The sequence below is a fragment of the Bactrocera neohumeralis genome, chromosome 5, assembly GCF_024586455.1.
Source record: "Bactrocera neohumeralis isolate Rockhampton chromosome 5, APGP_CSIRO_Bneo_wtdbg2-racon-allhic-juicebox.fasta_v2, whole genome shotgun sequence".
NCBI classification, from domain to species: domain Eukaryota; kingdom Metazoa; phylum Arthropoda; class Insecta; order Diptera; family Tephritidae; genus Bactrocera; species Bactrocera neohumeralis.
Genome location: NC_065922.1, coordinates 7,481,686 through 7,625,864, shown reverse-complemented (window position 1 = coordinate 7,625,864; position 144,179 = coordinate 7,481,686). Strand labels below are relative to the sequence as shown.

The 144,179-nt window shown below is 36.3% G+C and overlaps 10 protein-coding genes across 22 annotated transcripts; 5 read left to right on the top strand and 5 right to left on the bottom strand.

Moving 5' to 3' along the window:
• The first annotated feature begins 28,089 nt into the window (after positions 1-28,089).
• LOC126760041 (hatching enzyme 1.2) lies at positions 28,090-32,453 on the top strand. The gene is made up of 5 exons (XM_050475383.1): positions 28,090-28,836; positions 28,972-29,145; positions 31,565-31,725; positions 31,796-32,071; positions 32,137-32,453. The coding sequence occupies exons 1-5, from the start codon at positions 28,689-28,691 to the stop codon at positions 32,350-32,352; spliced, it is 975 nt and encodes a 324-aa protein (XP_050331340.1). The 5' UTR covers positions 28,090-28,688; the 3' UTR covers positions 32,353-32,453.
• Positions 32,272-35,793, bottom strand: LOC126760033 (serine/threonine-protein kinase fused). Of its 2 annotated transcripts, none has more exons than XM_050475369.1 (9): positions 35,378-35,793; positions 34,711-35,295; positions 34,485-34,645; positions 33,756-34,424; positions 33,544-33,694; positions 33,349-33,477; positions 32,995-33,277; positions 32,641-32,933; positions 32,272-32,580 (listed from the first exon to the last, which is right to left on the bottom strand). In XM_050475369.1, the coding sequence occupies exons 1-9, from the start codon at positions 35,486-35,488 to the stop codon at positions 32,530-32,532; spliced, it is 2,433 nt and encodes an 810-aa protein (XP_050331326.1). In that variant the 5' UTR covers positions 35,489-35,793; the 3' UTR covers positions 32,272-32,529. The 2 variants fall into 2 exon arrangements, with proteins under 2 accessions (XP_050331326.1, XP_050331325.1); XM_050475368.1 differs by having other exon boundaries at positions 33,756-34,430; positions 35,378-35,791.
• A 187-nt stretch (positions 35,794-35,980) lies between these two features.
• On the top strand, positions 35,981-38,518 carry LOC126760040 (uncharacterized). Of its 2 annotated transcripts, XM_050475382.1 has the most exons (6): positions 35,981-36,089; positions 36,944-37,132; positions 37,192-37,582; positions 37,645-37,825; positions 37,886-38,088; positions 38,153-38,518. In XM_050475382.1, the coding sequence occupies exons 2-6, from the start codon at positions 36,957-36,959 to the stop codon at positions 38,453-38,455; spliced, it is 1,254 nt and encodes a 417-aa protein (XP_050331339.1). In that variant the 5' UTR covers positions 35,981-36,089; positions 36,944-36,956; the 3' UTR covers positions 38,456-38,518. The 2 variants fall into 2 exon arrangements, with proteins under 2 accessions (XP_050331339.1, XP_050331338.1); XM_050475381.1 differs by lacking the exon at positions 35,981-36,089 and having other exon boundaries at positions 36,860-37,132.
• Positions 38,519-38,571: 53 nt separating this feature from the next.
• Positions 38,572-48,375, bottom strand: LOC126760035 (chitooligosaccharidolytic beta-N-acetylglucosaminidase). Of its 5 annotated transcripts, none has more exons than XM_050475373.1 (7): positions 48,078-48,375; positions 45,803-46,082; positions 40,266-40,666; positions 40,107-40,200; positions 39,814-40,032; positions 38,860-39,665; positions 38,572-38,798 (listed from the first exon to the last, which is right to left on the bottom strand). In XM_050475373.1, the coding sequence occupies exons 2-7, from the start codon at positions 45,880-45,882 to the stop codon at positions 38,617-38,619; spliced, it is 1,782 nt and encodes a 593-aa protein (XP_050331330.1). In that variant the 5' UTR covers positions 45,883-46,082; positions 48,078-48,375; the 3' UTR covers positions 38,572-38,616. The 5 variants fall into 5 exon arrangements, with proteins under 5 accessions (XP_050331330.1, XP_050331332.1, XP_050331331.1 ...); XM_050475375.1 differs by having other exon boundaries at positions 48,102-48,375; XM_050475374.1 differs by having other exon boundaries at positions 48,134-48,375.
• A 33,406-nt stretch (positions 48,376-81,781) lies between these two features.
• On the top strand, positions 81,782-84,958 carry LOC126759014 (retinal homeobox protein Rx1). The gene is made up of 3 exons (XM_050473532.1): positions 81,782-82,144; positions 84,091-84,205; positions 84,277-84,958. The coding sequence occupies exons 1-3, from the start codon at positions 81,938-81,940 to the stop codon at positions 84,840-84,842; spliced, it is 888 nt and encodes a 295-aa protein (XP_050329489.1). The 5' UTR covers positions 81,782-81,937; the 3' UTR covers positions 84,843-84,958.
• Positions 84,959-85,429: 471 nt separating this feature from the next.
• On the top strand, positions 85,430-86,917 carry LOC126757988 (palmitoyl-protein thioesterase 1). The gene is made up of 6 exons (XM_050471935.1): positions 85,430-85,648; positions 85,701-85,938; positions 86,006-86,164; positions 86,224-86,373; positions 86,435-86,561; positions 86,623-86,917. The coding sequence occupies exons 1-6, from the start codon at positions 85,546-85,548 to the stop codon at positions 86,743-86,745; spliced, it is 900 nt and encodes a 299-aa protein (XP_050327892.1). The 5' UTR covers positions 85,430-85,545; the 3' UTR covers positions 86,746-86,917.
• A 109-nt stretch (positions 86,918-87,026) lies between these two features.
• Positions 87,027-89,911, bottom strand: LOC126757986 (uncharacterized). The gene has a single exon (XM_050471933.1). The coding sequence runs from the start codon at positions 89,249-89,251 to the stop codon at positions 87,233-87,235; it is 2,019 nt and encodes a 672-aa protein (XP_050327890.1). The 5' UTR covers positions 89,252-89,911; the 3' UTR covers positions 87,027-87,232.
• A 103-nt stretch (positions 89,912-90,014) lies between these two features.
• Positions 90,015-103,824, bottom strand: LOC126757989 (carbonic anhydrase 2). 4 transcript variants are annotated; one of them, XM_050471936.1, is made up of 4 exons: positions 103,515-103,824; positions 92,382-93,182; positions 92,168-92,304; positions 90,015-91,135 (listed from the first exon to the last, which is right to left on the bottom strand). In XM_050471936.1, the coding sequence occupies exons 2-4, from the start codon at positions 92,854-92,856 to the stop codon at positions 90,995-90,997; spliced, it is 753 nt and encodes a 250-aa protein (XP_050327893.1). In that variant the 5' UTR covers positions 92,857-93,182; positions 103,515-103,824; the 3' UTR covers positions 90,015-90,994. The 4 variants fall into 4 exon arrangements, with proteins under 4 accessions (XP_050327893.1, XP_050327897.1, XP_050327894.1 ...); XM_050471940.1 differs by lacking the exon at positions 103,515-103,824 and adding an exon at positions 95,986-96,084; XM_050471937.1 differs by lacking the exon at positions 103,515-103,824 and adding an exon at positions 95,711-95,850.
• LOC126757987 (putative carbonic anhydrase 3) lies at positions 97,887-99,378 on the bottom strand. The gene is made up of 4 exons (XM_050471934.1): positions 98,987-99,378; positions 98,749-98,901; positions 98,527-98,687; positions 97,887-98,463 (listed from the first exon to the last, which is right to left on the bottom strand). The coding sequence occupies exons 1-4, from the start codon at positions 99,258-99,260 to the stop codon at positions 97,981-97,983; spliced, it is 1,071 nt and encodes a 356-aa protein (XP_050327891.1). The 5' UTR covers positions 99,261-99,378; the 3' UTR covers positions 97,887-97,980.
• A 546-nt stretch (positions 103,825-104,370) lies between the features above and the next one.
• Positions 104,371-138,087, top strand: LOC126760742 (rho-associated protein kinase 1). Of its 4 annotated transcripts, none has more exons than XM_050476609.1 (14): positions 104,371-104,528; positions 105,442-105,513; positions 106,728-107,998; positions 119,182-119,327; positions 119,406-120,431; positions 120,489-121,408; positions 121,480-122,404; positions 122,492-122,646; positions 122,728-122,853; positions 122,927-123,090; positions 123,156-123,340; positions 123,414-123,519; positions 125,739-125,972; positions 132,642-138,087. In XM_050476609.1, exons 3-14 carry the CDS (start codon positions 107,976-107,978, stop codon positions 132,787-132,789), a joined length of 4,158 nt encoding a protein of 1,385 aa, XP_050332566.1. In that variant the 5' UTR covers positions 104,371-104,528; positions 105,442-105,513; positions 106,728-107,975; the 3' UTR covers positions 132,790-138,087. The 4 variants fall into 4 exon arrangements, with proteins under 4 accessions (XP_050332566.1, XP_050332570.1, XP_050332567.1 ...); XM_050476613.1 differs by lacking the exon at positions 132,642-138,087 and adding an exon at positions 126,568-127,868; XM_050476610.1 differs by lacking the exon at positions 105,442-105,513 and having other exon boundaries at positions 107,544-107,998.
• Positions 138,088-144,179: the final 6,092 nt, after the last annotated feature.

Sequence of the window (144,179 nt, the reverse complement as noted above, 5' to 3'; positions counted from 1 at the left end):
AGAAGTTCACGCAAATGAGGAAAGTTCTCTGAGCGCCATTCACTTGGAAGTGGCCTGGAACGATTCTTTTACATATGGCTCAAGCAGCTCACAATTTCCGGTCTTACACCAAATATCCTCTGGTTAGCCAAAAAGCATCCATTTGAAGGCGAGCTAAAGTGAGAAGGCGAAACATCCCCTCCACTGTGTTATGCGCTGGGTTTGGAACACGCCACGTAAAAAACACCCCCCAATGAAGAAAAGAAAACAGCCTTTGCTGTTGTAAAATTGTCTATAACAGCGTAAAGAAGAAGAACTAATAAAATATTTGAAATATTCACTTAAAATTTTACTGTGATATTTTAAAGGTATAATTTGTCAAATTTCATACTAGGTGTGTAGACCAGTGCAGAAGACATTGAAATTGGTAACACGTGTAATAAATTTATTTTAACTCGACCATTGGAAACGAAAGATAAAATTTCTTAAAATAAAGGAAAAATTATTTACGGGCAATCTGAGGTCAAAATGAGGAAGCGAACGGGCTTGGTTGATTTTTTAAAGGGTTAAGATCGGTTTAACTGATTTTTCGGCAAAACTGCGATTCCTATATGATAATGTTGCATGACATGTTGTTCGTAATAAAAGTATCAACAACTTTTGTATTAACACCTTTTTCACTTAACCTCAAAATGTATGTGGAAATTTAAAATATTAAAGTTTTTGGGTTTTTAATTTTTGTCTCGTACGAAATAAAATTTCTTTGACGAAATTTGGAGTAACCTTACGTACTTATACCTCAAATAAACTGTATATTAGTTTAAAGTATTAAGGAGGAAACCTTATTTCGACTTAAAATCGAAAAAAACCCAATTTTTAATGAAAAATTCGCAACTCAAAATTTCAGATTTTTTTAAAAAGAACTGTTGTTATAAAAAGAAAAACGTTCATATGGTAAACCTAACCTTCATTTATCAATTAGCAAACACCTGAATTTTGGTTATATATAGTTATAGTCCCTTCCTCAAGGAATCTATGAGCTAATAATAAGAAACTGTTCATTTGTTTGATCAACAATCACAAATTGGCTATCAAACACATTTTATTTTGAGGAAAGTCTTCTTTCAACGCTCCCAAATGCCTTTTTTTCGTTTTCATCATTATTTCATGTCTTCGAAAGGTCTAATTAAAGGGGTTACATGGGTTTCCGGAAAAGAGATGCGCACGCGTTGGCAGACTAACTCCTTACAGGATCGTCTAAAGTGAAAAAATACATGGTTTAATTAAAAACTTAACTTAGAACTTGGACGATGGAAAAAAAAACTGAAAATTGGAATTTTGGCAGATATTTTTACAAAAAAAAAATAAAATTTAAGTGAAAATTTCGCGACATTTTTATTTAAAATAGTTGTAATCGAAAAAAAATCCTTCTGCCAAGTTCTTAAAAATGTTATCTCAAAAACCTGTGGTTCTCGTGAAATCTTGCCAACCGACTTCAAAATCACAGTTTCGTGAAATTCGCGTTTAAAGACGTCACACTTAGTCTAGCTAGCCTCTAGCGCACAAGTTCTCAAGACTGTATTTTCGAAATTATTACTCGGATCAACTTGAAAATTCAGGACAATATTCTAGTGGTGTTGTAAAATTTAATAAGACAATAAAAAATCGATTTTTTGGAAGCCGTAAACCCATGTAACCCCTTAAGAATTGCGATTACCATACATAGAGTGGAAGCACGACATGTTTACCTTGAACTATAAGGAACTATGATGCATAGTTGAAATACATAAGCTATAAAATATAGTGACTAACTGCATTTACACATTTATTTATACTTATTATCTTGAAATAAAACAAAGTAATACATTATTGCCCCCAAATTTTTCCGAGCACGGCCCACAGTGCCAAAATAAATTTGCGATAATCGCTCCCGCCGGCCAGCAGCGAACTCAGCCCCATTTTATTGCTTGCCAAAAATACGTAAAAATGCAATAAGCAATGTATTTAGTTACGCATGCGCGGCGCAGTTATTTTTAACTCGCACGCACATCCTGTCGCATGCGCGTATATCCGCCTCAATCGCACATCGTCCTCCTTTTGGACAATTAAAAAACATAAAAATAAAAAAATAAAAAAAAAACACAAAAATTGCGAACGAGAAAAAAGCGGCAAATCATCAGTGCAGCTGCAACACCAAACGCTCGCACGCGGCAGTGCCGTTACGAAGGTGGCAGCGGCAGCAGGCAATTATGCTACAACATGCCGATCACCAAGCCACGAACGGCGTAGCAGCAAGCGCCGCTCAGCGCTCTGACTCAAGCGAGCAGCTCGGCAATGCAGCGGCTCTGCGCGCAGCCAAGACGGCCCTGCCAGCCAGCCAGCCAGCCAGCGAGGCAACAACTTGGCCGCTCGTCGCTCGGCGGCTCTGCGACTATGCGACTCTGCGGCAACACTCTTCGGCCGGGTTCAATGCACTCAATTTGGCATACATTTTCGTATTTTTGTTATCATAAGTTTTTTATTTGACTTTGGCTTTTCTGCTGCTCTGCTCTGCTCGGCTCGGCTCTTTTTTCTTACATTTCATGCCAGCGGCGGCAACAGCTTTTTTCTGCTTTTTTATTGGCTTTTTTGCCTTTTCGCTTTGCGTTAAAGTTTTCGAGTTTTGAGTTTATTTTTGACGTGTTTGCTTTTGCCGTATTATTGTTGCTGTTATTGTTGTTGTTGTTGTTGGCTTTATTATAATTTCGTTGCTGGCATCACAGCTTCATATCAGCAGCACAACGCTTTTGAATGTTGGCTTTTTTGTGAATTTGTGCTTTTGTGTGTTTTTATGCTCGCCGGCGCGCGAGTGTGTGTGTGAGTGCGTGTGTGTGTGTGTGTGTGGCTTTGTACGTTTTTGTGGCATTTGACTGCGATTTTAATGTTGCTTTATGTAAATTGCATGTAAAGGCGAACACCGTGTATTGTATTTAAAATGCTCGCTTGTATGTTTGTTGTTGTTGCTTACGCTATTGACTTTGTCGTTGCTTGTTGTTGGTGCATTGGTTATTCTTAGCACCGCTGCTGCTGCTGTTGTGCTGCAGTCGTGAGATTTTATAACTATTTCGTTGCTGTTGTTGTTGTTGTTCTTGTTGTGGTGGTGTTATTTTCTCACTCGTTCGCTGTCATTTTTGCCATTTACTTACCTACACACATACACACACACACACATGTTTGCATAGTAGGCTGTTAAACCGCCCGACTGGTGTATTGATTGGTTCGTCGGTCAGTTGGTGGATTGGCCAAATCGTTAAGCGTCCAACTGGTTGGCGCGCCAACTGACTAGCGTACTGGCGGACTAGTAAGCCCGCTTGCGGACTGGCCGCCGTTGGCTTGGTTCAAGAATTTTTCGGTGAAATGTTGAACTACTTTGCGCCTCGGCGTCGCCGTCGATCACTGACCGCTGCTGCGTCCACATGCCTACTACTTACATAGCAGTCAGTGAAATCTTAACCAGCATGCCAACATGCCAGCCGTTGTTTCTGATGCTGCATATTGTACTTAATGTTCGTTTGCTTGTATGTATGTATGTATGTATGTATGTAGGCTGGCAACACTTAAATATTGCTGCTGAAATTTATTTATTTAAGTAACCATATTTATGGCGCAAGACGCGCTTAAATCTGCCAGAGTACTCATTACATTTTAACTGCATATGAAATCTTAAATGTGGACCAATCGATGATGATTGGTGAAGATTGTGTCTCAGCGCACGGCAGTTAGGGAAACAAATAAATTTTGTTGTCGAAAACTGCATTGAGTTTGTATATCTCGGTCGCTTAAAATCATTCTCAAAAGAACACTCACCAAATTGAGAATTTCATTGATTTGACTATATTTTCGAGTATAAAAAACCTAGGTGGTTTTGTTATCAACTATTAAAAAGGGCATATATACGACTACTGTGTGGTTACAAGTATTTTAAAGTAATTTAAAGGACATTTCCTCTGAATTAAACCTGTTTTTGATCTTTGTTTATATACTGAAAATAATTATGTTATTTTCATAACGTGAGTAGCGGAAGATCTGCTATAAGTTCAGGTGCGCATTTAAGGGGGGTAAGCTGCAGATAGTCCCCTCCAAAAGCTAAAAGTTATACATTATTTCCGAAGTAAGTGACACTCCGCGAAGAAAATGACTTAGAGTTGCAGTTACAAAATTATATAGCGCCACCCCCAACATTCTACTCCTGATCCGCCTCTGTATATGTTGGTTAGTGTTTGAGTGGCGTATTTTATAAAGAATGTGCTTTACAACTGATTACTTATAGTTATACCAAAGCAATGTTTTCATGCCTTATTTGTGAACTAGGCTCTTACGGTTACAAAGAGCCAATTTCAAAAGTCTAGTAATTTTTCATTAATATAACTTATTATAAAAGAAATTATATCGTTTATTCGCGATAACTTGCTAAAAACCATTTTAGCTATGTTCAGAGCACGAAAGTTGAACAAAATTTATCCAAGACGTGGTCTGTTGTTGAAAGAAATTATGGGAGAACTTTTCGGTATTTTGAGCCAAGTTCAAACTGACCGAATTTAAATAATATTGCGTTTACGAGTTTTGCATACTAAAAAATGTATTTAAATAGTATATACATTAGAGGAGCATGGAGGCAAGTGTAGAAGTTCACGCAAGAGAGGAAGGTTCTCTGAGCGCCATACAATTGGTAGTGGTCAGAAAAATTTTTTTTTAGATATAGCTCAAGCAGCTCGCGTCTTCCGGTTTTACACCACATATCCTTTGCTTAGCCAAAAAAACATCCATTTGAAGGCGAGTTAAAGTGAGTAGGCGAACCATCCCTCCACTGGGTCATGTGCTGAGTTTGGGATCCGCCGCGTAAAAAACAACCACAATGAAAAGAAGAAAATAGCGTTCGCTTTTGTTAACTTAAACGTGTCTACGCTAATAAAGAAGAATAAAATATACATTAGAGCAGATCGATTTTTTTTTCTATAAAATGGCTTATGCGTATACTTTGCCGAAGAAACTATGATTCGTAAACCGCTTTCGCGCCAGCGATTTTTAATGCGAAGTTCAAAAAATCGGAATAATCGGTTGTATAGCAGATATGTGATATCGGTGTCTGATCTGGCCCATTCGGACAAAAACGCTATTGCTTTTTTATCAAATCCATCTACGTACTGAAATATCTCAAAAACTGCCAAACAAATTTTTATGATTCTTAAAAAATTCGGCTTAAAAATCGATGGCTTGAAACCGCTAGTCTCTTGGCAAAATTCTTCAAAATGCTCCGTAGAATATTTCCCGCATACGGGGCTTTTTAATTTTTTTGGTTCCCTGTACATCGACCCGTTCTAACATACACAGGTAGGTAATTGGAGAAGATATCTGACGACGCACTTGCGCTTTTAGGAGGCTCATCCTCAAACCACGAGTACCAAAATCTCCTTCCGCCATCATGTTCGCTCTGAGCCACCCTGTTCTCTTGATGAGCATAGTCGGGAAATCTCTTAGAATCTTAGGTTAGGTTAGGTTAGGTAAGACGGCTGATCGGAGATCGCACATGGACCAGAAGTAGTCCTTTGTGAAGCCATTGAAAATCGAACACCCGTGTTCGAACTTAGAGATCGGCAAACCGTTTAGTATCCAATACAAATTTACAGAGGCGCTTTCTTAGAAGCTTAGTTACAGCAGAATTAGGACAACCTGTAGCTTTAATTGGAGATTAACAAATTTATAATGTAATCGTAACAGTCCATGCTTTCGTAATAATTTCCTTATCTTAATTATAATTGATGGAAGCGGAAATTGACTTGTTCCCTTAATATTAGGAGCCACCAAAGCCTTGCATTCGCATAGAAGATGTTCCCTTGATGTCTCTTCTTCTTCTAAAGTAATCGTAGTGTAGTATCCGCTGCCTGCTGACCTGTCTGTCAATGAGACAGTGACCTGTTGCACTACTACTGCAGTTCTTATGTCATTTCTTCATTCGTTTGTAAGTTGTGTGGAAAAGCTTGAGCTCACCTGTTACGACCGATGCCTAAATTAATACAAAATTGCTTACATAAAATAACATAATTAAAAATTTATAATATTTTTTATTAATAATTGAATTCTACTTAATAAAATTGTTTACACTCAATTTCAATAATTTCAATTAAGTTGTATTATTATTATGGATATATCATTAATATTGTTAAAAAGCAGAATTTCAACGATTATTTCGAGCACTTAAGTTTTATATTATGGCAGTTAGAATATAGAAATAAAACTTTGAAGTCGTAGATAATTTCGTCTATCTTGGAACAAGCGTAAACACCACCAACAATGTCAGCCTAGAAATCCAACGCAGGATAACTCTTGCCAACAGGTGCTACTTCGGGCTGAGTAGGCAATTGAGAAGCAAAGTCCTCTCTCGACGAACAAAAACCAGACTCTATAAGTCACTCATAATTCCCGTCCTGCTATATGGTACAGAGGCTTGGACACCATCGGAAATGAAATATAAAATAATAGACATTAAAGAGAAATGATTTACGCGCGATCTGAGGTAAAGCAAGGCGAGGAACCTAACTGAACTTTTAAGTGTTAAGAATAACTTATCCCGATTTTCAAGAAAATTGGAAATTTTAATTATATTATTTTATAAAGCGATTTTTTGATTGAAAAATGAGTTTTTTTGATATTACGTCAATAGAAGAAGAAAAAATAAATATTTTTATTTAAAAAAATGCACTAGACTTGGGACATAAAACGCTAAGTTTCCAACAAATTTCGTGAAAGAAAAAAAATTTGGCGGAATAAAAAACTCAAAAAGTTAGTTAATAGAATTTTTTACTTAAACTTTGAGGTTATGTGAAAAAGTCTATAAAGAAAGTTAAAGTAGACCTTTTAATTACCTACAACATTGTCATATAACTTTTTTCTAAAGAACTCGTAGTTTTAGCCGAAATCAAGATAAACTGCTCTTAGATCTTAAAAATTCCTAGCTTTCCTTTCCCGATCTCAGATCGCCAGTAAACATATTTTTCCTTTAATGTTTGTGGCTTTATCTTTCGTTTTCACTAGATTTCAAACTACAATAAATGTCTTTATTTCTTATTATATTATTTTTCTCAGGCTTCCGTATTTGACTGACAGTAGCATAACTGGCATGAAACAGTTGTGAGCTAACATCGTTCTATACTATCTATGGATATTTTTTTTTTATTAATTTTGCATTATATTCTTGAGATGGTGGTATTTTATGTATTTTTTCTACTTTAGATGATCCTGTTATGAATTATTCTGTCAACATGGGCGCATTTTTTTCCGAGCGGTCACCGAAAATGGCGTCGCAATAAAATATTTTTTCCAAAAATTTTAGAATTTATTTGTTAATAGTGTATGTTTGTAACAATAAAAAATTCTGATAAAATAAAATAATTTTGTATATGAAAAAAAAAATTGAAAAAAGATTGTTTTTTACCTGAGGAAACCCATGTAAGCTCTTAAAAAAATTATTTCTTAAAAAAAAAGAAAAAATACATCAAAATATTTCGGTTTGGTGGAGCGATTTTAATAGATATAAAATAATTTTCTTAAATGCGAGTTAAAAATCGTTAAGATAAACTCTTAAAAAATTACAATATTCAGTGAAATCTGTAGAAGCTAAATAAAAGCGATGAAACGATCAGGTGTTAAGCTAAATTTTGGGTTTCTATTATAAATAAGATATAAATCTAACCTTGTAGTTTTACTATAAATGCAGAAAGTATGATCTCCTTTACTCAAAATAGACTAAAATTTAAAAGAAATTTGGATGTTTGTATCAATTCAAGCTAAAATAAAAAGCCTTATTAGTTCGATTTGGAGCTAAAACGAAATACCGTTTATAATGAAGCTGGTTTTAATATCTTAAGGGCAGACAGGGCTTACTGTTGTTAAAAGCTAACCGCTCGCTGCGGCATGCGCGCCACAACTGACGCACTTATCTTACCAATATTGGGCTAACAGCTAAAAAGCCAACTCCAACGATCAACGCTTTGCAGAGATTCTGCACCGACCGCAGCGACGGCGACAAACACGCTCCAACACGCTCAAACCCGGCAAACAACTCAAACAAACGACAGCAAACTCGGTTTGAGCGCTTAAGAGCTTAAACGTGCGGGGCTTAGCTCAAACATGCCCCCCCCAGTGGTTGTGGCAGCGCTCGAACCATGTTGCGCCGAAAACCAAATGCAACACTTTCTCGCCGCCAAGCGCACAAAAGAAGCTTTTCACAAGGCAACAAGTGAGCGCAAGCACGCGAGAGCACGCGCAGTGCAAATGTTTGGAGGCCAGCAACAAAACGTGCGTACTTCATTCATGTTCACGGGAGCGTGGCTCTCCTTCGTGGCACGTGCACGCGCATACGAGCGCAGCTGCGTTATTTATGTTTGTTTTTCACGGATTTTCTTTCATGAGCGCAGCACGCAGAGAGCGTCCGATCGGACTGCAGACAGAGTGGCAACGTAAAAGCTCAGCGACAGCAGCTGTGACGGCAGCAACATTGGCGCGCACACACACACGTGTACATGGTGAGTAGCTGAAGAGCATCGGTCAATGAACTCTTGCAGGCCCCACGGTTTGACCCATATTTTATGAAAGTGGAACACTGTGTGACAGCTGATCGGAAGCGATCGCGATAGTTGTTCGTTGCCAGTTACGACGCTCATTACTGTGACTTTTATTTCTTGTTGTTTTTGTTTTTTTGGTTATTGTGTGCGGCTTTTCTTCGTCTTTTTCGTTGCTTTTTCTTTACTTTACTTTTCTTTTGCTTTGGCATAAAAGCAGCTGTAGCTAGTTTCGTTGTTGTTGTAACTGTTAGTGCCATCGTACATCTTCTTTGCAGCGTGTGTTGGTGGTAGTTAGTGTAGCAGTTGCCGGTTTGGCTTTGACGGACGCGCTTTCTGGCTGACTGACCAACTGCTTGGTCGATCAGACGCTTGGCTGGTTGTTGGAGTTGTTTTTGTTTTACCATATATCGGCGACTGCCTTGTTTCCAATTTTATGTTAGCTTTTGCATTAGTATTGGTGGCTTGTAGTTGTAAAGAAAGCATGGAAATTTGTCACGAGGGTCTTCACATGTATGCAACATGTTTGCTGTGTTTGTGTGTGTGTGTGTATGTTTACTTGTATGAATCGCTAATTTCCCATGATAAGTTGTTATGTGGCAGTATATGTTTGTATAATATTGTGTGGGAGAATATTATGATTTATATTTATTAACGTTGTGAATACTACAGTTAATATTATATAAGAGGCGAACTATAATATTTTGTTATTACAATTTATTTAATAATTTAAAACTGATAATCTGACTGAAATTACTAAAATAATTTAATCCATACTAAATATTTATATTATATAACAGAGCAATGAATATGTTGAGTAAATCAGAAAGTAAGTTCTTCTGCTGAAAATGTACAGTTTTTAATTAATTTTGCACAGTCTGAGTATATATCGACACTGAACGATATGTAATAATATATATTAAGTTAATTATTTTTATTTTTTAGCAACATTTATCTACCAAAAAGTCTTGTTTGTCATTCTTAATGCAATTTTCGCGCATCAGGTTCGTTGCTTAAGTCTTCAGTATTTGCCATTTTGTTCAGAGCACAACATTAAGTTGTGTAAGTTGTGAAACTTGTCATAACGCATCATGAAAGCATAAAAAGGGAGATGCCTCTAGAATTTTCAAAAAATTTAAAATTTTTTTCTCTCTAATCAATTGAAAAACTATTCAAAAATATAGTACCGAAGTTTCTCTGAATATTTTCGAAGAAATAAGCCCCAGAGCCAATGCACTTCATGTGGCGGCTGTTTAGGTACCAAAGCTTGGAGGCTCGTTTCCCCGAAACTAATTTTTTTTTTATCAGGCCGTCAAAATTGCGAGCGAATTATTTAAACGATTTACTTAAAGCGTACTTTATAGACAATTTTATACTCAAGTGCGTAATAGAGCGCTTTTCCGAGAACAATGGCATTTTGTTAATGGTTTAACTATTTTGATGTCGGAAAACAAGGGTAAAAATGGCGGTTTTTATAAAATCCAGGCCTATGTACATCCCCAATTTTTCGAAATTCTCAAAACCCCTTTACTATGCACTTGATAAAAGCTTCTTGATTAAACAATTTTTTTTTTCATTTCAGATAAGAAGTCTAGTCAGCAAGTTGACGGCCGCAAAAAAAATTTCAATCAACGGGATCGTTGATATTTCCCTCATTTTGTTTTTTTTTTTTTGTGACATAAAATAATTTTTATTTTTATTTTGTAGTTCAATAATACCTCTTACTATATATGCAAAAATTCGGATGTGATCGATTATATATATATATATATATTAATCTCCCATAATAAAAGTGGAAAAAGTTACCTGTTTTGTCGGTACTAGAGGTATCCCCCCTTAAAAAATTTGTTGTTGTATTTCATAAAAAAAATTATTTAGTCAGTTACAGTTCTCAACATTATGTTTTCGGTTCTTTATGACTTCTAACTTTGGGAGACTTTATGAAACGCCTATTTGTTTTAGTTATATCTCCATAATTAACGTCGATCTTTTGGACTTTCTCACATCTTATCAAAGCATTTTATAGTTCAGTCATTTTCCCCATACGCTGGTATTTTTACATATATACATAGGTACTACATATGGATTTGTACGTTTCTTTGACAAAATCAATTATCTTTAAAAAGAAGTGTTGGCAGAAAATACTCGGTTACCAATTTCATGAATGATGATGTATATGTATATTCAATATATGCAGATTAAATTTTTGCCATTGGTAGATCATAGATACAAAAATATGCCGCTTAGTGGCGCAATAATCAAATTATTGTTCAAAGCTGTACTCAACGCAGGATTTTGCGCATATTCGACACCCATACCGGCAATCTGAAGGTAATTTTGTTTATAAAGAATTTCGAAAGGTAGTGTCAGAATCGACTTGTTATATATCGTAGTTGATATGAAGAATTTGAAAATATTAATTTCAACTCTCTGATGAAACTTTGACTTTGAAATTTACAACGATTTTCTTTAGAGTGTTCAGGCTCCTGTCGAAGATTTGAAACACGCAAAGGCCGAAAGATGTGAATTAAGAGGTTATATCTACTGACAATCAGAAAAATTGCGTTTTATCTTATTTTCTTCCAAGAGGCATATTATATAAAGGTTTCCGTGGGTTTTAAAATTACAAAAAATCGATAATTTTTAATTTTTTATATTATTTATTTTTTTATATTTTTCAAATATTATGATATGTCTAGAATATTTTCCCAAAGTTTCAAGGCAATCGCAGTGAAAGTGTAAGAGAAAGAGCCTTTGGGAAAGCGACCGGTTACTTCAATCTTTGATCGTGTTTTTTCAGGAAGCATAGTTTTCAAAAGTCGATGGTCCTAGATTTCTCAGAAACTAGTCAAGCGAACTTATTGAAATTTTTCACATTTTTTCTAAATAAGTTAACCTTGTGATTGATTAAAGATTTTTTTTTCGTTTGCAACAAATGTTTATTAGGCTTCAAATCAACTGTTTTGTTTGCTACCTTTCCAAAAATCCTTTTTCTCCATCTTCATACGTTTACTAGAGCTGATGAAATTTGATTTTTTTATTTCAGATGAATCCGTCTGTTATCCATACCAATGTGAAGAGAGTGTTTGGGCGTTGCCTCCAGCTGTCAATGGCTGAATTTCCAAAAGTTTTTTATGAATAAAAATAATAACGACCATTTACTAATATATATGTATATATGTATATGATCAGCGTGTTGAGCTGAGTCGATTTAGCCATGTCCTTACGTCTGTGTATATCCGAACTAGTCCCTTAGCGTTCCAGATATCGATCTGACATCTTGCACCCCCATTTTTTCTCCGATGAAACATGGCTTCATCATGTCACTACGAAGTCCAATCGACAGTCATCCAAGTGGACTGCACACGATGGACCCGCTCAAAGCGTGGAAGAACTCAGCAGCCGGCTGGCAAATTTATAGCGTCTGTATTTTGCGATGCACATTGATCATCAACAGCGACCATTACATAGCATTATTGGAGCGTTTGAAGGACGAAATCTATATTGATTAAAAAAATTATCATTAAAGTGTAAAATATTGATTAGGAAACACCAATGTTGTATTTTGCAAACAAAAAGTTTGAATTACACAATCCTGGCAATTGACGAGAGTTAAAATAAAAATTATTCAATTGTTCCTCCATACATATACTCGTACATATGAGAATGTATATGTGCTGATGCATACATACATACATATGTATGTAAAACAATGTCATTGGCATGTAAACAATTTGCGAAAATTCTGCTTGTGTGTGTTTGATTGCGCAAAAATGTTAAATTCATGCTTCCACAAAAGCCACTTAAATGCCGCTGGCACAACATACTCATACAATGTGTGTGAAGATTTGTGGCAACTTTCTCAACAACTCAAGTAAAAATTGTTTTTAATAGTTTTTCCTCGAAATTTCACAATTTCCTCATTTCTTGCAGCTTGTCTTCCGCAGAAGATTTTCTTTTTCACCATTTCGACACAATCGCAGCTGATGTGTGTGTGTGTATGTGCATACAAGTCCGTATATTAAACGGCATGCGCTAATGCAGCTTCTTTTGATTTTGTTGTTGTCGTTGCATTCAAGTGAAAAGTGTGTCAAGTTTCGACAAAGATCAAGTACATCTCTGATGGCAATATGAACACATCCGCCACACTCTTTATCACCGCCGCCACCACACCCCCAGCACACATGCCCAGACGCACACACACACACATACACACATAGAGAGCTGATGGTTGCAAATAATGTAAGAAGTCAAATGCATCACTGACGAGCGATTTGCCGTGACTGTGCTTGTGGCGATGACGGTGAATAAACTCCAGAGTTTTGCATTGAAAACAACAACAACAGCAACAGCTAACTGTCTGCAACCAGTAAGCAAAAGCATCACTGCCGCAACGCTGCACAGGAAAAGTTCTCAGGCAAATGCAAAAGCACACACACATACACAACAACACTCTTACATTCGCACACACACTTGCATCGAGTATGTGGCGGCGTGTGTGCTCGTAAATAAGCGCTGCGCTGCGCTGACTTTTCCATTTCCTTTTTATGGCGCCATAAGTGCAGTTTATTGCCAATTTTTCATGGATTTTCGCTGCTTTCCCTTGTTTATGCGTTCGATAAAACTTCTACTTCTTCGCCATTACAACTGTGCTCTTCAATTTTATTTTCACGAATGATGTTCCTTCTTTCGCTTGGGTTTTAAGAGGTCAGCAGGCCTTGTGAGGCATAAAGTTTGCTCAAAAAATCGCAATTTCCAGAAATTTGAATTCGTCCATTAAATCCACTTGCTTGGAAAATTGCACAGTGAAAGTCGCAATTGATGGCTCTCATGTAGAATCGGAAACGGCAAAGCGATTTATTTTCGATAATTATATTGATTGTTGTAAAATTGCTATGATTTAGTTGTTGCATATTTATTATAGAAATTTTCACATAATCACCATTGTGGCATGGTGTTGCATAGAAAGGCCTGTTGGAGCATTGGTTTTGTACCGTTGAGCATATTTAGTTATCGATTAGATTGTGTCAACGAATTTATCTAAAGAAAGGGGCTCAATAAACCACAATTAATATATAGTAAATCTTAAAAATATATAAAAACAGGGTGATCCTTAAATACAAAAATGACAACTTTTAAATACCTTTGCGTAAAAAAGTGTATTTTTGATAAAATATGTATATATGAAATAGGGTGGTTCTAAAATTCATATGTTTGTAAAATATCCAAGCACAAAAAAAATTTTTTTTCTAAAAATATACATAAATTAGTTCCAAATTAAATGTCAGATTCAGGAAATTATACTTTTTGATAAAATATATATTAATTAGGGAGATCTTTAAATGAGGAAAGACAACTTGTAATTTCCTTAGCCCAAAAATGTATTTGGTGTACATATACATATATGTGAGCCTGAAATGCAAAAAGACAAATTTTAAATAACTTAACCTAAAAAAAGTATTTTAGAAATGGAATATATAGAAATTAGGGTGATCCTCAAATAATAAAAACAACTTCTAAATTTCTTAGCCTAAAAAGTGTATGTTAGATAAAATATATGTATTTAAATTAGGGTGATCCTAAACTGCCTAACAATTTTTTAATATCTTACTAAATTTTTTTTGATAAAACATAAAATAATTAAGGCAATCTTTAAATGCAGAAAAAAAACACTTTTAAATAAATTAACCTAAGAAAAGTATTTTATTAAAACATGTACAAATTGGGGTGATCCTAAAAACAATTTTCTACTATCTTAACCAAAAAAGGTATTTTAGGTCAAATTTATAGACATATAAAATTAGGGTGATCCTAAAATTCATAACAATTTTCAAATTTCTTAGCCTAAAAAGTGTAAAATTAGATAAAATATACATATGTATTTAAATTAGGGTGATCCTAAAATGCATAACAATTTTTAAATATCTTACTAAATTTTTTTTGATAAAACATAAATTAATTAAGGCAATCTTTAAATGCAGAAAAAACATTTTTAAATAACTTAACCTAAGAAAAGAATTTTATTAAAATATGTACAAATTGGGGTGGGTCTTTAGGACAATTTTCAACTAACTACTAGCCCAAAAAAAGAATTTTAGATAAAATATAGGTATGTATAGTATATAAATTAGGGTAATTCTCTAATGCAGAAAGACGACCTTTAAATAATTTAACTTAAAAAATTAATTTTATATCAAATATATATGAAATAAGGTGATCCTTAAATACAAAAAATACAACTTTTAAATATCTTTGCCTAAAAAGTGTATTTTAGATAAAATTTATAGACATATAAAATTAGGGTGATCCTAAAATACATAACGCAGGTTTTAAATATCTTACCAAAAAATTTTTTTCTATAAAATATAGATAAATTAGGGTAATATGGTAATTAAATGCAGAAAGAAAACTTTTGAATATCTTGGCCTAAAAAATTAACTTTAGACAAAACATATATTGATTAGGGTGTACCTTAAGTACAGAAAAACAACTTTTAAAAAACTTAGCACAAAAAAAATATATATTAGATAAAATATGCCTAACTTAAGGTGATCCTTAAACAGAGAAAACATACCAATGAATGCAGATTTCCGAAACTTTAACCGAAAGTTGTCACTGTTTTCAAAGAATCGATATTATATATATAGTTCTTTTGTTGCAGAAATTAGGGTGTACCAAAACTCTTATATAACTACGGGAATATAACATTTTTAAATTAGAACTCTTTCATTTGTAGCGCAGATTGTATACTATATATGTATGTACTACAAACATATACGACACTCTCACCCAACCAAAATCGTATTAAAATTTACATGTGATACCGTTATAAATAGCTTTATCTATAGAGGAGGTGAAATTAAGGGGTCTGTAGGTTAATCTGGCCTGTTTTTTGGGCATATTTTTTCATAGAAATTTTTATTCTACAACAGAACTTTTTTCACATATCATGAGGTATATCGTGGAGTGTGTAAACAAATTTTTTCGGAATTTTTGGATGACATCTGTCGGAGAAATGGCTGGGTGACTGAGATGCATTTTTTCACTGGCGGACACGATTTCTCATGTCTGCATCATCTGAAACACAAAAACCCAATTTATTCTTAAAAGTACGTGAATGGTTATCGTCCCTACTAGAATCATGAAAAAATGTTGGTAAATGAAAAAGTAATTAATGTTTTTTTTTTTTAATTTTTCCTCATGTTTTTTACATAAATTTTGTCATAACATTGTCAATAAATTATAAAAAATATAGTGACGATAGCCAGGCGTTTTGTGAACATTAAAAAAAATTAAGCAAATCGGTTGAGTAGTTCGAACGGAATCATATCCGCAAGTTTGTGTGTTTTGAGAAAAACGCGTTTAAAGTTTGAGGTACTGAGAAAGCATACAAAGATGGACATAAACGTTGAAAAATTGACATACCCCTAATTATTATTTTTGGGCCTTTTTCGAAACCTTCCAATGGTAAAGTGGATTTCTGCATTAATTCTAAGGGTATAAGGGAACAGAAAATGCAAAAAAAAATTTGAAAAAAGAGTAACATTGTTATATGGTTTTAAGGACCACCCTAGTATAAATATAAGTTTATAAATATATACGTTTTTTTAATTTTGTACATATTTTCAAAAATTATGTAAGTTTGTTCCCTAGTTTTCTGTACATTTCCGTGTTTTTGAGGTTATATCAAACTAATAATTTATGAAAAGGTATAATTGATTAAAAAATATCACAAAAATACAACCAAAAATAATTTACAATACTACAAATACAGAAGAAACGCTTAAGAGGATTCAGCTAATTTTTGAAGTAATGAAAAGATATTGAAAATTGAAATTTGTTTCGCGTAAAGTTTTTTCGTTCCGACGGAACCAGTTTGCAGGTCCTCAAAAACCCCACATATACGTATGTGCAAAAATGTTTTGAATTCTGAAAAATCCTCTTGCATGATGTTTTAGACCTGAATTGTTAAAATTTAGTTGTCTAAAATTTTCTTCTGCGAATTCGAGTGAATTGAGAATACAAAACCTCACTAAATAATCACCTCAATAAATAATTGCCATTATTTTTCTTGTCATTGCATTCTAGTTTAAGTCAAACAAATCCATTCTAAGCCAATGAGTTGAATGACTTATTACATTTTAATGACTGTTTATATTTTTAGAACACACCACATGCACACGCACACAGTCGAGAGATTTGAAGCATGGCGTTTGTGCTCATTTGTTTGCGGTGAAAGTTCTCGGGAATGTTGCAAGTTCTTTGACCTCTCTTCTAAGTACTTAAATCCAAGAGCACAAAATGCACAAAAGTACACAAAAATGTAAAGCCATTCCATTCAGTGACCGTTAGAACTTTCACTAAACTGTAGAAATGTTAACTTTTAGCTAAAAATGGCGTGCTTAAAGCGCAGCAAATGTGTAAGTAATTAGGTAAACAGTAATCTAAATATAGATTCGTACTATCTCCGCTAAATAATGTGTCTAATCTTTTGGAAAATGCATTAGAAAGTTCGGCATCGCTTAAAATGACTTAATGCGTGTCTGGAATTATAAAAGAAAGTTCTTAATTCATTTACTTGAAAAAGCTTCTAAACTGAAAAGGAGGCAGCACATCAAAGTCTAATGTGCTTGTCTTAATGGAAAGACGAAATGGCTTTACGTTCTCTTAATAAGTTAGAGGGAGTTCTAGTTTAAGGATCTTTCCAAATTGATGCTACTTTATTGGTTTCTATTGAAGACATTTAATATGGCTGGCTTTATTCTAACTGATAATAGTAGTTACGACAACTCCTCGGTTTATTAAATCCGTAAAGTTGGTCAGTTGGTAATCATTAAACTTATCAAATTCGTCTGAAAGAGTGTAAACCTTTTAAAAAATATATATGACCTGGTCTACGAAAAGGGAAAAGGGAGCTAACGTGCGAAAACTAGTTTTCTGGGAAACAGCTGTTAAAAAATATATTATAAATAAGCTTTTCCGACTAAACATTTTTAAACATATTTTAACACCAGTGCCTTCTATCGGACTTATATACATTGGGATAAAAAAGCAAACGAAAATTGTTATTAAATTCCCCGGTTAAATGATATTTCAAGCGAGAAAAAACGTTAACTTCGGCTGCACCGAAGCTAATATACCCTTCACAGAGCACATTTCTATTAGTAACTATGTGTTCAGTTTGTTTGGAAGCTATATGCTATAGTAATCCGATCTGAACAATTTTTTCGCGGATTATATTATTACCTTAAGTAGTAATCCATGTCAAATTTCGTGAAGATACCATGTCAAATGCGAAAGTTTTCCATACAAGAACTTGATTCCGATCGTTCAGTTTGTATGGCGGCTATATGCTATAGTGAGCCGATCTGAACAATTTCTTCGTATATTACATTGTTGCCTTAGAAAATAATCTATACCAAATTTCGTAAATATATCCTGTCAAATGCGAAAGTTTTCCATACAAGAACTTGATTCCGATCGTTCGGTCTGTATGGCAGCTATATGTTATAGTGGTCCGATATCGGCCGTTCCGACAAATGAGCAGCTTCTTGAAGAGAAAATAACGTTTGCAAAATTTCAAAACAATATCTTAAAAACTGAGGGACTAGTTCGTATATGTACAGGCAGCCGGACAGACAGACAGACGGACATGGCTAAATCGACTCAGCTCAACATACTGATTATTTATATATATACTTTATAGGGTCTCCGACGATTCCTTCTGGGTGTTACAAACTTCGTGACAAACTTAATATTCCCTGTTCAGGGTATAAAAATTCTGAGACAGTTTTGTAATAGATTGAATCACTATTATTTTAACACGTTTCAAAGTTGGACACTAGCAAAATGTATATAACAAATATAGTGTATATGGTACTGATACCGTAACAGCCAATCATGCGCAATTTTGCTTTCTTCTATTTCGTTCCAATAATTTGGCCATTTGTCGAAAATATCGTTAATATAATAGAAAGAGTAAAGAACGGACTTTAAGTTAGCACTATTTCGATTGCCCAGGAACTAAACAGTGCATTAACCCAATTTCCATCTTTGAACCCTTTCTGAGTTCCAACAAAATCAATCCATGTATGAAGCGGATAGGTACTGTTGATGACAAATAGGACTGTTGCGATGATTCCTAAGCCAGGGTTGACGGTAAGGAAGGTTTATCTGTGTGTTTGATGTGTGATGTGATGTGATGTGTCTGCTTTCCTACGGCCAAAACCTTGAACATGTTTTTGTCCTTTTCTGTCTATAATTGGACGGTCTGAAGAAAGCAATCGAACAGATGCGGCCATATTTGGTCACTAGGTGAGGAATTGCCTTCCACCAGGATAACCAGAAGATATGTTGCGAAATTATTTTGAGTTCACCATGCAGGCCCTAGCTACCTGCTGATTACTTGATATTACTGTCATTGTCTTTTTGCCTTTATGGACGAGGGTTTTTAAAAAGTGATATTGTAAGCTTTACACACAAAATAATGAATATTTATCGTACCAAACAGTGCCTATGTAGGTTGCCTTATATATTTCGCGATTTGGCAACCACAGTGTTGCAATAAGGTTTTGCAATACGAGCGCTTTTTAAATTGCTTACAGTAATTTAAAATATTCAATTCTGCAAAAAAAAATGGAATTAAATCGCAAACATCGCGTGGTTTATAAACTATTTATTCAGCACTATTTGCTGTTATTAAAATCCGAATTACAACTGAAACTTATAAATAGAAGCCCTGCTTGATTTCCCTATACTTGGCACAATTTGGCATTACAGCTGCTACTGAACCTGATGTTGTTGTGGTTGCTTAACTGCACCTACTGTTGTTGTTGTTTAGACAAGAGGTGAATCGCTGTTACCGCACTGATGTTGTTGTACCGAGGAGTTTGCAAGTTGATGGGAAAAGGCTGACGCGGACTATTCGCGCGCTTACTGCCTGGCGTAGAGTAGTTCTAAGAACACTACAGTGGGCAGACTAGCAGACTAATGTGTTAACTTATATCACCAAGAGTTCAACGCTGTTCTTAATTAAATTTTGGCGAAATTTGGCTGCATCAAGCGCCAGTGCTTATCGATGGTATGGTTAATTCAATCGAGGCCATGCAGAGATCACTCCAAAAGCTTTTCGAAAATCAGTTGTTGTTCCGGAAACAATTGATGCTGTGCACAAACTTATATTGCCAGATCATCAGTTGACCTATCGTGAGATTGACACAACTATAGGCATTAATTGGGCCAGCACATATTCCCTATTGCATGAATATTTAATTGGAGAACAATTTTTTCACGTTGGATCCGACGAACTCTGTCGAGGGCTCAAAAATGGCACGTGACGACTGGTCGAGAGAAGTGTCAAAAAATACGATAACGTTCGAAGCACCGTTATAGTATTTTTTTAACACTTCTCTCGACACATTTATGCCAACGTGACAGGAGATGAATCGTGCACTCGTTCAAAATTAAACAGCAGTCGACTGTTGTTTCGGTTGGATGTTTCACGATGAGCCGAATCGACGCACACGAAGCACTTCGAAGTAAATGGATGCCTGATATTTTTGAAAAACAATAAATTCTGAATGGTACACAATCATTTGCTTTTTAGCTGTCTTTTAAGAAATCTGCAAAACCAACCGTCGAAGGCTTTTCATCACGACAACGTGCGCTGTCACACATCGACTGAAACAACCGCGGTTTTGACCACTTAAAACATCGATTTGTTGAGTAATCTACAGTAAAATAAACTAAGAGTCAACGTTTATCGACATCGGAAGAGGCGGTTGATGCGTGCAAAACCCATGCTTTGGAGATATCGCATTCTGGTTGGCAAAGTGATTCGAAAATCACTTCAAACTCATGCAAAATTGTACAGATTTTAAATTGAGTATATTTTGAAAAAACAATGAAGCGATTTTCTTAATTATCGAAAATTGGTATTTGTGCCTGATCCCGAAATGTGAAAGGCAACCTACGTATTTTATGTAAATCGGATTATTCTCACTATGCTAAATAAAACCTTCAATACTTTTTAACTAGATCTATTACTTCAAACATTTTTGACACTCCTGCATGCGCTTGAAAAGTGCGTAACTCCAATTAAATGTTTTTTATTTCATTCAAATGCCAGTTGCACTATATTATTAGCAACCACTTCATGCCGATATTAAAATACGACTACAACAAACATAAATGCGTCGCAATCAATATTTGAAAGCCATTTGCGCACGAACAAACAAATTATCTTGCACTTGCGCCAATTTTCACAACACCATAATTTCGTCGTTAGCAATTTACGAGCCGATAACATCGCCACAACACAACAAGTGCAACAACACACCGATAGCGACAACAAATTGCCTCGCAAAGGCAAATGCGTGTGCGCATGCGCACGAAATTCCTCCGGTGAAGACGCAAATAGTCAGCGCTAAACATGGCACTTAACGAGCGCCAACATCGGCCATAGCCAGCCAGCAGTGCGACAGCGCGACTGGCAAAAAGAGGCAGGCGCGCATTTATGCTGCGCTGTTAGAGTGCAATTGGCGTGGACCACTCTGAAACCGGTCACGTTAGTTTCCTTCCGGAAGCAATTATTGTTTCCCGCATTGGTGGCGCCAAGCTCGAATACGAGTATTCCCGTTATGGCTTTGCGTTTGGTGTTTTCTATTCGGCCGCCCCTCCACCGCTCCGCTGCCACGAAATAAGCAGCCTTATCTGGCGCATGCGCTTGCGGTTCGCGGCATTCCGTGGCGCGTTATTCATGGTCATGGTCACTGTTGCACTGGGTCAGGCGTGCCTTTGCAGCGCACACGCGCGCACACATACACATACAAACGTACACAAAATATTTACAAACGCGCCAGCGTTTTTGTTATTGCTTTTTGGCGTCGCCTAGCAGCAGTGTTGTCGTTTGCACTGTTTTGCTCCGTGCATTCGCTGCATTTCCTTCAACAACATTTGCGGCACTTTTCGCCATTTCCTTTTAAGCCGATTTCCACTCTGTTCGTTGGCATTTGGCCGAAATTCCGAGAAATTTCTGGTCTGTCAATTAAATTTGATGTGCGGCATTTATGCACTTGACTTCCTTGGCACATACATACATATATACGTGCATAAGTGGAATTCATTGGCGAATCTGTTTTAATAATTGGTGGAAAATTTCTCCAATGTTCATATTTGTATGTGTGTGTGTGTGTGTTGTATGCGTGTTCATCTCGCTGGAAGATAATCATATTTGTGTAAAGAAATTTCAAATTAGGCGAAAGTGCAATTATTGCTTCCTGCCACTTGGAAGAAATCTTGTATGCAGTGTGTATCTAGAAATTAAAAAAACAATATTTTTTTCTTAAAAAAAAAATTTTTTCTAAAAAAAACTATTTTTTTTGACAAAAAAATCATTTCTAAATAATCTTTATAGAAAAAAAATTTTTTGTAAAAAAAAATTCAAAAAAAAATTCTGATATTTTTTTTGACAAAAAAAATTTTTCAAAAAAAATAAAACAATAATTTTTTTTTCAGAAAAAAAAATATTTGTTTTTTTGACAAAAAAAAAAAAAAACTATTTATTTCTGAAAAAAATAACAAAAAAATCATTTTTGAAAAACAACGAAACAAAATAATTATTTTTTTTTCAGAAATAAATATTTTTTTAGAATTTTTTATTTACACAAAAATCATTTTTTTCTATAAATACGATGTTTAGATATTTAAAAATAGTTCTCTACAATATTTTTTTCAAAATTCATATTATATCCGCAGTTATAGCTGTTTTAGTTCAACTTGGTCGGTTTAGTTTTGACTTAAGCAGCAAAGTTCGTTGCTTAAGTCTTTTGCTTAACTTCCACCACAGATTCATATAAAGGAATATTCACAAAAATAATATTATATATGTAAATGTTTCCTACAATCGCTAAAACCACTATATTAATAAATTTAAAACTTTTTCACATAATAAAAATTTAATTTGGGAACCTCATATGCTTCCCGAGAAATGGATAAGTCCAAATGAGGTGCCTGAGAAACGAAAATGACTATTTTTGGGCAAAGAAAGAAAGAAAAAAATTAAGTTTGTATATCAAACGACAAATGTTCAGCAGTTCTCTAATGTAGAAATATTTTTGAATAGAGATGCCACCTGGCGAAAAATTAAAACATTAGAGAATGTGATGCAAAAGTGAAGCATTTTACATAGAATATTATAATTACTATAATAAAAATAATAAAATCAGACATAGAGTTGCCACCTAATTAAAAATATAATTAAAAAATAAAATCAGACATAGAGATGCCACCTAATTAAGAATATAATTCAATAATTTGCAACAAAATGTGTGTGTCAAAGGTAAGGATTTTCAATGTTGTATATCGGGGAAAAATAGAGTTGCCAGCTGACGAAAAATTAAAACCCGAAAATATTAGAGAATGTGATGCAAAAGTTTAGCATTCTACATAGCATTCCAGAAAGTATACGAAAAAAAAAAATAAAATCAGACATAGAGTTGCCAGCTATTTAAAAAAAAATAAAATTTAGTAATAATGGTAACAAAATGTGTGCAAAAGTAAAGATTTCCGATGTAACACCAAAAAAAAAGAAAATCAAACATTTTTAAAAATGGAGTTGCCACCTATGTATATGTATATAAAACAAATTATATGAGTCAAAATACTTTAAACTTTTAAAAAGAGCGTTTAAGAAAAATAAAATACGAATTAAATACGAAAACTATTTTTACGTTCATACCAGAGCAGAGTTGCCATTCAGAAACAAATAATTAAAATTTATTGAAATAATGTAAAGTGTACAAAACATAAGGGTTCTAAGAAACAATTACGAAAGCTATTTAGAAAATTTTAAGCTTAAACATGGCAATAGAGTTGCCACCTATTAAAAATAACAAAACAAAAATTTACAAAAAATGTTCAAAATATAAGAAAACTTTGATGAAATTTTTTTAAAATCTTGCATTCCCATCTAACATATATTGAAGTCCCCACAAGATATCTGATTCAATTTTGGGAATCAATAATATTAAAGAATTTTTTTTTTAATTCAAACAAAGAAATAATAATTTGTAAGTTTAAGTATTTGTTTAAAATGGTGCTTCTCCTCCCACACACATATAAAGAAATATGCATGCCTTAAGCAACAAGTCTAGCTAGCACATTCACGGCTATCAAACACTATCAGAAGCGGCAATCTGTGCATTTTTTGCAATTTTTGTTCTCTCCTCGCGAAATTTGGGTCAAATCGACCGCCCAAACAGACGCCAATCAAACGCGCACTCACGCGCGATCATCAACCAACCCAACTGAGCCGCACCACAACAAGGCAAGTTGAGCCACCGCAACAGGAACAAAAACAAAAACAACAGCAACAATCACAAGAGGAAATCAGCCGTAGAGGCAACAAATCAGCCATTTAACCCACAAATCGGGCAGCCAGCGCAATTTATTGTACCTTTTACGCCATATACTTGCAACACATACATACATACCCACACCTATGTATGTATACACTTAAAAAAAATCAAAACAACATGCGTTCAAGTACCAAGCACAAGGAAAAACAGGCACCGCGCAACCAAGAAAATAATAAATTTCCACACAACATACCAAGAGACAAAGTAAGAGATGGCGATTAAGAGGAGAAAAAGGAAAAATCACACAAATAATGAAAATGCAAAGTTGCCAAGCAAAACGCTGCGGAAAACCCCATTTGAATGCCGATACACACACACACACAATCATACAATGTTGCGGCGCAGAGAAAAAGTAGGTGAAGGTAAGATGCAAGCGATGATAGTTTCACTGGCATCTCCCGAGCGCCCGACCCGCACCAACATGCCACATGCCCCACAACCCACACACACAGACGCACACAGCCACACACGATTTATGCATTGCTTGCTGTTGGCCGGTGTTGTGGGTCAATGTGCTGCTGGCTCCATTGCGATTTCCGTTGCCATTGTCATTGCCACCGCGCCGCCGAGCTGCTGCTGCCGCAAATAAATTGCTTTGCCGCAAGAGCTGCGTTGCGCTGTTGAGTGCTGCACACACACACACACACATATACACGCATACTTAAAGACAAGTAGTTGTATGCAAACTTTGTTGTTTGTTTGGTTTATTAATGTTTGTTTGGCGTTGTTGTTGTTATCAAATGCGATTTTTTATTCGTGGCATTGCCAGCTACGTTTTATTGTTTATCAATAAGCCGGTAACGACTGCACGGGGTCACTGACTTTTTCTGCAAACTGTAAGACCCCATAAATACAACAACATTTGCAAGAAATATGTTAAACACGCGCATAAATGTAGAAATTATTTGCTAAGGAAAATATACTTAAGGAAAGGTAGTGCGGAGACAGAAATAAGACATCCTTAACAGCTGGTTCTGAATTCCCGGAATCGGTTTGAGTTTTATCATGTTAAGAGCCCATATTTTATTATTCAAACTCTGGGTAGTTCAAAATGAAAGGCAGTTAAGCCCAAAAGTTCTCAAAACTACATTTGCGTGCAAGTCGAAGTCACCCCTCGAATGAAACTATAATATTCTAGAGACAAAAGTCAAAAGAGATAATCGATATTATGGGATATTAAAAGCTGCGATCCAAGAAAGTAGAAGGGGAAACCTTACCTTAATTTCATAAGATTGGCAACGAGTCGATACTTCGTTAGTACTCTCTAGCTTTGGATCTGTAAACTGCCTCTGAGCTTGACAAGCGCTGGTTCACACCCAAAACTTGTGCGGCTCTTAGCAAGGTTCAACTCACCACAATGGTAGGTGTTCCGACTAGGCACGGTTCAATATACATCTTGTGGAATGCAAATCGCCAAAGCTATATGGTGAAAGGCGAGGTGAAATTGTCTTGACATTTTCTTTCCAACTTTCCAGTTTTGATAAAACTGGCAAAATATCTAGGATTAATATTACCCACCACAATAAATATGTGGTAAATTCCAAACACGTGTGTTGTGGTCTATATCGAGAAGTGTACGGCAACGCAAAGGATCAGCGTTCTGACACATTACATTATCTTGTTGCCCAATACATAAACTAACTTAACCTAAGCTTCTTTCGACTTTGGATGTACGAGTACTTAATGAGACCCTTGTAAATTTCATAAACATTCAATTTCTTCGATATATTAACAATTTTCACGGTTGTGACAAGATTCATATGGCACTAATCATCCCTTTGCATTGCCCCTAAAATACGGCCATCCAATCAAGCACTTTTTCACTTCGTTTTTCCAGCCACTCAATGAAGGGTTCCACAGCGTTTTGGATTATTGCATACACTTTATGAAAGTCTTTTCACGTCGTATTCTCTTATATGTGACACCCTCAAGAGTGTAAATTAACTTTGCTACGAAACTTGTAAAACGCAGAAGGAAATCGGAGCCTAATATAATATATATATATATACTTATGTCTGTATAACTGACATACAAACTGAACAGTCCGAGTCCAGTCTTTGTATCGAAAACTTTTTTATTTGGTAAGATATCTTCACGAATTTATTGAATTATTGAGATTCGTGGTGTTAGAAAGACTCCAGTCGTCGAGTTTTGGCGTTCACTCCGATGGATGAGCGTCTAGCCACAATCCGCATCAGTGCAAACTTTTTCAGCATAACACTGATTTGCGGCCATGCCCCGATGGAAGAGAAGGACGATATGACCAAAGACGCCTTTTATGAGTGACTGGAGCGCATTTATGATGACTGCCACAGCCACAATGGGCAAAGAAGGCATCTTTGGTATAACAGAAGGAAAATTCAGCCTCCATGGCGAAACCTCTCCAAATAGTTGAGGCTGATCAACTTCGTAGGCGCCGGAAATATAGTCTGTAGTGTTAGATTCCAGCAAGCTACTTGGCTGTCTCCGGGTCGAATTGTTCAAAACCAGATCGATCTTGTTGTGATAGATGGCCGACATGTCTCCAGTGATTTTGACATGCGAACGCTCCGAGGTCCAAACATTGATTCGGACCACTATCTTTTTGTAGCGAAGACACGCGCCCGCCTCTGTACAGCAAAACACTACCGTCAACAAATACAGGGGAGGTACGATGTCGAAAAGCTACTATCACAACCGACAGCGAAGCGGTTTTCTACTCAGCTTTCACTCCTGCTCTCTGAGAGCACTCATTAGCAACGCGGTATAAGGGAACTGCGAGACGGTATTTCAAGCTCCTTAATTACAAACGAAACTATTGGTTTTCGGAAAATGCAAAAGAACAGCTGATACAACGAGGGGTGTCGTGCCGCAGTGGAGAGAAAACCGACAGCCTACCAGGCAAGTTTTCGATAGACCACAAAACATACTACCACTTCGTAGATCTTAAAGCCGTCTTGGACAGCACGAAAAGGAACTGCCTCTATGCCGCTATGTCTGAACTTAGTATCCCCGCTGGAGAAAATAACACGAGCTTTAGAGCTAATTAGAGAAGGTACAAACGTCTAAAAGAGTGTACAGCTGCTGTCGTACGCCGATGATATTGATATCATTGGCCTCCAAACCCGCGTCGTTAGTTCTAATTCTCCAGACTGGATAACGAAGCAAAGCAAATGGGTCTGGTGGTGAACGAGGGCAATACGAAATATCTCCTATCATCAAACAAACAGTCGTTGCACTCGCGACTAGGCTCCCACGTCACTGTTGACAGTCATAACTTCGAATTCGTAGATAATTCTATTTATTTTGGAACCAGTATCAACTCCACCAACTATGTTAGCTTGGAAATCCAAAGCAGAATAACTCTTGCCAACAAGTGCTACTTCGGACTGAGTAGGCCATTGAGAAGCAAAGTCCTCTCTCGACGAACAAAAACCAAACTCTATAAGTCACTCATCAGCCCCGTCCTGCTTTATGCTGCAGAGACATGGACGATCACAACATCTGATGAGTCGGCTTTACGAGTTTTCGAGAGAAAGGTTCTGCGAAAGATTTATGATCCTTTGCGCGTTGGCCACGACGAATATCGCATTCGATGGAACGATGAGCTGTATGAGATATACGACGACATCGATATAGTTAAGCGAATAAAAAGACTGCGGCTTTGCTGGCTAGGTCATGTTGTCCGAATGGACGAAAACACTTCAGCTCTGTAAGTATTCGACGCAGTACTCGCCGGGGGAAGCGGAAGGAAGAGGAAGACCTCCAGTCAGTTAGCAGGACGTGGTGGAAATGGACCTGGCTTCGCTTGGAATATCCAATTGGCGCCAAACAGCGAAAAGAAGAAACGACTGGTGCGCTGTTGTTAACTCGGCTATAATCGCGTAAGAGTTGTCTACGCCAGTAAAGAAGACAATTGAAAATTAAGAAATGCAACTCTGTAGGGTGTATTGCCTCAGTGTATCAGAGGTTATCATTTTGTCTCGTTTTTAATGAAAATTCATTTTCAGCTACCACAAGCTGCTCACTTATCGCAATGCCCTCATATAGCAACAATTTTCATTTTTCATTCATTAAATTTTACTTTTAATTTAAATTAATTTATTATGCTTTCAAACAATAACAAGCAAACACCCACTAATGCTTTTAATTACTTTCATAAGGCACTTGGCATTCTCCTAAGCGAACGCCCAAGTCAAGCGAGGCATTTCGTATGCAACACGCGTCCACATTTGATAACCTCAAAATCCAATTTCCACAATTGATTGCCGAATGCAAATAACCGAAGAGAATTCATTGAAATCCAACAATTCTCAATTCACCAGCGGCGGGGCGCGCATAAAATGCTCGATTGCGATTAATGGAATCAGTTAAGGTAATTCAGTCACTGCTTTCGTGGGATGCACACACATATACACATGTATCTATGTGTGTATGTATGTATGAGCGCAATGTCATTGTTGTTGTGTGAAATTGAAAATTCATTACTTATTATTATCGATTCGGCGAATTAAAGCTATAAAAGGCCAGCGGCGCAATTGTGGGCGTTTCTTTACTTTCTTCAATGCGGTAACGCGAGCCGCACTCCATCAAAGTGCCACACAATTGATTTGTCAATCGGCGAGGGCAGCCGTGTAACTCGCTTTCCAACTCGCGAGCTCAACCAGTGATTTAGTACAGTTAAAAGCGCAGTAAAAGAAGAGAGTTTTTATTGAAAATGCGAAAATATTATTTAATAATTGCTTTATTCGGCGCTTACCTCGCCACACATCGGCACGGGGCGCAGGCGCTGAGCGCATTTCGGCCGGCGGTGCCGCCACCGCCACGCTGGAGTGCCAATATGCAAATGCTGCGGCGTCACAACAGTATGTGGTAACTATTTCAAGCCATACAAAATATACAAAATGAATAATAATTGCAAAAAATCAATAATAATAATTTTTTTATACGCAAACGTGTTGAATGAATGAAAATTAGATTTTGTTTTTTGTTTTGCGCAGACGCGGCCTTCGAATTTTGGTCCGAGGATGATGATACGAATCTCTGGGAGCATTGTGGCCTTTTCGAGGGCGATATTATGCTGCACCGCGAGTGGTTGCGTAACGGTTTACTGAAGGAGAAGTTCACATGGCCCGACGCGACGGTGCCATTTTACATCGACAGCAACGATTTCAGTGAGTATGGGACAAATGAAGAATTTGTGGTGAATTGAAGTGGCAGAAAAATTGAACAGAAAAAAACTTGGTATTCGAGAAATCCCAAAAATTTAAAAATTCAAATTAACATGTGAAATAATCAATAAAAAAAATTAATTAAAAGAATAAAATAAATAAGTTATTAAAATTAAATTAAAAAAACAAAAAAAAAAATGAAGAAATAAAAATAAAAGCAATATTAATTAAAAACTGTTTTTAATAAAATTAAACTCGAAAAAAAATAAAAAAATTAAAAAAAAATAGTAATTAAAAAAATAAAAAAAATATATATGGATAAGTAAATAAAATTATTAAAAAACTTAATAAATTAAAAAAGAAGTAATTGAAAACAAGTATTAAAAAGAAATTATTAATAAAAAAATTAAATAAAGAATAAAAAAGTTAAATTAATAAATAAAATAAAAATTAGTTAAAAAATAAAATAAATAAATTAAAAAAATTTAATTAAGAAATAAAAATAAAAACAATATTAATTAAAAAACTGTATTTAATAAAATTAAACTCAAAAAATAAATAAAAAACATAAAGAAAAAATTAATATTTAAAAAATTATAAAAAAAATATTAATAAAAAAATTAAATAAAAAATAAGCAAAAAAAGTTAAATTAAAAGATAAAACTAAAATTAATTAAAAAAGAAAATACATAAATTAAAAAAGTTAAAATTAAAAAATATATAAAAAAAAAATTTAGTTAAAGAATGAATATAAAACAAAATTAATTAAATAAATGAACTTAAAAAAATTGAATTAAAAAAATAAATTTAAAAAGTAAAAACAAAGTAAATTAAAAAACTGTACTTAAAAAAATGTACATTAAAAAATTGTATTTGAAAAAAATTAAATTCAAAAAATAAAACAAAAAACATTTAATATTTAAAAAAATTAAAAAATAAATTAAATAAAAAAATAGATTAAAAAGTTAAATTAAAAAAAATAATAATAATTAAAAAATAAAAATAAAAGGAAAATAAATTATAAAACTGTACTTAAAAAAAATTTTAAAATTTATTTTAAAAAAAATTAAATTAAAAAATTAAACAAAAAAATTAAAAAAAAAAATAAATTAAAAGACTGTACTTACAAAGTATTACATTTAAAAAATTTATTTAAAAAAAATTAAATCCAAAAAATAAGACAAAAAAAAATTAGTATTTAAAAACATTTAAAAAAAATAAAAATAAATTGAATTAAATTAAAAAAAGTTAAATTAAAACAAAAATAAAGTTATAAAATAAAAATAAAAGCGAAATAAATTAAAAAACTGTACTTAAAAATATTAAATAAAAAAATTTATTAAAAAAAATTAAATTCAAAAAATAAAACAAAACAAATTTAGTAATTAAAAAAATTAAAAAAAATAAAAATAAATGAAATTAAATTAAATTGAAAAAGTTAAATTAAAAAACAATAATTAAAAAATAAAAATAAAGAAAATAAATAAAAAAACTAATAATTAGAAAACTAAATTAAAAAATAAAAAAAGTTAAATTCAAAAATAAAAATTTATATTAAGAAAATTAATTGAAAAAAAATTATAAAAAAAAAATATTAAAAAAATAAAAAAAACCGAAAAACTTTAGTTTTTAAAAAATTAAATTTGCTGAGTGGTGTAAACGTCGATAATCTTAAAACACAGCAATAAACATTAAAAAATAAGCTAATTATTCACCGGTGTGCAATAGAATTCCAGCGAATTGTGGTACATACATACATACATGCGCCCTTGCATTCAAGACAAAAGACTTAAGCAACAAACCTGAATGTTCATTTTGTAATAAGAGTGGGTTCCCGTGTTCTTGCATTGATATTCGTGCAAAATAAGTATAAAATTTAATGATTCTTCGCAATAATCAAAAGTAAACACAAACATTTTTATATATTTTTATTAAAATCTTTAATTTCTGAGTTAAAAGTCACCATTATTTCTACCTTATGACAAGTTTACCTGCAACTTTCAAAAACTTTACAGAAAATCTTATAGGAACTTGACTTCTAAATACGGAATAAACACCTAAAACTTTGAGAACAGAAACAGATGAGTAAAACTCTTCATAAATTCAATTTCTTTTATTGGTGTAGAGTTTACATTTTTAACTGTCCGACCACAATGGCTGTGGAAAACCCATTATGAGTCTTGCAATGGTGGAGTGTAGTAGTAGAGCTGGGATATTTCTCTTTAATATTTTTCGAACATATCTATTGAAAATAATTCCGAAATTTTTCAGATTTGATTTTTTCATAAAATCAGTCACACTTTGCAAAGCACAAAGTCCACTGCCTTTGGATTTCGCCAACTTTAACTTTTATAACTGTGTAATTCACAATAGTTACCTAAGAGATTTTAAAGTACTCTTTTTCCTTCCTACTCTACCACAGACCAAACGCAAATGATGACGATTTTGGAGGCCTTCAAAGAGTATCACGAGAAGACTTGCATCCGATTTCGACCTTACAAAAAAGGCGACACCAATTGGATAATCATTAAAGGCAACTACACCGGCTGCTGGTCCAGCGTGGGACGCCGACAAGGCGGACAGGTTTGCACACACACACACACACACACACCCCAAAAAATTAATAATATGCACAACCGTTACTAAAACGCAGGTACTTAACCTCAATACGCCGCGTTGCGTCTCGCATGGCGTCATCGTGCACGAACTGCTGCACGCGCTCGGCTTCTATCACCAGCAAAGCTCGACGGAACGCGACGAATACGTGAAGATCAACTGGGAGAACATACTCGACGGACATGCGCACAACTTCAACAAATACGCACGCACACACATCACCAACTTCGGCGTGGAGTACGATTATCAGAGTGTCATGCACTACAGTTCGAAGGCGTTCACGAAGAACGGCAAGCCGACCATTGAGCCGCTGGTAAGAGGAACTGAGCTTTGCTGGTACTAGCTTTCCAGCTTTGTTTTTACTTTCCAATCCCTTAGGATCCATATGCCTCTTTGGGTCAACGAAAAGGTCTCTCTGAAAAGGACATATCCAAGCTGAACGAAATGTACCAGGAGGACTGCAATGAGGATTACCTATTTAGCTTTGATCGGCTGGGCTCATACTTAGACGAATTGTTGGAGTATTTTCAAAATAGTTTATTTAGTCGAAACCGTCCGGAGGAACGTACACAAAATGTAAAAAATGAAATGTGATTTCATACATTTGACTTGGATTGAGTTAAAAAAAATATAAAAAAGAGTTTTTTTATAATAAAAAAAGTATATAAAAAGTAAATACTAGCAAAAAGTAGTAACTTAACGGTATTAATCTCATTGTGCTGCCAGTGTAGCTGTCATGTTTGTAGCATTATTGTGTGCTTTTGGACACCTTTATGCATAGAAAGTGAAATGTCTTAGTTCCTCCAATGTGCTCTCGGCAAACTGTTTAAAGAAGTGTGTAATTACAACGAAATGAAGCACAAAATACCATTAATGCCTCACCTCACGCACTTCCAAGTTGACGTCATCGGCCAAATGTTCGATTGCTTTCTTAAGCTCCGCGCACCAAACACCCTGCAAGCCGCGCAGACTGAAACGCGCCAACAAGCGGAAGAGCATGCACATGCGCATGCGCAACAAATCATCGCTATTGCTGAAAAGCGCTACTAAATTCAACTTGCCGCTGAATATGACGCGCTCCACCAAGTCCGCATTTTCCGGCAACTCGCGCAGCACGCATATCAACAGGCCCAAAATGCAGTTCGAGATGCGCACCGCATTGGCGTTCTTGAAATCTGTAAATAAAGCGATTGTTTAGAAGCTGCGTATTACTTTTGCATTATTTCCACCGCTAACCATGTTGCAGCAGGTTGATGAGCAGTTCGTTTGCCGCCAGTATGGCCACTGCATCGCAGAATTGCGTTAGGAACTGCAGCTTCAAGTGCACCAAGTGGCAGATGAGCTCATAGAGACGCGATGTGGTGCATATTTCCTCGTTATTCAACTCCTCCATGGGGCGCACGGCACGCCCGCCGTGCGGCTGTGTCAAGGAGGCGCTCGAATCGCCGGTGCCCTTGTGGCAAATCAACAATTTGGAAGCATACATCAGATTGGGCACGAGCTTTACGTCGATGTAAACCTGCAAGGCGTTCGGAAATTAACGGTTTTTGTTATTGTAATTATTTGCGACAGAATTGCTCTTCTATTTACATTTTGTATCAGCTCAATAACACAGGGTGACTCATCGGCTACAAATGGCAGCGATAATAGTTGAGCTACGCTGTCCACCACTTTCGGTATGGCCTTTGAATTGCGCAGTGGCGCCACTATGATGCTCACCTAATGTAATATGAGTTTCGCTTTAAAAATTTTGAATTTTCGGCATTTAGTTTCTATGAGACATACCAAATTGTGCTGCTTCAAGGAATCCAATTCACCGTCTAAAACTTCTTGCATTGTGCGATTCAAAAACGCCAGCCACTCATCATTTTCAATAGGTGGGCTCTGCGACTCATCGCAGGAGTCCCAACCAGGCAGCAGACATGGTGGTGAATTTCTAAAAATATACATGTTAATCTATAAGATAACAGTTTAGGCTCGTGTTCTGAGTCACTTACTCGGTGCTGCGCTTTTCATCGGCAGATTGCGCCATGCTCTTGCTGCACTTTTGCTCCTTCTCTCTGTCTCTGTCTTTATCTTTCTCTCTGCGTTCATTGGTTTTGCGCTGCGCTTCCACATCCAAAGTCTGCCCTAAGCGCAGTGAGAAATTGTCCAAATTCTGGCTGAGTTTGCGCTTTTCCAAATCCTTGCTGCGCGCTACTTTCACATTCGCATTCGTATTTGGCGAAGTGTCTTGCAACTTGGCATTATCGGAGGGAGACTTTTGTTGCGACTGTTGCATTTGCTGTGGTGGCGAGGTGTGTGTGTTTTCCGTATACATAAAATTGTCATTCATGTGGTTGAGTATCATGTTGTTGTTGCCGCTGACGAAGCAAGTTTGTGAATTGATTGCAGGCGCCGCCACAGCTGCCTCCGTTACAATATTGAAGTGGGGCACAAGAATGTCGCCATTGAGGGCTTTCAGTTCGGTTGCATCTCGGAAGGATTGATCAGCGAATGGCACAGTAAGGGTGTTCTCTTCAACATCCGTTTCGAGATTCTCAATATCACTAGGGGGTATAGCGTTAATACTGTCACGTGATGACGTCAGATTGTCGTTTGTGCAATGCGAAGTGTTTGCGAGATTCATGGAAGCAATACGTTCCGAGAGCTCCTCTGTTTTCGAGCTGGAACTACTTTCAATAATAAATAAAAAATAAGTATAAAATATGTAGTTGTTTTACTACCTTTGTGAGCGTGAAGTTTTTGAGTTTTTTTGTTTTTGTGGGTTAGTAAATGGCGAATTATTCGCTTTGATGCCGGCGATGAAGAGTTTGCCTTCTACAAATGGATGACAAAGTATTTGTGTCCAAGATATGCGCAACGACGGGTCTTTTTCCAGCAATCCCTGTACACTCATGTAATTGTTATCAATTTTCATACTATTTTCTTTCATTTGCATTAAAAACTTACCTGCAAAAATGAGCGGCAATCGCTACTTAAGAAGCTTGGCCACTTAACCTCTTCGTGTTTAATCAATTTCACCAAATGCAATATAGACGTTGTACAGAAAGGCGGCGCACCGGCCATGCACTCATATGATATACAGCCCAAAGACCACAGGTCAGCCTGATGGTCATATGGTCGCTCAGCCAGCAACTCTGGCGCCATATATAAGGGTGTGCCTTTGATGGAAGTCAGCACATGCGTACCCATGGTCATGTTGCGCGCCAAACCGAAATCACACAATTTTGCATGTAAATCCTCATTGAGCAACACGTTTTGCGGTTTGAGATCGCGGTGCAGTATGCGATTGGAATGCAGATAGTAAAGTGCCGATACTAAATGGCAAATGAGACGCTGTGCCTTTTCCTCTGGTAAAGCGCCACTGCGCGCCAGGTAGCGATGCAGGTCTATGAGCGCAAATTCAGTGACGACAATCAGATCGTTTTTCGTCTCGAACGATTCCAGCATTTCAATGACATTCGTATGCTTTAGATGCGCTTGTATTTCACATTCTCGTCGCAAATTTTTCAGCTCCCGACTACTGCGACCGCGCTGTATCAACATACATAAATATTTTTAATTTCGTACTGCGCACTTTGTTTACAGTTATTGTTATAATATATAACTTACTTACCTTGGATATAACCTTTATGGCTACGACTTGTGCATCCTCTTTGCGTATGGCTTTGTAGACCCGCCCAAAGGATCCTTCGCCTATAAGCGCACTCACTGTGTACCGATTCATGACTACTATGGAACTTTGAATCTTTTCATTTATTATTTCGAATACAAATTACTCTACAATGTGTATTGTAGAGTTATTCACATATTTTCACGTACTACTATATTACTTTTTACTTCTTTTTTAACTTTTATGTGCAAATCTCCTTTTTCGGATTCCGTACACAAATTTGTTCAGCTACTTGCACATATTAATTTGTTGTTTTGTTTTGTTTTGCTAAATTAGTTTTCTTTATCAAAACTGTCAGAATTTTTCGGCAAAAGAATACCAAAACAAAACGTTAACTTGTTGCGCGTTACCTTACGTTATCAGCTGTACCGGCATCTTTTTAACGCTAGATGCAGGCTTGCCATTACTCATGTATAGTTTTCTGCTACCTTTATGAATGAATTAAATACAACACTGTTATATTTATGTGTGTATATAAAGACAAAAGATATTTGACAGAGAACTTTAGCTAAGAATACTCTTTATATATACATATTTATAAATATATCATAAACGTTCTCTGTAGCTGGTCTTAATTAATCAACAATTTTTTAATAGCTTGAATTGTTTAATCAGAAGTATTCATTCCAAATATATATCAATTATATTATACAAAGTAAATATATCCTATCAAGTGTTTGTGTTACTGAAAAAAGTCAAGTGTTTACTTTGCTATTGCATTCTTGATTTTACTTTAAATGAGCGTTTGAGTGACGTCCAAGTCAATTTGTATGAAGTGTCTATTTTTTATATCAAAAACTTCCCTTAGTGAGATTAATTGGCTGTACGACTGACAATTTTTAATTCCTACGCGCCACACAACCACAATCTTCCGATTAAACCGTCCTTTACCAAGTTTTTGGAATGCCGCAAAACCGGAAAACTTTTATTTATCAGCTGGTTGTTTTACTGGTTTCTTGCATAAATTCTTTTGGTGCACTGTTGTTCCAACGTTAGAGTGAGAACACATATACTAAGAATTAGAATTAAACTTAGCGAAAGGAACACGTATGTGTTTCATTGTAGGTGGCACTTCTCCACTTCTAATTTTAGAACAATTGTTTGTTATCAAAGTTTATCTCTTCCTTGCACGCATAAAAATAGTTCCGAAGAGCTTGTTTTCTATCTTATATAAACGCATAACTAAAAAAAACCCTATGGTAGTGTAAGAGAGTGTTAAGATGACGCGGATGATAAGTTTAACGTATCAGAAAACCCCACGTATGCTTAGAATTATAAGTGTCGCTGGCAAAGCAATCAATTTATGTATCTATATCTGAAACATTCATACTAGAAACTATTTGCTATTTCGCATGTTTTAAATGAATGTATTCACATGCATTTATTTATATATTGTTGCTAAATCAAGTAGAGGTTGTAGTATGTAACAATCGTTCGAAGTGATCACAATTAGTTTCAAGTGCGGCTGGAGCAACTTCTACTAATTTATTAAATATTTTTAATTTACAGTTATTAAATAATCATGACTCTATCGGAAATTTCAAGCAAGTTCACTGAAAAAACGTTGGATGAGATCATCCAGAAAGCCGGTGGCACTAAGCACACTTCCTATAAATTCGGCGAAGGTTTCAAGAAAGGCGACTCCTATCTGAGTAGAGTGTATCGACTTGCCGTCTACGGCGTAAATGAAACTGATGGGTAATTGCTTTCAGTTATAAAATTAAATGAAGTAAAAGTAACCAAAGTTTTTATTCCAGCTCAACAGTCGAAGTGCATCTGATTTGTAAAGGCATGCCGGATAATGTTGCGCGCCGGAAAGTCTTTCACTCAGCGGATTTCTTCCGAAATGAAATAAATTTCTACACCAAAGTGGTGCCTGCTTGGGAAGATTTTCAGGCACGTCATAAGCCTGCCAATCCATTCACAGAATACCCAAAATGTTTTGCTTCGCACTGTGATGGTCAAAATGATTTCATTGCATTGGAAAACGTCAGTTTCCGTGGTTATAATGCGCCTAATAGGCAAGATTATATATCGCTGGAAGATGCCATTTTGACAATGCGCACATTGGGACGTTTCCATGGTATTTCATTAGCATTCCGTGCCTTAGAACCCGAAAATTTTGAAGCGGCGGCAAAGGGTTTGGAGGTAAGTCGCTAAATATATGTATTATCTCTAATTTTTTTTTATGTAAATTTTTTTTTTATAAGGAAACTTACTATAATGAAGCCAAGCGTTCATGGTATATCGGTTTCCTCGGTTTGGCCTGTAATGTTGCTAAGGATGCGGTGGAAAAAACTTATTCCGGCACGGAATACGAAACCATAGCTAAGAAGTTTTTGCAACCTACACCGTTGTATGATGATCTTATCAAACTTGTTTCGACGGATTGTAAGTACACTTGCACTTGACTTTTGAGATTTCTTTTACATTTATCACACAAAAAATCAGCACCACTCGCGGCTATTGGTCATGGCGATTGCTGGACACCAAACTTTTTGACCCGTTACTCCAAGGACAAGCATCCAGAGGCTATCATTATCATAGATTTCCAATTAGCACGACGCGCTTCTATCGCCGTGGATATATCATTCTTTATCTACTCTTGCACAAGTGAGGCCCTACGAGAATCTCACTACGAACAGCTGTTGAAGGTAATTTTTAAGAATATTTTTTTTTTGTGTTGACTAGTAAACTTCTTCATCGTAACGCTTTTAGGAGTATCACCAGAGCGCTTGTGCGTTGATCGCCGATTTAGGTGCTGATCCGACGAAGGTCTTCAGTTGGGAAGCCTTCCAAGAAGAATTGCGCCGTTTCGCGCGTTTCGGTTGCGGCATGGGCATTGAGTCATTGCCAATGTCATTGATCGAGGACGACGAAGTGGCCGATTTGGATGACATGAAGGAGGATGCAGTGCTCACCGATGTCTGGGACATTAAGCCATTCAAAGAGCAAAACAAACGCGAACGTATTGCACAGATTTTCAAGCATGCCATTGACCAAGGCTACATAACAAACTAAGCTAACAAAGTATGTCCGCATTTATATATGTATTAATAAATAGTAAATAGCTAGCAAAATATATGTATGTGCAGGGTTTCCTATGTAGTGCTAAACTTAAACAAAACTACAAGCAATATTTTAGTATTTTACACTTTTATTGTATAAATTTGAATAAATATCTACAAACACTGTCCCTCGTTCAGCACACACCACTTCGGTATGACGGCGTCGGGTTTAATGCCACGCGACAAAAGACGTTCGCGATAGCGTAAGAACCGCGTCTGCACCAGCAAGCTCGATAGTTTCGGATTCGCCCACAACCGTTCAGCGGCAGCACCAGCGCGTGGCCATATGCGTGCCTCTGTTACAAAAATATGTTTTTTTACTGCTACATCAATTATCTTCATTTTCACCACACTTACCCACTGAACTTTGATCCACAAACTCACTCCACATGCACACTTCACCGCCCAACACGAGCGGATGCACTTCCATGCGATTATCATAAACCTTCTTCCAATTGTGGTATTCCGTGCGTCCCCAAAAACCATGATCCAAGTACCAGGCATCCTTCGTAGACACTATAATGCGATAGCCCTTCAGCAGCAAATCGTTATTCAGTGTTTTATCCGATTCCACCCACGTTTGTATGATGTAACGCTCTTTGGGCAGGTGCTCGACTATAATATCGGGGTCTGTCAAATGACTCGACCACAGTATCACCGATTTGGGTATGGGGTTACGTGCATACTGTCGCTGCGTTACATTATCCCACGAGTCCAAGTTTTTCTGATGAAACTCCGCCCATAGCTTATAAAAGCTGCGTAAACTCAAATCATAACCCGTGTCGCGCATGCGTCGCGTAATCTCGTCTGTGCGATTCCAGCAGGGTATAAACACCTCATCGCCACCCATATGAATTGTCTCTTCGGGTGCATTCACCTCGGCGAGATCTTCGTAAATCTCCTTCATTATGCCGTACATATTCTCGTTAAGTGGATTCAATTGTCCACACGGCGGCTCAATGCAATACGAACGCCAAGGCTGTTGATTGACACATACCGCCATGTTGCCCAGCCCCGACATGGGACCCCACTGCCAACCATTTCCAGCATGTGAGGGCCCATCAATTTCGATAATAATGCGTATGCCGCGCAGGCGCGCGTAGCGCACCATGTTTTGAGTGTCGACGCGGCTGTAAACCAAATCGGGTCCGTAGGCGCCAAACCTAGTGGTGAAATGTGGTAAAAGGGGCACTCGAGTTAGTGCAAAAGCCATTCGGATTCAACTAATGTTGTACAACTTTTCTTTAATTTTTCACTTCTTTCATTATTACTAACACTCATCAACCATTCCTCCATCATTCGAATACTTACTGCTGTAATTCGGGAACCCTCGTGATTTCCAGTGGAAAGCTCTGCGAATCGACCACATGCCAGTGCAGCACATTCATCTTCGAGGCTGCCATACCGTCCAAAACGCGACTGATCACCCGCAAAGGCATAAAATTGCGAGCGGTGTCCAGCAGCAAGCCACGATGCGGGTAAATGGGTCCGTCGCGCACCCGAGCAGCTTTCACCAACAGCAGACCATTTCTATTTTCAATGCAAGCACAACAACAACTATAGTACATGAAATGGAAGTAAATATAATCATAAGTCAAACCTACTCTTTGCTGCCCGTTATGAGATTGCTCAGGGTTTCCAGCGCATGCCTGGCGCCGTAAACTGTTTGTGCTTTGACATCAACAAATGTGGCCATTTCTAGTTCCAATAAAAAAACACGTTAATCATTGAATTTATTCTGTACCGTTATGCGTCAGCCCCACCTGTTGTTCGCAGACTCAGCTGATAAGTTTCATTCGTGCCCCAGTCCAACACCAAACTATTCGAACTCACTGTAGTCTTCACGTAGACCTCTTTGCTAGTCGGTAGCGAACAGTTCCGCAGACACTCTTTCAGCATATTACTGACGAAAATGCGATTCGATTCGCGCAAATACTGCGTCGTAGCCGGGTCGGGCGCCACCACATTGAAACGAACCTTCCACGGATCGAAACGCACGCGCTCGTTGGATAAGTTGCAGTCGCCGGTGGGCATGGGCCAGATAGCGCCATATCTGCCGCATGAGAGGCGACAATCGTTCTGGCTCTCGAAGCGCTTGGCATCGCCGATATTTGCCGCCGAATCGACGACACACAAATCTGTTGAGGTGCAGATCCATTTGGCGCTGAAATGGTATTACAAATAAAAATTATGAATGCTTACTTATGTATTCTGGGTAATAGATTCGGTCGACTTAAGCTTAAGAAATAAGTGAATCCATTCTAAGGCATACATAAACTCTCTCTCTCCCATCCGTCATTGAATAGTATTTTCCCAAAACTACTAACAATCCATCAACTCTATGACATTATAAGTACAGTTTAAGAATAATTTCATAGGATTGTGCACATTTTTTTTTCCAACATTGAACAGCCCACTTTTAACGGGTGATCGAAGTAGAGGTACTTTTTTCAATAGCCTTTTTTTTACTTCGGGCCCAATTTTGTTCAGCGATGAGGCCATTTCTGGTCACAGTTTCGTGTGGTTTGTGGACCGGTGGAATCATCGATCCACGTTTTTTCAAAAATGATGACGGTGAGATGATTTGATGCCTAAAATTGAAGCTCTTGATCTCGCCGACATTTGGTTTCAACAAGACCGCACCACTTCCCACACATTGCATTAATCAATGCACTTATAGAGAGAACACTTCAGAGAGCAGATAATTTCATTTTGTTTCGGACCGGTCGATTGGTTACCAAGATCGTGTGATATCACACCATTAGACTTTTCTCTCTGGGGATATGTAAAGTCCAAAGTCTATGCGGAAAATCCCGCTTTGATGCAGGCCTTGGATCAAAACATCGCTCGTGCCATTCACCAGTTACCAGTCGAAATGATCGAACGAGTCATTCAAAATTGGACTCAACGGATGGACCATCTGTGACGAAGCCGCGGCCTACATTTCAAAGAGATAATCTCTCGAATGATATTAAACACACCCATAATCTTACAGTCATTGGACAAACAATAACCTATTTTTTTATTGTGTTGAAAATGTAAAATTTTTTACCGAAAAGTGATAAATTGCGGAAAGCATTAATTTTTTAATTAATTATAATTTTTTTTTCAATTTGAAGAAAAGTGCTGCAGAGTCACATCGAATGCTTGTCGAGGCATATGGGGATCATGCTCTATCAGAATCTCCATGCAAAAGATGGTTTCAATGGTTCAGAGATAATGATTTCGACGTGAGAAATGAAGAACGTGGAAAACCACCAAAAAAGTTTGAAGACTCAGAACTGCAAGCAATATTGGATGAAGATGATGCTTTGAGTCAAAACAGCACAACAAACAATTTCAGAGCTTTTGAAAGCTATGCGAATGATCCAAAAGTGTGGAAAGTGGGTGCGACATGAACTGAATGATAGGCAAATGGAAAAACCGAAAAACACTTGTGAAATTTTGCTTCAAAAACACAAAAAAAAAAAAACAGTTTTGCAATCGAATTACTATAATACTGGCGATGTGGATTTATTTTAAGATTAAGAAATACTCTTTTTTTCTTCTTTATTGGCGTAGACACCGCTTACGCGATTATAGCCGAGTTAACAACAGCGCGCCAGTCGTTTCTGCTTTTCGCTACGTGGCGCCAATTTTATATTCCAGGCGAAGCCACGTCCTTCTCCGTCTGGTCCTTCCAACGGAGTGGAGGTCTTCCTATTCCTATGCTTACCCCGGCGGTTCCTGCGTCGAATACTTTAAGAGCTGGAAACTCGCAACGTCGACTCATCAGTTGTTGTCATCGTCCAAGCCTCTGCTCCATATAGCAGGACTGGAATTATGAGTGACTTATAGAGTTTGGTTTTTGTTTGTCAAGAGAGGACTTTACTTCTCAATTGCCTACTCAGTCCGAAGTAGCAATATCATCGGTATTAGTATTAGTTTCGCGGGGATACCAAATTCAGACATCGCGGCATAAAGGCAGCTCCTTTTCGTGCTGTCGAAAGCAGCTTTGAAATCGACGAAGAGGTGGTGTGTGTCGATTCTTCTTTCACGGGTCTTTTCCAAGATTTGGCGTATGGTGAATATCTGGTCGGTTGTTAATTTGCCAGGTCTAAAGCCACACTGATAAGGTCCAATCAGTTTGTTGACGGTGGGCTTTAATCTTTCACACAATACGCTCGATAAAACCTTATATGCGATGTTGAGGAGGCTTATCTCGCGGTTGTTGCGCAGATTCCTTTTTGTGGATTGGGCAGAGAACACTTAAATTCTAATCGTTGGGTATGCTTTCGTTCGACCATAGCTCCATCGTCATCGATTAGGAAATCGAGTATGCTCCGGTCTTGAAACCTTCTGTTAGCCGCCGCATTTTTTCGTAGAATTTTCGAGCATTACCCCTGTCGGCCAGCTTATCAAGCTCTTCATACTCACGCATTTCGGCCTCTTTCTTTTTCTGTCTGCAAATGCGTCTCGTTTCCTTTGGGCCCCGGCGAAGTCGATCAGCCTCAACCCATTTGGGGATGTTTCCTTGTGGAGGCTGAATTTACCGACTGTTGCGCCAAAGATACCTTCTTTGCCCACCCTGGCGTTAAAGTCGCCAAGCACGATTTTGATATCGTGGTAGTGCGGTGCGCTCCAAGCGCTCTTAGAAGGCATCTTTGGTCACATCGTACTTCTCTTCCGTCGGGGCGTGGGCGCAAATCAGCGATATGTTGAAGAACCTCGTTTTGATGCGGATTGTGGCTAGACGTTCATCCACCGGAGTGAATGATAGCATTCGGCGACGGAGTCTCTCTCCCACCACGAATCCCACACCAAACCTGCGCTCCTTTCTATGGTCACTGTAGTAAATGCCACAAGAACCTACTAGTCTCAGTCCTTGTCCCGTCCATCGCATTTCTTGGACGGCGGTGATGTCAGCCTTAACCTAACGAGGACATCAACCAGCTGGGCAGCGGCACCTTCTCTATTAAAGGACCGGACATTCCAGGTGCATGCCCCCAAATCATAGTCCTTAATTTGTTTGCCATGTTCGTCATCAAAGGGAGTGTCACTCATCCCAGGATTGTTGTTCTTTTTCATTGGGTGCGTTTTTTACGTGCCTTTGGGATCCAGCTCACAATCCTGCGGAGAGGATGTTTCACCTTCTCACTTTAGCTCGCTTTCAAACGGATGTTCTTAGGCTATCCAGAGGATACTTGGTCAAAGACCGGAATTCGTGAGCTGCTTGAGCCATATGTAAAAGAATCGTTTCTGGCCACTCCCAAGTGAGTGGCGATCAGAAAACTTTCCTCACTTGCGTGAACATCTACACATGACTCCATCCTTAAGAAATACTAAACGCAGAAAATCATGGCTTAAACATCCGGGACAACCATCAACATCGACTGGAAAAACAGATCGATTCGGTAAGAAGGCTCTGTGTTTGGTGGTATTAGAAAGACGTGGTACATCATTAGCTTTTAAAAGCTGAGGAAACTGTTAATACCAAACGCTACAGACAACAAATGAAGCAATTTGAACCATGCATTGATCGAAAAACGATCAGAATGGGCCAGAAGACACGGCAAACTAATTTTTTTCCACGATAATGCAACTGCGCACAAACCACAATCGGTTAAGGATATATTCAAAGTACTTGGCTGGGTGCTACTACCCCACCTGCCATATTCACTAGATTACAATTTGTTTCCATCGATGGAGACGCATTGGCTGAAAATTGGGTGTCTGATTGGTTTGCTTCAAAAGACGAACATTTCTGACATGGTTTCCAAAGTTACCAATATGGTGGTCAAAATGTGTAAAAAGAAATGGTCAATATTTTGAATAATTCTTTTTACTTTCCAATTCAAAATTAGTATTTTATTTTTACAAAATAAGAAAATGCTTTTTCATACCGGTACACCTACTTGTATACCAGGTGAATAATGGATTTTATTTTTTTCAATTTAAATATCTTGTATTTATTATATATTTTAACTACAATTAAGTCAATTTAAATTTAACAAAATGACAATTTATTTTGCTGGGCTTCGTTGTAGTTATATAACTTAAGAACGGGCTCACCTATCCAAACCAAATCTGTGGACTTTGTTCTGACTATTTACTTGTAGTAAGTGGTTTATATGAAGTTTGCACAAAATCGGTCGAATGGCACGAAATAAATCTGTTGACCATGTACTTGTACTGAAATTGCACCGTGATCACGAATACATCTTCTTGTTTTGGCTGAAATGATGTGTGCGGCTTACAACAGTCAGATTGATTATGGTATGTACGCATACATTGTCATAACTAAACAATTATGGCCAACATATGACAGGAAAAGAACCAACGACTTATTAAATAGGTCAAGAAAAAGCATCTTCGGAGTAACAGCTACCACAACAGGACACTGGCCATTTGGGGAACATGCGTCCAAAATGGGTCTGCCCTACAACGACATCTGCCGAGGCTGCGGAGTAGCAGGGAACAAGGAAGCAGTTTTCCAGTTTCTCTGCGAATGCCCAGCTCTAGCACAGATTCGACACAAGACACTTGGAATCCATCAAGCACCAAACCTTGAATGGATTTCCACTAAAAGCATATCAGATATAAGTAGTTTCATCGAAACCTCAAAATGGTTTGAGAGAGAAGGTGAAACGTAATAGCAGATACAGGAGGTTCTACGAATAGTGTATCAAAATGGCACATCAAGTGCTAATTGAGTCCGATGGGGCTGCACTCCTACCTACCTACCTACGCATACATTGGATTGTTGTACGCAATTTGTCCACATTGTGATGAATAAAATTTTATTATTATTTCACGCGAAGTACATATCGGATCGCTAGACGATTCATATTTTCAAGTTGCTCCAATCTTACTATTACATATGTACATGTGATGACATAACGTACTTGAATGTGCTATCACACCCTGCACATTCTCCAGACTTGGCACCTTCGGACTATTACTTGTTCCGTTCTCTGCAGAAGTTTTTGAGTGGGAGTACCTTCACCTCAAATCAGGACGTCAAAAAACCCTTGAACGAGTTATGAGGGTAGAATCAATATCTTGCCCGAAGGATGGTGAAAAGTATTGGATCAAAATGGAGAATATATAATTTTATAAAATATTTTCCACAATAAAAAATCGTGTTTAAATTGCAAAGATAAAACGAAATTACTTTAGAAAATGAAAATTACTTAGTGAGCGACGCTTAGCTATAACCTTCTTAATTGTATTGGGAAGTATCCTGCACCAACAAAAAAAAATTGTTTTATAGAAAAAAAAATAAATTTCTAATTAATCCTTAAATTAGTGAGTTGCTTACCTTTCTTCAACTGTCTGTGCTATGGCAACTAGGAAGAACACAACAATGGTCAACTGCAGGAACTCGCTTATTATGGCCATTTTAAAGTTTAATTATATTTCGATTCGTTGTTTGAGTATTTCATTTATAAACTATTACTAGAATTAGTTATATGTATGTGCTCTCAATGTTTTTTTTTTTATTTTGTTAATTAGACACATAATCCTTTACAACATGCAGGTTTTTAGCGTTTAATTAGCACACATTAAATTTCACCACGCTTGACTAAGATTTCACTGCCCTATTTTAAAGATATTCGAGTAAAATCAGTTTGGGTACGTTTTAGAATCAGTTTACGGCAGTTACTGATCGATACTCAGTTACTGAGTGAGCTTTAGTTCCTTGGATTTTAGTGCTTAATGCCAACCACTTCATAACAAATATTTACACAAGGCACACTTTAGAAAATGAAACCTTTCAGTGTTTCCTATTAAACCAGTCACTGGGTAATAGCAAAACTAGCAAAAAATAATTAAAAGTTGGAGAAAATATGTCTGTGAAAAATTGCTTGATTAGTTATGCTGGCCAGCTGCCATGCCATACATAGACCCACTGGTTCTTAGTAAAGACCAACGTCAAACAGTACGTTAACGCTTTATTCGAACTTTTATAGCGACTTGATATCTAATTTTGATATTTCATCTTGTCCCTTAAACCTATAAATCTAAGACGAGTTCTACATAAAACATAAATTTCATTGTGATCAAATCGATGTCACTTTTGGCAATCCCATCAGCTATTTGATCCGCTTCCTGGCAGCCGCCACATCTACTGCCTCCATGTTTCGGAAGGAAGCTCTATGGCGAAATGCCATGGAATGATTATTGCCTTCATTACAGCCTGGCTATCGACGTATATCTTCTTCTTTACTGGATGGAATCGTGTGTAAAAGGAGGATGGAATCACGTGTAAAAGTTCAAGCAAATGAGGAAAGTTCTCTGATTGCCATTCACTTGGGAGAGGCCAGAAACGATTCTTTTACATATGGCTCAAGCAACTCACGACTGCCGGTCTTAGACCAAGTATCCTCTGGGCAGCCAAAGAACATCCGTTTGAAGGCGAGCTAAAAAGAGAAGGCGAACCATCCCTCCTAAGGGTTGTGCGCAGGGTTAGGGACCCGCCACGTAAAAAATTCCCCTCATGAAAAATTACCAACAGCCTGGGAAGAGAAACTCCCTTTTGATGGTTGATCGACGTATACCTGACTTTATAAGGATTGGTTGGACTTTTCGCTTTGGTTCGAAGAATTGTAAAAAATTTAGGTTTTGTTTAATAAAATCGGTTTTAACACTTATTTTCCGAAAAAAATTGTCGCTGTCCAATAGTTCCTTTACCTTCCCGTTACCGATTCGATACATATCGCAAATCCGAGCACTGAAAAGCTTCAATGAACATTGATCATCATCATTCTAGGTTGGTGGAGGTTAACTTGAACGAGTTATAAATCTAAGCATTTATGTATCGAGACTAAAAGGTATTCAAAATCGGTACTAAGTCATTAGCGCTATTTAATAATATCATTTGAGCGTTTTTCTTTTTTTAATAAAACGAGAGAATTTGAGGTATTATAAATATGTGTTGTGACTTTTTGACCGCGAGACTCGCGAGTTTGATGGAAGACAAAAATATTGGCTAACAAAAAGTTTTGCTAAAGACTTCTACGCCTCCAAGGTTAGGCGCGAACCACAGAATCTGTGGCGACGTCGAAAAATTCTTCCATTACTTTCGACAAAGACGCAAAACAAATAGGACGATTCACTTCTCAAATAACACACAAAAAATAAAAGGAGAAACTCATATATGTAAGTAACTTGCCATATTTGGAATTTTATAAAGAAATTATTACTTGAAAAAATCTAAAAAATATTTTCCAAAAAATTAAGTTTCTTAAAATCATGTATAAACCTCAACACAACCACACGCATTCCTCTAAAGCATATCACTTTTGATTGGAGTACAAATACATTTTTGTATGTATGTACATATGTATGTTTGTTAATGGTATATGCGAGACTTGTTCTTTAAATGAACCGCACGTCTCACGCGCTGGTTCAAAATGCAGTTTGCAATCCGTGCCAAATTACTTCACAGCTTCACAGTAGTTATTCAAACAATTAGAAATCCATATGTAATTATAACATGTTCTACTTCGAATATAACACTTTTCACAATTGCACGACAATTCGAAACAAAAACTTTACACTTCTTCACATCTCCATTTAACTTTATAAATTACCAATGATATTCTAACTAAAATCACCAAATTTATATATTTGTAGATATTTGCATTACTAATTCAATAATGCATGCCGGAGACCCTTCGGCTCATTAATTAGCTAAGTATTGCGACCCCCTAGAGCGCCCAACCAATGAAACTACCACTAGACTGGCAGTCGCGTTCGCTGTTAGTCGCACGATCGTTACAGCGTTACAATTGCAAGTCTCTTGTTGCGCTTGGCACTACTGAACGCGCTCGATCACCGGCTTCCATGCAATTGGAACCGCTGCAGAAACTCGACTAAACGCTTTGGATTGCACGCTACAAGCCTAGCTCACGCGACCAGCACCAGCGATATTGTGGATACAAACATATATTTGTAAATATGTATGCAAACCGCATTTACCCGGCAGTGAAAACAAAGAGAGTCTAATCATTTCAAGACTAGTGCAAAATGGCTGCAAAATGGAACACAAGAAGCAATGGCTTCTACTTTTGTAGAATCCAGAGCATGGTTATAATTTCTATAATTGATAATCTCGTATGATTTTGCTTTTTTAGCGGGTGATTCAAGTAGAAGTACCTTTTCAATAGTCTTTTTTGACAGATCACGCGTGAGTCATGTCAAGCTGTCATATTATTTTTGTTCAGTAATGGCGCATTTTACGTCAAGATCTTAAATTGAAATCGTATAACATACAGCTTGTGCAAGAACTGAAGACGCTCGACCTTCCCAAGCGACATCGCTTCTCTCTATGGTCTCATGAAATGTTTCTAAGAGATCCGACGTTTTTGAATTTTATTCACGATGAGGCCCATTTAGGGCGCAATGGGTATGAAAACAAGCAAAATTGTCGCAGAGAGTTTCAATTGCTGTCATTTCATCCAGAAAAAACAACGGTTCGGTGTGGTTTGTGGGCCGGTGGAATCAGCGGTCCATATTTCTTCAAAAACTATGGTCAGAACGTAACCGCCAATGGCGATCGTTACCGCATTATGATTTGATGCCTGAAATTGAAGCTCGTGATCTTGACGATATTTGTTTTCAATAAGACGGCGCTACTTCCCACATATCCCATCAATCAATGGATTTATGAAGGGAACACTTCGATGAACAGATAATTTCACATTTTGGGCCGGTCGATTTGCCAACAAGATCGTGTGATATCACACCGTTAGACCTTTTTCCTGTGGGAATATGCAAAGTCTTAAGTCTAGGCGAACAATCCCGCTTCAATTCAGTTACCAGTTACTAGTCGAAATGCTCGAACGAGTCATCAAAAATTGGAGTCAACGGATGGACCATTTGAGATCTAGCCGCGGGCAAAATTTGAAAGAGATAATCTTCAAAAAATAAATGCCAAAGAATGTTCTTTCGAATGAAAATAAAGATTCCCTATTAAATTTGAAGTTTCTGTGTTTTTTCTTTAAAAAAAAGTAAAGAACCTCGAAATGGATCGCGTTGTAAAATAATGCCGATCAAACGAACTTCGAGGCTCATATGCATTAATGTTACTCTCCAGGCTGGAAACCGCCTCACATGTGCTCAAACTGTTTATTATTAATGGTGGGGTTTCAGCTGTTCAATTTTGAAGACAAAAATGGAAAGAGACGAAACTCCAAAACTCCAAAAACTTCGAAAATTTCTTCGTGATATCAAAGAAAGTACACATAAACCATTTTCTTTCATCTTCTATCTCCGCGACAATACTGCCCACAAAAGTACCAGTTTCAAGTCTGCAAACCACACCATTGGGTACAATAATATTTGCATGTTTATACATTAAGGAGGACAAACAATGGGGGACAGACTCTGTTGGCGGCACGGTTTAGGTGGGAAGAGGCATGCCATTAAAAGACTCAATAAAAAGTGTAGCTCTTTTGTAGTTTTATTAGTTGCATTGTTGCGGAGCATTGGTACACATTACGATGGACTTTTTGCCACTTATGGGAACAAAGAGAAAACTGTAAATACAATTATGTATGGTGCAAAGCTGTAAAGCGGTCTACGCTTTAGACTCACATAAATAAATTAAAGAATGATAATAGAACTGTTGACACACAATATATCAGCTGTTCCATTTACGTATGATCGCTTTTGAGCGAGGCAACGCTGAGAGCGATTTAAAAGTGAGAGAGTGAACAATTCAGAGATCTTAGTTAGTAGTGTGTACTGGAATTTAGAGAAGCTATAAGCCAGTAACAGCTGTTTACTAGCATCAAGTATTAATTCATGCGTAAGACCAGCTTAGATACTAGGAGAGTGGAAACGTCTTTTTCTTATAGGTATTTCGACTTACTGGACAACTGTGTTTCTATCTCGGTAAATAATCCTTAAAGTTTTCAACCATGAATATACACTCTTGGTAAATAATCTACAAAACAAAGCGGAAAAAAACCGCAAAACATCACTTAAATAGGTTATGAAGAAAGCAAAATTGTCAAAAAAATTTAGTTCTTGGATCTGGAAAAAACGCTCATGATTTCAACAAAAATGTAATTATTTAGAAACGTCGGTTCTCTCTAACTTTTATGCAGAAATAATTTTTGTTATCCATTGTCCCACTGTGCAACGTAGCGTGGAAATTTGCATTTCGCTAAAAAGTGTCAATATCAATAACTGTTACTTTCGCTAGGCCAATATGCAACTAACTCAGTCGGTACTCGCATGCAAGTACTCGTCTCACGTCGTTCGCCATCGCCGGTCGATCGCCGCAGTTGGTTAACTGTTGTACCAACTCCAACCGGTGTGTTTGCATATCGCTTACACTTGGCAATGGTTCCCCCGTTGGCCAGCACCTTCACATGTATGTATGAGCGCGTGTGCGCGAATATGCAAAGAGTCCAAATGATTGGTAAACACATAAAATACACACAATAGCGTGTGAATCGCAAGCCAATTGCAGGGGCTACGGATATGTATATCTAACTATTAATCGTAAGAGGTAATTAGCCCATAGAAAGTGTGGACATGACGGTATTTGTTGTTGCTTTGCATTTTGGGTGCTGTTATCGGCAAATTAACTTATTGAAGATATATTTACCGTTTAAGAGTTCAATTAACTTCGTAGTTTTGGTGGGGAGACTTGATGATTTTTGGTTTGACATAAACAAGAGAACAGAAGAGTTCATTATACCGTGAACAGTTTATTAAGTTTTTAACACCCAGAAGGAGGTTCGAGGTTCCCTGTGACATCATACGATCTTGGTGGCCAATCGACTGGCCTGAAAGTTGAAATTAGCTGCTCACCGAAGTGTTCTCTCAATAAATCCATTGATTTATGCAATGTGTGGGAAGTGGCGCCATCTTGTGGAAACCAAATGTCGCCGAGATCACGAGCTTCAATTTCAGACATCCAATAGTCGGCTATCATGGCGCGATAACGGTCGCCATTGACGGTTACGTTCTCACCATAATTCTTGAAGAAATTTGGACCGCTGATTCCACCGACCCACAAACCACACCGAACCGTTGTTTTTTCTGTATGAAATGACAGCTATTGAATCTCTTTAGTTTGCTCTTCGTCCCAAATGCGACAAATTTGTTTGTTTTCATACCTATTGAGCCCTAAATGGGCCTCATCGTGAATAAAATTCAAAAACGTCAGATCTTCTAGGAACATTTCATGAGACCATAGAGAGAAGCGATGTCGCTTGGGAAGGTCGAGCGTCTTCAGTTCTTGCACAAGCAAAAAAATGGTCAAACTGAAGGCTTTTGAAGAATGTTGAATGTTCCGTAGAGCTATTTAATGAATCTCAATTGATACTGTGTAGTTTGGCTGAAGAAACAAAGTCTCGTAACTCTCTCCAGTCTACACACTCTTGATCTTTTTCAAAATATAAGTAATAGCTGGTAGAAAATTCTTGGCATCTCTCATCTGGGACTTAACCGAATGTAAAAAAAATATTCTGGAAATGGCCGCATTGAAATAGTCCATTATGGTGTCACAAAACAAAACCAAACGATAAACAGAGAAGTTGAGGTGTATTATATTTTGTTTCCGCGGATAAGATTCACTGGAAGTGAATTTTGATTCCTCCGGTTCCGGAACTCTTTATTTATGAAATTTTATTGGACAACCGCAGACAATGCATAATACGTCGTTATATATTTGTATGTATGTGTTAAATAAATTTCTTATCGCCGTTGAAAAATGAGTTTCCGCCCACATTTTCTGCGATTGCGAGCATAAAAATAGAATTTAATGAAAACATCATGTCAGCCGGTCAGTCTATTGTTATCGGATGAACTGAGTAATGAAGATCCGCACACAATATATAATATATCTATATGTATGTGTGTATGTATGAATGCGTTTGAAAAAATTAAAAAACCAAGAAAATATACGCTGGACACATGCTAGAGGAAAGTATGTGCGATTAATTCCGCCTTCGAAGTCAGCGAACTCATTATTTTCGCTTAAGTAAATACTTATGCCACATTAATACACAAACACACACACACACACGTGCGTGTGAGTGCTTGCGATTCTCAGCCATTTGATTGCATTGCGTTGCATTATTCACTCCTTTTTCTATTGCATTGTGCGCCAACGCAAGTGTGAATGATTAAAATTTGCAAGTTATTAAACTCACACACACACACACATACACACATGCATACATAGGCTTGTACAGGCACTCACATGTGTGATTAAATTGTGAACAAAGCGTAAATGTCTGCAGAAAACCTATTGCATTTCATATGATAATTAAAAATATTCACTATTATCTTTGCATGCGAGAAGGAGAGGATGTGAGAAAAACAACAAATACGATAAAGGATATGCGGACAGTTGCTGTAATTAGGACAACGCAATCCAAAGTCTAATATCAAATGGAAATCTGCTATTTTAAGCAAATCAAGGTACAATTTTGTATGCAAAGTTCAGCATGAGAAATTGGCGCTGAAGCAGAAGGAAGTCCAAACATATTTAAATCACATATTTTCCTGAAATCTCAAAGAGCTGACTGCTGTGTCCAACGAATGAAGCTCGACATTCTGATGTTCTAATCTTACAATATTCACTTTAGGGGCTTTGTCTACTTACAAGTAAAACAAAAACCTTTATTTTGTATTTTTAGTTTTTTGAATAGACATTTTATGTTATTAATAAAAAACAAGTAAGGAAGAGCTAAGTTCGGGTGTTACCGAACATTTTATACTCTCGCATGATAAAGTGATAATCGAGATTTCATTATACGTCATTTACATATTTTTCAAATACCGTATTTGTGTAAAGTTTTATTCCGCTATCATCATTGGTTCCTAATGTATATATTATACAGAGAAGGCATCAGATGGAATTCAAAATAGCGTTGCATTGGAAGAAGTCGTGGTTGTGAACCGATTTCACCCATATTTCGTACTTATCATCAGGGTGTTAAGAAAATATTATATACCGAATTTCATTGAAATCGGTTGAGTAGTTCCTGAGATATGGTTTTTGGTCCATAAGTGGGCGAGGCCACGCCCATTTTCAATTTTTAAAAAAAACCTGGGTGCAGCTTCCTTCTACGATTTCTTCCATAAAATTTAGTGTTTCTGACGTTTTTGTTAGTCGGTTAACGCACTTTTAGTGATTTTCAACATAACCTTTGTATGGGAGGTGGGCGTGGTTATTATCCGATTTCTTCCATTTTTGAACTGCATATGGAAATGCCTGAAGGAAACGACTCTATAGAGTTTGGTTGACATAGCTATAGTAGTTTCCGAGATATGTACAAAAAACTTAGTAGGGGCGGGGCCACGCCCACTTTTCCAAAAAAATTACATCCAAATATGCCCCTCCCTAATGCGATCCTTTGTGCCAAATTTCACTTTAATATCTTTATTTATGGTTTAGTTATGACACTTTATAGGTTTTCGGTTTTCGCCATTTTGTGGGCGCGGCAGTGGGCCGATTTTGCCCATCTTCAAACTTAACCTTCTTATGGAGCCAAGAAATACGTGTACCAAGTTTCATCATGATATCTCAATTTTTACTCAAGTTACAGCTTGCACGGACGGACGGACGGACAGACAGACATCCGGATTTCAACTCTACTCGTCACCCTGATCACTTTGGTATATATAACCCCATATCTGAATCTTTTAGTTTTAGGACTTACAAACAACCGATGTGAACAAAACTATAATACTCTCCTTAGCAACTTTGTTGCGAGAGTATAAAAATAATGAACATTGTCAGCATTTAATGTACTGTGACAATCGGCGATTCCTTCGGATATGGACCTGAGCAAGACTTTACTGCGTAAAATTGTCTCAAATACTTTAGTTTTTGGAAAATTATTATTATAATAGATGAATACAAGAAAGGATTGGGGAACTACTCCACATTTTGATTTGACAAAAGGCGTTCCAAAAAAAAATATTTTTGTGTGACAAATTTTACACTTCAAGGTGGGCTTACATGAGTTTCTCGGCTTCAAAAAATAGATTTTTATTGTCCTATTTAATTGTTGATTAAGTTGCTCATAATTCCCGTCCTGCTATGTGGTGCAGAGGCTTGGACGATGACAACAACTGATGAGTCAACGTTGAGAGTTTTCGAGAGAAAATTTCTGCGAAATATTTATGGTCCTTTGCGCATTGGCCACGGCGAACATCGCATTCGATGGAACGATGAGCTATACGAGATATACGACGACATTGACATAGTTCAGCGAATTAAAAGACAACGGCTACGCTGGCTAGGTCATGTTGTCCGGATGGACGAAAACACTCCAGCTTTGTAAGTATTCGACGCAGTACCTGCCGGGGAAAGCAGAGGAAGAGGAAGACCTCCTCTCCGTTGGAAGGACCAAGTGGAGAAGGATCTGACTGCGCTTGGAATATCCAATTGGCGCCACGTAGCGAAAAAAAGAAACGACTGGCGCACTGTTGTTATCTCGGCTATAATCGCGTAAGCGGTGTCTACGCCAATTAAGAAGAAGAAGAAGATTCAATTGTAGAACGTCTGTAGAAGCTCAAACTGAGCCGAGTAAGATTTTTAGAGATACCACGATGAAAAATTGCGCGGTCGGATTCGGCTTTTTAGTCACTTAAAATTTTAAACGCGTTTTCTCGATACTATGGTTTTCAAAGTCGGGAGTCAAGATTTTTCGCAAGGTCAACCGATCTTAATGAAATTTTACGCAGCTTTCCCAAATATAATTTACAAGGTCTTGAAATGAAGGATTTTTTGACATTATGCCATTTTTTGATTATTTCAAAAAGCTTACACCTTCTATCATCACTTGTCAAATATATCTAAGAAGGTCGTGTGGAAATTTCAACTCGATCGGTCCAGACGTTTCGAAAAAGTTTTTATCACTGACTTTGAATAGAGTTTCGAGAAAACGCGTTCGAATAATATTTTGAAATATATGTATGTATGTACCTGGTGCGTAATATTCTTCTCACATTCTTAGGTTACAGTGCGAAAATGGGCGAAATCGGACTACAACCACGCCTCCTTCCCATATAACACAATTTAAAATTCCTTTGAATTCCTTCACTTTCTAGTATATAATTCAAAACGCAGTTAATAAAACGAGATCAAATTTTGCGCGAATAATATCTTTGAAGTATGCCGTCCTATTTGTTGAAATTATCCGAATCGGGCCTAAACTGTTAAAGCCCCTAGGTATCGAATACTTATAACTGACTTTTGACCGAATATATCGCCCGATGCATAAGATATATACTTAAAATGCAGAAAAATCCTTTCCTGATAATAGTTTGTCTGTGTATTAAAAATGAGATGAAACGAGTCAATATTTCCCCGAGCCCCATAACCTAATAATATGTGAGTTATCTCAATGAAAATGGAAAAGCTTGTGTTACCCATTTAACAGTGTATCTTTTTGGCTAAAGTAGATAGAATCGGTTCAATACTACCCTCCACTCCCATACTTTGCAGAAGGAATTTTTCGGATTTTGATTCCTTCAAGTTGCGAGTGTATAAAATGTTCGATTGCACCCGAACTTAGCTCTTCCTTTCTGGCTTAAGTCAAAAACAAGCTCTTGAACCATGCTAATATTCGACTAAAGGATCTTAATATTGGCTAACAAGGCACAATTGGTCATACGGTATAAGTTTGAGTAATAGAAGGAAGACTTTGCTATTAGCAAAGATCGGTCTAATAAAAAAATATCTTCGATGGGCTACCGGATGAGGCTGGCATGTAATAGGTCTCTGTTTTTCATTCTTCAAGTTTTCATAGCATTTCTTTTAGTGAATATTTTCTTTTATCTCTGTACTAATACACGAGCACATGTAGTTATGTAGGGTATATTTACGCTTACATATGAACATATATACAGCTGCGGTCAAATTCTTAGTATTGTGCAACCGCAAAGGAGGAACTGTTAAAAAAGTTTGCGATATCGCCTTTAAAAAAAAAAATTATTTCATAACGTAAAAACCCGAACAGAAACTCATTGTTTAACTCATTGTTTGGAATTTTAAATATATCAAAAAATTTATGTGGAGTTTCGGCGGCCAAAAACTTAGTAGTGTAATAATGAAACCCGAAATCTCGATAAAAAAGTGGTAAAACACTTTTTTTATTTTTTCAAATGGGATATTGCTTTTTTATGACATTAGTATTTACATAACCTTTATTTTTAGCATTCGTCGTGGCTGTGAGTCAACAAGTTTTTGGCATCTTTCGTTGGAAATAGACTCCTATACGTTCTTCACAGCCTCCCATAGTTGCGTGGTAGATGTCGGCTTACACCAGGCTACTACCTCCTTGACATCAGTCCACAAATTTTGATGTCTGAAAACTGTGGCGGCCATTCCATTACCTTGGCATTCCTTTCCTCAAACCACCTTTTAGCAACTTTACTTGTGTGCTTGAGATCGTTGTCGTGCTGAAACGACCAATCAAGTGGCATTTCTTCGCTGGAATACGGCAGCATGGGTTTCTGAAGTACTTCGACATACGAATCACCCGTCATGTTTTCCTTAGTCCAATAAATCAGTCCAATACCTTGCCAATAAAAGCATGCTCAAACCATGATACTCGCACCTCCATGTTTTACCGGTTTTGTTGTATATTTCGGCAGATATTCGATATTGGGTGGTCGTCTTACATATCGATGCGATCTCTTTCCGCCATACTTAACAATCTTCGATTCGTACGACCATAAAATGTTCAGCCATTTTGTCAAAGACCAATTAAACGTTCTTTGGCGAAACGAAGTCTCTTTATATCCTGAACAGGATATATTAAGTTTGTCACGAAGTTTGTTACACCCAGAGTGAAGCGTCGGAGACCCTACAAAGTATATATATAAATGATCAGTATGTTGAGCTGAGTCGATTTAGCCATGTCCGTCTGTCTGTCTGTCCATCCGTCTGTCTGTATATATACGAACTAGTCCCTCAGTTTTTAAGATATCGTGTTGAAATTTTGTAAACGTCATTTTCTCTTCAAGAAGCTGCTCATTTGTCGAAACTGCCGATATCGGACCACTATAACATATGGCTGGCATGCAAACTGAATGATCGAAATCAAATGCTTGCATGGAAAACTTTCGCATTTGACAAGATATATTCACGAAATTTGGTATAGATTATTTTCTAAGGCAACAATGTAATATCCGAAGAAATTGTTCAGATCGGTTGACTATAGCATAATGCTTGCATGGAAAACTTCCTCATTTAACGATATATCTTCACGTAATTTGGTATGAGTTATTGTTTATAGAAATCATGTAATATCCGATGAAATTGTTCAGATCGGCTCACTATAGCATATAGCTGCCATACAAACTGGACAAATAGTTACTAAAATAAATGCAACTGTGAAGGGTGTATTAGCTTCGGTGCAGCCGAAGTTAACGTTTTTTCTTGTTTTTATATGACATATGTACATATATATTAAAAGAAAGCCTAGCACTACTAAGAATTTGACCGCAAATGTATATACATACATATATGTACATATGTATGTCATATATTTTTTAGCACTGTGCTAAAGTCCCTTAGGTCGCACTTAACAAACATTTCCAGCTAATTTCTCAAACAAACATGCATGCATATATGTATACATATGTACATATGTACTTATGTATGTAGTATTATGTTGTTATTGTATAATATATCGGCTGTATTTTGGCGAAATTAAAAAATTACCAACGAATTTGTGATTAAATGAATTCGCCAATGACCGTGCCATTGCCGCTCGGTGCGCGACCATGGCTATGCAACAAAAGTGCTGATGAACACAATGCCATGTGAGGAGCGTTCAATCGAATGCAAACCTTTGTAAAACATATAAAACAGCTAAAATAACAACAACAACAACAACATTAGCCACGGCAGCAAGCATAATAAAAATCCGAGCAAAGTACTGAGTAATTATAAAAAACTGCAAGTGAATTAAAAATCCACACCACACCACACCACACACACACAAAACACACGCACACACCCACCACAGACAACTGCTCATGCTCGCCCGAATGTCGCTCGTTTCGCATGGGGTGAAATTCAATTGAAACGCACCCAACCCATGCCGGCCTACAATTTGCTTCTTGAATGGTTATGTAAACGTTTTAACTGCTGGCATTATGTAAGAGTCGTGCCGCACAACTGGTCCACCCCCACCATGATTATATCGCATCTTATTGTTGCCACTGTTGTTGTTGGTTTTTTGCATTGTGCGCCGATTTCCATTTGGTTGTTGGTTGTAGAATTTTGTGATGATTTAAAAGTGATTTTGAAATGAAATCACGAATCAAGCCAAACAATCGGAACAATCAGATATGCACAGGTGGCTTCGCTGGCTGGTTGACTGCCTAACTGACTGTCTGATGGCCTAAGTGGAGATGGAAGGAAGGTGGACGGACCATCAGTCATGTGGCGAGTGTTTGTTGGTTGCATTAAGTGCAAAAAGTTTATGTCGAAATTTAATTTATAAATAGTAATCGGCAACAAAATATTATTGTTTTCTTATTTTGTACTTTTGCCATATATTTTTTTTACCCCTTTTTTTCAAATACATTTCATTTCACTTCATCAACTGCATTAAATTAACGAAATTCGTATAAAAAACAGAAAAATGGAAACAACTTTGCCATTACAATGAAAATAAAAATGAATGAGTGAAACCCGTTTTCGTAGAAAATAGGCACCAACTGAAAGTAACCTCCATAGCGCTACAGTCCTTCTTCTTCTTTTTTACAAACTGTCACCGATTCGAACCAAGTGAATTCAGTACATTTCTCGTTGAGATCTGCTTATTCTTCTAAATTTTAATCACGACTGACAAAATTCCATATTTTAATACAAATCTCTTTTATCGTCTTCAAAATAGGCTATTTGTGCCAATACAACCATGCCAACTCCAAATTTACTTTTCCATACACTAATTGTCCTTTTTACTGGGTTTGTGGGGTTGGTTCAGTGAATTTTGGTTTTTTCTCGGTTTCGGCCTCATCCACGTTGTGAAACATTGTTTATGCAACCTCTACTCAGGCCTTTCAAGTCTTTTGATACGAGTTTGGTAGCTCGAATGTGTTAAGTCAATACATAAGGGATATTCAGATCGTATGCTATCTCTCTGACGCAAACACGACGATTTTCTAGCACGTTTATGATGTTATTGTCATTAAGAAGAATTCAGGTCTAAGAAACATTTTCTATCGATTTGATTTGCGCGCGCAGTTTAAAAGAACCAGTCCGAGTCAAATTTGATCAGAAGGTAAATTGAAGATATGTATATAAATTATTTCGTGAATAAGCCGTTTTCAGTGTGTTGTGTTGCTATTCTCATTAATCATATCAGTTTACAACTCCGTAGGGGTCTCACACGAAAGGGAGTCTCCTTGTCTGAAAGCTCGCTTCGTATCGAACGGCTCGGAGAGGTCTTTTCCGTTTCTGACTAAGCTTTTGGTGTTACTCAACTTCAGCTAACACATACTTATTAACTTTGCGGGGATAACAAGTTCGGACTGCCGAAGGCGGCTTTAAAATCGACGAAAAGGTCCTGTGCGTCGTTCTTTCTTTCACGGTTCTTTTTCAAAATGTGGCGCATAGGGAAAATGTGGTCGATAGTAAAATCTCCAGGTCTAAGGCCACACTGATAAGGTCCAATCAGTTTTTTGATGGCTCGATAATACCTTTTATCTGATAATAAGTAAGTTTATCCCACGGTAGTGGACGTAGATTATGGGTCTCCCTGTTTGCGTATTGGGCAGAGCTGTCTTAAATTCCAATCATCGGACATGCTTTCATTCGACCATGTTTTAGAAGGAAGCTGTTGCATGCACCTTGTTAGTTCTTCGCCGCCGTGTTTGAATAGCTCGGCCGGCAATCCATCGGCCCCCGCCGCTTTGTTGTTCTTAAGGCGGGTAATTGCTATTCGAACCTCATCATAGTCGGTTAATGGAGCATTTATTCTGTCGTTATCAATTGGAGAATCGATTTCGCCATCTCCAGATGTTACACTTTCACTGCCGTTCAGCAGGCTGGAGGAGAGAAAACTTCATAACTTCACTAAACTCTGAAAATTAGCCACTAGATCACCTCTTTGGGTTCTACAACAGGTAGGGGATCTTATGCTCATCAAAGTATAATATTACTCCGACATACACTTCAAAATACCGCTCATATCTTTACGTACTTTTTCAACAGAGAAAATAAAGCTGTTAACATTTCGAGAAACTATTTTCTTTTTTATTTTTGAACATTGAGTTCGTCTTTGCCTTAGGTTTCGAATATTAAGAAGACATACATACATATATATACTCACGATTCTGTTCAAGCCTATTGTTCTCATTGTTTGATGCTACATCGAGCTAACCTCGAGTTAGATATTAATTGGTGGATGTCACATCGGAAACCTTTCACCAAATATTTATTAAAGTGAGTTTTTAATTAATTTAAAATTATAAAAAAATTGAGAATTATTTTCGATTGAATTGAGTAACCTCTTTCTTAGTTGAGTTAAGTTCAGCTATGCTAATTTCACCTTGTCAACAATACTTTGGTGGGTACTTTGTATTCTCATGTGCGATATACATACATATGTATGTACGTACACAGGTACATACCTATGCAAGTGCAGCGTTATCAATTTGTATGCAAGCATGTGTCCATATGTCGGTTCGTATATATACCATAATACATACTCGTACATATGGGTATGTGTGCTTGTCGCTGTGTTCAATGAGCGAACTCCTCAAATTGTTTTGATTAATTACGCTGCAACTTTTTTCGGTCTTTCACTTTAACACAAACTTTTTCTTTATGATTTGCATGCAACAACAACGCTTCGTTGTTATTTTACAAAACCAAAAACGAAAACAAACCGACACATATGCAAATAACCGTATCTACATATGCTATGGGCCTGGACATTTAAATGAAATTTTCATTATATGCAAAGTAAACTAATTAATTAAGTTTAAAGTTGATTTGTCATCAGCGCTCAGTTCATGTTCAGTTGCTCAATCAATGTTGAAGTCCATAGGTTGGGCTATTAATTGAAATTTTCAAGGTATTCTAAAATTGACTTTGCGTTTTGATCGACTAAAAATTTAAGCTGGAGCAGTTTTTGGACACGAAAGGTATACATATGCACATACATATATACGTCTATATTTAAAAAGTAAGGAAAAACCTTGATAGGGTAGAATAGAATACAAAATAATACCAAAAACCGAGCAAAGCTTAGAAATAGTTTGACGTCGGAATCAGTGATCGCTTTTACCTAACTTTAAAAAAGGTTCTGCCAACCTAGAATTTTTTGTTTTATCTGTTTATTAATTGACCAATCCGGGCCAATTTTGATCAGATGGTATGACCTTTGGAACCAAATTTGCCAAGCTTTCGTAGCGGTTGATCTTAAAAGAACATCCAGAGAGACGGGTATCAGATTGAATGTTGTACCGAAACTAAGGGCGATATAAGCCGATATTATCTGGCTTTTGTGTAAATTCATACTGCACTCCGTCATATACATACATATTACTGATTAATTTTATGAATTTTTCCAACCTGAACGAAAGAAGCATTAATATATGCACAGTTATTATAAATTAAGACATTCAGACGTTTAAAAAGAAATGATCGTGTCATTCATTTGTTATTTCATAGGTATAAATTGATATTTGCACCGCGACCTAAGGTCTGTTGTGTTCTTCCTTCTATCACAACGACTCATACACGCACGACACACTGATAAATTCCAATATACTGCTGTATTTTAAGAGGTTACATCCTATTCGGATATATGGATTGAAAGGCCTTAATCCTGCGTCTACAGATAGTTGTGTGGTCTATCATCAGGTGCTAGGAAGTTTGCGGCTTCATGCCGCAGAACCGGCAGTTTGCGTAGGAGGCTAGACCTGGTCTTAGCTTAGAGTGTTTTATTTTCCTTAAAATGAAAAAGATCTAATTAATTGTTAATAGAAGTTAAGAACTGTTAATAGTAAAATTTGAATTGAGTATTGCTCCAGTTAAGGCGTTCCGTTCCCCAAAAGAATAAAATTGATAATGCGAGAATACCATTAGATGACTAGCTTTAAGATTACGACGTTAGAATTGGCCAATATCTTCTTCTTTACTTACGCTGGTAACAACAGTGCCTCAGTCGTTTCTTCTTTTCGCAATGTGGCGCCAATTGGCGATTCCAAGCGAAGCCAGGTGTTTCTCCACCTGGTCTTCCTCTTCCTTTGCTTCCCCCGGCGAGTGTTTTCGTCCATTCGGACGACATGACCTAGCCAGAATAGCTTCTGTCTTTTAATTCGTTGAACTATGTCAATGTCGTCGTATATCTCATACAGCTCATTGTTCCATCGAATGCGGTATTCGCAGTGGCCAATGCGCAAAGGACCATAAATCTTCCGCAGAATCTTTCTCTCGAAAACTCGTAACGTCGACTCAACAGATGTTGTCATCGTCTATGCCTCTGCACCATATATCAGGACGAGAATGATGAGTGACTTATAGAGTTTGGTTTTTGTTTGTTGAGAGACCACTTTACTTTTCAATTGCCTACTCAGTCCGAAGTAGCATCTGTTGGCAAGAGTTATTCTGCGGTGGATTTCAAGGTTCCAAGATAGACGAAATTATCTACCATGTTGTGGTTCAATATGAATTGGTTTCATACAGTCAAGCGGTCAATAAGGAGTACTACTTGGCCGTCTCAGTCCATTCCAGCCGGTTGGTTATAACAATTATATGGAAAATTGGATTAATCATTAGCATGCTTGAATTGGTTCAAAAGGAGCTTATATTGAAGGCAACAATAAAGATTTGTGGCATGAAAATGTTTTTTCCTTTGTCTGCCCATTTCAATTTCAAATCAATCTAATGGTTTTCAGTTTGCCACAAAGTTTGTAACACCTGAAAGGAAACATCAGAGACCCTATAAACCAACGGATCAAGTCTTTCTATCTGCCTGTACAAGAACTAGGCTCTCAGTTTTTGAGATATCGATCTGAAAATGTTGCTTACGGTCTCATTCTTCCCAAGAAGCAGCGCATTTGTAGCAATGGGCAATATCGAACCTCTATATCATATAGCTGTCATACAAATTGACCGATCAAAATGAAGTTCTTGTTGGGAAAACCTTTATAGTTGGCAAGATGTCGGACTTATGGCACGAAATCCATTGAAATGAAAACTATATTTTATATGTTTATTTACCAACAATTCACCCTTTTTTAATTTTGGCAATCAAATTATTTAGCAACTTTTCCACCTCTATTAATTCCATAAATAAACAACAAATTGATTTTATTAATTATTTTTAAAAAATATCGTAATCTCAATCAATTTCATGGACCGCTGCAACCGCATTTCAATAAAGTGAAATGCAATGAAAATTTTCGAAATGAAATCACTTTTCAATCGAAGTCCATTCAGCTGCTCGGATTTTATTTATTTGCGAAATGTAATCAATTAAATTGATTGAGGCTCCATAAATGCAGCAACTAAGCAATGAAAAATATAATTTCAATATGAATTTTCAATGCAAACGCAGCAGCACCTGTGTGTGTGTGTGTGCATGTGAAATTGGCAACAATGGCAACCTGGGCAAATTAGAGAGTGAGCAAAACTCTAAACGAGTTGGCGTTGCGGAGCGTTCGTGTTTAAGTAAATTCCAATACAAGCAACGTGCCACACCAAACCGAACTATGTGAATGCACCTCCAAGGATAGATTGCATTTGCGGTACACAGCAACAACAACAACATACGTATGTATATCGATAATTGTGCAAGTGGTGTTGCCAGCAACTCATGATCGCACACGCTCCTCTCCCGAACACCACCCGGCCTGCCGGCGCAGCTGAGCCTTGTGAGCCAGTGTAAGCGCAGGAGGAAGCGATGATTTGGTTTGTTGCTGCAATTTGTGCGGAAGACGCTTGCGGATATAGTGGCAAGCAAAAATTAATCAAAACATTTACATAAAGGCAAAAATAATAACAATGTGAAAAAGGAACGTCCTACTCTTGCTGTTGCTTCCGTTGTTATTGTTGCTGTTGCAACGTCACAACGTCTCACTCGCAAAATCTGCCGCAACTGCTGCACAATTATTGTTGTTGTCGTTGTTGTTGTTGGTCTTGCTGTCGACAAGGATTTCATTTGTTATCCTGATTATGTTGGCGTCATGCACCCACAAGCTGCCTGCCTGCCTGCCTGACTGGTTGACTGGCTGACAGCCTGATGGCTACTGCCTGCCCTTCGCACAGCCCCCACCCACCCACTAACCAGCCGCCGCACAGCAAAAAAGATTGCGAAATTACATTGAAGACAGCGCACAACAATGAATGATTTCTTCCTCATTTTCCGTTGTGGAGCGTCCTTTGTTTTCCACAGTAAAATGAAATGAAATGAAATCATAATAATCGTGTTTTATGTTGCACACACATAAATATGTATAAGATTACAACCACTGCTCGTACCAGCTATGCAGCAGCAGCGATACAGTCGTCAACAAGCAAACAATAAGTATAAACATCCTTCTGGGCGTTGTTGTGGGAAAAGCTCAACCGATGATGTTGCCTTACAGGGTGTCGCAAAGTGAAACGCTAAATAGGGTATGTGACAGGGAGCAGTTGGTGGAACTCTAACTCTGGAATATGGCCTGTCCAAATAAGTACAGAACAATATTTGACAAACGGGCCGACTTGAGCCAGAAAGTTTAGATGTAGAATAGTTACTTTCGGTTAGGTTTTTTTCGACATTTGGTAGAAGTCAGGTCTATTAATAGGTTACGAGCATATGTAAAATCAATACTTACCTTAAGTCCCGAGTTATCGAGAAGTCGATACTTTTTGAGAAATACTGAGCTAGGCTCATGTATATTAGGAACCATTCACCCGCTTCAATGCCTGTTAAAAGTTCTGCCGTGCGTACTCTATGTATTAGTTTTACTCTTGCGAGGTCTGCTTCATGAAGCTATGTTCCAACCTTTGTTGAATTTTTATGGTATTATGGTAATTAATTTTTACTAACAGAACTGGAATCGACCGTTCGTTAAGTATGATAGCGAAATGAAATATAAAATTAAAACAGGAACCAATCCGAATATTATATGAAAGCCGAATCTGATTTGTCTTTTATATTTCAGATTAGAAAACGAAAACAAATATTACTCATCGAAAACCGCGTTATTGTTTTGCAAATATGTCAGATCCATTTTAAATGCAAAATAACGCTCAAAAATGACAAGAAGATGCGTATATGCTCAACATTTTCTGCTTCTTCGATTATAAACTTTTTAACCAATATTAAAATTTTGTTTCATTAGAAAACGAAAACAAATATTACTCATCGAAAACCGCGTTATTGTTTTACGAAATATTCTCAATTAAAATCTACATATAGACTTTTGCATGCGTTTACACTAATTGTCTAAGCTCTTTTGTCACTTTGAAAGACGTATCCTCAAAACATGCGTTCTAAATGCATTAACCGCCTCTTCAAATGTCGTAAAACGTTGACCCCTTACAGGTAGTATATTTTTTACGTACGGGAATAAAAAGAAGTAATTTGTGTAATTCCACGATTAATAACCTGTCACGATGTGATGGACGTGTTTCGAACACCTATATCGTATTTCTTTAACATTTCTCTCAACCAATAGACACGAACCTTTTTTGAGCGATCGACACATGGTTTGGCATCCAAAAAAATGTTTCTACAATCAAATGTTCATGAAATATTGAATGTTTGCTCGTCCCATTGATGATATAGTTATCTCAATCTCAGGATAGGTCACATTGCAATATAAGTTTGTGTACAGCATCAATAGTTTCCAGAACAACAACTGATTTTGGGCGACCTTCACGACGTTCACCTTGGAACTCGATTGAATTCACCATACCATTCAATCGCGCTCGAATGATGATGATGAATATTTTAAGTTACTGTAAACAACACAAATAGCGGTCTTATATCAAAACGTTCTGAGTCTAACACCAAAAATGACAAACTTTACGATAAAGTTGTGAGTTGCCAGACTAGGGTTGCCAAGTCCCGAAGATGAAAAATTCAAGTACGTAACTGATTTCAGATCGCATTTGGAAGAACTATTAATTGATCACAGGGGTATATCGCGAGTTTTTAACAGAATAACGTACGTTCGCGCTTTGATTTATATTTTAATGTAATGGAAAAGGTAAGTCATTTGAAAAGGAAGGGAAATATGAAAACAGGGTGACGATCTTCGATGATATGCACATTTCTAAGAAAGACGAGGAAGAACTCTACACACCTTAAACGGTTAGTCGACGCTGGAGCTCCCTAAAAGACCCAACTTTGATAATTAATACTGGGAGTAAGCAAAAAGGTGACAGCCTAAAAAGGGTGACTGTATCACTCGTTTTAAAAGCAGTCTATTTCTTCATATTTTAAGAATAAGTAATAACTGTTTATATTTATACGCGATCTACGACGGCACTAAAAAGCGCTTCATCTTCTCCGTAGATAAATGTTACAAAAAATTTTCTACTAAAAGATATTGTGTGCACTCTGGCCACTGGTCGAAAAATAAATCAAAAGCTGACAAAATACAGACTTTTTTTTTGAAAAAGTTGAATTTTACCAAAATTTTTGGTCTTTCGAAAATCGATTTTTGATCAAATGAAAAATTTGTATGTTCATAGCATGGAGAACTGTTCTGATAGGACATGGAGAAAAAATTTAATGGTTATCGGATCATTTGCCTCCGAGTAGTCATTAGAAAAATGCCGTTGCGAGAATTGCGCGTTTAAAGATAAACTGATTATTGATCCGAAAACTATTTGAGATATCCATTTAGAATCATAGTATGTTATTTTTAAAGGTACTATGACCTATCGAAAAAAACGATTTTTAAATATTTTACACTAGCTATGCCCATTAAACTTATATCTGATCATTTACAAATATTTTTATATTGTAATTTTGGTAAAAAATTTCGACTACTGGAGCAATATTTGGTATCATAATATTATTCTCAAGCATACCTATACATACAGCCATGCTAAAAGGGATCATAAATGCGATAGTCTCCGAGTACCATCAATGCTCGACTCGAAAATACCATATTCGAGTAAAATATGGTATTTTCGAGTAAAATGCGTTTAAAATTTTACGCTTTGAAGTTTACCCACCCGAAAGTTTCGACACCACAGCGAATACGTTATGACAAAAAGGCACCTGGAAAATATGTATTTTATATTTAATCATTCATCAATATTTATATTCAGATGTTTTCAGTCCTCGAAACACTTTTCATAAGCACTTTTTGTGATGGCCTTCAGCTCCTTCAGCGAATTTTGTTTTATCCTTTCGATCGACTGAAAACGATTCATTCCGATGATTGTTGACTTGATTGCATGTCAAACTCATAAACCCATGTCTCATAGATAGTTATAATGCGCTCCATGAATGTGGCATCGGAGTTCGACGATCAAGCATGTCCAAAGAGACCTGTTTACAGTACTCTTGTTGAAAAAATATAGCTTTATCGGGGCGAGTCGAGTAAGAATACGTTTCATACCTAAAATATCCACCAAAATGATTCGAACTTACTCTCGAGAGATGTCCAGCTCTCTTGCCATCTCTCTAACACTTACCTGACAATTTTTAAGCACCATATCCTTCACTTTTTTGATATTTTCATTAGTTAAAGAGGTCGAAGGTCGTCCAGAACGTCACGCATGTGACGCATGTCTTCAAGGATCTCTCGACAATCTTTGAAGGCTTAGGATAACGGTAAGACCACTTTGTTCCATATTAGTTATAAAAAGTTTTTTTTATTTTTTTTTTTTTTTTTTTTCCAACGCAATAAAGAAATTATTGTCAATGAAAGAAGACCAAATTTGATCCTCACTTCGTGAGTAGTGTTCTTGGCTGCTTTCTATGAGAAGTGTCTAAAAAGTTTACACACATATTTCACCAACTCTCACTGCTTGCAACACTCATTGTCACATGTCATATCCGGCAGCCTATTAGCAGGTGCGCATATTCCTATAACCCTACCGTTTTCATTATCTCGCTGCCGGTAACAGCAACACCCCCGAAGGCTGCCTTCGTGGCGCTCCATGCGAAATCTGTTGTTTCAACGCTGTTTACGTGTGGAAATTAGCGCTCTTCAACGAATTGCCATATTGTTGCCGTGTTAATGTATTTTAATTTCGTCCTTATTACGTTGCTGCCGTTAATTTGTTGCTGCTGTTGTTGTGCATGCATGCACTAGCATTTCGTTGGAATAGACGCACGGGGCGGCGCGGCGCGGCCACCTGCTCCTCCGCCACTAACTCACTTGTTTGCGCTAATGTGTTTTTGCATTGTGTTTTGTTGTTGATATCACAACGGCAGCTGTAAGCAATAACAATAACAGCGAGCATCTACAACAACAACAACAACAGTGCAGCACTTTTTTGCTGTTTTTAATTACTTTTTTCAATTCATTTTCTTTTGTGCGCCCGCTGCAGGCCTCCACGCCGACTGTTGCGGAGGTTCTTCGGTAGCGAGAGCGAGAGACAGAGAGAGAAAAAGAGCGTTGGGCGGTGATTTTTCGCCTCAGCAGCCTGGCTGGCTTGCTGGGTGGCTGACTGCCTACTTGGTTGGTTGGTTGCATTGCATAAATTTATCTTTTCATTACATTTTCCCGACTTGTCGCCCCGCAGCGCGCCGCACCCTCAAACGGTTCCACTAGTTAAGCGTGCGGCCAACATCGGTGTTGCTGTCGCTGCCATTAAGGACGTTGTTGCTGTTGCTGTTGATGAGATTGTTGACGTTGACGAGGCTGCCACCTCGCCCGAGGATGCTTGTATTCGTGTTGGTTGTTGTTGTTGCAACGTAATGCAATGTGGCTGTTTGCTTTTTAATAAAAATGACATTGTGACTATGCAATTAGTATTATGAAAATAATTTTTCTACCACCTACCCATGGCTCCCACCAACCGACCGCCTACTGAACTCGTGCCTACTCTATCTGCATACCCTGTTGGAAAATTCTTCAGTTGGGGATGGTTTGTTTTAAAATGATTTAACTGTGCCAAATGTTGTTGTTGTAACGGGTACCTAATCCCCGTTAGAATGGTAAGGATTAGATAAACTGTCGTCGACGTCATCGAACGGTAGGCCCAAAATCGTGCTGTTTCGACGAGGTCGGAGGTCGGAGAGGGGTGTCAGATGAGTAGGGTTAGTGGGACATGAAAAGAGGTGACCAGTGTCATGCAGAGACTCATTGCACCCAAAACATATATTAGATATGTGGGAGTCTATTCTGGATAAGTAGGAATTCAACCTGCTACAATATCCAGAACGAAGCTGCACAAGCGTCACTCTCGTTTCTCGCGGCCACTCAGGCTCTTCGCCTACAATGGGAGGTGATTTGATTCCAAGAACGCCATTCACTGGAAGGGGGTCGGTGAAGGTGTTGATAGCTCCACTGTGAATGTTGGTCAGTGCCTGCCGAAGCCTGGTAGGCGTATTGTCTGATATTGTCGAGTTGAGGAATGACCTCTTGATGTTCCTAGGAGGCGGTTCCGTTCCAAGCAGGTGAGACATTATTCTCCTTAACTGGGAGCATACGGGCCTCACTTTGCAGGTGTTCGATAGGGGACATCAAGAGGCTTCCTGTCGTAGTACGAAGTGCAGAGTTCTGACAAGTCTGGAGCTTCTTCGTCTACGTCTCACTGCTTCCAGTAATTAAAAACTGGCCGGCCGATTGCCCAGCAAGTAACCAACAACCTTTCATTGTCTTTTTCCTATATTCTGCCGGCTAGCGACTTGAGGATTTCGTCGCGGTCATATGAGAAGTGAAGGAGCACAGACTGTAGAAAGTCACATCTACCCTGTTTAAATCGGTAAGTCTAATTGTGCCATCTCTCAGAAGTCAGTGAGATCCCGCTTATACTCATAGCCCAAAAACTGACAGTTGTGATCTGCATATTTTATAGGATGACGAACATTTTCATAGTGAGTTTTTTTTTTTAAGGAAAGTTTTCCCTGTTCTGTGTAGAATGTAGTATAATACCACCTTGGAAATATGCCTAAAAAGGCATCAGTGTGTACTATGGATCAGTTAGTCATCATCGGCTGCGTAATTAGGTTCATCAAAGAAACGTTTCGGCTGTTATTATTTTTGAACATAGTCCTCATAGCTCGATCTTCTTGACTTAGAGATGTTTCAACTTTTTTACCCCGTCTAATACGTCTTCTGCAGGACTGCAAAGTAGAGAGAGCAGCAGTTCTTGGCCTAATTCGACCAATTTGCTTATGGCAATGTTAGAGATGTGAGCGGGACCATGATATCGGTCGAAGAGTACCAGTTAGTCGATCTCGATAATACCTCTTGAATCTGAGGAAACTGTAACTGTCACCTTTGCAGCCAAAAGGGCAGCCTTTACCTTCTTCGGAGTAGATTCTGTGTGAAATAAAATGTTTAGACTCTTCGCTCATCTCTGGTGTGCACCAGAGGATGTTTCGTCGAAGATCAAAAAACGGTGTTGAAACAATGTTGTTGTTGTAGCAGCAGAGCTCTGACGAGTTGATAGTCCTTGGACGGATAAAAATCCAGATCCGTTCCGGTTACGTGGACCCGACTGTCGTGGGAAAGATTGCGCTCAAACAGCGTCAAACATTGCAGTTAAGTGTCCCACTGACAATATTTTATGCAGGATATAATGGCCTTTTGAGATGTCCATTGCCTTAGCCTTCAACATGCGGGTTTGCTATGCAACATAGTGGACTTTTGTTAATTTCTACCGTTTTCGTGGTAATCGTTTTCGAGGCATTTAATGCCAACAGTCGACCGCGTCGGCACTCGTTAAAGGAATGAATTAAGGAATGAAAAACTTTTTATAACATACATGAAACAAAGTGGTCTTACTATTATCCTGTTTGTGGTACAAAGCTTTTCAAAGACGTTCGAGAGATGCCTTTCAAAAACAACAATCGAATAATTGGCCAATTTTGCACGTATTCTATTTTTCAAAACCCGGTGGACACAAACAAACTTATGAATCAGTTTCGGATGAAATTTCCTCAAAATTAAACCTTATAGTGCTTCAATTATTAAAATGGATCGTGTCGGCTTACACATATCTTCATCCAGATCGCGATATCCAACAAAAGATAAATAGAGCGCATGTACTTTTAATTACTCCAAACATTGCCTACAGGGCAGTGCGCACTCGTGACCGGCATTCGTAGGTGTTGCAGAGTGGTTTTAAGGCTGTGCCTGATGGATCTGCTGCAATGCTGGCAGATGTTGTTGGCGTTAGGCAACTTCCATTTTTTTATGATTTTTTTATTGCATGTTTGTGTAAAAATTTTAATTAAGTTAATGATTTCTGTGCATAAATGAAATGCTGCATGTTACACCTGCTGCGCTGCTGCATTGCTGCTGACGTTGAACTCCCGCGCCTTCGCCGCCATCTTAAATGGATGCAGTGCGCTGTGCTTTATTATTATTATAATTATTTTGCTGTTGTTGTTTGTGTCTTTCAAACAAAATTTTAATCAGCATAATTAAAACGAAATTAGCAAAAAGGCCTCGGCTGTGGTTGAAATGCAAGCAAACAGCAACAACAAAAGCAAAAACATAAACAATTCGCGCCACGTGATATCCTTGCAGTGTGGCGGAAGCCTCTAATGATTTATTTCATAAAAAGGCTGTTTGCGAAATGAAAGAATCATAATGGCTTTACAAAAAGAATTAGGCTTCCGCATTCTTCGCAGAATCATCAATTTTTTATTTATATTTATATAAAATATATGTATTTCCTTAAGTTTAGTCATCCAGCGCAAACAAGCAACCTTATTCGATGGCAACATTAATATGCCGCCCCTCCCCGCACTTGGCGACTATCTCCGCCCCTCTGGCTGCATTCTTTTGCAAGTTGTTGCGCCTTTTGTTAAGGCGATTTTCATTAAAAATTCTAATTTAGCTGCTGCGCGTCTGTCACTTTACCAACACCGGCAACAACGCCAGCATCAAAAACACAAGAAAATGAAGAAATTGCATTGTTTAACTGCCGTCAACATTTCATTTCGTCTGTGCCTTTGATTTCCTTTGTCAGCCGGGCTCAAAGTCTACCCCAGTCCCTCCTACAGCGGCTTCAAACCAACACGCATACACACACATACAGTTAAACGCCTTGTGCTTTCTTTTTTTTCTTTTTCTTTTTCATTTTCATATTTTTATCCTTTTTGCTCATTCATATTTCGTCATTCATTTATACAGTTTCCGTATTCGCTTTCTTCCATCGTTGCATACTTTTGGGGTGTGGAGCAGTGTGAATTGTCTACTTGTAGGCGCCATATCATGCGAAATTAGTTCATCAACCGCCTCCAAAGAGACTGTCACATACGTATCGTGTTGGGCTGCCAATTACCGTTGTTAATTTACTCATATCCTTGTTAAAATTGCCTGCGAGAATTCGAGTTTTTGCGTATACAAATCGCTTGCATGCAATCGAAATGCACTGGAGAGTCGCCCGCTTTGTTCGGCTGCTCGTTGAAATTAAACGTTTGTAAAATATTCTATACATATGTATATGTATAAGAGTATGTGTATGTTTTCGTAATCACACATCAATTACGTGTTTCACTCTTGGTCTATTCTAACATGTCCTTTTTGTTGACTCATCCTCGAAAGACTCATGGAGGGTTGTGGGAATCTTTTTATAATGCTTAAAAAAGAAGGTGGGGCTTTAGCTACTTGGTTTGCGAAAGATAACAGAGAACACTGTTATTTGAGGCTTTCACAGCTTAAATAGAAACCCACTAATTATCGATTGATTAACCTTCATTGAAAATAACAACTTTTTGGGAAAAATTGGCCACAGACCGCAAAGAAATATGCGGAATATGCTTAAAGATCCATCTTCGATAAAAGTCTGAGTGCAAATCTCCCAAAATTATTGTATCATTGAGATGATTAATAGGTAATGCAAAGTACTTGAATTTTTGGGGGTCTCCTTATTTAAAAATCAGTAAGAGGGCTCTTTAATATTCGTTCGTTATGTTTGAGAAGGTGTATTCCACCTCATGCGAAATCTAAATTTGAAAACTTTTATTTGAGGATCCGTTTCATTTTCATTTTTCGAAATCGATACCGTTACAATATTTTCATTTATTTTATAGTATCAGTATTTAGTTCTTATAAACATTTATTTTTAGGGCACAAAAAAATTTCAGAGCAAGAATCTCATACAGATTAAGATGATGTTACTGTGAGCATGGCAGTTGCTTTGTGACTATAATAATCCTTTTCTATAAAAAAAACCTTCCTCTTTGAAACATCATCGGTAGACGTTTTTTTTTTTAATTTTTCATCGCATTTTATGGACTCTAAGGATTAGTCTATGATATGATCTGCATACGAGTACAACTTAAAAACTCCTTAAGATTGTTTTCGGGTTTTAATATTCAAGTATTTTCTTAAAGATAGCGAACGCTGTCCTAAATTAGTATGCAAAATATAAGCGAGATCTGTCAACCAGTTTGTTTATAGAAGCTTCTTATGTCGGTACACCTCAGTAGTGCGTTTTAATCTTGACAATGGATAAAAGTATCGAAAAATAACTTGTATCAAATTTTATATTTCTGACCAACTTTCGTGTGCGGAATCCTTGCGAATGTTGGAAAAGGCTTAATCTGTTTTATTAAAAACACAAGCTAATGGTACAAAGCCTTCAAAGACGGTCGAGAGATCGCTGAAGATATGCCTCGTTCTGGACGACCTTCGATCTCTTCAACTGATGAAAATGTTAAAAAAGTGAAGAATGGTGCTCGTCCAGCAAGTGATGGAGAGATGGCAAGAGAGCTCGACATCTCACGCAAGTCCATTTAAACGATTTTGGTAGATATTTTGGATATGAAACGCCTTCTTACTTGATTCTTCTCGATAAAGCTGAATTTTTACAAAATGAGTACCGTAAACAAGTCCCTTTCGACATGCTTGATCGTGCGAATTCCGATTGCTACATTCATGTAGAGCATTATAACTGTTGATGAGACATGAGTTTATGTGTTTGACATACAAACAAGTCTACAATCATCGGAATGGAAAACAAAATTCGCTGAAGGAGCTGAAGGCCATAACAAAAAGAGAGTGAAAAGTGTTTCGAGAACGGTATGGTCCATATGTCTTCTGAAAAATATTCATGGATTCCACGGTCTACAATTTCTGTTGTGAGTTTCAGTATGTGATTAAGGTTAAGGATAACAGCTTTCAGGTATTCTAGATATTTTAGAAGCGCCTATTTATCAGTATCACTGTCATTGTGTGTTTCTCCCTTTTTGCCTTTTGGTACTGTAGAAGGAGTATATTGGTTAAATTTTTTCGAGTTTTGGCAAATAAATCATTGAAATCAGTAAAAATGTCTTTGTCTACAAAATTCGTCATCTTATATGTCGGTCGTTAATAATAGTTAAAAAAACTCTTTTTTTTTACTTAATGCAAACATTTTCTTTAATTAATTTTCGACAATTTCATTCAAATGGCTGCCTTTTTTCATAACTACTTACTTCTCGAGGTTTTCTTTTAAGAAAGCAATGAGTTTGGCATTGCTGGCGGATTGCTTTCCAAGAGATCGTGAATGGTTCAGGAATTGTTGACTCAACTTTTCATATATGGATCAGTGTGGACAGTCAATGTCATCCCTTTTTCATTTTTGTAAAAGAAACTAAAAAGTTTGAGTAAAACCACAGTGCGTGGTTTCGGTCTCCGTATAACCAATAACAGTCAACAGCGTGACTAGCTGAGTCGATTTAGCCATCTTCGCCTGTCTTTTCATCTCTATGTATGTATACATATATGAAAATAGTGCCTCAGTTCTTGAAATATCGGTTTAAAATTCGGACCACGTCCAGTTCTCCCGAAGAAGCCGATCATTTACCCATATGGGACGCACTTTTATAGCATAAAGCGGTTGTAACAGGTCAATTGAAAAGCCCTTTGTCTACCAAGTAAAACACATTTTTTGGCAAAATTTTTTTTCTTTTATTCAACACAATTTCCTGAAGGAAACTGATTACAGCGACCCTATAAATCTTCGATACCATATTTGTAGTAGAATTTGTATTTTGCTTCAAAATACTTAGGCGTCAGTTTCAGCAATTACCTCTTCATTCGACGAAAATTTCTTCCAGCGAGCATTCTTTTGATATCTGAGAACAAGAAATAGTCGAATACGGTGGATGTGGAAGCAATTCGAAGCCCAATTCCTGAATTTTTTGCCATCGTTTTCACGGACTTTTGACACGGCGCCAAACAGTGTCTTGGTGAAATATCACTTTCTTTTTCTTCAAATGCGAACGTTTTTCATCGATTTCGTCCTGTAAACGGTCCAATAATGCCATGCAATAGTCGCTGTTTATGGTCCTTCCTTTCAGTCAATAAAAATTATTCCATGCGCATCCCAAAATATAGACGTCATAACCTTGCCAGCCGACTGTTGCGTTTTTCCCCGCTTTGCAGCGAGTTAGTCCGGATGGATGACTGTCAATTGGACTTACAAGTTACAAGCTAACTGATCAAACTCAAGTCCATCTATGGAAAACTTGTCTTTAAGAAGTTTAGCAGATCGAATAACTATAACATACACCCTGTCCAGAAAGTATCGGGGATTCTTCACTTAAATCTCTCATACATAAATAGTTGCTGTAAACATTCTGGTTGACAGATCATACTAATTTTTGATATAATAATTAAGGACAGTTGTACCAACCTAGAAAAAAATGTACCTGTCTTCCATATAAGCGGGAGATGAGAGGAAAAATGAAGAATTCCCGATACTTTCTTGACAGAGTGTATAACGGCTTTCAAACAGAATGATCAGAATCAAGATAAAATATTTGGATGCCTTTATATATAGATACTTGTATATATCTATACAGAGGTAATGCTCGAAAATTCTACAAAAATATGCAGGGACTAACAGAGGGTTTCACGACCAGACTATACTCTTGTAGAACCCCCAGAGGTGAATCTAGTGAATGATGCCCGGAGCATACTGAAATTATTGAGGGAACACTTCTCCAGCCTGCTGAATAGCAGTGAAAGCATAACACCAGGAGAGGGTGAACCCGAATCGGTCGGACGGTCTATTGCCCGACCACGAATAAGTTCGAATAGCAATTACCCGCCTGAAGAACAACAAATCACTTGTCATCCCCGTACTACTATATGATGCAGAGGAATGGACGATGACAACAGCTCATGAGTCGGCGTTACGAGTTTTCGAAGGAAAGGTTTTGCGGAAGATTTATGGTCCTTTGCGTATTAACAACGGCGAATACCGCAGTCGATAGAACGATGAGCTACAAGATATACGACGACATTAACATAGTTCGGCGAATTAGGAGACTGTGGCTAAACTAGCTAGGTCATGTTGTCCGAATGGATGAAAAGACTTCAGTTCTGAGTGTATTCGACACAGTATGCACCGGAGAAGCAGAGGAAGAGGAAGACCTCCACTCCGTTGGAAGGACCAGGCGGAGAAGGACCTGGTTTCGCTTGGAATATCCAACTGGCGCCAAACAGTGAAAAGGAAGGACGACTGACGCGCTGTTGTAAACTCGGCTATAACTTGCTTCCGCGGTCTATACCACTGTCTACGCCAGTGAAGAAGAAGAAAAGAAATACATCTGTGGAAGATATTCCGAGTATAGCTTCGCTGCAGTCGAAGATAACGTTATGATCTCGTTTAATAAAAATCAAGGTGTACAACTACGATTGAAGTTAAACTTTTTTATTTAAGTGTTGTTGTTTTTGTGAAACGTGAAAAAAATTTAATCATAAAATATCATTTCCATTATCTGTACATAATGAAACCAGTTGCACTAAAACAAAAGATGCCACTAAGCAAAAAATTATCGCAACACCCGAGCTGAATGCTGCACCACCCAAACACACACACACACCGACCCACGCACCACACTTCCGGTGAATGCACCAATCTCGAGACATCAGCTGCCAGTCAAATGGCGCACCAACCAGCCAACCGCCCACCGCCCACCTGCGCACCAAACACCACTCAGCCGCACACCACTCGCAACGGTGGCCGTCAACCCAACAGTCGACTAATGAGTTTCTGGCTGCATTGTTGTGCTAAAATACCGTTGTTTTTCGTGTTGTTGCCGCTGCTGTTGCACATCAAATTACAAAATTAAAAATGGAGAACAGCGGCAGCTCCAACAAAGTACAACAACAACGTGTGCCACAGGATATGGCAGCGGCGGTGGCAGCAACGAAACAATATTCATAATTTTAATGAAAAGCGCGCGCCTCTACGTTTCCCAAAAAACACATAAAACACACACACACACAAACAAAACGAAACAAAACACATTTCCGCCGCTCACCGCTCACCCCCCGCCCACCCGCACCGTTAATTCAGGCAGCAGGCGCGCTGCCTTGACGCCGTCGCGCGTGCCCGCATCACATTGCTCGCTTATGATTGGCTTCAATTGTGAAATGTTGTTGAATCCACCACTGCCGCTCCGCCTATTGCGGCGCGCAACACCAACAACAACAGCGTTGTTGAAATAATAAATAAATATAATTTTAGCGCAAGCGCTAGGCCCCCCTCCCCGCTGTCACTGCCCGCGCGCCAACCGAACGGGTGAAAAGAATCACAGCAACAACAACAACAAGGCATGAAACAACAATACAACAAATATCACCGACACCAAAGCCTACACAACAAGCCAAATGCTCGTGTACACTGATACAATAAAAGTTAGCTGCAGCAACAACAACAGTAAAAAACAACAACAACGAAACAAAACGTGCAAATGAGAAAATTACATCCCTTCATTTGTTTAACTTTCAGTCACAAATACATCTACACCTACCTGCACACACAACGGCACAGTTGAGCGCAATCACACACACACACATACACGCGGGATGTTGGGCGGCATGCTCGGCGAACAATACACTTCTTGGAGCGCAACACAATAGCAATAATAACAATACATGCTCAGCGCTATAAAACACAACAACACCGTCGTCCTGAGGGTGCAACTGCCAACCCAACGCCTGTGCACGCCCGCGCGCCTCCGCTCTGCCGCCAGCATCAACGCCACAATGTTGTTTATCTCATTGCGCTCATTGTAATTGCATAAACCTGTAAACTACACCCGCCGCTCGGCTACAATTTTTTGCCTACACAGTTGTTGTTGTTGTCGCTGCTGAGTTTGTTGTTATATGCTATTAGTGGCGGCGCTGTGTTGTTGCTGTTGTTGGCTGCCAGCGCGTGTGTTTCATTGGTTGCTACATTTTTAAGTGCTTTTGAATTTCATTACTCACACAGAGAACTTCGCTGCCCCATCGCATCGTTTTCCTCGTGCATTTACCATATAACTGTATATATGTATGTGTTATATGCATATACGAAAATATGTATGTGTGTGTGTAGCTTTGTAGTATTTATTTATGGTTGCTAAATTTTATTTATTATTTCTGTTCACGAAATACAATAAATAAAGCGAATTGGAGAGCACAACAAGTTGACCAACACAGAGTCACCTCAGCTCAGCCGAGTTCAACAGTTGCTCTCTGGCGATTTGTGCTGCAAATAAAGGTAATGCAAGTCACATTGCTAAAAGTAGTCTTCTACTCTCTACTACGACAGTTATCAGCCTTCTCAATTGTGTTGGAGTGCTGGAAGAGTGGCAGCAAGAGAGCTTTCTGTGCCAAAGATATTGTAATGATAAATTATTTTACAGTTTGTGATACAAGGGTTGATTGAAAACTTATTAAATTTTGAGGTAAGACTCTATTCTGATTTCTAACAAGCCCATCCTTTGATTTAGAAGAATGGAGGAACTTTTTTTCTACTTCACAGCTGATGGTTTCCTCGTTAAGAAAATCAATCTCTCACCTCTTAACCTTTCCAGTATCATCAAAACCGTTGAGAGTTGTATTGGAACCCAATACAGAGATTTCTCGCATCAAATCCTAACAGAGATCTCCCTTAGGAAGCTTATAACACTGCACTGGCCGTAGTGGTACCAAAAAACTCCTTTATACTGGATCATAAGACCCTTACAAATCGACAAAGCGTTTTAAGCCTATCCCAAATTGGTTAAAACGGTAGAAATTAGTTTCAACTGTCATCTAGTTCGCCGAAGGTAAGGCTATCAAGATGTTTACGCTTCAGTCTTGCAAAGTCTGGACAATGGAGGAAAAAGTGCCTAGTTGTTTTTACCTTGCGATCTACTCTAGGCCAAAAGTTGACGATGAGACTGGCACTACTCAACGGTTGGTCTAAATTAAAAATTGTGACATGGAAATTGTATGCTCATGTTTTCCATGACCACTATTAAAAATCCTGTTGGACATTGGTCGGAAACTGGGATCGAGCCAAACCCCTTTGGAGTTATGTACCATATATACGGTACATTACTGAGTAATCAACAAGCTCGTTTAACTTTAGAGCTTTGGATATATCTGTTTTTGGTAAATTTTTTATACAATACAAGAAGCTTGGAGATTAGTTAGGAGAGCTGGAACCCCTTTGAAATCTTTCAACTGCTTCGTAGAGTAAATTTTGTGTCGCCGACGAAATTTTCTTATAAATAAGCGAACTTTAGTTCAATCCAAGACAATATCGAAACAAATGTTGGGTCTATAAGAGCGCTACAAAAAAAACGGTTTGGGATATAAATGAAATTCTGTATTCCTAAGAAAGTATGTTCGATATTATGTATAAAACTCGATTTCTTTTGCATGGTCACCATGGGTACGCTTGCAGAAGTCCAGACGCTGAGCCCAATTTTCGACGGTTTTCAAGCATAAATCGGCCGATATTGCTGCAATTTCACGTTCGATATTCGTACGAAGTTCATCAATCGTCGTTGGCTTGTTGGCATAGACCATAGACTTGACGAAGCTCTACAGGAAATAGTCTGCATCGTCAAATCGTACGACCGAGGCGGCCAATTGACTGAGATAACACGTTAACCAAACTTGGTTTTCAATGAATCGATTGTAACATACGCTGCATGGCTTGTGGCGCTGTCCTGTTGGAACCACATATTGTCCAAGCGCGAAAAATATTCGGTTATCTTTGAGTAGTAGCGATTGCCGTTCATAATAACGTGCCGGTCTTGATCATCACGGACGAAGTACGGCGCAAGGACGCCGCCGGCCCATAAACCGCATCAAACGGTAATTTTTTCGGGATGCAATGGTAACCCATGGAGTACGTGTGGATTGCTGCCTGACCAATAACGCATATTTTGCTTATTAACGAAGACTGATTTGGGTCTTCCTCAATTGATGCGCTAGCGGCAGCAATATTCTCGACACTTCGGGCACTTATTTGTCTCACTGGAACGGAAACATTTTGTACTGTGCATGTGGATTCAAATTTTTCCACTAGACGCCAATTGTTGATCTGAAAGGAGGATTATGGCGACCATAAATTGGACGTAGCGCTCTTGAAGTTGAGTAAATTTTAATAATTTCAACTCGTTGTTGGTTCGTATATATTTCAATGATAAAATGGCGAACCTTACTGAAGAGAAATATCAAAAGAGCGGGGAAAAATATGGCGTCATTTGCTGTCCCTATGGGTCTACTTTTGTAGCGTCCCTACTAAAAACCCCGATATATTCGACCGGTTTTCCGAGAGGTGTCTTAACTGGATTATTATTTAAAGCTAAGATCCTTGTGCATAATTTTCGGTAAGTTTCATTTACAAATTTCTCTTTTTGTTACTAAATATATCGTAATTTGTGCTTGAGAAAGTGTTTTTTTTTTGGAGAATATAAAAATAAGGAAATTGGATGCCTTATGAATTGAAGCCAAGAAACCTAGAAATAAGTAGGACTTCTAAGCTGCATAAACGTAATTCTTCAGCATTTGGGCAAATATACAAAACTATGAGAGAAACTTATAAACAAATCGAATTGTGGGCATTGTTCTCACCTCGTATAAAGATTGAACTACTAAGCTTCCACGAGAGAGCCGTTTAGAGAGCGCAGCAGTAAGTGAGCATAAACTTCATGCGTAAGCTTCGGTGTCTAAAAGCAGTATCAATGAATGGCAAATCCTATAAGCATACATAAGCCTAATTATCTCCATGCCTAGTGCATTTACCGCCACCCACCACCCCACCACAATGCAACAATCCCCTGTCCATCTATCAACCACTCACATACACAACACAATTCGGCTGGCATCGGAGAATGCGTCCTGCGCTTGCAAATGAGCGCTCATAAAGGACACATTAGTGGTAAACGGCGTTGCAATAATAAAAGGCACACAATGGCTAAGGATGCGCACAGTCATCTCGCGAACGTGCTGGCGGCAACATCAACGCGCAGCAGCTGAAACAACCGTGCGACTCGTAACAGCTCGCTTAGGCTGCATTTTTAGGCGCGTTTTTTGTGTGAAAATAATTTAAATTTCGGTGAAAATGGCGGGTCCATTTCTGTCGCCGCTACCGGGCGACCTCTTAACCGAGTACATGTTCGGTCGGCGACGTCAACGACGTAATCGCACAACGTTTACACCTCAGCAACTGCAGGAGCTCGAGGCGCTCTTCCAGAAAACTCACTACCCGGATGTGTTCCTACGCGAGGAAGTGGCGCTGCGGATCAGTTTGAGCGAAGCGCGTGTACAGGTGAAGCACCTCATGGGGTTTTAATTTAGAACAAATAAAAAATATATATAAATGAAAAGTATGGAGTGTGCAGCCGGAAGTTGATAAAATATAATCCTTCGCAAATAATGAAAAATAGTGATTTACCAGTTTTGTATGGAAATGGTGATTTCAGAAACGAAAACTTTGTTTCAAAGATAAGCAAAGGTCTTGGAGTAGAGGCCCATGTTGCACTCGAAAATTTCTACCACAAAATAACTCATTTTTCAAATGAAAATGTTCTAAACTTCTTCATGAAAATCAGCAAAATTAGAGTTTTCGAAATAAATTGTTCGAAATAATCATAAAAAATTTAACACGAGTTTAGTGGGCCGCCATTTTAATTATTTGTTTTTTTTTGTTTTGTTAAAATTTGTTTGTAAAAAAAATCCGGTTTGCCATTTCTTCTAATGATTCTGTTTTTCAATTTCATTAACATTAACCACATTATAACAAAAGGCTGTGATCTAAAACAATCTATATAACTCCAGTTTGTTCCAAATCTGTCCATGTGAAATCGGTGTTTTAGGATTATATATTAAACAACGAAAATAAAAAAATAGAGTTCTGGCATCTGTATAGTATATTTAAAGAAATTCGTGTTATTCGTTCCGACAGATGTGGCATAAAACGTGCTATAGCAACCTTTTGTCCAGGATAAACTCCTAAACTACCGAAGCGATTTTAGTAAAATTTAGCACAATTTATTCACTTTTCTTCAACTTAAAAGATCGGATAGTTTATATTTTCACTGGTCAACAAAAATTTCTCTCGGCTGTATCCTCCGCGCGAGCACCGACTATTCAATGGATTTCACTGCTTTTCTAACATAAATTTATGCCAACGTACTCGGAATTCTGCTCTTAAAAGCATATAAATTCTATTTTTAAAAATGCTTCTTATAATAGTTAAAACAAGTTACTCAGAACCAAACTTCTGACCAGCTCAAATGCGCTTTAGATAACTCAAACTTTTAATGAGCTCGAAAGTGTCCAGCGAACTATAAATTAAATGGAATTTTATTTAGTAGGTACTGAAAATGGTATGTACTAAACATCGCCTTGAATCCAGTTCTTACGATCGATCCAAGTGTCAAAACTTTTATAACTACAGTATTGAGTTCTGTTAACAATTACTAGCATTTACAAAGGAAACCTCGGAAACGACCAAGGCACTCTGAAAATATCTACATATTCTTAAAAGAATCGATGTAGAATAACTCGAACCTCTTGAAAATCCTATACTATTATTAAAAGGACAACAATCAATCGGGAGGTACGGCGTCCTTAAAAGATTGGCCGATTTTAAGAGATATGACAATGATACAATCTTCTAAAATACTCGATATTTTCTGTTTTAGAATCAAAAGAACAATACTTTTTAAAGTTGATTTTCAGAATGAAAAGATTTCTTAAAAGGACGGAAGCCGTTAATCTCACATCGAGAGCAAGTAATAGGTTTTTCTTTTACGAAAAAGTAACCCTTTAAGAAAATAAATAAGCTATGTATATATACAATTACTAGTTGAAGTTTAGGATTCGACATATATGTATGTAAGTAAGAGGGTCTCCTTTATTTTTTCAAATTATTTTATGTCTTTCGAGAAGCTAAAATAAAGTCATCTAAGAAACGTGTTCTTTATGATTTTTGATCGCCATTATTTTTTCAGTGAGTGCTGTGTGTAAAGACTTCCGGGATATAAAAATCTGACTACCTCTACTACAGCTCCTTGTAGTACCATAAAATCAAACCTTTGCATAGAACAACCTATTAAAGACTTAATTTAGACTATCTATATTAATCCGGCTTTATTGGCTCTTTTTAAAAAAATTGTTTGCAGATAAAAGCATTTATCCACACTCCTTTGCTTTATTTCAGTAGATTTCTTAAAAAAGTTTACTTAAAATCATCATTTTTTCCTCAAACAGGTGTGGTTCCAAAATCGGAGAGCCAAATGGCGTAAGCAGGCTCGTTTACAACTTTTACAAGATGCCTGGCGGATGCGTTGCTTAAGTTTGGGCACGCCCACGGTTATAGCGGCAGGTACCAACAATTTAAAAACATTCCAAATTTTTTATTACAAATCACTTTTACGCTTTTCCACAACCAAACAGGCGATCGTGTGCCACGAATACCCGGCGCGGCAGCAATGAACGGCGCCTCGCCAACGGAAATGACAGCGGAAAATCTCAGCAGTGGCGCACAAGTGAAGGACGGACATTTGTCGTCGCCTGAATCAATGCTCGCAGCTAATGGACAATCCATGCCGAGCGATTTTACAATGATGCATCCCGCATTTCAACAACAACAACAGCACACACAAAAATTGGACGCAGATCAAATGGACAAGGCGAAAAGTGACACTTCAAACGGCAAGATTCCCAATGGATGCGAGAAGACTTACACCGAATTAAAATTGTACAAAGAACATCATGGTCATGGGCTCGGTAACGCTTTGCAGGCTCATATGAATATGAGTGGTTTGGTTGCGGATCCGGGTGCTATGGCCAATGCTTTGGCTCACGGCTCGGATGAAGGCTCCGATGATTCGGATTCTGAAGAGATCGATTTAACGTCAGGTTCTTGCATAGATTTCTCGAGTAATAAACAACATTTAATGCAACAATCACAACAACAACAACCGATCGGTACAAGCGCTGCAACAAATGGAGTGCATTAGTTATGAATTGAAAACTGATTAAAAATCCTTATAAATAACTTCCGCTATATTTAGGTACACACATACATATGTAAATAAATAAAATGTCACAGCTTACTATATGCAACTCTACAAAAGTTTTTCATTTAATGAGGAGCAGGACTTTTAATTTTTTTCGATTTTTTTATTTCAAGCATTTTGTGTTGAAAGTCCAACAAGTTCAACAGGTCGAACTAAGTGAAAGTTATGCGTTTTCCTCATTTGATGCTCGACTGAAGGAATCAATTTGAATTTTTGAAAAATATATTTAACTGCTTCGTAAAAAATTTATAAAAATTGGCGTTTTTTTTATACGAATTAACCCTCTTGAATGCACCAAAACTTTAACATTGTATGCACCATTATCGCATTTTAAAACTTTAAAGCAAAAAAAGTAGAAATAACATTTAGCGCTATTAAATTAAATAAAAACTATCTATTAAGTATACTCGTATATATAAATATTTTACTCTACATTAAAACCAACTGAAGTAGTACGTCAAAATTGATTTGAAATACGCCGGGAAAATGCATCCCTACATATTGTTTATGTTTCCATTACAAATTGATTATGCTTACAGCTGTGATTAGAAACTAATTTCTTTGTTTGAATTTCATAAGATTTTATTTACTGCGATATCTTTAACGAGAAGTGATGTCAACTTTTTAAAACTCCAAAGAAATAATGAAAATAATGTTTCTAATTAAAAGTTTGATTATATTGCTATGCAGCAATAGCATTCTAGCCGCTTCCAATACATTACCGGTTGTACTTTGGCATGGAATGGGTAAGTGGTTCGCTTGAATACAAAGTCATGTCTACTTAATACATATTTCTAGGTGATACTTGCTGTCTTCCATTCAGCTTGGGTGCCATAAAGAAATTAATTCAAGCGGAAACAAATGGCACATACGTACGGTCATTGAAAATTGGTGGCAATATTGCGCTGGACTATGAAAGTGGTTTCTTCATACATCCCGACGATCAAGTGCGTTATGTATGTGAGCAGTTGGCCAAAGATGCGCAACTAACAAACGGTTATAATGCTATTGGCTTCTCACAAGGCGGTCAATTCTTGTAAGTATGAATACCCAATCAATATTTTATTGTTATTTATATATGTATTATACTTCAAATAATGCAGACGTGCCGTGGCTCAACGCTGCTCTACGCCACCTATGAAAACGCTCATTACATTAGGCGGACAGCATCAAGGTGTCTTCGGCTTGCCAAAATGTCCCTCGCTGACCAGTACGACCTGTGAACACTTGCGGAAGTTATTGCGTCGCGCTGCTTACAAAGAGTTCGTTGTTAAAAAAATTGGTTTCATTTGTTTTTTTAATTAAATTTTCATTTAAACAGATGGATGCAGCGTGATTTAGTGCAAGCTACGTATTGGCATGACCCATTGAAAGAAGAGGAATATCGGCAAAAGAGTTCATTTCTTTCAAACATAAACAATGAAGTGTTTATCAATCAAACTTATATAGACAATTTAAATAAGCTCGAGAAGTGTGTACTAAGTGTATTTGAAAATGTCTACCAACATATTAACGTTTGAATATTTTTGCAGATTTGTTATGGTTATGTTCTTGAATGACACTATCGTACAACCGAAGGAATCGCAATGGTTCGGATTCTACAGTCCTGGACAAGACACGATTATTCGTCCTCTGAACGAAAGTCCCTTATTTGAAGATGTAAACTTAAAAGCTTTTTTGTCTATAGATTTTTTTTTTTAATTTACGCTAATTTTTTCAGCTTGGGCTCAAACAATTAGACAGAGATGGCAGACTCATATATCTGTCCGTTGAGGGCGATCACTTGCAAATGACAAGCAAATGGTTTATTGAAAATATTATACCACAACTTAGCAAGAATTAAAGTAAAAACAAAAACTAAATGATCTCTAAATTCGAATTTAAAATAGGCACTTCTTATTGATTGCGCACACGATAATACTCCATGGCGAACATTTTTTAAGCTACTTTGTGATGAATACCAAATAATATGTTTTAAAAATATTAAGCAATATAAATTAATTAATGGCAAAATATTGTCTGCATTATTATTATTTGTGCAATTGTAAAATGCACCTACATACATATGTATATTCTACAGAATGCAATAATAAGCAAATTTTATGAATTGAAATGCAAAATTTCCCTCTCTTTATTATATATGTATGTATACACAAGTAAAATATACAAAAATTATAGAAATAATCGTAGAAATTATTTGCCTACGCAACTCTCATATATATATGTATGTATATATAAGAATCGCATGTGTATTTGAGCCATATTCGAATAGTTAACCTCCGGATCATTTGTATATTAAGGTTATGTCCACACTAAAAGCTCCGAATAGCTTAAACGATGTCTGTGCTCTCAATAACCGAGACAATGTCCTCAATAAAATTACACACATGTGTGTAGGTTTGCATGTAGAGCGTGTCGCGGAACGGCTTGCGATGACGCAACTCTTTAGCCAGCCACATTTTGATTTCGTCTTCGTCGAATTCATTTAGCAGCATCTCTATATTCTCAGCATCGCCACCCGCACCCTCCTCTGAGGCCTTGGAATAATTGTCTACGTACTCCTTCCATGCCGCCTTTAAGAAGGCTTCCTCGATGGTGAGCGTCAGCTCTTCCCACTCATCGATGCCCGTTGAGATAATGCCACGCACATACACATAACATGTGCGCTCACGTTCCGTATTATCAAGTATTTTCTCATCGAAATCTATGGGCGGTCTGCCACGCATCTCCTCTAAAATGCTAATCATCTCCACAAAGTACAGTGCACGTTTATCGGGGCTCTCCTGTCGAAGGATGATGGCTTTCAAAGATTCAATGCTCAAATCCCAAGCGGGCTCGCGTGGCTTCTTTAAGCGTTCATACAGCTCCTTGAGCAGTTGAATGTCGTGATAGCGTTCGCAGCGATAGCCGGGATTGTAAAATTCGAATAGCTCCAGTTCGGTGAGTGTACGCTTGTAGGGGCAAATCACTTCAGGCAACTTAATCAGCGGTGTAAGTGAGGCTAAGCGTGTAGTGATTTGACGCACCATCGTCGTATTCGATTTGTTCAAGACCTCCGTTTGTACAGCTCGTATTTTGGCAATATATTCCGGCGCCGGTTTGCACTTACCGCTCAAACGCACCACAACAGCATCCACTTTGCGACAAAAAAATTGTGGATCGATTTTTAGCATCCACTTTTGTTTCGTGATGTCGGCGCGACGTGGTTGAAACTGCACAACCACATCCATGCTCTCGCCCGAAGTCAGGCGAAACGGTTTATGTTGGAAGAGGAATTCATCATCATAGGCTTTTAGGAGAGCGGCATTTTTCTCGAAATACGGACGATGCACCCATTCGAAGCCCAACACCCTTTTGCCCAAATTCTCCAGATGTAGAACGCGTTTAACCACTTTCTCGAATGGTTCACACTCGAAACGCACCTCCAGCTCAACATATTTGGAGCTACGCTTCTCGGTTAGTTGAAAAATATGATCGTTAATCCGCACACTGTATTCGGGTTGTGGTGGTGGCTCCGAAGTGGATGCTGCCTGCGCAGTTGGCTCACAAATTGACGAGTCTTGTGAGATTAAATGTATCTTTTCTTCACCTATATATTGTATATCTGCGTTGTGGCGCAACGTATTTATCTTGCTGAAACTCTCGCCAACAATCTGCAGTTTGTCAATGTCCGGATAGAATTCAATTACACGTTCTATGTCCTCGCGCTTTCTTTCGATGCGCTCCTCCAACACTTTGGATCTCAACCAATCGGACTTTTTGTGTCCGCCCTGTTCTTTCGGTTTACCCAACAGCTCTTCCTTGGTCACCAACGGCAAACCGGTGATCTCGACTACCTTCTCACCATCGCGCTCTGCCTTCGGCAAAGTCTCACGAATTTCATGTACATGTTGGCACGTGCTACAGTCAATATATTCCGGCAATATCGCTTCTTGTCGTTGCATTACAGTCAACGGATTCAAGCGTTCGGCGTAATCCATTAAGCGACGCACCGTTTGCTTGTCACGTTCATCAACGGTGACTGCGCGATTGAAGAGTACCTGTGCCGGTGTCTTGCCGGTTTTCTCCTGTATGTTCGCCTGTACAAGCTTACGCTGCTCTAACATATCCTTCCAGTATTTCAGCCGGTTGTCATAGCTGTATTCGGAAGGCTTCTTTGCAATGCTGGAGCAATGTGACGAGGACAATTCCACATTGCCGCGTTTATTATCGAATATTTTATTGACCAACTCCAAGACTATGCGACGATTGTGCACGAAGAGTCCCGGTCGCTCGCCTCCTTCTTCGTTATGCTCTGTGGACACCGAGGAGGGCGGTGAGAATGCATTTATGAAGCTGTTGAGCGCCATATAGGTTTAACTTTTACTTTTCTTGTGTATTTTGTTTTTTTTTTTTAACAATTTTATTTATTTTGTTTGCGCTAATAAATCGGAAAATACCAGCAAATTTTATAATTAACTTAAATATTTGATATAAATGGCTATGAATTAGTATATAGTATGTGTATTGGAAACGTATTTTAATCGAGAAAAAGTGAAAACCTCAAATGCTTACTGTTTAAATGAAAGGAGGAAGTTGATGATAAAAAATATTGTCATTGTATTGAAGTCACAATGTAAAGTGAATTTCAAGAAAATCGACAAATTTCAAAGGCGATGGAAGTTGTTGGTAAATGTATAAAAAAAACTTATTTCTTTATTTACAAATTTATTACAGTTATCGATCAGTCCAAAAGCGAAGTTTCCGTCGGCCTTATCCCCTGAATATGGTGTTTAGTTTGTCACGAAGTTTTTAACACCCAGAATGTATAAACGAACTAGTCTCTCAGTTTTGAGATATCGTTCTGAACACGTCCTTTTCTTCCCAAGAAGCTGCTCATGTGTCGGACGACATATTATTATTAAATAAACTGATCGATCGGGTCCAAATTCTTGTATGGAAAACTTCTTAATTTGTTAAGGTATCGTCAGCGCAAATTGTTTTCAAAAAAATCACTTTTTTAGGCGATCACACTGGTGACCCCTAAATGATAGGTGACCCACTCTTTCTCTCCAGTACGTTTCCAGATATAACGCGTGTTTTAACCACCATATTAAATACACCACTCTTACATACATTTATATTTATATAATATTAAATATTTTCTTTAGCATTTATTTATATTTCTTGGAAATATATTTATGTACTAACGGCACAAATTATTTGCTTATTTGTCTTTAGAATATAAAAATATGACAATTCCTCGTAACAAGCTTTATATATTACATACAAACAGTGATAAAATGGTATGTCACACATACACATACATTTAATAAAACAAAGATTAATTCTAACAAAATTCCATATTGCAAATCCTTAACTATGAGGAATGATTTTTTGTTTCTTGTTTTTTTAGACGCTTCTGCTTGCTTCTACACATACATATATGCATCGATATACATATGTAGACCCTACACAAGTTACATAAATATAATAAAATTAAATAAAAGTAGCATATACTATTATTTAGGAAAAAATTGTATCAGTATTTTAGAGTTAGAGGTAAGTAATACCCGGAGATAGCACACGATGAGCGCCTTGTCTTGCAACGATAAATCACATAATTTATTAGTAAAAAGAATTTAGTTATACAACAACCGATAAACGATAACTCATAAGCATTCTGCAGGCTGCCGCTGGTTTTACATACTCGCCGCACGAGTAAACGCTTGCTTTTAGTTATAGCGGTGATTATTACAAATATGCGTACATGGTATATACCAAAGTGGGTATATGTGTAATAATGTGTTCAATAAAATGCATATGACTCAGTGACAGAGCTATGTTGGGTAGTCCAGTGCGTCGGTGGTTGTACATTTAAGCACACAACGTTATATAGGTGTGTGTGTGTGCGTTGGATGTACATCGAAAGTGCCAACCTAACTGCAACTACAGGCATGCATAGTAAAATTATATTTGCGTGTGAGAAGTGACTTGCTAAGCTATGTATTTTGTTTAACACTTCAATTCCGTCTGCTTTGTCGGTTCGTGATATATACGTAAAGGTGCGTGTGTTCATGTTTGTCCATCTAATCTTGCTGCCCAGCAACAGATCATAATTTCGACTTTGGTTTGGCATTGCGCGCGAAGTAGATTTCCGGATCTTTATGTGGCTGTTGAATTTCACGGTAATTGTTCACTATCTTCTTGCTTTCATCCTTCGGACATGATTGCAGATCGCGAAATACTTGCACCTGGAAAATACGAAAGAAATCGAAAAATTTTAGAATTTCGAAAAGAAAAGTATGCAACGAAATTAAAAAAGAATATTAGAAAAGTATAGCCTAAAGAAGTGTGTTCGAATATGTTTTTGATATAATATATTACAATATACTACAAAATCGGCATTTTTCGGGGTACCAATTTTTTCGAGTGATTAAATTAACAGTAAAAAATTAATGTCACCGTTTTTCGAAGTTAACCTCCAAAGTTGAAATATTTGCTTTCGAAGTTCGAATTTGTGTTTAGTGAAAAATTCGTTCTTCATTAAAAAAGAAAAAAAAATAATAAGTAAAAATAAAAATAGCCATAATCTACGTTTTTCTTTTATTTCAATTTATTTCAATGGTGTATACTTTTTTGTCAGGCTTTTATAATTCTATATATCGTCACCTGAAATGCAAAATAGTGTATATTATGATTCTTTTTACAAACATAATATTACATACATATGTCAACATTTTCAGGTTCTTTAAACCAGTATGATTCTATATATCTAATTCATGGTCGAAAATGTTGTTCTTTCGAAAAAAATAAAAAAAAAAAAAAAATTATTTAAAAAAATATTAGGCCAAATTGCGAAACTTTGGTACTCTCTGGCATTTTATTAAGTGTTCTTATATTTATATACACATATTTCTAAGTGGACGGTGCCATGCCCACATTGGTAAATTGAAGCTGATCAAAATTTTAACTTTCTACCGACATTCTTTAGAGGTTTATTGCACTCTTATTACCGTTATATGGTTCAAAAATCGATTATTCGAAACAAAAGACTTTGGAGACTTTTCTGGAGAAATTTTGTCACGAGTTTTTGGAGACTTTTGTGGAGAAATTATGTTATAAAGTCAGGTTTTGTTTTAGACCGTTGAAAACATTATACACCTCTTCGCTCAGTATTGCTGTTAATACACATAAACTTGTCAAAAAATTGATTGTGGACTTTAGTGCCATTATACCAATCACACTTCCACTAAAACAACACTACATTCTATCGACATGCTCACCTGCCCCTTGGAGACGTATATCGGCGTACGATAGATGATCCAAGTGACACTCTCAAAGTACGGCGCCGTAGTCAACGAGCCTTTATATGTGTAATAATGTTTGCTTAGCTCCTGCAAACCAATCCAGGACAAGCAATCTGTGAAAATAACAATAAATTCAACTGTTAGGCACAAAAATCCATGCATGCAAATAATGTGTGTGTGTGTTACTAACCCGAATCCAGCGAAGCGCTTGTATTTATCTTCTGCACGATGCGTATGCCTTCAGTGATCTTCTTGAACTCTGGACAATCCTTGCCACCGCACGCCTGTATAAAGAAAGCCACCACCGCCAAACCGTCCGGTTTATTCTTGGCCTCAGCAAAATTCTTATACTTGGCATTGTAGTGTACGGCATGCGCCTCCATCGAGTATTTCACACCCTCCAGCGTGTGCTCACAGCCCGACTCGTCCGTGTCCGCCCAGTGGAAATGCAACTGCTCAAATATATATTTGTTGTCATGCAAGCAACCGCCCTTTATGTATGGCTGCTGTTGGCGTTTGGCGAATGTCACCATTGCCGAGGTGCCGGTGTTTTGGACGCGTGCTATGCCCACTGGCTCCCAATGGCCATGATATTCCAGCGGATCGACATCGTCGATATGTTCAATAGCGCGATTGCTGATTGCAATAGGAGATTGCACTGGCATCTTGTGTGGGTGTGTGCGTGTTTAGGCGTCTATATGTGTATGTCGTGTGTGTGTGTGTGGCGTGTATTGGAGCGTCGTTGCAGTGGTACTACAGGGCGTATGCGGCTATGACTAGTGCTGACTCTCGACGCTGGTTGTTTCTCCGCTATGCTGAATGCTTGTGCTCGCGTATAATCTACGTATTGTTCACTGGTTCGCTGAATTTTTTCTTCACCTTGTAGACACAAATAATGTGTTTAACGGTTAAAAGTGCGTACTGCGACGTGATGGCGAATTTTATTGGTCACACGTTCACAAAGGAAGTATCAATTGTAAGTAGCCAAGAACTGCAAATGAAATTTTACAGCGAAAAAATTATTTCAGTGCGACAAAAACAAAAACAAAAACAATATTTAATAATAATAAACTATTATAACAAGGAGTAATTTAATAGCAAATATTTTTTTTATTTATATAACGGTTATTTCGTTATAAATGCCGGCATGAGTAGTTGTTTTGTTTATTTATGCGCATTTCGTGTCACGTAATGTTTATTTTTGTATTTATTTACACCGATTCTTAGCTATGAGTGTGTATGCGTGAACAATCGTGTACTTGATTGGGGGTTTACTGTTCGATGACACCACTAAGTGTCGCAAAGTAAGATAAAACCGTATAGAAAGTGTCCAAGGCATTAACGTGACGTGGCGTGACCAATTGGCCGTACCTTACGCGCCACTTCCACAATGTAATTTGTATTTATGTGCGCGTTGCTCGTTGATAGCTCGTTTATCAATTGAATTGCTCAAGTGAAGTGCTATTATAAATTCACTCAATAACTAAGTACGTTTGCACGTACAATAATGACAGTCAACGCTGACCGTAACGTCAATGCCGAGGCGCGTCTTATTTGTATTTACCAACTGACTAGATCACACTCCCTGGCGTGCGGCTAGTTATCTATTGGCAAATACTATTTTTTTTGTTTTAATAACAACAACAACAACTGTTTCAATGTTGTCTGATTGTAATACCGGTTAAATTAAACAAATATATACTATATAAAGGTGCTCTATCTAAATAGGGAGATTAAGTACTTATTTTCTAAGCGTGTTTTGATTACGCCCGCATTAAAAAAGTAATAAAATATTAATTTTTATTATCTATTATTAGAGTGTTGGCTTTGAAAATGACGCCAAACATGACACTGCGTTTGAATAATTCATTTATCCAGCAACTAAACATAGGATTATAAGAGTATGGCACGTGAGTGGCTGTAAATCAATGTGTAGTTGTGAAACTGAAGATAGCTAAAGGTGCTAGTACACCGTGCTTGAAGTATTATAGTACAAAGTACTGTGATTTCATCTTTTAAGCCAATTGCATCCGTGTATTTAAAGCATGCGGAATGTCATTAGTCACAACTGGTTTATAATTTTAGCTCCGCTGTGATATATGGGAAGCTAGTGTGTAGAAAACTAGAAAAAACGTTAACTTCGGCTGCATTGAAGATATAATGCCCTTCACATTTCCTATACATATGTATGCAACAGTGATCCGATATAGGCTATTCTGACAAATGTGAAGCTTTTTGGGGAGAGCGTGTGCAAAATTTCATTATTTAAATGCAATATACATACATATATATATACATACATATGTATATATAATAGGGTCGTCGACGTTTCCTGCAGTGTTTCAAATTTCGAGGAAAATTTAATATACTCTGTACAGGTTATAAAAATAACTTTTGTGGCACGATGACTAACACTGAAAGCAATTTTCTAACATAAACAACTCTTCTGTTCAATGAAGATAAATTAGCAAGTCAATTGTATTTATTATTTGCCCATTCTCGGGAGATTTAAAGAGTTTGGAATATAATTTGTGATTATACCCTGACGAAATCGCCCAGAAAATTTAAAATACAAACAATTACGCGAAGCTCCTCCAATAGCGAAAATAGAAGAATTATGGTTTAACGAATTATCTGTTGTCTAGTAATGAACTCAATTAGATACCCTGAACGGACACTGCTATTGCATTCTATTCTAATAGAACAGCGCAATATGATTTTTATAAATTTTGTTTTACTTAAAACACACACATTTTTACAAATACATAAATGCCAAGCAAAAGTATGTTTTTAATTTATTTTGCTTGTTAACTCAGAATTTATTTTTTCGGAGAACTAAAAATCACAATAACTCATAGCACCTCAAGCAACCTGTTATTAGTATTTTCATAGGCTTCACGTCTGTATTGCTTTCTTCTTACTTTTATTTACAATTTTATCAACTAATAAGCCACACTAAGCTTTTTAAGGTCACTAGGTGTTGGTGAACGTGTGCAGCCTCATTTATTTCTTATCATTTATATTTCATTTTTTTCATAACGAAAAGATAACACGGAAGTTAATTAAAAAAAAGACGTTGATTCTAAGGTTTTTCTGTTGATAATATTGTGGGGTTTTAGTCACCAGATAAATAAATATATTTATTTTTTTTCGAGGTTATCTAAAATTAAAATTTGCTTTCATTTCACTTTTGCTAGACGGTGTCATGGCCAACGGCAAACAGCACACTTATGTACACTGCGTATACGTAACATTCACGTCCGTCAAAGCGCACAAAATTACACAAGCTTTTCTTTATTGCAATGCTTCTTCGAAAAAATTTCCATTCCTTACTTTCAATTAATAACAATTTATGGATTTTAAATAACTATGCAGTGCAACAACAATAAAGCATATGTCTGCAGTTATACACAACTACGAAGACGTATTTTACAAGAATCAAGCAACAAAGTGAACAGCGCGCCAAATTGCAATGCGGCAGCAAGAACGTCAAACCGGCAATTGGGCAATGAAAAACACCTGATGATTCCGCGCCAACACAGACGAGCGTCGCGTCAACATCGCATTGTTACATAAACAACACAGACATCGTTTAAACGACGAAAATGAGACAATAAAATAGCACATTGAAAATTCGAGTTGTCTCGACGAACCGGCAAACCGGCATTGGACGTGCTGCTAGGTTGCCGTACTTTCTATTAGTAATTCCCATTGATGCCATTGCGAAACGTTCGCCGTTCGCTCAATTAAACCGCATTTTTTTTTTAATATTTAATGCATTTTCAATTATTCACCTAGTGTTGTGTTGCCTATGCACATATCAACTCGTTGCACTATGTAATTGTCGTTGCACTTTCAGGCTTTCTATAGAAACACTGCTGTCAGCTGGCCGGACGCACCTACGATTTGCACAAACGTTCGATCAAACGCTCTAAACACGAATGCATACGAATAAGTGAGTAATTTTAAGGTTCACAACACTTTTTTGCAATTAATTATTTAATGGACGACGGTGATGGATGACATTTATCGGAGTTGTTTCTTTATTGGCATTGAATTTGCACGAAGAGCCATGGGCCGTTATACTAAGTAGTGTAGAAGCTTATCGCGGAAATCATACCTTACGCTGTATAACAACAAATACCGTACTTATCTTATTTAAACGATAAGCTGATAAGATTTTAAAAACAATGCGGACTCTGAGTGTAACATATAATTCGCGTTTATGGTTTATTTGTAATGATTTCATTGAACAAGTCATCTAAGTATAAAAGCGCTTTAAAAGGAAATTGTCATAAATGTGAAGTATGCATGAGTAAACTAACTATTTATTTTTAAATTATTAACGTTTAGCGGTAGTGATAATAATGTTTGCGTTGATAAGGCAAATTATTCATTTCACAAATTTAAACTTAGCATTTTAACGCGTGGTATCGACAATTATTACTAAATTATTATTTGTGATTTTTTTGCTTCTGGCAACAATGCTTTTCAACAAACGGAAATGTCAAATTGCGCTCTCAATTTTCTCTGTTTTGCTCGCTCAATCGGAAGGAAGAATTTCGAAATCATTAAATAATCAACAGATATATGTTAAATGGGATGTTTGCACAAAAAATAAAAGAAAGATCGCAGTTAAGTTAAAAAAAAACCGCTAACTATTTGTAGCCGTAAATCGGACTTCATATACCTAAATATAAACCATTTTGTAACTCATAACTTATATTAAGCACTATATTGGTATTTCCACTTAGCAGATTGTTCCGCAATGTTCGGCAAATTATCAACAAAGATTTGAGAGTACTATAAATCACACCTAAATTTCTCATCATAAACAATTATATCAGTGAAAGTTAGTACCAATATAGCCAATCTCGTTAACAAGCTATTTAGCTGAATAAGACGTCACAGAATTTGTTTATGGCAATACTAAAACTGCATCATATGATCGACTTGGGGTGCCAAAAAAATTAAAAAAGCAAGCCCACATATGTATGCGTGTGTTTTTGATAAGCGTCAGAGACAAAGTACACCGCTAAGAGTTGGTAAACCATACACAAGTTCGCAAATAATCCTAACATCCTACTTGAGTTGTTATCATTTACCTTAGATAACATCTAAAAAATAATTTATAAAAATTTTCTTTTATGCGCGCACGTATGGTAGATGCTTCCGCCATTTCAAAATCAGCTGACCTCTTTTATAAATGTAATTGTGCCTGTGTAGTTGAAAGATAAAGAAACCACACTAAAACAATAAATTTGATATTTATATGACTTAAAAACCAAAATCGAAAAATAAAATTAAAGAAAAAATGTCTGCAAGAAAAGCAGTTATCAGACCATGTCAGTTGTCAGAATACACAAGGCTAGTGTAAACAAGTTGTTATGTATGGACCTAAACAAAATATAATAAACTATTTTGTATTCACATCTCGTTTTTCAGGCTTGATATATTTTGGAGAACTTTTGAGAACTCCTTCGACAGTTGGGTCCACGTAACTGAAACGGACTCGGAATTTTATCCGGTCAAGGACAGTATTCTCCAAAATATTTAAGCGATGTTTTCTGTCGCTATAACAACACCACGAAACATGCGCGTCAGACAAAGAACTGCTAAACGACAAGTATTTGTGTTTATATTAAAAAAAAAAAATAAAAAAAAAAAACATTTATACATAAACTTAATCGCGGTATATATTTGCGCTATTTGTAAAACAAATTTACAAATATAGAAGTGAATATTATATGAGATCCTGAGTGTTTCATGCTTGGCATAGCAACTTCTTTCTATTCAAAACATTCTTCATCCTCACCCTGCACCTCAGACACGGGCGGCTCCATCTGGTAAGCATCAATGGGATTATATTGATTTAAGTTGACCACACGTGTGCAATTGATACTTTGAACTGGACGTGAATTGCGCAGAATGCGTGTTTTACCATCCTTCGAGAGCAACTGACGGAATTCGTTCAATTGGCGTTCGCTAATCGCTAAGGGTTCGGGAAAGAGAAACCATTCGGCACCTTGATAACAGGGTGGCTCAGTCAGCGAACCGCCATAACTGTAAAAGCCGGTACGAAATTGATATAGTAGATAAGAGAGTGGAAAAGGTGGAATTTCGATTTTGGAACCGGGTTTCTGTATACGATGTAAATTTTGTACAAGCGGATCCAAGTAAGGGTTATTCGCCGACACCTCGAAAAAGTAGCCAACCATTAATAAGTCATAACTCGATGTGCAATCACCGCTCGGACCGGTGCGATGCATGGCCTAAAGGAATATAGAAACATGTCCTATAAGCTACCGAATAAACGAAAATCAACCAGATGTAACCTGCAGTTCTAATGGAAATTTGCGATAATTCAGCATGTGTTCTGAGCCATCATTGCTCAGCAGACTCCAGCGAAAGCACAACTCAACAAAGGTGTAACAGGCCAGCAGATCAGCTCCGCTGACGGTGGGTGTATTGCCCGAAAAGCATGCGCGCAGCACAACTGCAAGAAAGTTACTGGTTGTAGAGTATTTCACAATACCAGATAAAGTAGTTTTAGAAACCTGTATGTCCGTTATTCTCCAGCATAATGCCATTGGGTAAATCATCGTAGTGATTCCAGCAGAGTAACTCACGTATGGGAAATCTTTGTACGTTCTCATCGATAATATTTATGGGTGACTGATTCGTATCCGAGCAACGCCAATTGTGTGGTCCTTTCGGGTGTGCGGGTTCGAACAAGAGATTTTGAAGCAAAAGTGAAAGTTACTCTATTTTCATTGTCACATAAATTCAACGTACCATTGTCAGGACCATAATCAAAATTCATGGAGCTTTTACTTTCACCACCACCACCGCTTGTACCTGCACCACAACTGCCTCCGCCTGAGGCTCCACGACCCGGAAAACGAAAATCACAAATCAACATGGCCGTATGAATGTTAATGATGAAAACCAGCGCTATTAGGAGACTGAGCGCCATCACAATGAGCGGGTAGTCCAAAGCGCAACTGATCACATGGTAGACGCAATTGAATAGAAAATTCAGCAACGAGCACAACGAACATTCTACCATTGTGGCTTTATTGTGCGATTTAAACTTGGAATAGCAAGGATTTAAAGGTAATCCCTAACTTATTTCTATTTAAATAACACGGCTTTTATTGATTGTCGTTTAGATTAAAACAATTTGAGTGATTTGACAATAAAAAAAAATTAAAATGAAATGAAAATTATTTCTTTGTTACAATTGGATGAAATATTTGATAACTCGATACAGTAAACGAGCACAGCAGGTATATTGTACAGTTCTGGATCGTTTGGAACGTGATATGGAAAACGCTCTTGAATTCCTGAGATTACAGGATTTTTTTGTTTCATTTAATTATCGTTCCACTGAAAGCAATACCTTCCAAAAGCTTCGAAAACCATTGAAATTTGTAAGAGTAACCTAATTGTTTTAAAATCGTACTTAAAAGAATTTTCAGAGAAATTAAAAATAATTTCAAGCAAATGCTGCAATATTATTTCTATATTTATATTTGTGCAAATTCAATAGACAGCTGTTTTTTGTTTACAATAAAAATTTATTGACAGAACGTTCATTTCAATTCAACTGCGTCGAGCTTGCTATAGTTGATTAAAAACGGAAAATAATTTGCAAATATGTAGTATTGTGCATGTCTGCGATACGAGCAAGAAAAAACGTTTACTTCGGTTGCATCGAAGCTGAAGTTCACTTATAAGAATTTGATTTTGATCTCTGAGTTTATATGGAAGCTATAGTGATCCAATATGAAGAATTTTTTCGGAGAGTGCCGAAAAATGAGCAGCTTCTTGGGAGAAAAAAAAAGAAGGGAGATTTCAGATCGATATCTTGAAAACTTGAGGGACTAGTTCGGCAACATACACACAGGCGGACATGGCTAAATCGACTCAGTCGAACTCGCTGATTATTTATATATGTACATACATATATTTTATAGGGTTTCAAACGTTTCCTCCTCAGGGTATAAAAATAATTTTTCACTATTAATTTTTCTAATTTCGTATGTTGATTATTTTGCTTTAAAACAGCTGTTACAACAACTATTTAGGTGTGACTTTGAATTGAATATCAATATTACAACTTTAATTATGTTCACGCAACAGATCTAATATGACCATTAGAACAGAGCAAGTACGCTAGTAACATTTATTAAATCCAAGAGTAGCACAATCACTTCGATTATTAATAAATCATGTCTAAAGTCGGATTTGACTGAAAATTATTTTTATAACTCAAAAAATGCAAGGAAACGTATTTAATAAGAATTGTATATTTATGATTACCGACAGCTGGTATTTGTTTTCGTAAATGTGCAATTATTATCGTGTTGCTATATTTTTTGTGTGAAATGTCTTACTATATACATACATACATACATATATATGTACGTACTTTCGTATACAATTATCTGAGAGCTGTCAAACTACAGCTTTATGCAGGAGACGGGCGTTAATTGTTTAAAAAGCAGGCAGCTTCAAGTGAGCGTTCACGGCAAGCAATGATAAATCAAAAAGCAATCAATATGTGCTAAAATAACATAATTCGTTATTTTTGACAAAAGTACTTATAAAACAATTAGTAAGTAGCGACACTTGTGACCTCATCCTGACTAAATTAATATATCAAAATTGGTTAACTAATCACAGATATTATTCTATGATATTTTCTTTATTTTAGCTGCTTCCCCTTCTAGAAGCTTCATATAGCAGCTCACTTCAAATTGCCATTAATGATTGACAAAATTTTCGGCGATAACGTGCAAACACATATGTGCAAGTATAAATATGTTTATGCGATCCAAAACTTTCCTCTAACGACGATGGAATTTCGATAGCTGCCTTCCGCCCGCCATTCCAAATATGTACATGTGTCTTACGTACCTTTCAACGTATCTACTTACGTGTGACAGCGATAAACAAACGTACTTGCATATGAATGTGTATTTGTTATTAAACGCAAGTCAGACTGTCTGAAAAATTTATGGTACATGATATTTCAATAGCGATAATTCAATTACACCCAAAATGTTTATTTCTTTTTTTTTACTTAATTTGCTTGCTTATATTTTTAGACACTAATCAGTGCGGGGAAAGGTGAAAAGTTGGCGATAATGTGGAAAGCATGTAGTATTGCGAATATGCAAAGCGCGTGAAACCAGGCTTATTTTTAGAAAAATGTTTGCGAATAGAATTTTTTAAAGCTAAAGTAACTTTGAGAGTTGATGATTTTATTTTTACAATTAATTGTAATTATTTTGAAGTGAATGCCAAAATGACAGATCATGGCCGGATAAATAACCGTACCTGTATTAGAACTGGTAAAAATTGATTGAACTTCTAGTCATTGTATAAATGAGATGCATTTTTCATTTTCAAGCGAAATCTTAAGCTATTTCTATACAATTGATTAATATTAGATAAGATGTATCAACGTTTTTTCAAAGAATAATTTTCTACACTCCATTTTTAACAATGACGGTAAATTTAAGAAATGCACATCGATCAATTGTCTTGAAAATGACATAGTATGTGTATTTTTAATCAAATACTACTCACGGTTTTGACAGCGTGAATATATTTTTCTACATACATATTTGTTTCAGTATACCCAACTGTTATCAGATTAATTAAATGAAGTGATCAGACAGAAAAATGTGGTGAAGTTCCGATGCAAATATATACATATACATATATATATGTATATATATATGTACATTTGAATGTATATTTTAATTAAAAAAAAAAGCATATTTTTTAGTGGAAATATTTTATAATTTTAGATCAGAAACTAACCACATTAATAAAAGTACATTTTATAAATGATATTTTTTATACTGGCATAACCCACAAGAGGGCTTTTAACAGAATTGATGAATATAACAATATTAAGTTGGTTAGCTATAGAATAAAGTATGCTAAACATTTTAAATCGGATTATATAAATATATTATAAACAGTCTTTCCCCGAAATGTGTATGTATGCACTTGTTTAGGCATGGAATCCCCGTAGTCAGCGTTACTTGAATTTCATCAATGATTTTATATGTACATATGTATGTATATGTATGCACAAACATATCTATCTATATTTACTAGTTCCAATATGTGTAGTTAGGTAAGTTTACACCAGCTATAGTGTGTTTAAATCAAAAAGCTGCTTCAAAATAACGCTTGTGTGGTAAACAGTGTTTGTATGTATTATTTGCAAAGTATGAGTCGAATTCGTTTATTTGCAAAGCGCGTGATTTTTTAAACTAGTTTTGCAAAAACAAAACAAAATCGAAATTCATGGACAAAAGTGCTTTGATAATAAACAAACAAGAAAAAATATTTAAACAATACCGATTTCGAGTAACTTCTAACGAATATTAGGATATGAATAAATAAAATGCAACAATAATAAACTTTATTCAAAAAAATTACCTTTCTATATACAATTTTTATACAAAATCAATAAACCATTATTATCTGTGCACAGGTGATTGAAATGGAAAGAAAATATTTAAATATTAATTTTAATCACCATCCCAATAACCAATAAACTAACTAAAGGAATATTAAAACAATTATGCAGAGCTAAAAAGCTTTAATAAATTAAAGTTGCAACTAAGCAAGTATTTTAAATACATATTTATGCTTATAAATATCAATCAAGAGAAAAAAAAAACAAATACAAAAACTAAGTATGTGGCCGCAAGGTGAAATCGCCGACTGGCGAGAATATGTGGCACTTCGGCGTTTGTTGACTGGGCCCAAAAGATAACATGCTATAGCAATAGCGGAAATTAATCAATAAATTTGCGACAAGTGCAGGGTCACCGGTGGAGAGCCGGAACGTTTTCGCACTGGTGAATGACATATTTACATACAATCATTTCTTTGTACATATGTACGTATGTATATTTATTCAATTATGATTCAATTTACTGGCAATGCATTAGTCCGAAGAATATTTATCTACATGGGCGAATTTAACTTTATTATATACTATAAATACATGTCGTAAGTTTTTATTATTAGTGTAATTTTGTTTATTTTTGTGCTTTTAGCCGGTTAACTTGTATGCTCTTCAAAGGCTGCCCTATTTATAAGCATATATTTATTACATATATGTATGCACGTATGGTAAAATTCCATAAAAGCCCCATTCATTTGCAATATATATGTACGTATTTACTTATGTAGCGCATACACAAACACATCTACATATACAAATTGTGTTCTCAAAACGACGAATCGTCTCATTTTAATATTGCGCTTTTAACTTTGGACTTTTAGTTACCTGTTGATTTTGTTGTTGCCTCAATTTGCTTATGTTCTCTATTTTTCCACAATTTTTTATGCGAATCTACAATCGACTTCTATTGCAATTCATGTGAAATTCCGAATTCTACCAGCTATTCCTCAAAATTATATCACTTCTCCGAGTTGCTTTAATAATACGACGTAGTTGCTTAGCCGCGGTTTTTAATAACATATATTTATTTCTATTAATTTAGAAACACTTGAAATAATTCATTTATTAACCACACTCCGACGATTAGACAATTATGCAAACTATATCTTGAAATGACAACATTCGATTTTTGACTGTTGCGCCGTCATCTGTCAATTTCCCACCTAGAATTTGGCACAAATGACGAAACTCGCAAGGTTGCATTGCAATAGTAGTAAAACATAACGAAACCTAGAATTATGTTAAAACTTTATTATATATTCACCTATCGACGTACAAATAACCTGAAAAGTAATACTCTAGATTATGCTTTAATTATAAACTATTTTATTACAACCTATTTTCTATATACAGAGGAAACTAGCAAAAACATTAAACAGAAGGCTTGAACTAGATTTTTGAGCCGACATATATTTTTTGTTACAAATTAGATAATGTAAGTAACAATTAAAAGCATATTCGGAAAATTTATAGTCTTGAAGTGAAAAAAGTTTGCCGTTAAATTGTATCCTCTGGTATTAATTGTAAATATCTTATTATTGTAATAGATTAAAAAACTTGCAAGAATTCATTGAATATAAATCTCTCAGTTGCAACCCTGACTCTTGGAATGTTGGCAATGGTGTTTTTGACTTTTTCTCATCTACTAGCCGCTGACGTATGCGCGCATGTGTGTGAGTGTGTATGCAAAGTAGACGGCGAACAGATATTTTCATTGTCCGTCGAATTTCTTTTAATAATTCTTCAAAAAAGTTAAATTTCTAAAATTTTAAATCTTCCAAAAAAGTAGAATTTCTGTGCGAAAGAGTGGTTGTTAGCACAATATTGCAGTGCAACAAGGTAATGAAGAATTCCAAAGTGTTTTTTCTGTAAATCGGTGATGAAGCAACAGTGACTCGCTGCTAAGCTAAGAAGAAAAGAAGTAGAGTGTAAAAGAAATAAGAGCTGAAATACCAAAAGAAGCTAAAGTAAAAAGTTAAATTGAATTTTATAGTGCAAACTTCATACGCAAATTCGGCGCAAGCAAGCGTGAATAAAAGTGAATGTGTGTGATATGAAAATGAATAACTTATTCATGCAAGCTTAGCAAAGTTAATACATTTACTGAGGCCAATTGGTGTAATAACCGAATTTTTAGTTCAATTTAACAGTGGAAACGCTCTTGTTAGTGATGTCTTCAGGTTGGCAATAAAAGTGGTGCACAACCTTGTGAAAGTTCCAATTAATATAAGAAGATAGTTTTATGATAAACAAATATAGAACGCATTTAAACACTCAGATATATGCAGTTCTTACGTTCGGAAGTTAGATTCCGCAAGTGGTTTCCGCCGCGTAATTGCAACGCATCATAAACGTTGCTATTGCTTTGCTTGTTTTTTTTAGCGACGTCTCGTGACCTCATCAGTTCGCCTCCAACGTCTGCAACACCTTTCAACCAATGATTCAGTGTTTGAGCAAGCGATATCCAAACTTATAGACAGTCCGACAGGCAAACTGTGGAGCATTTGGTATTTTCCGTTGTTCGCGATTCGGTTTTATTTTCTTCTATTATTTTCTGATCTTTTTGTTATCCACGTTCTACGTACATTCATGTATGTTCAACGTCTCTCGTCTCGTTTTCCGTCTACAACACGCTTGCCTGTCTGGCTGCCAGAATGAAGGGTCGTTCTGTTGGCCCGTCGCTTTGTTGGTTTTGTTAACTGAGTGGCCCACCGACTGACTGACTTTGACTCTTGTCTCTTTTGTGTTGCAGTATTGTCTTCCGTTTGCTTAACTCGGTTCGGCAGTGCTTTGTAATAATACGCTGGAACTGCTGAGTTTGCAGGTAATTTATGCAAATATTTAATATAAAATATACACATTTGTACCTTTTAATTTACTCTGGTATATATACATACATCATACATACATGTATGTATATTTCTATTTTCAATCGGAAATATGACTTGTCATAATTAGAGGGTGCTAGCTACACGTTTAATGTTTATATTCCATTTATTGTTATTGAATATGTAATATTTAAATGAAATGCAAATTCAAACGATAAACGTTTCTTACAAGTATTTTTAATAAAATGCAATACCAGTTATTTTCCCTATTAAAGGTCCCTGTTCATTTAAATAAATAATAAGTAACGTGTCAAAATATTTATTGTTATTTATATATTGTATATTGCACGTACTTATGTGGAAATAGTAATTTTATAATAAATATTCGAACGTGTCTCGGAAAAAAGAGAGAGCTGCATCATTCGAAACCGAGATTCATTTGTTAGATAATCGTTTATCTTTAGTAACCCAGAAAGTATTTTTCGAAATCTAATTTCTTTTATACTTTTGGAACATTTTGCAGATAAAAATTGTAAAATGTTGTAACCAGTTTTGAAAATAACTCCCCATCGTTGTCTCGTAAATTTTACGCTAAGATTAAAAATAGCGTTCAAAATTGCAGAAGTATCTGTGCAGTAGTTTTTTTTTTAGTTATGAGAGGATCGACTTGGGAAAACGTGAGTTATGGCAAAAAGGCTTTACGGTTTTAAAATCTAAAATAAAACGTTCATAAGACAGGTATAAAAATACTCATAACATCGACAGTTTTGCTCCAATCGACTTGATAACAACATTCTTGCATTCATTTAATATAAAAAAACTCAAACAAAAATTTGAAAACCCTACTCCCGAATTAAATAAATAACACTGTTGAACATTTTTGGGATTATTGTCATAAAAAAAACTGACATATATGAACGCCAAACCCTTTGAGGGTTTTACTATACTGACCTAGTACCATCACCCTGACTTGGAATTTCTCACCCCCCAGATTAGCTGTTGTACTGTGTAATAAGTTACGAAATAGAAGTATTTTTTAATATTTATATATTCTTAAAAGCACGTACTTATTTGAAAAATAAATTATGGTTATTATAAATAAATAATACAAAAAAATATTTAAATAAATAAATTACTTATACATATGTATGTTTATAATTTTACTAAGCTCTCATGACTAATAAAACCCTATTTTAATATTCTTTTTTAGAACAAGTTCTCTGCCGAATAACGTGATTTTGGTTTTATTCTAAAGCCTGCTTTACTGAAACTAAAAACATAAAAAAAAGTTACTTGGCTACTCCCACTCCGTTAGCCTTATCGGCGAAGCAACTTCGAATGAGGAATTTTAATAAAAATAAACCAATACATATGCGAAATAACAAGTGAAGTAAATCAGTGCCAGAAACCGTCATTGAAAACAGTCGCGTGAACGTTAAACAAAAAAGTATTATATTTATCAAAAATCAGCAAATACCCAATGAAAGTTTAATAAATTTAATAAAAAGAAGCAAATAAGTTACATTTAATTGTACCGAACTACAAGTACATATAGAAACACAGGAAGATAGAGTAAATTAAGTGTGCACCCGGATACACTACAACCCTATAGGGGGAAGAAACAAAAACAATGATCCACAAGTGAAGACAATCACCCAAAAGCGATAAAAAATGTTTGCAGTAGTAAAAAGTCACGACCAGCAAACAACAAATTAGGAACAAAAAAACGCTATAAAATAACAAAGTGAAAATATTTTTTTTTGTGAAGTTTTGACGTCAAAAACAGTTTAAAGAGACACAACAAACTGTCGGAAGTGTCAAAAATCGCGTAACTCATAGGCAAAATGCTCGCAAAGGCTAAAGTCCGTGGTGAATAAGTAGAGACACATTTTATTGTAATTGGATGAAGACAGCAAAAAATTGTCGCCAGCTATATGAAAAATAGACAAATGGCGGACAATGACCTACTTAGAAAGTAGCTGTTGATTTGTGCACTAAAAGTTCTTTTTATGTTTACTCTGTTTAGCTATTTGGAGCTTAAGTCTTGCATCTTAGAATTCTCGTTACAACGGTTATAACCGCTACTCACCAACGTCATCTTCGGCGTGCCACAGAGTTTGTGGCGGAAGTGCGTTTCGTACGTACAATTCGTTTTAATGTCGCTACTGCCCCCAACACAAGCCACAGCACCCGAAGCATTGTCTAAAATAATATTTATAACGATAATGCCAAACGCCGCCAGCGAGCGGCAATCCAATGCAAAAGCGTGCAACTGATGCTACTATGCGGTGGAGCACAGTGTGTGCGACAAACACGATAAACAAAAGCAACATTAATAACAAAGATAGCAACACAACAAAGACAATAATTAAAATATTTCCTTTTATTTGTGTGTATTCGAAAGCAAATCGCCGCGAATCAAATACAACAGAAAAACAAGCACATCAAACGCGACACTATGGATGAGGAACGGAAGAGACGGTTAGTATATATTGTATAGTTATATATATGATAGTTTTACTTTATTAATAAGCATTTTTAATATAAGTTATTTTTGGTTTACAAATTTCGCGTTTTGCTTGCTCTATTCTTTCTACTGCTCATATAATGTCAAGGGTAGATCTAAGAGCATCGTTTATATTTGTTTTTGTTTTCCTCAGAAAATTAAAATTAAAATATATTTGTTTATATGCGCAACGTTGTTTAACCCGATATTTAGATTGTAATGTAATTAATGTAGATTCCTAAATGGTTCACCAAAAAAAAAGTTGTTTGGTCAACTATGCCAAGTATTACACTTTTTGCCACACCTCACCAAACTATATTCACACTTGCCCAATCTCGTGCATACTTCGAGCATTTGTATATATTGAGCCGGTATCCATTTCAGCACGAGTGCAGTTTTTGGGCTGTGCAAATTAAGTAATTTAACTAAGCCAATGATTTTCTCACAAATTAAGTAAATAAAAATATTCCCTTTTACGAATATCAGAAGATTTGAGGAATTTAGATAGCAATATATGGCGTTCTGACTAAATGTTAATTGCACCCAGTTTTGGATGTAAACATATCTGGGTCTTCAAGCTGTTCATTATACATTTATAAAAACTTATTAAACGAGAACCTGGAGTGTGCGTTTATTATTAACAGTTAGTTTTTGTAATTTGTGGCACTCGGAAGTAAACGTCGAAGGCCCAATAAGATATAGAACTGAGTCAATTTCGCTATGCCTGTCCCTCAGTTTTTGATATATCGATCTCAAATTTTTCTTTTCTCCCTAAAGCAGCTCATTTGTTAAAAACGATATAGGACTTCTTTGACAAATAGCTGCCATAGAAACTGACCGATCAAGACAAAGAAATGAAAATCAAGAAGATAAAAATCGTGCGTTTTCTCGACAGTCGCTTGTACGTGTTTTGTAACGGGTACCGGGAACCGGTCGGTTACTTAAATTAATACTCACCGATCCAAACGGGGTTAGATCGCCGAAAAAACAGCCCTTGGCCTGATAAAATCCGGGTCCATTCCGGTGCGTAGAACCGGCTGTCGTGGGAACTGGGTACCGATCGGTATTTTTATGCGTCTAGGGACCGTTCAGTCGGTAACATTCTTAAACATTTTTTTTCTGTTTGCATTCGCTACAACAACAACAACAACAACAACAATGTATGCTACAAGAAATGCATTATAACTTCGGTGCATCCGAAATTAGCGTTCTCTTGGTTTTTTTTTAGTAAAGCTTCAGTTATAAGCTTTACGTTTGGAGGCAAATGTGTATCTCCCGCCCCCTATCTTCTTGTATCCAAAATATATATGTACAAAGGTGTATGGTGAAACCCCCCATGGCTTTGCAATTCATCACTATCGGCTAACTACGAGTTAATTAGTCCAAATCTAGATTAATGCTCACATGTACACACACATATACGTCATATGTACATATATATATACATATATTTGAGCTCAAGTGTGCTCATAAGAGTTTATATAGATTTATGGATGTTTGGATGGATGGATGTAGATAAAAAATGATATGGAAACTCTAACCGCAAATGGAGTGCACACGCGTATGTAACATTTACCTGTTGCGGTGGTTGCAACTTTTTCGACTTTTGCAACTTTTTCGGCATTCTGTTCTTTCCATAATTCGCAACGTCGGTGTAAAAGACCATTAAAGCGCGAACCGCTCGCGCATCAACTAATTGCAAACATTGTAACTGACACTCACACACACACATGTACACGCAAACACGAGCGAGCGAACACCTTACTTTATAGGCAGTTATGTGCATTGCCGCAACCAAAAGAGTTATTGTACATCGAAAATGCATTTTTGAAAAATTTGTAACAAATGAAAATAAAAAAAAAACATTAAATTTGTTGCCGAACAAATTCTGCAAAACCAAAATAAAAACCAAATTAACTCAAGAAACATAAACAAAATGAAATCGAAAACAAAAGTGAAAATAAAAAATCAAAACCGCTGACGCGCGCTACTTTGGACAAGCATTGAATACTGACTGTCATTATAGAAGTATGCCGCTGCGCTGCTGTCGCATCGGAGCCCAGTCAGCAAAATGGATCGGTGCGTTTGGTGACAAGCGTGTGAGCGCAAATGAGCTGCGGGACCAATCAAACGCTGCTGGACAGACGCCATCCGAACCGCCACCAGCTGGCCACTGGTAGCCGAGATGCTTGGCACCCAACCAACACCGAATAGCAATAAATAAAAGCTTCCAATGAAATGGAAAATGAATGCGAAAAATTCGCGCTGAGCACCAACAAAAATGCACAGTGGTGTTGGCGCGCTGCTATATAATTGCTATTGTGATCAGTGTTGCCACTGCCAAAAAAGTTAACATGATTTGGTCACTTTTTCAGGGACCAAACTATCTAAACCAACAACAATTCACTACAATATATAAATAAATAATTAGGGTGACTAGGCGATTTAGCCATGTCCGTCTGTCTGTATATACGAGAACTAGTGCCACGTTAACTTCACAAAGCTGCGATTATCGCCAAAGTACAGAGCTCAACAAAATCCTCAAGCCGCTAGCCGGCAGCACATGGAGAAAGGACAAAGAAACGTTGTTGGCAATTTACAAGGCAATCGGCCGGCCGGTTCTTAACTACGCCGCGCCAATATGATCGCCTGGATGCAGTGAAGCGCAGACTAGGAAGCTTCAGACCTGTCAGAATACTGCACCTATTGTAGTCCGGAATAGGATGCCTCTTGATATCTCCCATCAAACACCTGCATAGTGAGCCTCGTATGCGCCCTGTTAAGGAGCATAATGAACTCCTCTCTTGGAAGTTCCTGCTAGGATGCTTTCGCAGAAATCACCCTTGCAGTCGCCTGCTTGTTGCGGAACCGCCCCTAGGAACATCAAGAGGTCACTCCTCAACTACCTCGACGACATCAGACAATATGCCGACCACACTTCGAACGCAACAAACTTCCGACAAGAACTGACCGCCATTCACAGTGGAACTATCAACACCTTCACCGACTCCCTTCCAGTGACTGGCGTACTCGGAGTCAAACCGCCATCCATAGCACGCGAAGAGTTCGAGTTGCCGTGAGAAACGAGATTGACCCTTGCGCTGAAACTCCTACTTATTCAGAATAGAACCTGACATATCCAATATATGTCCTGCGTCCAATGAGCATCCACATGACACTGGCCACCTCTTTGCATGCCCCACTAACCCCACTCATCTGACTCCGTCGAAACAGCATGTTTCTTGGATGGCGTCGGCGACAACTTAACTAATCCTGACGGGGACTGGGTAACCGCTAAAACAACAACAACATTCCTGAAGTGATTTTGAGGCATGCTACCGAGTTGACAGTCCTTGGCCGGATAAAAATCCGAGTCCGTTCCGGTTATTAAGACCCGACTGTCGTGGGAACGGTAGAGCTTTCATTCAAATTCGTGGTTTAGGATCAAGATAAATATATTTATATGCCTGTTTGGAATATTATAACTTCGGTGCAGTCGAAGTTAACGTTTGTTCTTTTTTTTCAACTCAAAGTAATTATTAATTTTACACAAAGTGGCAACACTGTACGCGGCACTGACTTTGCCTTTTAATAAATTTCGCCATTTTTGATACCAATTGAATTGAAATCTAAGTAAAATACAAAAGCAACAAATTCATAAAATCACTTGGCTGAGAAGCTACGCGAGCAATTGACAAATTTTTGCTCTTCAAGTGAACGCTGCGCAAGCGCCTTACGAGTAGGTGATGTCTTCTAGCTGCGCTGTCGACGCACTGCGCTGAGTCATTTTTGGTGTGTTGATTGCATGCTCGGACGTTGAACGGTCTGCTGGCCGGACGACAGGTCTCTAACGCATTCGCGCATGCGCCCTCAGCGCTGCTAGTGATCGTGGTGAATAGCAAACTAGAATGATAATCGGAATTAAAATTCTATGAATATATATTTATATATCAGGTGTTTGCATAAGATGGTTTAACCCTCGCATATAAAATGTAAAATTCAAATGTGGAATATTAAATTTGATCCTCGGCATTTTGTGTTTACGCGTGCGTAGAATGCAACTAAAATGGAATTGAATTAAAAATAAAGTAAATTATTGTAAAACAAAAAAATATAAAAAAATTATGCAAGCCATTGCGTGATCGCGTGCGCGCGTGTGTAGAGCGGCGAATGTGTGTGCGGCGCGCCTCACATTCGCGCCCTAAATCTGCTGCTCCAAATCATATCCAGCCAAGTGGCACATCACTCCGGGTGCTGTGCGGCGTCTGCGTCGTGCGGCGTGCGTTTATTTATTCACCGCACTCGAAAACAAACAAACAATTAAGCGAATTCGTGTGATTAAAATGCCACTGCCACACACTAGATAATCTGCGTGCGCTTCGTATAAAGTAAAAATTATAACCAAAAAAACAAAAATAAAAAATAACAATTAAAAAGCATTATATTGGACAACCAATCGCCTTGGCTGCTGCCGAAAACATTTCGCCGCCAATAATATTAATATTAATACTAATAAAAATGTTTGCCAACGTCAGCCATTATGAGCGGTAATTTTCTTGTTGCTATTTTTGGCGTCAAATCATAAATTATTTGCGCTTTTCGGTTGCGTAAAAAATCTACAACACCAACAAAACAGTAACACTTCCATAAATGTACACATTATACAACAAAAAAAAAAATATGGCATCTTTCTGCGTGCGTTTTGTACGCGCGCCACGCTGGCATTTTGATTGCGACCTTGAAATATTTTCCCAATTTGCGCTCGAATTGTCGTGGCGGCACACCCCGCCCAAGTGGGAGTTAACGCTTTTGTGTGTTTATTAATTGTGCTCGTTACACTGATCAATAGTGCTCCTTTATTGTACAGCTTGTGCTCGTTTGCCGATCCTATGACAGTTTAACTTTTTCTTAACGAATAATATGGTATGAGGTCAGGTATTATATCGATTACTGGGCCCATATAATAAATATGTGAACTTGAGTGAGGGTACACAGAAGTCGTTTACTCTGAGATTGATGATCAGCTGATGGCACCTGCCGTTGTTTTAAACATAACGCCCAATTAACTTTATATCAAGTATCATGATTTGCATTAAGTTGCTGATAAAACTTGGTACCTTAACAGTTCCTTCACATGCTTCTTCTTTATTTTTCTCATAGAAAGCTGTATTTTTATCATACCATCAAATTTGATGCGGACTAACAAAAAACACCTTTTCACGTATTTTAATACGAATATTTCTAGTCGCCTTCGAAATAGGCTCCTGATCCAATACAATTTTCCATATACTTGTTTTTAGTGTCTTCAACGAATTGTTAATTTTTTTCCACGCTAAAAATCAGCAGGCAAAATTTTCGCTTCGTAAACAAACACCAACTAATTGACATCTGCAGATCAAAATTCACTTAAAAAACTACCAATTTAGGATTCATTATTATCGACTCAGCTTGCGCGCGCAGTTTAAATGTACCAGTCCGTGTCAAATTTGATCAAATGTTGTTTTACATCTTGTTAAATTTCAATAAAGCAGACTATATTGTGATAATCTTTAAAAAAATTAAAAAATGCTTCTCCGCCATTTATTATTTATTTGTCCCGCCTTTAACAATTTTCTCATTATCAATAACCGCTTATTGAACAATCCTCGTAACTACACACTTTTCAGCTAATTTTTTTACCATCTATCTCGTAGTAATAATGTTGTTATTCTTTGAATTTATATTTTTTCATATTTCAATTGCTCAGTGAGTTGTCGATTACCAATATGTGCTTGTGCTTTATAAATACTTTATTCATTCATTTTGCAATTTATTTATTTTTTGTTCTTTTGTTGTTGTGTAGCTTTTTTAACAGTGATTTCGTCATGTTTTTGTGGTGATGTTGTTATTGTCACCTATCGTTGTCGCCAATTTATCGTCATCAGCAGCACCAAAAATGATAGATTTTAACGATTTTTTCACTCACATATTTTTGTTTTTGGATTTTCGTTACTTTGAAATTTGTTCAATTTCAATTGGCGTCTCTATTTATTATGAGTTATGTATGTTGCGAGTTTTGCTTTTTTTGTGTTTATTACTGTGTGCCATGCCTTTTACTGCCTTGTGTTTGCGCATGTTTTGTCGCTGATAACTGTCCTGTCAACGTACAAATCTACTCATACATACATATATGTACAACACATGACATTCTTACACTTCAGACGGGCAGCAATATTACAACAACATGCTTTATTTTAAGCTCGATATATTATTAAGAGAGAACACTGACTGGCTGACTGACTGACGGGCGGTGATGAAATCACACCTTACGAGTGCTTATTGATAAATAATTTATTTCGTACCACTCTATTAGGCTGGAAATTTACAGATATTTTTATGGTATTTGCATTTGTTTGCTTTTTTAGTGTTTTTCTTAACATTCTTCATTTTTCGTATTCATATACGAGTAACGTACTTCGACTATATGGTTTTTAGGGTATAAGTTGTATGTGGTACGCTTTGGATTCATGTGCTTTCAAGTACATGCACTCCTCAAAAATCAGTTCGTTCCCTTCTTTACATATCTCTTTCAATATTATAATTCGCAAATATGCAATTAAAAGTTCGTACTTTGCTACACTTTAATAATGTGTTGAACTTAGTTCACTAACACTTGGCAGCGAGTCGCTTCACACTGACATTACGGGACATGTCCGGTGTATTTCGTGTGATTTAACGCCTCTGTGTCTTTTTCCAAGTAACGATATTTGCATTATAAGTCATTCAAATATGTTACTTGATTTGTTTTGCTTATTGATTCGCCAAATCGTCGCTTCCTGTAACGAGCTATTTGAATTTGCCTAACTCGTTGCTAAAATATTGTTTGCAATTTAAATGCAAACTTTTAATTGTGAGCGATCCAAATTAAGATAGCGTTTGATTTATATTTTGTGCTAGATTTTTCGCCGAAATTTGTGTCCATCAAATGCTTGTGTAGCTGGAAGGAACGAACAATATGGCGATCAGTATGTGAATTTAACGCACCAAATTTTTAATTGGTTATCGCCAATTTGAATTTTAAAATTGTGTGTGTCGAATGCCAATTACTTTGAATGTACAATTTTTAATTAGAAAACAATCGAGTGTATGAGGGTGTGCAGTAAGGTACTGATGTACTCTATAATCAGTATGATCTTTGGTAATAATGATTCCAATTTCTATTCCACCTCATAATCTTCCAAGTTAATATGGTTTAAGGCAAAATTATATATCTGTCAAATTCAATGACAGCCGTAGTCAAACCATTGAAAAGAAATGATATTGACTGCTTCTTGTCATTTGGATTTTTTGTTTATGTTTTAAGAAAGCACATACTGATCAAAAATCGATTAATCTTTTGCTTGTAATGCCGCGTAAGATGAAATTTTTGTACATGAATTATGATATTTTATATTTATAAAAATGTGTACTGATGTCTGATGTATGTATGTCGCTTGAATAACACAATCTCCTCTAAACTAAAATCGTCTCCACCAAATCACCTAAAACACAGAAAATTTTCAAACATACATTCGTAGTGATGTCGCAATTTCCCAAAATATAAACACTTGCACGCCATTAAAGTGTTACATAAAAAGTTTCTTCAACATTTACTCATTTAAAGAAATGTTTTCAATTGCGGGCAAGCGTCTGCTCAAATTTTAATGTTTGCAAATTTAAGAAAAAAGTATTAATTTCAGCTAACAACAAATGTGAATAACGAAAGTTGAGAAAAAAAAATAGAAAAACATCAAAGAGCAACACATTTAACCTACTAAAATTTAATTTCTCATTGTGCGACTTGTGAAAATGTCCAGCAACAAATGTGGCTAAATGGGCAAAAGCCAAAAATTATTACAGCAGTCGATTACTTGGCACATTTTCAAAGAATATGCACACATTCATTCGCGTTTATTTACGTATGCGCAGATACACTCACACACATTATTCATATGCGCATATGTTTTGACATTTATTGGCAAAAATAATAAGTTTGCTAGAAATGGGTTGAGCGCAGCAGCACATCCATTGCAATTGTTTTAGAAATATTTTATAGATAGATAAGTTTTAGTGCAGTGGGTCGGACCTTGGGAAATTTGGGTCACATTTTTTATATGATTTGGTAACTTAAAACTTGAATATTCGTTTTCCTGTCTGACTTGGTATTGACGCAAGGAGCTGCAAGCTCTTTTATCTCGTGTTTTGGAAATAAATTGCCGATTTTGATAGTTAAAGATCGTTACACAATAAGTATTGTTGTTGGTCAAGGCGACAATCAGATGCGTTTACTTTGGCCTTTGTTTTGTTATCTATTACCTACCTTTCTAGAAAATATTAGTGTAATTATTGCTCTAAAAGCGCTATCAAATTTCGCTAGATTCTAAAAAAAATTGTATCTCTCAAGCAAATGAGGCTCAAGGAATTTTTACTCAACTTTTGTTGGAAGTTCAGAGTACTAAAAACTTTGAGAACCTCTGCACCATAACATGTATTTCACCACAGTATTAACACGGAAATTACAGCTGTTTTTATGCTTGGAAATCTGCTAGGAAAATGGCATCGCGCACATGAGGAAAATGTAGTATAGAAACGGTCTCAGCTCTCACAGCTGTAAACCATTGATGAGCAATGCCCTGCCGTCGTCGCCTAACCGACATCTGTGTAAACAAGTGATGCGCAACAATAAATTCTTATTTTTAATTTAAATTTTGCGAAAGACTAAAATAATGTTTGTCCATTGGCACTTCTATTTCTAACAAATTTAATGACTTGCTTGTGCTTGTCATTGTCGCTCATGACAACTAAATTATTATTATTAATACAACATTGGCGGAAGTGATTTTTAAATTGCACAAGTATTTTCAGATTTTACGAGTTGGTGCATTACTCGATTAGTAAAAATTCCATAATTTTATATTTAGAGAATTTATCTCATTTTCTTTGTATCATCTGGTGAATATCGAACTTGTTTTTGAATGACGTTTTTTAGCAATAGACATGGCAGAGTTTCTTAATATTTATTATTCACCTTATAATAGTATGGTAGCTAAATTAATTTATAAAAAGCTTCAACTTTATAAAAAAACCATCTGATCAAATTTGACCCGGACTGTCAAAAAATGTTCGCATATTTTAACACAAATTTTTTTTAATCACCTTCGAAATAAGATCCTGATCCTGATCCTGAACTTTCCCATACACTAGTTATAAACCTCGGCTGGAATTGCCCTCAGTGAATTGTAGTTCTTTCGGTTTCGGCTTATTTTTAGATTCGTGAGACATTAATAGTGCGTCTGATGAATAAATGTATGCTTCTCAGCTACATTCTCAACTCTACCTATATTATGATTCAGGTCTTTAGGTTCCAGTCTCACCTTGACACGTTTCATACCCAAAACATTAACCAAATTTATTAAAACGATCCATAAGAGTTACCCATAGCAGCCACTTTTATGTTACCGAAATTAACGGAAGCTTCACACGAATATATAAAAAAAGTTGATCAATATAGGAAAAATAATTAACGATTGTGGTTGCGTGCGTAGTTTATATGAACCAATTAGGCTCTACAAAAATGATTTTTATAACAGGGAACTTTTTAAAGTTGATATATTTTATTAATATTTCTAAAAAACTATTTTTATCAACTATCCACTGAAAATAAACCAAAAAGTGAAGTTTGAAAAAACAAAATTTTATTTATGCCCACATTTATTTATTTACGTTTTTAATGTCTAATTAAACGCCCAAAATCGCACCACAAATTATTGGCTTAGTTAACCGGTGGTAATTGTTTACTTGGGAAATAAATTAAAACGTGCCACATAAATAGCTAAGACTGGCCACTTGTATGTTTCTAAATATATATTTACGAGTGCATTTTCTCGCTCAATGGAATAGTATAAACAACAATAAAACATATGATTTAAACACCATTAAAATGAATGCTTCCTCCAGTGTGCTATTTCACGTTCGATGAAATGATTCATAATTTGGACATATAGATGGCGGCGACCCCCGTTCTCGTTATTATCACTAAACTCTTCCGGCTTTCTTTTCGTTTCGTTTCGTCGAGTTGCCGGTAACTGTTGCTCATTCGTTCATAAAGTTACTCGTTCATTACTTTTCCTGCTGTTGGGCTGTGTTTACAATTGTTTTTTAGTTTTTATTTATTTTTTATCATTATTTTTTTTTTATTTTTGTCAATATTTATTTATTTACAGCATTTGTAGTATACAGTTTCGCAATGCTTTCTTATGACTAATGAATTTTATGTCTAATGGGTGGTTATGCAGGCACTTTATTAAACAAAAGGTGTTAACGTGTTAAATATTTAAACTGAATTAAAAAATCCCTAAAAATTTTAATCCTATTCAAACATTTAATTTTGAATGCATAATTTTTGATGATCAAGGTGACGAGCTGAGTCCATTTAGCCAGGTCCGTCTGTCTCTATATACGGCAACTAGTCGCAGTTTCTGAGATTTCTATTTGAAGTGTTGATTTCTCCTCAGGAGGCTCTTCATTTGTCGGAATTGCCCTTATGCCACCAATATGACATATAGCCGCCATACAAACTAATTGATCCAAATCGAATTATTTGCATTTTTATTTGTGTAGGGTATTATAGCTGCGATGCAAACGAAGTTAATGTTTTTTTCTTGTTTTACCTTTGAATTTGCTACACCATGTACTTAGGTTACTGGAGGTTTGTCGACTTTCTTTGTTATTGTTCTTGTATTTTCTGGTTAACAAGGGATTCTTCTGGCTTAGGTAATGACTAATAGGTAAACATTATTTTTTCTTCAAATTTATTTTTTCGGTTTACCAACAAACTTTGTACTTTTCTTTCAACAAATTGAATGTAAATCCCTTAAGTTTCTTAATTCATGCGAATTTTTGGTGTTTCATAAATATTTGCAGAACTGCTGAAATATTGTTTACAAGGCAAGAAATGACAAATTATGTTGTTGTGATAAGAAAAATATTAAGAAAGAGAATTTTTCGCAATATTTTGGATTAAATTTAAGCGGATGTTGAATTACAAACATATGTAGATACATACAAATAAATATGTTATTGCTCAACTCAACTGATTTTTTCATTAATAATTTCCAATTTTTATCTACTTTTTCTACAGCGCCCAGGCATTGGAGCGTGAGATGCGCGATCCACACAGTATTTGCAACATCGACTGCCTACTGGATACAGTGAATGCGTTGGTTAACGATTGTGATCATGAATCATTGAAGCGTCTAAAGAATATCGAGCAATATGCCACCAAATGTAAGTCGACACAACAACAATTGCAATGTATGTAGGCGCAGAGTGTTAAATGTTTCTTTTTCTGTTTTGCTATTGCAGATAAGCCGATGTCAAAGCAGATTTGCCAGCTGCGTATGAATGTCGAAGACTTTGATTTTATCAAACTGATCGGCGCCGGCGCCTTTGGCGAAGTGCAACTGGTGCGACATAAATCCTCGCGGCAAGTGTACGCCATGAAACGGTTATCCAAATTCGAAATGATGAAGCGTCCCGACTCCGCCTTCTTCTGGGAGGAGCGTCACATTATGGCACACGCCAATTCAGATTGGATCGTGCAGTTACATTTCGCCTTTCAGGATGCCAAATATTTATACATGGTCATGGATTATATGCCGGGCGGCGATATTGTCTCGCTGATGTCCATGTATGAGATACCGGAGAAGTGGGCCATCTTCTATACAATGGAGGTTGTGCTCGCGCTGGACACCATACATAATATGGGTTTTGTGCATCGTGACGTGAAGCCGGATAATATGCTGCTCGATCATCATGGCCACTTGAAGTTGGCCGATTTCGGCACATGTATGCGCATGGGTCCCAATGGCTTGGTGGTGTCGAGCAATGCCGTCGGCACGCCGGATTACATCAGTCCTGAGGTGTTGCAATCGCAGGGTGTGGATAATGAGTATGGACGCGAATGCGATTGGTGGTCAGTTGGTATTTTCCTGTACGAAATGCTTGTGGGCGATACACCATTCTACGCGGATTCGCTTGTGGGCACGTACGGTAAAATTATGGATCACAAGAATTCGTTGAGCTTTCCCGCTGAGGTGGAGATTAGTGAGAGCGCCAAATCGTTGATGCGTGCGTTTCTCACCGATCGTACACAGCGTTTGGGTCGGCATGGCATCGATGAAATCAAGGCGCATCCGTTCTTCGAAAACGACACTTGGACGTTTGACAACATACGCGATAGCGTGCCACCAGTGGTGCCCGAGCTGTCCTCTGACGATGATACGCGCAACTTCGAGGATATCGAACGCGATGAGTCGCCGGAGGAGGTGTTTCCCACACCCAAATCGTTCGATGGAAATCACCTGCCCTTCATTGGTTTCACATATACCGGTGAGTAGTGGTGGCAACTGTGTTAATCTAAAGCTTAAATTTTTTTCCACTCTGCAGGCGATTATCAGCTACTCTCCAATGACACTGTCGACGCCGAGGCAAAGGAGTCGGCGAATGCGATCGCCAACCACAGTCACCGGCATCGTCCTTCCAATTCAAATGAAATCAAACGTCTCGAGGCACTGCTCGAACGCGAGCGCAATCATTCCGAAACGCTGGAGAGGCAAGACAAGGCGCTGCGTCAACAAATCGAACTGATTAGTAAGCGTGAAGCTGAATTGCAGCGCATCGCCTCCGAGTATGAAAAAGACCTGGCGCTGCGGCAGCATAACTACAAAGTGGCCTTGCAGAAAGTCGAGCAGGAGATAGATCAACGTAAAAAGACTGAGGCAATGCTCGCCGAGGCGCAGCGCAACCTCGACAACGAGCAGAAGATACGCACACGCGAGATGAACAATAATCTGCATCACAATGAGAAGATCGTCACGCTGGAGAAACAGCTCAAAGAAATGGAGGAGAATTTCAAGAACGAGAACGAGCACGTGCAAAGACTCAAAAAGCAGGTGGCCGAATTGGGTTTAACACAACAAGAGTTGGAGGGCAAACTGGCGCAATTGCAGGCATTGATTGCCACCTTACAATCTCAAAAGGATGCGCTGCAGCAAGAAGTAGCCGAAACGCAAGCGCAGCTGGCACAAGAGAAAAATGGACGCTCACAGCTGAAAGAACAGGTCAAGGAGTCTGAGAATAAACTGCAAACCATGGCGAATGACTTGGAACGCGTGTCGCAGCGCGAGCAGCAAGCGCACGAGGACAATCGCGTGTTAACCGAGAAGATCTCTGATCTGGAGAAGGCGAATGCTAGTCTGGACTTTGAGCTCAAGGCGTTGCAGAGTCGTTATCAGCAGGAAGTGAAAGCGCACCAAGAAACCGAGAAGTCGCGCATGCTCAGCCGCGAAGAGGCGAATCTACAGGAGGTGAGTTTGTTAACCTTTACTTACTTCGAGCTAAAAGTAATATTTAATATATCGATTTTCTATTTTGTCAGGTAAAAGCGCTACAGACCAAGCTAAACGAGGAGAAGTCAGCGCGCATTAAGGCCGACCAAAACTCACAAGAGAAGGAACGCCAGTTAAGCATGCTGTCGGTGGACTATCGTCAAATACAGCAACGCTTGCAAAAGTTAGAGGGTGAATGCCGCCAAGAAACGGAGAAAGTAATGGCGTTGCAGTCGCAGATCGAACAGGAGCACTGCAAAAAGAACACACTGCTATCCGAGCTGAGTTTGCAGAGCTCCGAAGTTGCGCATCTGAAATCGCGCGAAAACCAACTGCAGAAGGAGGTCAGCTCCTTGCGCGAGGCGAAGCGTAAATTCGAAGAGGAAATTTCGCAAATCAAAAACACGTTGAACAAGGAAATTCTCTTGAAGCGCGAATATCAGGATCAACTGGAAGCCGAACAGTATTTCTCACGCCTCTACAAAACACAAGCGAACGAACATCGTGAAGAGATATCGGAGCGCTGTCGTGAAATACAGGATCTGAAAGAGGAACGCACGTCGCTTAAACACCAAGTACAAGTGGCTGTGGCGCGTGCGGACTCTGAAGCGTTGGCGCGCTCCATAGCTGAGGAGACCGTGGCCGATCTGGAGAAGGAAAAGACAATCAAGGAGTTCGAATTGAAGGACTTCATGACCAAATATCGCAATGAATTGGCAGCGAAGGAGGCGGCTCTTACGACGGCTAAGGAAACCGAAACCGAGTATGTCAAAAAATTGAACCAGAAGAACGCGGAAACCGACGAACTCTTGCAACAACAAAAGAAACTGCAAGACGAAATGTCGCAACTGCGCGCCACCAAGGACGAAGAGCTCGCCAAGCTCAAGGAGAAACTGCAAACCGAAATGCTGCTGAAGCAGGTAGCTGTCAACAAACTGACCGAGGTGATGAATCGGCGCGACACGGACTTGCAAAGTGAGTCGGTCTTCAGGCGAATTATGCAACACAAAAATGTCCCAAAATATTTATTAAATCTTGTTATTTTTTTTATAAAACTTGCAGAGCAAAAAGGCAAAGCGCGCTCATCCGCCGAGTTGCGTAAGAAGGAGAAAGAGATGCGTCGACTGCAACAAGAGCTCTCACAAGAGCGCGAGAAATACAACCAGTTGTCGCAAAAACTGCAAGACGTGCAGAGCCAGATCATCGAAGACAGTCATGTGAGCTCTTTTTCTGAACTTTCTAAAATAACCCCTCACTTTCGTTGAGAAAATCCATCATACAAAATATGTTCTTTGCAGATCAAGCAAAAGCTACAAATGGAAATCGACTGCAAAGCCACGGAAATCGAGCAGCTGCAGTCGAAGCTCAATGAAACCGCCTCTTTGTCATCAGCCGACAATGATCCCGAGGACACCCAAGTGCTTGTGAGTTCAATCCTTTTTTTCTAACATCTCTATTGAGTATTGTTAATAAATATTTGACTTTTCTATATGTTAGGATTCGGTGTTCGAGGGCTGGTTAAGTGTGCCAAATAAACAGAATATACGCCGTCACGGCTGGAAGCGGCAATATGTGATTGTGTCATCGCGCAAAATTATCTTTTACAATACCGAAATCGACAAACAGAATACAATCGATCCTGTGCTTATATTAGACTTAAGGTTAGTGCGCTCGAATCTCTTTTCACCAAAACAAATAATATTTTATTTGCTTTTCGCATATGCAGCAAAGTATTCCACGTGCGTTCTGTGACGCAGGGTGATGTGATACGCGCCGATGCCAAAGAGATACCACGCATTTTCCAGCTACTCTATGCCGGCGAGGGCGAAGCGCGGCGTCCAGATGAACAAAATCAATTGGATATCAGTCAGTTGTTGGCGGACGAACGGCCCAGCACCATTATGTATAAAGGTGTGTTTAATATCATATGATTTATGACTTCTTTTTTTTTTAAATGCATTTATACTGTTTCTCGCTTTTTTAGGTCACGAATTCGTGCACATAACATATCATATGCCAACGGCCTGCGAGGTCTGTACAAAACCACTGTGGCACATGTTCAAGCCACCAGCGGCGTATGAATGTAAACGGTAAGTGAATATTTGGGAAACCAAGGCCCCAAGGCCTTTAACCTTTTAGCTTTTATCAGTTTTATTCAATTTGTTGACATTGAATTAAAAATTATGTAATTATTTCGACGCAAGCAATACTGGAAATCAGTTTTTTTTATTCTTCAAGCTGATTTGGGGTCCAGAATTGATCTTTCACAAAGATTTCGAAATCTTGAACTTCCAAAACTTCTCATAGCATACCTTTAGGCGCCCAAATATGTTGTAGTATTAAGGGTGTATTCTGGTTTAGAAGCCCGAATTTTAGGTATTTTTTTGACGCGATGAAAAAAAATCAAAAATTATTTTGACTATCCATTTTTTTACATGGTTTTTATTGATATTCTAAGAATACAAAACATAAATAATATAAGAAAAAAAAAATAAATTTAAAAAAACTGCATGTCGGCGAAGTAGAGACTGGTGAAACAATGGCTTGTCCTGGTGTGCACGATATACCCGTGACCTAAAATGAAAATTTATGCGAAATCCATGAAGAGTAGAAGTGTAGTTATCGCACTACGAAACGTTTTTGAAAAAAAAAAAAATTTATAAAATGGTGAAGGTGTGTATCGAAATAAAAAAAAAAAAATTCTTTCGAAAGCTCTTCGTAGTGCGATACTATAATGTATAAGAAAGCTCTGTGTAAAATTTCATGTGAATCGGTTGGGTAGAACTTGAGATATCATGCACACCGTTTCTAGAAAAGTAGTTATGAGAAAAACGAGTTTAAAGTTTGAGAACTAGTCGCGCGCAATCGGAGTCGGAGTCACAAAATGAGCTGTAACTCGGAAAATAATTTGAATTTCGAAAAATCATCTTAGCGACATTTTCTTGAAGGGTTATACTATAAAAATATGCAAAAAAAAAAATCGATTTTTTCGAATTTCTAAACCAGAATACCCCTTTAAATCTTTAAGGAGTTTAGGATAAAAAAGGTGGTTAGCATAACAGACGGATTCATCTAAAATCAAATATCATCGGTTAGTAGTTGAGTACTGGTCGTGATTAATCGAAAGATTTTGAAAAAAAAAAATGAATTTTTGGCAAAGTTGCAAATAAAACATGATTTTAGGTATAATTTTTACCACAAATTGCCTTGAAAAATTAGTTGTAATTGAATAAAAAAATTCATCGTTCCATCCCGAGAAGTAAGAGATTTTAATAAGATCTCGGGTCTACGTAACCGGAACGGACCAGGATTTTTATCCGGCCAAGGACTGTCAAATTGGCATAATTCTGCCGCTACAACGACATCAACAACTAGTTTCTGAGAAATCGGGACCATCGATTTTGAAAGCGATGTTTCGAGAAAACCGCGAACAAAGATTGAAGTAGCCGACGGTCTAGCCTGTCCGGCTGTTGTCCCAAAGACACTATCTCGGACAATTTGAGGAAATATTTAAGACATATCCTTTCAAGTGTTCTTCGAAGCAAAATCTGGAAAATCTATAGTTAGCTTCTAAGGCCAACTGCCGATATACGGTCTCTTAGAAAACATATATTGTGCACTTAATGGCACTCACGGAAAGTTCTTTAAGACCTATACTAACTTTCTTCTTCTAAATCACGTTTTGTTAGTACTAATCACCTTCTATAATCTTAAATTCCTACTTATGAAGTCATAATGCTGACTTATTAAGCTTTTTCGCCATGTAACTTGCATTCAGATTCCATTTCTTTTAACGGGGCTAGATCTCCGAAATAACAGTCCTCGGACGGATAAAATCCGGGTCAATTCCGGTGCGAGGAGAACCTGCTATTGTGGGTATTGAGATTCCATTTCTCTTTTCCTTCACTTGTTCACTGAACTTTACTCATCCGACATTTCTTTTCATGTGTTCCCACATCTGAGGAAGTAACTCGTTTCCTAAATAACTACCATTTCTTACCTCTAAGTAACCACCGCTAAACACATTTTCATTTTTTGTTTTTGTTTTCGAAACCAGTGTCAAAATATATAGGTTGGGTTAGGTTAATCTGGTAGGCCAATAAGCCACGCATAGACCAGTTTGGTCCTTTGCGATGCCAGATGCAGTTCACTTGTTAAGTCCAAGAGGAGTAGTCATCGCGTAGGATGCGGCCTCACCGTCAAAATATATAATAATACATTTTTCATTTATCTGCAACATTTATTTGTTACAAAATATTTATTAACCAACAAAATATTTATTTACCTACAAAATATTTTTCGATTTCAGTTGCCGCAATAAAATCCACAAGGAGCATGTAGACAATAATGACCTGCTGGTGCCGTGCAAGCTGCATCACGATCCGCATACTGCCAAAGAAATGCTGCTGCTGGCCGGCACGCCCGACGAGCAGCATCTGTGGGTGACACGCCTCTCCAAGCGCATACAGAAGTTCGGCTACAAAGCCAACTCGTCATCGAACAATAACAGCGGCGGCGGCGATGGCAGCAAAATATCGCCAAGGTGAGTCCCCAGGCACGCTCTATGCCGTTTAATTAACTACATTAACAGTTATATTTATACATATGTATATAGATTTCTTTCAACATTCATGCCTTAAACTTACAGCTTAGTGTTAACTACTGACTTACTTAGTCTTACATACAAACATATATACATATTATTTAATGTTCTTGTACTCACACGAAAAATATTAATTCTAAAATCATCTTTTTACATTTCTTTTTCTACTTTTATTTGCCTGTGTGTGTTGCTTAACGTGACTGAATGATTGGCAAACCATTTTGGTAAACACAAATTATTATATAACACGTGACACCCGCCAACCTGTAACCCGTATATCCTACCAAAAATCAAAATAAACGACAACAAACTAAATTTCTCCCGAAAATATTTGACAAATCGCAACAATTGTAACCATCATATATATGTACGCTATGCTATCAACAACCACCAACATAACGCCATCATGCCATCATACTGCTACTCTCATACCACCCGCATACATACATACGCCAATCGCGCTCATATTTGACCCCCAACCATTGTCGCATTGTGCCTCATCTCGCCACTTGCCTGTTCGCCTGGCACGCCGCAGCCAATCGACGCGCTCCGCTTACAAGCCATACGCAGTTAACGTACAAAGATCAGCCACGCTGCCAGCCAATTCTTCATTGAAGCAGTGATCCGCTAAAGCAATCAAATATTTTATAGAAGACAAATATGTAGACATATATATATATATATATATAGTATATAGTGTAGTAGTCGAGCGAATGACGTTGAGTGAAATGCTGCATGTGCGTAGACTGTGTGTGCGTGAAAAAAACACAACAAAAACTCATTAAACAAAAACATTGTATGAACGTAACTCGCAGCATATTTGCTGCATATCTAAACTTATATACGAATTTATATACTTGTATATTAGTTTTCACTAGTTTAAAGACACACACATACACACGCACACGCAGTTCTAGGCGCGCATTTGCCGTTACATATATACCTTCACTTAGCATATGCTCTTATGCGTTTACCTTCTATGGAAATGCATACTGTACATACATACATACATACATATAACTGTAGAATGAAGAAGAAGCAGCAGAAACTAATTTACTTTGCTGGTAAATGTAATAACTTTCCATATCATAATTATTATTATATTAATTATTATGTTTGTTAAAGCTAAAATGTTGAGTTGAAACAGAATAATGTTTATATAACTGTCATATCACCTTAGCGCCGCCAATTTACATACATACATACGCATTACTTCCTGTATGCTTACGCCGTATGAAATGCAAATGCAAAAGCTAATAAGAGTTTATACATACATACACACATATACATATTAACTTAGCGCGTCGTTATGTAAGTTAAATTTTTATACATTTATTATTATTATAATTATTATTTAATATTACATAAGTAGTGAAATAAGTAATTTGCTTTTGTAGCGTTATAAAAACAAAAAAAAAATATTTACAGTTGACTTTTTAAAGCGTGTGAAAAAGTATGAAAAGTTAAATCAAAGAAAAATAAATAAAAAATTTGAAAATTGAAAAAAATATATATTTATATCAAACAGACATTCTAATAAGTAACACCAAGAGATCATTGCCAAACTTTTTGAAACTGAAAACTATACTGTAACTAGTGTTAGTTTTAAGCCGTGGCCACATTCGACGCAAAAACGTGAGCAACTCTTTTGAGCGCCAAATTTGTGAAATGTTTATAAAATTTACATACATAATTATTAAACTGCTGTTTTATGAAATTTCAAATTTTTTTTTTTTTTCATGAAAGTGCTGCTTGGTGTCTGATTTTTTTTTTGTAAATTTCAATATATTTAGAATTTCAAAATTTCAAATATTTTTTTTTTCATGAAAGAACTGCTTAGTGTTTGATTATTTTTTTGTAAATTTCAACATATTTAGAATCTGTTTAAAAATTAAAAAAAAAAATTTTTTGAATAGTAAGTTTTGGCGATATCAATTTTTTTTTTCATGGAAGCGCTGTTTAGTGTTTAATTTTTTTTTGTAAATTTTAGTATATTTAGAGTCTGTTTAAAAATTATTATTTTTTTTAATAGAAAGTTCTGGCGCCAAAAAAAGGAGTCTGTTTTCATTTGTATTTCAAAAACTAGGAAGTGTAATTTAAGCACCTATCTGTTAGAATTCTTGTGTTACGAGCAGCTTTTTTTTAAATCACAATTTTTTTTTTAATTTTTCAAATTTGAGTTTGAAAATTATGAAAAATAATTAAACAATTTTTAAAACTTTAGCAGATGTTAAGCAGGTTCTAGTGTTTAAAAATTATTTTTGAATAATCAAATGAGTGTAAATAAAACAAATTCTAAAAGTATTCGAACTTACAAATTTCCTAACCTAAAAAAATTTTTTTTCTCGAAGGCTGCCAACTCGAACTACAACGCAGTTAGCATATTTTATATACAACTAGCGCAAATCGCGGTTTAAAATACAAAAAAAAATTCTTTGAAAAGTGCAAATGTTGAAAAACAGAAGCTGCAAGGCGGTTTGTTATTAATTTGCAGCTGCTTTAACCTAAAAACTTCAATTGATTCCAATTACATTCTTATATACATACATACCTACCTATATTGATATTTAATTTTTTACGCTATATTTTACGTATACGAAATAATTTTTTCCAACAACAAAATCCAATGCACTTAAACTTAGCTGAAAATACAAAAAAAAAAAATTAAAAATTAATTAATTAGAAGAAAAAAAATTAAAATTAATTTTTTTACAAATTAAAAAGAATTTTAATTAAAAAAATTATAATCAAAAAAAATTAAAATTAAATTTTGTCTTAATTTTTTTGAATTATTTTTTTAAACTGAATATTTTTTAATTCTTAAAATGAAAATTAAACTTCTTTTTAATTTTTTAAAATTAATTTTTTTTTTTTAAATAAAAAAACAAAAAAATAAAAAATTAAAAGAATACAAATTTTTTTAAATTAAAAAAAAAATAAAAAACTTAAATAAGATAAGTGAAGTCTTCGCACAGTGAATGTGCTGCTAATTCCATACTAATGTTAAATTCTTATTTAAAAGCAAATATACAAATATAAGTATTACATATACACAGACATGCATACAAAGTTGCAGGGGCGTAGTTAGTGTAAGTTGTTAAGCTTTAGTTATATATAACATGTAAATTATTTTATTTTATTTTACTTTCGCTTAAATTAAGTTTTGAAATATGTATTAACAAAGATTAAACTAATAAGTGGTAAAGTCAAAACAAAAAAAAAAACAAAAAAAGCTAACGAAAACTTAAAAAAGTAAATCTAAAAAAAATGCCAATTATAACGGCAAACTAAAGTGCAGCAAATACACACTTACATACTTAAGCGAAATTTCTTACTCAACAAACAAAAGCAATATTGAAATTTACGAGAGAGTCGAAAAATTGCAATGAAAACCAATGAAAATTTATCAAAAACAAACTTTTTTGCTTGCAAAAAAATATTTAAAACACGCTTTTGAGTTAAATTCAAGCAGCTAAATGAACACTGACTGATTGACAAGTAGCAGCTTTGCGTAGCATTACGACCAACAGCAAATCATTTAGCAATTAAAGAGTAAGTGCTTTTGACATTGAAAAAAATATACATTTGAATATTCATTTTGATATTTTATTGATCAAAAAATCGACCCGCTCTAATGTAAATATATATTTTTTTCATTTGATAATGATTTCGAAAACATTTTACACATTACTACTTTCTTGGTCGCCATTGTCAGCGCTGACTTCCTTCGCCAAATTCACGGACTTGATTTTTCGAAAAAAGTTAGGAAAAAATTAAAAACTTTTTTTAATTATTCTTTTGTTATTCAAACTTTGCTTTGCTGTTGTGTTGTTTGCATTGCTTTATCTCTTTTTCTGTTTTCAAATGTTCGAATTGTCTTAATTGGTATTTTTTAAGTTTATATTCCATATAAATTCGTACTTATGGGTACAAGTTAAATATATTATTGCAGTTAATTTAAAATTAGACAAACAAAAAACAAATGTAAAGAATAAAAAACAATTTATAAAATATTACATTTTTAGTTTTATTTCCACTAAATATTTTTAATAAGTTCATTTTATTTTATTTTATTTTTTTTTTTTTGTAATATTTTTAAGTTATTTCATTTAAATTTCTAAAGCGTATTCAAAGTGCTGAGACTAAACTAAAGTCAGGGGAGCGGTAGGAAGACAAAACAATAAAACAAAGCAAAAAAAATTAACAGTATAGGGATGCTCGAGCATCATACTCAGCTGATACTTATGCCACGTCGAATAAGATGCCGTGGTATATTGCCGCAGTAATTGCGACTCGAACATCCCCTCTTATAGACATGGATAGCAAAACTAAAAATATGATCCACTTTTGGATCGTAAAATTTTCATCTTTTCGGATGCTCAAAGTAGTCCAATAACTGTTTTTAACGCAAGAAAACAAATACGTTCCACTTTTGAATCGTATCATTTTTTCTTCTCGGATGCTCAAAGTAGTCCATAGACTTATTTTAATGCAAACCAACACATACGTTCCACTTTTGGATCGTAAAATTTTTTCTTCTCGGTTTCTCAAAGTAGTCCATAAACTGTTTTTAACACAAGAAAACAAATATGTTCCACTTGTGGATCGTAAATATTTCTCGAATGCTCAAAGTAGTTCAAAAACTGTTTTTAACACAAGAAAACAAATATGTTCCACTTGTTGATCGTAAAATTTTCTTCTTTTGAGATGCTCAAAGTAGTCCATAAACTGTTTTTAACACAAGAAAACAATACGTTCCACTTTTGGATCGTAAATATTTCTCGAATGCTCAAAGTTCATAAACTATTTTTAATATATAAAATAACGGTCCTATGCCATATATAAAAAAATGTGTGTCTATGTATGTAACGACTACTTTGGATTTATACGCTCCTCGCTTACCGGGAAACTTATTGGTACACTTTGATTTTTTGCCTTTTAAGAGAGAATAAATTCTTCTTACTCTCTTATCAACAGAAAGGCCCGAAGAGAGTATGAAACATAGCAAATAAAATTAGTGATACAATAGGTGGGTCGCTTTGACGTAAACATTTCGTATTCAGTGTGTTCGATGAAATATTATCTTATCTTATTTTAAGGGGTCATAGATGTCCAAAGAGCAAAAAACGGCATATTAATTTCTATATTTTTTCTATATAAAAAAATTAAATATTTTATTTATACATTTTATTTATGGTTTTATTATTCCAAAGATACATATATTAGAAAGATTTTTGTTTCAAAAAGAAAATATTCAAAACTCGGCCATTATGACGTCATATTCGGCAGCCCCTCGAAAAAAGGTCTCCCGGTTTGACGCAGAATTTCTTACGGGTTCATCAAAAGGAAAAAATAAAATACGTGCTTTAGTTAAGACCATAAATTGGGTATTGGACGAAGGAAACACAAAAAAGTGAAAGTATTTTTGGCAGACGTTTTTACAAAAAAATGAAAATTTTTTTGAAAATTTTTTATTTATTTTTTTAATGTTTTTTTTATTATTTTTTTTTTTGTATTTTATTTTTTTTATTATTTTTTTATTTTATTTAATTTTTTATTTAATTTTATTTTATTTTTTATTTTATTTCTTATTTAATTTTATTTTTTTATTTCATTTTTTTAATTTAATTTTAATTTTTATTTAATATTTTTTGTTTATTTTTATTATTATTTATTATTTGTTTTAATATTTTTTTTATTATTATTTTTTTTTTTTTTTTTTTTATTATTTTTTTTTATTTTTTTTTTTTTTTTTTTTTTTTTTTTTTTTTTTTTTTTTTTATTTTTTTTTTTTTTTTTTTTTTTGATTTCTATTTATTGAAATAGTTGTAATTGAAAAATCAGTTTCGAGAAAAACGAGTTCAAAGTTTTAGCTGAGCTCGAGCGCGCAACTTTTCAAAGTCAGGCCGTATCTCCATTACTAATATATTTTCCGTTTCAACTTGAGAAAAATATTCTAGAGGTATTAAATAAAACTATACATGTTTTTTGAAGCCGTGAAACCCACTTAACCCCTTAAGTGGTAATTTTTCCAGATAAGCTCATATCACTTGCAGAATTCGCATTATTTCTTAAAAATGTAGCTTAGGTTAGGTTGATATTCGAGAGACCACGTAGCTTAGTTGAAAAAATATTAAATAATTATTCATATATAAATCGCTAATTATGCTTGATTTATTGCTCATTTGTCAAAAATATACAATTTTCGTTATCCTACCGCTACATTAACATCAAAAAAGCGAAATTGAGTTTTTTATTGCTTACGATTCACTACATCATATTACATTGTCAGATATATCCACCATATAACCATTTTATAACCAAAACTCAAATTTTGCTTCAATAAGAGTGGTTTCTATTATATCGTTTTTCCTTCGCTTGTCAACTTTTAAAAAGTGATGTTATGTTATTTTGCATTTTAGGTGTCGATTTACTTATGTATTTCTTGTAAAAAATAGGCATCGAGCTTTATTTGTGTCTCTCATGCAAAGCATTGTGATTAACCTTTTTCGCTGCTAAATATTTTAAGCTCGAATGCAACTTCTCTTCACATTGAAACATTTCACCAAATTTTACTAATATTTTCTCCAATCACTTATATTCTTAAAGTCGACTGAAATGGCAACCGTCAATAACGTCACAACACTCACAACAAACACAACAACGGCACTCCTCACCGCCAACACCGCCACCAAAACCATTGTCACTGCAACGGCAAAAATCACAACCACCAATATTTTACAACAACAACAAATGAAACGAATGCACAAATTGTAATTGAAACTGTAATAACAATAACAAAAACAACAACAACAATTGCTGTTGTGCAGCAGCAACTTTGCGGAACAGCAACAACAACAACTAATAAGACTATCAAATAGCCTGCGCAACAGTTTTATTAAACGCTTTCGTACAATCACACGCGGCGATTAGTGTGTGAGTTTTATGAAAAAATTTAAAAAATATATAATAACGGTAATATGTATATTGACTCTAATATATTGAGTAGCGTAATTCTTAAGATACACAATTCGCTAAGTAATCAAAAAAAAAGAGAAAATCCTTGGACTAAGTTTGCGCACATTGCAGGATTTTTCTTTGTACTAACATATTTTAGAATATATGTATATGTATGTATATTTATTTTTGCTTTAAGTTCTTACTTGTTTTTAGGTTATGTTGAAGTTGCTCAAGCTTTTGTACTTAATAATTTTAAAAATATATTTATATATTTAATATTTACCATACAAATTGTTCTAGTGCATGGAATTCAAAATGAAAAGTCAAAATTTAATATTTAATTTTAATGTTTTCAGTTTAGTAAAGCAATTCAAGTGTTAAATATATAAATAAGTTAAATACTTTTAAACTATTTTTATATTTAATAAAATATTGTATAGTTTGTTTAGTGAATTATTACAAGGCGTCAACTAAAATGCAAAACAACGTGTCGTCAAAAATCATGCATATGCAGATGTAGCATAAAATTTTCAACTTCCACTGGCAGATATAACCAATATATAACCATTTTATAACCAATATATAACCATTTTATAACCAATGTATAACCATTTTATAACCAAAACTCAAATTTTGTTTCAAAATGAGTCGTTTCTATTATATCGTTTTTTCTTCGCCTGTAAACTTATGAAAAGTGATGTTACGTTATTTTGCATTTTAGATGACGAAATTTTCTTGCTAAAATGTTGCAAACAATCCAAAATAATGGAAAATTTCAAAATACCAAATTAAATATAAAATCATATAAACAAAAAATTGTGTATTTTGAATTTTTTTTATCAATACATTTCATACATAAGTATACAAGTAATTATAATGCATACATAACTGTATATTTATGCAATTAGTGATATAGAAGAGTATATACATACATAAATTTAATATTTAATGCTATATATATTTAAAAAAATTAGAAACAAAAAATTAAAAAATTATAAAAATCATAAAAATTACCAGAAAAATCTAAAAATATAAACATTTACATATTTACTAATGAAATAACATTCCTAATTAGTTTATAAGCAATAAGTAATGCATTTATAATCAAAACGCTGAAAGCGTACTAATTCGTAAATCGAAAGCCAACTAAGCAATCAAATTGTAAACGAGAAAAAAACGAAATACAACAACAAAAACAGCAACACAATCAAAATGTGAACCAAAAAATTTAAATTTTTTTCTCACAAAAATCTATTTTATTTTATGGTTTTGTTTATAGTCAAAAAGCGTCTTCAAAATATCACTTCGAGACTTAAAGAAATTTTATTATTATTATTACACACAATTATTTTTTAATATATTTTGTGCAAAAAAAAAATTCTACTTGATTCTACTTTAAAGCGTTTCATCGATCAACACGCGGCATATTTTCAAAAAAAAAAAATATATAAAAATTAATTTTTTTTTCAATATTTTACTTGGGTTTCATCGATCAAAGATCAAAATACGGTATATTTTCAAAATTTTTTATATAAAAAACTATTATTTTTTCAATATTTTTCCTTCATATAAAAAATTAAATATTTTACTGAAAAATGTTTTGTAGTTCCAAAAATATATATTCTGCAAAAATTTTGGGAAATTTTGGTCGGAAAATATTCAAATATCTCGGCCATAACGACGCCATTTCCGAAAGTCCCTCGAAAAAAGCTGCCTCCGCGTGGACAGCAGAACTTCTTTTTGCAACATCAAAAGTAAAACAAAACACAAAAATGCGAGTTTTAATTTAGACCATAAGCAAGATGGACGAAAAAAAACAAAAAATGTGAAAATTGTATTTTGGCAGACGTTTTTACAAAAAAAAACCCAATTTTTATGAAAAGTTCTATATTTGTTTTGAAGAGATTATAATTGAAGAAAAAAATCTTTGTTCAAGGGTTTGTTTATAACTCGAAGACCTGTGTAAAATTTCAGGCTTGTATCTCCAAAACTAATACTCGGATGAACCCATGTGACCCCTTAAGATTTTTAGTTTTCGAGTTTCCCCCACAGTTTTGGAATTTTCTGGTATGCAACAAATATCTTTGCATACTTTCAGGTGCTATTTTCAGATATTTTAGTTGTAAATATTCGTTTATTTGTTAATGTCAATCAATTTGTTTTTTTTTACTCAAGAGGAAAGAGTTGCATATAAAGATGTCTAAACCATTTTTATAGTTTCGTCGACTATTTTCCGCAGTGAGTCCAACTATTGGTTCGGTTACTATATATAATTTCATTTGATGACAACAACTGATCTTATTGAATTTTGTCGCAGCCGACTTCACACTTAACATTTTCAACGTTAATTATTTGAACAGCTGATATATAAAAGCTTGTTTATATTATAAAAAATCCTCTTAAATTGTTTGGAGTATTTTTTGTTTGTTGCCCTATCGAAGATGGAAGGTATTTTACTGTTTTACTAACAAAAGAGTAAACATACAGTTGAAGCAAGGCGAAAATTATGTAATGTGTACGGAGGGGATGTGTTGACCGAACACTAATACCAAAAATGGTTTGCAAAATTTCATTTCGGAAATTTCGACCTTGAGGATGCACCACATTCTGGAGGAACTCTTGAAGCCAATGCAAATAAAATTAAGTCGATAGGTTGCTGGAAGATTAAATTTGACTAACGCAACCGTTCACAAGCACATTAAACGTCTAGGATTAATTACAAAGCTTGACATATGGGTTCCTCATGTTCCTACAAAACGAAATTCACTTTAACGACTGTGATTTGCTTATCAAACGTCGAAAAGGATATCAATTTTTTTTGTTTATTTATTTGTCGGTTTGGTGGAATTACAAAAGTAGGTATTTATTTTGAGCTTTTGTATCACAATAGAAAAGGTGTAGTGTTCCACCAGGATAATGCGCGACTCGTCAAAAGCGTTTGCAGTGTGAATGGGATTTGCTTTCACACTCTTCTCCAGACCTTCGGACTATTACTTGACCGGCACAAGTGGTAAAAGTCTGGAAAATGAAAAACGATAAAAGAACCATTACCTCAAATCAAGATCTTAAAAGCCATTTGCAAAATCTCAAAACGAGGTGACCGTAGTTTCGAAACCCCAATTTCAATGCCACTTTTCTATTCATGAACAAAAAACGGTGCTGGTTGACATGATTTCATACCTTGTACTGATCTATAACAAACAAATTTAAAAAAATTTTCATAAATTCGTTAACGGATTGACTTGCCAAAGAAAAAGAAAATACTTACAAAATGGCGTCGACTTTGAAAAAAAATTTACACCCTTTTTATCTTTTCGAATTTTTTAAAGCAGCGATAAAGCGATAAAGAGATGTATAACAAAGATTTTTTTTATCAAATTTCAAAGGAATCGCTTAAGTATAACTTGAGATATCATGTCAACCACCTCAAAAAAAGTTGTTTCGAGAAAAACGCGTTTAAGGAGAAGTGGATTTCTACGGGTAAAAAACAGTTTTTTTTCAACAATTTTGTTCTCATTCATAAACATACACTATTATCAAAGAAATTCTGAAATTTTTGGAAAAAAATATCTTAAATTCGTGCATTGCGACGCCGTTTCCGGTGAACTCTCAGAAAAAAATGCACCCGCATTGGCAGGATAACTCTATAAAGGATCATCTGAAGTGAAAAAATACCTTAACTTGGACGCAGGAAATTTTTGCAAAAAAATTAAAATTTCGCGAAATTTTTTTTAAATAGTTGTAATCGAAAAAAATCTTTCGTCCAAGTCTTTAAGAGTCATATCTCAAAGATATATGTAAAATTTCATGAAGATCGTTTGAGTAGTTCTCGAAAAATCTTGCCAACCGACTACAAAAACACAGTTTCAAGAAAAACGCGTTTAAAGACGGCGCACATAGCCTAGCTAGCCTCGAACGCACAAGTTCTCAAAGCTGCATCTCCGAAACTTTTACTCGGACCAACTTGAAACTTTAGGACAATATTCTAGAGGTATTGTCGAATTTAATAAGACAATAAAAAATTAGATTTTTTGAAACCCATAAACCTATGTAACTTCTTAAAGGTTTACGGTAACTTTCACCGATACAGTTGCCACGATACTAAAACGGCTATAACTTCGGAAATGTTTTGAATTTTGAAAAGTTCTTTAAATGAGATATTTTTTAATACCTAAACTATCGAACTATGAAAAAAAATATATTTTTTTCTTCAAATCTCAAGAGCAGAAAACCACCATAAAAAGTTATACCAATTTACAACTGACAACTCAACTAAATAGAAAGTTGTGCGTAATAAGAGAATAAGTTGTGTCTGTCTGTCAATCTTTTCGCAAACATTGGTTTACATTATTTTTTGTGTTTGAGACATTAAATATATCTATTATTTTCTTCTCCCCTTTTTCATAAGATTAGTCAATGTGTTGTCAATATTTACTAAAATCTCTTTCACGTGCTCTCTTATTTGGTTATATGCGGACTTACTTTACGGAAAGGTTACTTAGAAATATTTGATTTTCTTATTTTGTAACTTAAACTCGACGCATACATAAATGTTTGTATATATAGTAATTATATCAATGAAAAGCCATAAATATCTGGCAGCAAATAATAATTCAGCAGCAGCTGTGAGCATATCACTTATGTATATCTTATAATAATTAATTACGCAAAGGCATACTTAAGCAATGTTACTTTATAGAATTTACAAAACCTTTCTTTGCTTGTGACTTATCTAGTTTATTGTTTATTGATCAATACAAAGTAAGCATGAACTTAAATAATAAAATTGTAAGCGAAACGCCTTGATTAGTTGATAATTTATACAATTTGTAATTAATCACAAATCTACTTAGGAAAACCCACACACACATATATTCTTATACATACACATATGTAAGTGTGTCCATATGGACATGCAAGTAATCGTTAAGCGTAAAACTTTTGCAATATCGTATTCTTAAATACATAGTGTTTATTACAATCGTTATTTTATATCGTATTATGGTAGTTAGTAGTTAGCGCGACCGTTTATATAGAATTGTATACAATTAAATTCAAGCGCAATAAATCGCAAGCAATTTTGTATGAAAATGTTTATTGTTGTTGTTTCTTTCTTTCTTTAACGTTGAAATGAGTAGCGCGAGACTTATGTCAGGTTCTTAAAAAGGTCATAAAATATTCAAAAGCCTAACAAAAAACTGCTTTGGTATCAAAATTTCACTTCTGGTTAGAAAAGGATCCTCCGAGTTCTGAAGACAACAGCATTTGTGTAATGAGAGGATGAAAAAGGAACCTTAACAAGTAAATTGAAATAGGTAAGTTGAAAACTTTTTTTAGAACTCAAAGAAGTCATATTCCGTTTTACTCGCTAGTTTTGAAATACCGCCCTGAAAAGTTTTACCAATTTACAACTGACAACTCAACTAAATTAAAAGTTGTAAGTCGTGAGAAAATAAGTTGTGTCTGTCTGAAGGATTTTTGATAAAAAATCGTTTAAAAATTAATTATTATGTTCCAGGGTAACCGCTTTCTGACATCACTCTATTAAAAATGCAGGTCAATTTCGCTCCTTGATTTGAAACAGCGCTGTCATTATTTAGTAACTGTTCAATTTACTTCTAACTCTTTGGAAACTACTCTTTATAATTGATAGCCAAGAAATATTATTGCAATTGATATTTACCACAAATAAATTCTCACTTTACATAATTATAAATAAGATTGATCGAAAGAAATAATATTTGATCAAATTTGACCCGGACGAGGTTAGTATAATATTTTTTACATTCGTGAGAAGTTTCATCTCTAGATATCAATTAGTGTGCGTTTGGCAGTTGCCTGTTTACGACGCGAAAAGTTCGGCTGGCGATTTTTACCAAAATAAAAAATGTTACAACCAATTCGCTAGATAGGTAGGTTGCCTTTTATATTTATCGATTAGAGATCAAAAACAAATATTAATCATCTGAAATTGTTTTATTGCTTTTAAAAATAGGCTCTTTACACTTTTGCATGCCTTTGAAGAAAATTTCGAAGCATTTTTCTCACTCAGATTGAGCTATCTCCAAAACATCCGTCTTGAACGCATCACCGCCTTTTCAGGTGTCAAAATAGGTCAACCTTTTATTTTATTTTTTACGAACGGAAGTAAAAAGAAGTCACTCGGTGCCAAGTTAGGACTATGCGGTGGATGACTCATCCAATATGTACATGTTTTGAGGGCTCAAAAATACAGTTGTTCCAGTCGATGTGTGTTGATCCGTCTTCTGTGGTTGGTTTTCCTGATTTCTAGAAAGACAACTGGCAAATAGATGGTTGTGTATCACTCAGAATTTATTGTTCTGCGTAAATCTAGTGGTATGATTGTGATTTCCAGTTTTTTCAGAAAAAAACTCTCAACAATTTTCTTCAAACTGATTCATGCAACAACTTTGTTGGATTCGGCTCATCTTGAAAAACATATAAGTCGACTCGTGTTTACTTTCAGGCTCAATCGTGTAAATCTAGATTGCAACCTCTGGCACGATGTCATAAACGTATGTATTTCGATGCCCGCTATCGAATTTTTTAACATTTTTCTCGACCAATCGACATGAGTCGTTTTTGAGCAATCGACAAATTGTGTGTCGACAAAGTGAAAACAATTTATCTACCTTTAAATGTTCATGCAATATTGCATATATGCTGGTCCCTCTAATGCCTGCAGTTGTTTTTGAAGGAGGTTCATTGCGAACAGTTGAATTTGGTTCATCGATACACTGTTGCTGAGATAATTCACTTCGAAAGTTGTAAAATTAATCGCGCCAAAATGTTTGCAATTTAAATCCATTTTTTGGCGGAAATGAATATTTTAAGTTACTGTAAACAACATAAATAGTTTTTAGTATGTATAAAATCAAAAATGTCAAACTTTGCGATTGCGAGTTGTGAATTGTCAGATTGCCAGATTACTACGTTTGCCAAACACGAAATATAAAAAGCAGTCTACGTATTTATCACTTCTACGAAAGCGTGGAAAATGTTGTAGAAGTGTTTTGTAGAGTTTACTTTATCACGATCCCACTTATTTAAGTGGCACAAAGCGGTCAATGAAGGTCGCGTTCCACCTCTGTTAATGACGTTAACATGGAAAAATTGGTAGACATCAAAGATATGGCAGAGGATCTCAACAACTTTTAAGGTCGTTTTCTCAATGTCTGGTAACATTTGGTTATAAGAAAGCTTCGTTACCGATAGAAAGAGTATTGATTAGGTTAACCAGAACTTAATTGACAGATGACTAAAAACCAGACATTGAGAAAACGACCCATTATTGATAGACTCAACACATTTTAGTTAAAACTTTGGGTATGAAGCGTGTCAGCCCTTACCAAAAGACCTGAATTTTTTGTAAAAGCGACGTCGAGTGCAATTCGCAGCAAATATGTTAGACAACATATCTAGTGGGCCTGTATACATCAAACTCATAATTACTGGTGACCAGACGCGGGCTTATGAATATGATGTCGAAACCTAAAATGAGCCGCAACCGAAAAAAAAAACAAATTTCGGTGAGGCAATGAAGGCCAACCCAACCAAACTCTATAAGTCACGAATATATAGCTATATAGAGCAGAGGCATGGACGATGACAATATCTGATGAGTCAACGTACGAGTTTTCGAGAGAAAAGTTCTGCGAAAGATTTATGCTCCTTTGAGCATTAGCATCGGCGAATATCGCATTCGATGGAATGATGTACTGTTCGAGTTATACGACGGCATTGACATAGTTGTGGACATAGACTATGCTGGCTAGATCATAACGTCCGAATGGACGAAAACACTCCAGCTCTGAAAGTATTCGACGGAGTACTCGTCAGGCGAAGCAGAGGAAAAGGAAGACCTACACTCCGTTGGAAAGACCAGGTGGAGAAACACCTGGCTTCGCTTGGAATCTCCAATTGGCGTCACATTGTAAAAAGAAGCAACGACTGGCGCGCTGTTGTTAACTCGGCTATAACCACGTAAGCGGTTTCTACGTCAGTAAAGAAGAAGTATGAAGGCCATCACAGCCGAGGCTTATAACAAGTATATGGAAAATTGGATTGCTTTGGCTGAGAAGCCTATTTTGAAGGGAATAATAAAGATTTTGTATTAAAATAAATGAAAAAGAAGTTTTTGTTTTTCAGTCTGGGTTAAATGTGGTCAATTGGTACGTTAAAAAGTAAGTAAAATATTAAAAAAACAAATAATCTAAAATAATTGAGCTAAAAAGGCACACAATTTTTTTTATAATTTTTGAATCTTATTATATATAATTTTAAAATTTTTTTCCTTTCAATAAAATATTTGAATTAATATTTATTTTTTAAAGACAGTAAGACAATCACGTATAAATAATGCAGCTTCTCACAACTATAACTATATATGTATGTGTATGTACATTTCTATTATAATGAAGTATTTATGAATGTTGACAACCATCATTTGCATTGGCTGTGTGCAAACTATTATTTAAATGTGTAGAATCATATAAAGTCTTACAGAGAAGATAAATATTTACATATTTATCCATTTTCATACGAACAAACATTCAACTTATAAACAAGCTCTTGCATAAATCTACCATTTACAAGCTTTTCAAGCGATATTTACTGTCTTTCTACTTATTAGCGCAAATTTCGCTTTCATTCTACACACACATACCTACAAATAAAAAGACTTATAAAGTATGTGAATGACTATCAGTTGCGGAAGAATTTGAACTATATAACTAGTTCGGGTAAGAGCAGCCCAGCACCACAAACACAAGCACATCAGAACCTGCCTAACACGCTGCTGTTTTGTTTTGTCATTTTGTCAAAGCGGTAGCAACAAATTAATGGATCAAAAGAATCATGTGACTACCAGGTTATCTGGTAAAATAGGACAAATGACGCAAGAGGTGTTTAGATAAAAATAAATAAATGCATAAATTATAAGAAAGGTAGCGCTAATTTTGGCCACAGGCGGTTAGGTACTAACACAATCAAACTTTGTATTTCTTTTACCAAATTTCATGTGTGGAATCGTTGCGAATGCGGGAAAAGGCTTACGAGAAATACAAAAGCCTTAATAGATGGTCAAGAGTTCGTTGAAGACATACCTCGCTCTGGACGACCTTCGACCGCTTCAGCTGATGAAAATATTAAAATAGTGAAGGATATGGTGCTTGAAAATCGTCAGGTAAGTGTTAGAGAGATGGCAAGAAAGCTCGACAAATCGTTGGCGTAAGTGTATTACATCTGGTGGGGGTTACTTTGAAGACGACAAAATAAATATTAATGAATATCAAACTATTTTGCGTTTTATTTACAATTTTCGGATACTTTTTTGTCACAATGTATGCCACTGCAAATAAGCTGACTGCACTAAAACTTATGATATATTGCAACAAGGCGTGGTCCAAATTCGATTTAGAATATTTTGAAACTATTGTAAGTAGTCATCGTATTTTATAATCTTATTATATAATATTGTATACCAAGGTGAGCGGCACCACACGCAATATTACATTTTTCAACTGATCTACTTGAAAGGCTGCTATATTATTGCTTTGTGGGTGAGAAAATGGTCTGAGTGCTCTTATCTTACGCATATAACTCTGCTACAATTGCAATGTGTTTAAGTCTAAATATCAGCTCAATAACTTGTAATTTTAATATTAATGTGTATGTGTACTCACCATAGAACACTCAGCAATTTTTGAAGAGAATATTTCATATTTGTTGATTCTTCTGTTATAATTCTATCCATTTCCACACAAGTCCAAAAATAGGAAATTTTTATACTTTTTTCATGTTTAGTCGAGGTAAATGCCAAGAGATTTCGACATGAACACATATAAAAGTAACGAAGACTGAAATAATGTGTTTTTAATTTTTTTTTTTAATTTCAATATATTTAGAATCTGTAACATTATAAAAAAAAAATAACTAAATTCAATTTAAATAATAATTGAATCTAAAGGGGAGCTCCAGCGAGTGGTATTTTCACAGTCTTCTACGTTGTCAACTTTTGTCCAGCAATTGAATCGCAAATATATTTTCATGATGCGCCAAACTGCAGAAGTAACATATGCTAAATTCTTTGGATGCTTCCTTTACATAGAAAGGAGCCTCCACTATGGTGCGCAGAACTTTATTTTAAGGGGGTATTCTAGTCTAGAAATCAAATTTTGGGCAGTTTTTTGAATTTTATTAAAAAAAAAAAAAAAAAAAAATATTTTTACTATCCATTTTTTATGGTGTTTTTATTGATATCTTGAGAATACAGAAAAAAAATTTTACAAAAAAATATTAAAAATTAAAATAATTAAAGGGGGGAGAGAGATAGGTGTAAAAAAAAATGGCGCATCCTGGTGACATTGATCCTTACTCTCCTGGTGGTCTGAAAAAAAAAAATCAAAAGAAATTCTTAATCAGTAAGGATGCTGATATACTCGTAGTCCCTACCTCAGGGAATACGAAAAAAAATTTTTTGAAAAATGGCGACTGCCTGAAAATAATTTTTTACGCTTTTTTTGAAATTCCGGAATTTTTTAAAATATTAAAAACAAAAAGTTTGACGCGATGCTGGTAGGAACGATAAAGGATTATATAAAGAAGGTTCACACAAAATTTCAAGTAAATCGGTTGTATAGAACTTGAGATAATGCCGGTACCGTGTGGAAAAAAGTAGTTTCGAGAAAAACGCGTTAAAAAAATTCGATACGGCTGAACCGGGCTAGGTACTGCGTCACTACAGTAACTGTAGCTCTTAAAATAATTTTAATTTTTAAAAATCCTTTGGAGGATATGTTCTTAAGAGTCTAAACTTTAAATATATGAAAAAAACGAATTTTCCAAAATTTTAGAGTAGAATACCCCCTTAAGGGGATATACCAGTGTGACACTTTCAAAAAAAAATTTTTTTAAATTTTTTTTTGCTTTTTCGAATAAATATCCTGTGAAATCGGTAAGGTCGTATCTTGAATAGTTTTTGGATGGCAGCGTTCTAAACAGCGACTGCTCAGAGGTGCAAACATACATATATAAGTGAAACTTTAAACGCGTTTTTCTCGAAACGACATTTTTCAAAATTGCTGACATCATAACACAACGAGAAATTGACCGATTGACTTCAAATTAAAACTGGGTATAGCTGACTACATTTGCTATACAATGGAC

What these genes read in the sequence shown, in the direction of transcription:
- LOC126760041 (XM_050475383.1), top strand. Translation starts at nt 28,689, where the DNA reads ATGCGAAAATATTATTTAATAATTGCTTTATTCGGCGCTTACCTCGCC. An exon ending in CATCGACAGCAACGATTTCA is followed by an intron (nt 29,146 to 31,564) that starts GTGAGTATGGGA and finishes ACTCTACCACAG; the next exon opens with ACCAAACGCAAATGATGACG. An exon ending in GACGCCGACAAGGCGGACAG is followed by an intron (nt 31,726 to 31,795) that starts GTTTGCACACAC and finishes ACTAAAACGCAG; the next exon opens with GTACTTAACCTCAATACGCC.
- LOC126757988 (XM_050471935.1), top strand. Translation starts at nt 85,546, where the DNA reads ATGAAAATAATGTTTCTAATTAAAAGTTTGATTATATTGCTATGCAGC. An exon ending in TGTACTTTGGCATGGAATGG is followed by an intron (nt 85,649 to 85,700) that starts GTAAGTGGTTCG and finishes ACATATTTCTAG; the next exon opens with GTGATACTTGCTGTCTTCCA. An exon ending in CGTCGCGCTGCTTACAAAGA is followed by an intron (nt 86,165 to 86,223) that starts GTTCGTTGTTAA and finishes TCATTTAAACAG; the next exon opens with ATGGATGCAGCGTGATTTAG.
- LOC126760033 (XM_050475368.1), bottom strand. Translation starts at nt 35,488, where the DNA reads ATGAATCGGTACACAGTGAGTGCGCTTATAGGCGAAGGATCCTTTGGG. An exon ending in GATGAAAAGCGCAGCACCGA is followed by an intron (nt 33,695 to 33,755) that starts GTAAGTGACTCA and finishes GTATATTTTTAG; the next exon opens with AAATTCACCACCATGTCTGC. An exon ending in CATCAACCTGCTGCAACATG is followed by an intron (nt 32,934 to 32,994) that starts GTTAGCGGTGGA and finishes CTTTATTTACAG; the next exon opens with ATTTCAAGAACGCCAATGCG.
- LOC126759014 (XM_050473532.1), top strand. Translation starts at nt 81,938, where the DNA reads ATGGCGGGTCCATTTCTGTCGCCGCTACCGGGCGACCTCTTAACCGAG. An exon ending in TGAGCGAAGCGCGTGTACAG is followed by an intron (nt 82,145 to 84,090) that starts GTGAAGCACCTC and finishes TTCCTCAAACAG; the next exon opens with GTGTGGTTCCAAAATCGGAG. An exon ending in GCCCACGGTTATAGCGGCAG is followed by an intron (nt 84,206 to 84,276) that starts GTACCAACAATT and finishes ACAACCAAACAG; the next exon opens with GCGATCGTGTGCCACGAATA.
- LOC126757987 (XM_050471934.1), bottom strand. Translation starts at nt 99,260, where the DNA reads ATGGTAGAATGTTCGTTGTGCTCGTTGCTGAATTTTCTATTCAATTGC. An exon ending in TGATTATGGTCCTGACAATG is followed by an intron (nt 98,902 to 98,986) that starts GTACGTTGAATT and finishes CACACCCGAAAG; the next exon opens with GACCACACAATTGGCGTTGC. An exon ending in AATTTCCATTAGAACTGCAG is followed by an intron (nt 98,464 to 98,526) that starts GTTACATCTGGT and finishes ATATTCCTTTAG; the next exon opens with GCCATGCATCGCACCGGTCC.
- LOC126757986 (XM_050471933.1), bottom strand. Translation starts at nt 89,251, where the DNA reads ATGGCGCTCAACAGCTTCATAAATGCATTCTCACCGCCCTCCTCGGTG.
- LOC126757989 (XM_050471936.1), bottom strand. Translation starts at nt 92,856, where the DNA reads ATGCCAGTGCAATCTCCTATTGCAATCAGCAATCGCGCTATTGAACAT. An exon ending in AAGCGCTTCGCTGGATTCGG is followed by an intron (nt 92,305 to 92,381) that starts GTTAGTAACACA and finishes TTATTTTCACAG; the next exon opens with ATTGCTTGTCCTGGATTGGT. An exon ending in TATACGTCTCCAAGGGGCAG is followed by an intron (nt 91,136 to 92,167) that starts GTGAGCATGTCG and finishes CGTATTTTCCAG; the next exon opens with GTGCAAGTATTTCGCGATCT.
- LOC126760035 (XM_050475373.1), bottom strand. Translation starts at nt 45,882, where the DNA reads ATGGCCATAATAAGCGAGTTCCTGCAGTTGACCATTGTTGTGTTCTTC. An exon ending in CTCATAACGGGCAGCAAAGA is followed by an intron (nt 40,033 to 40,106) that starts GTAGGTTTGACT and finishes CATTGAAAATAG; the next exon opens with AAATGGTCTGCTGTTGGTGA. An exon ending in AGGGTTCCCGAATTACAGCA is followed by an intron (nt 39,666 to 39,813) that starts GTAAGTATTCGA and finishes TTTCACCACTAG; the next exon opens with GTTTGGCGCCTACGGACCCG.
- LOC126760742 (XM_050476610.1), top strand. Translation starts at nt 107,976, where the DNA reads ATGGATGAGGAACGGAAGAGACG. An exon ending in CGAGCAATATGCCACCAAAT is followed by an intron (nt 119,328 to 119,405) that starts GTAAGTCGACAC and finishes TTGCTATTGCAG; the next exon opens with ATAAGCCGATGTCAAAGCAG. An exon ending in GGCAGCAAAATATCGCCAAG is followed by an intron (nt 125,973 to 132,641) that starts GTGAGTCCCCAG and finishes ATATTCTTAAAG; the next exon opens with TCGACTGAAATGGCAACCGT.
- LOC126760040 (XM_050475382.1), top strand. Translation starts at nt 36,957, where the DNA reads ATGACTCTATCGGAAATTTCAAGCAAGTTCACTGAAAAAACGTTGGAT. An exon ending in GGCGTAAATGAAACTGATGG is followed by an intron (nt 37,133 to 37,191) that starts GTAATTGCTTTC and finishes TTTTTATTCCAG; the next exon opens with CTCAACAGTCGAAGTGCATC. An exon ending in ACTACGAACAGCTGTTGAAG is followed by an intron (nt 38,089 to 38,152) that starts GTAATTTTTAAG and finishes TAACGCTTTTAG; the next exon opens with GAGTATCACCAGAGCGCTTG.